A 133,792-nucleotide genomic window follows, 5' to 3' on the forward strand; every position below is an offset into this window, starting at 1 on the left:
ATCTAAGAGTCTTTTGTACTTCCATATAAACTTGAGGGTTTTCTCTCTCTCTCTCTCTCTCTCTCTCTCTCTCTCTCTCTCTCTCTCTTTCTCTCTCTCCCTCTCTCCCTCTCTCCCTCCCTCCTCCCCCCTCTCTCTCCTGAATGAGAATTTAATTAGAACTACATCATATCTATAAATTGTCTTTTGTAAAATGATCACTTTCCCAGTTAATTCTCCTTACTCATGATCATGGGAGGTTTTTCTATCTTCTAGTACTTTCCTCAATTTCTTTCTTCAAAGACTTAAAAGTTTTCATTGTTAAAAACTTTCACTCCTTAGTTAGGCTTATGCCTAGAGATTTATTTTCATTTTAATCATGGAGGGAGGAGCACGTGTGTGGACTTGCATGTGAGTGCAGAAGCTCATGGAGACCAGAGACACTGGATTCGTGGAGATGGAGTGACAAGACAGTTGAGTGGCCCGACATGCGTGCTGGGAGTCAAGACGGGATCCTCTGGAAGAGGAAGCTCTTAACAGCTGAACCATGTCTTCAGCCCCTAGAATTCTTCTCTTCTCTCTTTTTCTCTTTCCTTTTTTTTTTTTTAAAGATTTATTTATTTATTTATTTATTTATTTATTTATTTATTTTATTAGTACACTGTCACTGTCTTCGGATACACCAGAAGAGGGCATCCAATCTCATTACAGATGGTTATGAGCCACCATGTGGTTGCTGGGATTTGAACTCAGGACCTCTGGAAGAGCAGTCAGTGCTCTTAACCGCTGAGCCATCTCTCCAGCCCTCTTTTTCTCTTTCCTTTTTTTCCTTTTTTCTCTTCTGTCTTCCCCTCCCCTCCTCTCCCTTCCCTTCCCCTCCCCTCTTCTGTTCCCTTCTCTTTTCCTCCTGTTCTTTGAGGCTATTGTGAATGGGAATACCTGCGTGACCTTTCTCAGAGTGTTTGTTGCTAGCGTATAGAAAGGCTACTGATTTTTAAAGGTACATTTTGTATTTTGCCTCTTTTCTGAAACTTTTAGAAATTTGGTGGAATCTTTGGGATATCTTATGGATCACATAAGATCATCTGCAGCTAGAGATGATTTACTTTCTTTTTCTATGTGTATCTGTAAGAAAAATGAGGCAGAAGCAAATATACTCAATCTCAGGAGGCCAAGACGGCTTTATCAGAACAGCAAGGGACTGCAATCATTCTTCAGAATAGAAGTTGAGCGCATTTAGAGGGGGCTGGGAGACACATATCCATAGCTACTGGAAAGTTGTGGCTAATTATTTTTTTTGTGGTTTGACTGGTGAGCTGAGTGGGATGTTTTTGAAACCTGGGTGTATTGTTCCTGCAGGTGGAATGGAACAGTCATGCTGGAATTGAGCTGTTCCTTATGGCTAGTAGCTATTGCCTAGGACAGTCTGAGTCTATTCCTCATGGCCTGAGATTATTGCCCAACAGCAGCCATTTAATTTCCTTCTTTTGTCTTATTGCTCTAGTTAAGGCTTTAAGTGCTAGACTGAAAAGGAGCTGGGATAGAGCTGGGATACCCCCATCTTGCTCCTTATTATCTTTAATTAAAAAACCATACAAATTGAGTTTAATATGTTCATATGTACAGTGAAGACTTTCTATAAAAGAAGCAATCCCTGAGAAGTAGATTGGCTTGAGAACTCATATACTACTTTAACAGAGAATAACACATTCTGGAGTCAGGCTAACATAAAGAAAAAAGGTTTGAGTTTGCAGTATTACATTAGACAGGTAGAAATGACATGGGGGAAAGTGATGAAAGAAAAAGACTTTTGTACATTTGTTTTTATATCATCTTTGTGGTGATAATTGACCTTACTCAAGTGTTAAGAATGTTTGCTTCCTATTACAAAGAGAACACCCTTCTCAAAGGTAATTTATGGACCATTTTTAGACAGGTAGGCTGGGATCAAGAAGCTTTTATTTAAGAAAAAAATTTGAGAATTTCATTATATGCAAATAATGCATTTCTATCAAATTTACCCTCTATTTCTCCCCTCCTAGTCCCTTCTTTATTTTAAACCCACTGAATCTAATTAATGCTACCTGTGTGTGCATGAATATAGGACCCTGAACTGGAGTGTGGGTATCCACTTGGAGACTACATCCTTGAGAAATGGGAAGGGAGAGTTGGCTTTATTCCCGATTCCTCTGAGTTTGTCTCTATTTAGGATGTGGGCTGTGGTCTTGTCAGATAGAACCTTTATTGTGTTGAAGTGTGTTCCCCTTAGTCTGATTTTCTTTGGGACTTTTATCATGAAATTATGCTGGATTTTTCAAAGGACTTTTTTCTTGTTGAAATAACCATATGATTATTATCTTTAAGTTCGTCTACCCAATTTACTGAATTTATTAACTTATGCATTTTCAATCATCTCCACATCTTCAGGATAAAGCCAGCTTGATCACAGTGGATGCTCTTTCTGAGAGATACCTGCATTCAATTTTTTGTTGTTTTCTTCAGCCACACTAATACCCAGTCAAAGGCAAAGAAGATGTTACTGGAGCCTCAGATCGTTGTAACCAGTCTTCCTATAGACAAAATTTCCTTTCCTGTAGCTTTTTAAAAATTTTATTTTATGTGTGCCTGGCCTGGGAGATGAACTAAACTAGAATTAGGATGCTTGTCTTAGTCAGGGTTTGTATTTCTGCACAAAATATCATGACCAAGAAGCAAGTTGGAGAGGAAAGGATTTATTCAGCTTACACTTCCACATTGCTGTTCATCACCAAAGAAAGTCAGGACAGGAAGTCACACAGGGCAGGAACACGGCAGCAGAAGCTGATGCAGAGGCTATGGAGGGGTGCTGCTTACTGGACTATTTCCCCTGGCTTGCTCAGCTTGCTTTCTAGTCCATCGCCTTAACCACTTGGCCACGACTACAGAGCTAGCTTGCTTTCTTATAGAACCCAGGACTCCCACCTACAGTGGGCACCCCCATCCCTTGATCACTAATTGAGAAAATGCCTTAAAGCTGGATCTCATGGAGGCTCCTTTCTCTGTGATAACTCCAGCTTGTGTCAAGTTGACACAGCCAGTACAGAGTCCTGTGCTGAAAAAAGGAGCTGGGTGAGTAGAGCTTAGTTAGACAGTAGAACTAGCTGAGTGTGGTATGCTGCTGCTTACTTAGAGAGCAGGATCAGCTAGAGTGTGGTATTATGCTTGGTACCCAGGGCGGTGAGAATGAGTGAGACCAACACAGCTCCTTTGCTAGTCACCAGGTAATATGCAGTTTACCACTTTTTTGGGGGAGGGTGGGAGGGAAGTGTTGAGACAGGGTCCCAGGATGCATTTCAGTATGACTAATCACTAGCTCTCAATATATCTTAGCCTGGAACTCTTGCTCTTTCTGTCTCAGCCTCATAGGTTCTGGGATTACAGGATATGCCAAGCTTGGCCTACATACTCCTATAAAATACGTAGTGCTAGGGATTGGCTTTAAGTATGCCAAGCATGTGTTATGTCATTAAGTGCACCATATTAATTATCAAGAATGTCCCCTAAAAGGTCCATGTAGACCTTATTCCCTAGCCAACTGGAAGGTGTTCTAAACCTTAAAAGGTATGGCTTAGAGGAAGGAAGGAAGTTCTTTGAAGGGCAATCTCTCTCTCTCTCTCTCTCTCTCTCTCTCTCTCTCTCTCTCTCTCTCTCTCTCTCTCTTTCTCTCTCTCTCTTTTCCTGGCTACCATGAGGCAAGCACATTGAACCACTATATACCCCCTCTATGATATACTGGCTTGACCCAGGCTCATTGTAAAACCTTCAAAACTGAGCCAAAATAATAATTTCCTTTTTTTTCTAGACAAGGTTTCTCTGTGTAGCCTTGGCTGTGCTGGAACTCACTCTATATGTAGACCAGGCTGGCCTTTGAGATCACCCTGCCTCTGTCTCCTGAGTGTTGGGATAAAAGGCATGCATCGTAGCCGCAGCCAGCAGCACCCCAGCAGCCGAAGCGTCATTTCTTCTTTTTAAGTTATTATCTCAGGTACTTTGTTACATTATGGAATGCTACCACAATAGTATATTATAGTCAGATTTCAAGGAAAATTAAAAATAGTGTACTTCACCATATGCACAAATTAAAAACCTCATTGGTTAATGCTTATTTCTCAATTAAAGACACATCAAGAATCTCTCACACTTGAAAGAGACTGGAGAGGTAAATTGGCCTTCCAAAACTAACAAAACAGAAAACACCACTATGCTCTGCCTTTGAACCATGGAATCTGCTTTGACTTAATCGGTTAACATTCTGGAGTTAAGGATGCATCCTGCCGTTGAGTCCACATCCTGGACTATGATCCCTACTTCAAATGCAGCTGCCAAGGCAGGGCCATCTTTTTTTTTATTTTTAAAATTTAAAAATTTTAAAAAAAATTTACTTTTATTTTCAGTATATTGATGATTTTTTTGAGTGCATGTATGTCTGTGTAAGGGTGTCAGATCCCCTGGTACAAAAGTTACAGGCAGTTGTGAGCGGCCATGTGGGTGCTGGGGATTGAACCTGGACCCTCTGGAAGAGTAGACAGTGCTCTTAACTGCTCAGCCATCTCTTCAACCCTCACCAAGGCCATCTTTTGGGGCCAATGCTTTCCTCTCACTCTGGCAGTTGTATCAGTTGGCTTTGTACAGGCCAGTGTGTTCTATATGAAGACAGTTCAGCTACTCTTGAGTTTGCAGAGATCTCCCATGGATAGCAATCCTGAGGGTGAGGTGTCTATCTTAGAACTATAAAATTTACCTTTTTGATCTCTGCTCCTCACTTGCTTCTTGAATAGCTGATGTTCAGTTAGGAAGCATGTTTTGGTGCTGCTTTTCTTCAGACACCGTTGGGAAAGAGGTCAGGACCAAAAAGTTGAATTTCACATCTAATATACACCTATGCTATGTATGAAGTGTTGACATTCATTTATTATCAGAAAGTAAAAAGACCAAGCTGAATCTAGGGAGTAAGCAGTCCATTAGAACGTGAATTAATCTGACCTAGCTGTATGTCTTGCCTGTAGGATGGGATAGGTAAGTGGAAAGTCCTTACACTCAAATCTAGAGCCAAGCTTTGCTGGACAACTGGGCAGGTCATGGTATGGGAAGATTATCCAATGAATCACTGCTCACTCCAAACCACCATTGCAACTTCTATACTTCAGTCTCTCACTTAGACTAGTGCCTTTTAGTTGAACCTTTGATGGTGATGAATATACTCTCTGTACTCTCCGCAACAGCCACTAGCTCTGTCTTGCTACTCAGAACTTAAAACACAGCTGGGAAATCAAGAGGCTAAAGCTTTTCTTTTATATATTTAGCTTCTTTCTAGGTAGAGGACAGGGTATTTCTTGGTCTTGATCTTATAATCTTCTGTCTTAGAATCATGAGTGCAGGGGCACACTACTATGTTGGTTTTAGTTAATTACTTATGATGTGTGTGCATGTATGCTGAACATGGATGTGTGTATAGTGTGTATGTGTGTCTTTGTGTGCGTGCACGTGCATGTGCACATATTCATGTTTCCTGAGTAGACACTAGAGGACATCTTTCAGGGATTGAGTCTCACCTTCCACCTTGTTTTGAGTCCGAGTCTCTTGTTTTTCTTGTCTTGTGCCTTTGGGATGCCATTTTGTGTTTTGGGGAGCGAGTATCTCTTATTCTTGCCCCCACCTTTTTGGAGGCATTGTCTTTCCTCTGCTTCTCACCTTGAGCCTCATTTCTGAAGCAGAGTGTCTCTTGCTCAACTCTTCCAACCTCTTCTTAAGCAGCCTTTCCTGTGGCTTCTTGAGAAGCTTTCTGCCTTGTTTTAAAGGCAGAGCCCTTTCTTCTTGCTTAGACCTTGTGTTCAGGGACCCTTTCTCATTGCTATGTGCTCATTTTCCAGGCTAGCTGGCTCACAGGTTTCAAGTGATTCTTCTGTCTCCTCTTCCCAGTTCACCGTGGAAGTGCTGTAAATGGGCACAAGCACATCCACTTTTTTTTTTTCAAACATCGGTTCTAGGAATCAGAATAGAATTCATCAGGCTGATGCAGCAAGTGCTTTGACTCATGTGGCCATCACCATGGCTTCTTTTATTGTCTAATTAGTGGAAATTTAAATGCAAAGTTCTATGGGCTAGTGGTATCATTGGACAGAACACACAAAGTCTAAGACCACCTGTGGTCACATCCATCTTTGTTAGAAGAACCTGCTACTAAGGTTGCAGTCCACCATGTCCAGATAGGCTCTCTGAGCTCAGTGCAAAATGGAGGACTCAGGGCTTCTTCTTCTCTGCCTGATCTTATCTGAAGAGTATCTCTAAGCACAAATGTGTGGCCATATCTAGATGATGACTCTGCACAGAGCTTCCTGCAAACACTGGCATGATTCAGCACATAAGTCCTGATTAGCCCTTCCCACCCTGTGATAATTAGGCACTATGTTTTGACCACTTAGCCCTTCCCACCTATAACCCTTCCAAAACAAACTGGAGGAAAGTCCAGAACTTTATGGATAGATTGTTTGTACTCTGCCCCTTGCTTCTGCTTCCTTTGTCCTGGCAGGCCTGTGACTAACAGCCCCCGAGGGGTGAAGGGAGAGTCACACATCTTCACAATTCTTCCTTCCTTCCCCAAAGATGAGGCTTCTCTGTGCAGTTCTGGCTGTGCTGGAGCTTGTGCTAAGGACCAGGCTGACCTCGAACTCAGAGATCCACCTGCAAGCGCTGAGATCAAAGGCACGCGCCACCACCGCCTGGCTTCATCTTCACAATGCTTATTACCTTTCAGACAAATCTCCCCTCTGACCCAGAGCTTACCTTTGGACTTACTTCCCTTAGCATTCTGTGCTGCACTCCTCACAGACATCAATGTGTATGTGGGAAAGCATGCACTACTGTCTCTGTTTATCTGTGAGGGATTGGTTACAATATGTCCTATAGATGAAACAAATCTGCACATATTCAAATCGGTATATTCTCAGGTCCCATTTACCAAATGGCATCATATCTGTATATAACCTAAATATATTCTTGTAAACTTAATATTGTCAATAGAATACCTACAGTACCTAATATAATGTAAAGGTTGCATAATCGTTGTTATTCTATACTGTTTAGGGAATAAGGAAAAGGGAGGCTATAAATATTCAATATCTATGTAACCTCTATGATCCTAACTAGAAAGTACACATCAGCAACAACGCAACAGTTTTAGTTCAGGCTTAGTTAAATCTACTGAGGCTGGTGGATACCAAGATCTGGCTATAATTCCAACAGATTTTATTACTAACAGAAATGGCCATAAATTTTATTTCAAACAACAAGCCTCCAAAATGACATTTGATTAATATTCAATGGAAAAACCAAGTAAAAATGTTTTTCCGGTTGTAAAATTTATTGGAAAGCCTTTCAGGAGAGCCATCTGGAAGGTGTGAGTCCACGTGTGGGAGGGGGGATTTAATGAGATGAGCAGTTATAATCGCCTTGAGCTATCTACACAGCCCTTTGTCACAGAACTTGCTGATTTATTTTGTGTACCGACATCAAGGAGCAGTTGAGGAGGTAGCAGAGAGGAGAATGGACGTGAGTACCAAAGGATTTGGGAAGAGCACATGCCAGGAGCAGCAGGGAAAAGTGATCCAACATACAAACAATTGAGCTCTTTAAAACCAAACTAAGGGCTTGGGAAAATAGTTCAGTGGTAACGTGCCTGCCTAGCATGCATGAGGTGCTGGGTTTAATCCCTAGTACTATTTAAAAAAATAAACCAAATGAAAGCAAAACGACAACAACAAAACACCCAGACGTAATACATGAATTAGTTCAAGGAATCAAACCTATAGTTGGAGGTGTATCCTGTGTTCCAGGAAACAAACAATCTACCAGAAAAGGACAATGACATCAACTGCCTTTTCTATGCATAGTCTTTCATGGCTTCTCAAAACATGCCATTTATCCTGAGGATGCCTTCTGGGGCTGAGATTGGTGGCATGACTCTCTTTGGTCACTTTGATCTTACTGCTACTGGATCTCCAGGGCCCTGATAGTGGCCTCACCACTTCGGTAGATGATGGGATGACACATAAAGCCTGTGTTGGTTGGTTGGTTAGTTAGTTAGCTAGTCTGTTTGTTACAGTCAACAGTCATCTGGGGACATGCCTCCATTAGATTGGCTTATAGACAAGTCTGTGGGGGCTTTTTCAAGTTTGATGTGGGAGGGCTTATTTGTAATGCTCAAAACTAACCTGTAAGCTCCACCTGCCAAAGGACTAGATAACTTCCTGAAAAATTGGGAGTTGTAGTTCTGGAAAAATAATAAAAAGCAACCAAAGCCTGATGGGAAAGTACCATGGCCTATAGGTTTCTCTTTAGAAGTAAGTCACTGCTTATATATGGGGCCATTCAGCTGGAAAATTCCAGGGAATGGTCCTGACTAAAGTCCATCTCTTGGTCAGTATTTAATATTTAATAAAGCTTGCTTTAAATGTGGCTCAGAATAGTGAAATTGGTTTTTCTCTGACAAATCTCAGGATTGTACCATGGGTGATGCCATCCCAGACCAGGTGGTCCTGAGATGTTTAAGAAAGCAAACAAGCTGGGCAGTGGTGGCGCATACCTTTAATCCCAGCACTTGGGAGGCAGAGGGAGGTGGAGAGATGGATCTCTGTGAGTTTGAGGTTAGCCTGGTCTACAGATTTTCATCTCTAAAAACCAAAAGTAAATTAACAAAACAAATCAAACAAGGCAGGAGGAGCAAGCCAGTCAGTAATCAGTGTTTCCCCATGGTCTCTTGCTTCAGTTCTTGCCCTGATTCCCTTCATGATGGACTGTAAACTGAAAAAGCCCTTTCCTTCCCAAGTTGCTTTTGGTCATGCTTTAAGTCTTATCACACCAATTGATACTGGGACCAGGACTATTGCTGTGACAGATCTGACCATGTTCCCTAGCCCAACCCCAGGGTATGGGGTGGGAGGGAGGTACTGATTGTAGACATGTTAAGAACTTTGGCCTGGAAAAGCCTTTGAGTTCTCAGAGCTTAATACACTATTGTGGGAGCTTAGACAATGCTCGAAAAAGCTCAGACAATGGAGGCCTGGCTTGTGAAGCTTCAGAAGGAAGTTTGAGAGTCTCTCAAAGATTCTAGCAGGGCAGTTCATGTGGTAGATTTAAAGTAATCCTCTGTAGTATGTGGTCAGCTAGAGCTGAAGAATCATCCGTGATCAAGAAGAGATCAGGATCACTGAAGTGAAACCTTTGCTTTACTGCAGTGGTTCTTAATGTTTTTTCCTAATGCTGACCCTTTAACACAGTTCCTTATGTTGTGGTGACCCCCAATAAAATTATTTTTGTTCCTACTTCCTAACTACAGTCTTGCTACTACTATGAATTGTAAATATCTGATATGCAGGATATCTGATACGTGACTCTTGTAAAGGGGTCGTCATTTTGCTCAACCTTAAAGGAGACATGTTCCACAGGTTGAGGACTGTTGCTTTAATTTGGACAATTGCTGCTGGTCAGCTGGAGCTGAGAGACCAGTTCTGGTTAAGGGAAATCAGCGTTAGAGGAGACTAGTATCACTGAAGTGAGATCTTTTGAAATTCTTTCCTCAGGGTTAGCACACAAAAGCTGTGGTCTACAGAGTACCAGAGCTACATTTCACACTGGCAGCTGAACTCTATAATGTGTAAGAGTCTCCTAGGTACTCCTGATTTTGAAGGCATGAAGGCTCACAGAGAACAGCTGAGACTTGGCCTTGTGGGAGACTAGGAGAGGTCATTTTGAAGGTGCTTCCCAGATTCTCAACTTTGAGCTACAGGATTTAATTTATATTGTTGAATTTTGGTTTTGTTTTGATTGTGATTATGTCTTGTTTCTTTCCTCTTAGAATACAAGTATGTAACTTATTTTTCATTTTACAGGAGCCCACAGTTGAGAGTTTAGACTGTTTAAAATTTTTTAAAAATTTATTTACCTTTATTTTATGTGCATTGGTATTTTGCCTCCATGTATGTTTATGTGAGAGTGCCAGATATTAGAGTTACATACAGTTGTGAGTTGCCATGCTGGGATTTGTACCTCAGTCCTCTGGAAGGGGCAGTCAGTGCCCTTGACTGCTGAGCCATCTCTGTAGCCCTAGGAGTTTGGACTTTCAAAGAGACATTTTTTTTTTTTTAAATAGAACTTGGACTTTTAAAGTATTAAAGACTTTATAAAGTTCTGCTTTGTTTTATGTTGTGATATTAACATGGATTCTTGGGGACAAACAAGAAAGGAAAATTTATGGTTTAATAGTGATAAGGTTGTGTGTCTGCCAGGAGCCAAACCCAGGAAACTACCTGCTGTCCTAAGAGAACCCAGGAAGTTACCTGCTGTTCTAGAAAGCCTAGTCAGTGCAAGGTTAAGAAAGGACGTTCACAGGTCTCAGGCCCCAGGAACTTAAAGAACGTCTGGCATTTCCTGGGAGCCGGTTATAACAATGGGATGGTCTAGGGCCATAAGGGTATGACAGTGGGATGGTCTAGAGCAATAAGGATATGACAGTGGGATGGTCTTAGACAATGAAGATTCAATAGTGAGATAGCCCTGAGCAATCACCCTTGCCTAAACTTCCCGGTTTGCTCTATTTTTATAACCTGCACCCAAAATTAAAGTTTCAGAGCTTGATCAGAACCCCAGACTTGCTCTCATTTCTTGTGTCTCTTGTCCCTTCATTCTTTCGCCCCCTTTTGTAAGGTCTTGTCGAATCCCCGAGGGCCAGGGCATGTGTCAAGGTGAAAAGAAGTCAATTGTGTTGGTTAATTTTTTGTCAACTTGACACAAAGTCATTTGAGAAGAGGGAACTTCAAATTGAGAAAATGCCTCTATCACACTGTAGGCAAGTCTGTGTGGTGTTTTCTTGATTGACGTGGGCAGTGCCATCCATGGGCAAGTGGTTCTGGCATGTGTAAGAAAGCAAACTGAGCAAGCTAGAAGACAGTGAGCAGTTCCTTCATGTCTTTTGATTTAGTTCCTGTCTTGAGTTCCTGCCCTGGCTTCCCTTCATATGGACAACTATAAAATGAAATAAAGCCTTTACTCCCCAAGTTGTTTTGGTTATGGTGTTTTATCACTGTAAAGAACATGCACTGAGACAAAGATCGATACTTTTTATGATGCATTTTCCACTGTTTGTTCCCTTTAAGAGTGAGGTCTAAAGTGAATCATAGGCAGAGTCATAGTGACCTGTCCCCTGAAACTTCACCCAGCCGATACCCTGTCCTGAAAGATATCTGTACTCCCCCTGAACACACATGCTTTGGTGTCATCCCCTTCCCTACGTCCTGCCTTTTTGTGTTTATAACCCCTGTATGAATAAGTAAAAATTACGAATTGATTTTAAAAAAAATAAACACACACACACACACACATACAAAAGAGTGCCAATGTGTGACTGAATTTTCTACTTTAGTGTTTTCATGGTCACTGACTGAAAAAATATATTTTGAAACAGAGTCTGAGATAGTCCAAGCTGTCTTCTGGCCTTTGTTGCTAAGCCTAGCCTTGATAGAACTGTCCTCCTGCCTCTGCTCCCAAGTGTTGGTATTATAGGATTATAGGTATGTGCAGCATTGGCACAGAACATATACTTTAACCACTTATGAAGCAGTGAGATCAAGGTTCACACTGTGCTCTGAAGATTTTTTTCTTCCCATGTGTGCTGTGTTTGGCTTCTGTTGTGCTATTTGGAGTGAAACTGTGGTCTGGTAGTGCCGTACACACCTTGGCTCCAACTATCAGACCTGTGAGACAGTGCTTGTCATGATAGGATAGAGGTGTGCTTCGTTATTGCCCTGCCTTTGAGATTTGCTTGTTTTTGTGAGGACAGTTTATAGCAAAGGCAGATTCACATTGTGAGTGGTGCAAGTCAAGGTCCAAAGCAGACATCAGTCGTCTTCCTTGATCACCCTCTACTTAAGTTTGCTGAAACCATGTCCCTCACAGAACCCATGGCTCACCAATTCTGGCTAGTTTGGCTAGCCTGCTTGTCATAGACTCTGTCATTGCCCTACACATGTGGGGACTACAGAGCTGCCACATTTGCCTGAATTTTATTTAGGTTCTGGAGACATAAACTCTGGTTCCTTGTGCTGACACAGCAAGCACTTTATCCACTGAACCATCTCCATAGTCCTAAGGACTCGTGCTCTAAACTAAATGAACAAGTCTTCCAAACATTGCAGGTTACAATATCCATTTTCTCTGGGTAACTGGGGTAGGTTGTGGAGGAGGCATGAAGACAAGGAGCCCTCCAGTGAGCAATAGCCAGAGTGTGTCCATTTTCTTTTCCTTTTTTTTTTTTTTCTTATGTGTCCATTTTCTTAATTTGACAATTCCTTTCAATAATATATTCTATTTTGTATGTATAAATGTTTTGCTCCCATGTATGTATACCATGTGCATGCCTGGTGCCCGAGGAGACCAGAAAAGGGAATCTGATTCCCTGGAACTGTAATTAATAGGTGGTTGTAAGTTATCTTGTCAATGCTGGGGCCAAACTGGGAGAGCAGCTGGTGCCCTTAATTGCTGAGTTGTCTTTATAAGGCCTCTTAGTTTCCTATTTGACAAGAAAGCCTAGGTCCTTGATGTTCTAATGCCTTGTCAAATGTGAATTTTGGAGGCATTTGTTAAACTTTGTGGATATCTGACTTTCTGAAACCTTCCAAGGTTTGTGATTCCTTGTGTATGCCTGTACATAGTCCTGGGTATATAGGTGTCCATGAACAGGATGTTCCTGTTTGTGTGGAGGCCAGAGGTTAACCTTGGGTGTCATTCCCCAGGTGCCATCCACTTTACTTTGTGAGACAGGTTCTTTGATTTAACCCAGAACTTCTCAATTAGGCTAGGTGCCAGGGAGCCCCAGGTATTGTTGCTTAGCACTGGGATTACAATTGTATGGCACCACTCGTGTTTCTGTGGGTTCTAGGGCTGGAACTCATAGCCTTTTTTTTTTTTTTTTTTCCTTTCTCCATGACAGGGTTTCTTTGTGTAGCCCTAGCTGTTCTGGAACTCATTATGTAGATCAGACTAGCCTCAAACTCAGAGATCTGCCTGCTTCTGTCTCCCGAGTGCTGGGGTTAAAAGCATGTGCTGCCACCCAGTTGAAACACATATCTTTATCTTGTGTGACAAGCATTTTATCCATATCTCTCCAGCCCAAGCCTGTGATTCTTTCTTGTGGGAGGAAGGACAGGTAGAGGCTGGCCTAGCTGAGGGGGTTCACCCCTTGCCTAATTTCCACAGTTACTGGGGATCTGACGTCTGAGTCTCCTGTGCCCACAACTGTCACTCTCACCCACCAAGCTTACCCGCCCCAAGCCCAGTTTTTTAGATATCGGCGTAAAAAATAAAAACGACAGGACACCAAGAACGCTTTATTAATGTTTATTTCTAATAACAAGAAACAGAACATCAGTCCCTTATTTGTACAAAAATACCTGAAAGTTTACAATTAGGTTCACGAGCCAAAGAGCTATGTAGCACAGAGTGAAGCAAAGCACGCGGGATAAAGGTTTTGTCTATTAATTAACACCCTCTGCATTCCCTGAAACGTTTACATGTCAGGTCATTTTTCCGGTCACTGCATTTTGCACTATGACATCACAAATCTACGATGAGCTAGTAGCGCTCTCGGAGGCACAGCGATCGGACAGACTGTCAGGTATTTAAGTGCAGAAAGGAGAAGACAAAACATCTAAGCTGAGGCACATATTTCTTCAAAGTTTAAGCAAACAAAAAAAGAAAAAAGAAAAAACACGTTCAGAAACTCTTAACACCTAATAATATAACAGAGTCTACCCTATTAAAACACTAAAAACCCAAAGCATTTGGCATTTTCCTTCTCAACTTAGTCCAGGTGGTTACACGGAGTTGTCATTTAGAAAAGAAAATCACAGGCAGAGATTACAAAGTCAAACAGGCTCCAAAACAACCCTGAGCTGTCCCCTTTACATTCATGTCAATTAAATACAAAAATAAAAGTCAATTGTCCTTCAGTCTCTGATTAGGGGGGCTGGGTACCCACTAACCTAGGGACCAGCTGTTTTAAGGTGGAATTCCCAGCTGCCTGTGCAAAGGCTGGTGAGCTCTGGGCCACTGAAGTCTGCCACACTCAAGGCGGGTGGGTTGCAGCCTTCAACAATTCACTTCGGCAAGGGAAGTACAAAATACTACGTCAAACCAGCTACGTACAAAATTGTGAACCAGAGTCAAGCCTATACTTCCTCTTAAATAAAATGCATACTTATAAATATGAGATACACATCCTAGCTGTTCTACTGTAGAGGCAAAAGAGAAAAGGATTATGCACTGTGGGGACTGGTCTGTGTAAACTGGAAAAAGAAACCCTAGGGTTGTTTATTGTCTGTTTGTAAAGTTCTGACCTTAAGTCAGCAAAAAGAAACGAGTATGGTAAAACTGAAATGTCCGTTATCTGTCTTTAAGGGGAAGATCAGTGGGAGCCTGCTGCCAGGTATGAACTTGAGAATTCTCTCATTGTCAACTGAACGATTAACTAGCTGCGAAAGAAAGAGAAATGCAATTGAGCACTTATGCATAAGAAAATGGTTAACTAAAAAAAAGTCAAAAAGATTAAAAAGAAAAAAAAGGAAAAAAATTCTTCATTTGTTGTAATAACATCTCGTGGAAACACGGTTGCGTGGTCTGTGAACTACAGTGTTTCTATCCTGTGGACCAGCTTCTTGCTGGTCTGCTTTACAAAGCGCTGTCATATCTATCTTCCACTATGCCGTCAACCGCAGCAAAATCGGAAGTGGCTCCCTGGGGAGCACTTCAATGAGTCGGGACTGGCAATCTAGTGGCTAGCTCAGGTATGTAGCAGACTTCCTATGTGGTGTCAAAAAAGGAAATGTGTTCACCACAATTGTCTGTGTGTTTCTCAAGAGAGTCCTGTCTGCTACTCTCATGCCTGATAAATCATCAAGGGGACAACAGAGGGTCCTCCATGGAGCTCAGGGGACTCAATGATAACTCCGGCCACCTTCTGACTCCTCTCTCAGAGGAGGAGGCAAAACATCATGCTCCTAAAATCTGTCCAATGTTCACAACCACTGTGAGGTACTTCTCACCCTAAGCCAGCAGAGGCAGAGCCTCTGCATACCCTGCTCCTGCTGGCTTAGGGGGTTTTCAGTAGGGTGCAGAGGTCATCAAGCGAAGACTTAAAAGCCAGCCTAAGGCTGTGCCTCTGCAGTGTTTCCTTCTCTTTATCAACATCAATGCTCAGAGTGACAGAGCACAAGGCCAACAAGTTGGCATTTTTCTCTTTCGATCCTTTAACCCCACCCCCCCACCCCATCCCACCCCTGTGGGAGAACTGAAATGACTGAGGCTACTGCAGAGGGTAAAGGCAGCGATTATTCTACAACAGTGGGCGGCTGTGAAAATGGGAGGCACAGGGCACCCCAGATGGACTGTGTGGCATCCACAATGAATACCAATGTGTTCCAAGAAGGCTGGCTGACATCAGTCTGAAGCTGAGGTCATGCAGCTGTGCTGTGCTGGGAACAGTGAGTTTTCCAAAGTTATGAGGTCTCCGGCACTGTGGAGAACGAGACACACTAATAATAAATGACCAGACGTCAGCACAACAACAACGATGACCAGACTGTGGCAGCTTGATTGCGTCCACAAAACATGCTTGGTGTCATCTGCGGATGACACCTTTTATTTTATTATTTTTTGTTTAAAAAAAAAAAGCGCTTTTCAAGTATAATGGGGAGGACTGGGGTGTCTATAATGTAGGAGCCAAACCCACACTGTTGCAGCCTGCAGAGAGCAGGATGCCATCTAGAAAACTTTGGGGAGCCATTTGTAGGCCGAAGCCTGCCAATTCAAAAACTCTTTGTCTCATCTGGGTTGCAAAGCCACAGCATCCTCTCCTACCATAGGCCGAGTACAACATTGACAACGAAGAAGGAGTGCAAAAAAGTGATCAATACAAAAAGTAAACATCGCGTTTTGAATTGTCAAGGTTATTCCAGGGCAAGAGTTCATTTCCAATCATTTTCTCTGCGGTTTTCACCCTACGTGGCCTAATCAAAATCGTCATTCCAGTTTCTTCCCACACTTGCACTGGATCTCTTCCCTCCCCCAATTTTAAATGGCTGACGCAGAGGGAGGTGGTCCTGCTTGATCCGAAACGGCAAATCTTTGTGAAGTCCAATAACTAATTGATGTAGGTCGGTTGGTACCGATCAAAAAGCCATGTTGTTCTGAGTCCTTGGGTGGGAGTAGGTGTTGTGTGTTCTCACCCTCATGCAGGCCTCTCTTCTCCGTTCCAGTGTTGCTGCCTCCAGCCTCTGTGAGTGAGCGGGTAGGGAGGTCACAAGGCCACGCGGATGCAGTGGTGCTTCAGCTTGCAGGGCAGAACACCTTTGTTGAGCTGGTAGAAGTCGACCAGCTGGATCAGATCGGAGAACTTGGTGTTCCCATCATCCAGAGTGAAGAAGGTCTGCCCATCATCCTCACACTGTGGAGACACAGAAAACAAAAACACTTGCCATGTTAGAGGGTGTGATCTTGGGGAATAACCTGTGGCACTGCAGGGAGGGTTAAACTACATCAGACAGTCTCCTAAGTTCTGTGCTTTACAAAGGAAAGCAAAGGGGGCTGAGGAAGGTGGTCTGTCATGGCACAGTGGAATAGACCACAGGTAGAACTGTCTCATGATCCAATGACCAGGTGGGCAGAAGACCATGAGCTCCCTTGGGACCCACTTAACCATCAGCAAGTTCCTTTATATTTTGAGCAGCCATGGGGCACACTGGCTCAGGTCTGACCATTCCTGTGCAGAAAAGAGCCAATGTCCAATCTGCTGCAAGAGTCTAGTATACCTGGATACTCCTACATAGTTTCACATAAGCTGAGGTCTCGGCAACAGTGGCCTCTCAGCAGTATTCCCTCTTGGGGACTCTTGAGAACTGCTTCCCTAGACTTGAAGCCGTTGGCTCCCATCTATAAGCTTGTTATGTTTAAATTGGGAACTGCATTAGAAATAGAACCAGGGAACTCAGAAGGGAGACTAAGTTAAAGGCATTGGTACTTACAGGCAAGATCTGGAAGTTTTTAATCTTCTGGTGATGGCACAGTGTCAGTACGAACGCCTTTGGATTACTCTGGCTGTCACGAAGAAGGAACAGCCTGCGGAGTGGAAAACCAGCAATTTATTATTGATTCCTTTTAAAATCCCAAATGAATTGTCCATGTATGAACATACATGTATGCATGTGTATACCAGCTAGAACTGACTGAGAAAAATGGGCTTGCAGCCATGACACTTTGGTGTGCTGGCACCTGAGTGACTTTCAGTGGCTACAGTGGATGCAGCACACAGAAGGTAGTCTAGATGCCATTCAACACTGAAAGGAACCAGGGGCCCTGAGAATATGATGGATTCAGGCAAGGCAGGGAAACTACAAAGATGGAACTGCAATGTTCTGTATTAGAGAGTCAGAAAGTGTTCAAAGGTTGATAGGGATATGCCACAATTATCCAACAAAGAGAAGATGTCGAGCACACAAGGGAGGAGTGGAAGACTGGAAGTATTCACCTGGGGATACATGCTTGAAAAGAAACATTTCCCACTGCAACGGTGCCTTTTTCTTGATATTTACTCTTTACAAAAGGGAACATATTAGCTTGATGGTACAGGAATCAAATTGAGACTGTCTTTATCCCGCGTCAGGTCACCACCATGGGGATAGGAGAGATGTCTCCAGCCTGAATACACCGAGGAGGCTACTGAACCATTTCCTGTGTACTCTTGCCCCAGATATATGAGCCAACTCTAGCCATGGGAAACTGCCTGGAGTAAATCCAGACACCACTTGTCAGGTCTGTTGTCTGCTCACAACAGGAACCGACTATAATGCCTTTGAGGATGTTAGATGCATTACCCAAGGTTGTGGATTTTTTTCGTTTTCTTATGAAGCATGCAATGAGGGGGTACTACAAAAATTTAAATGAATAAGTGGCAACTGTATCAGTGTTAGCTTCCTGGCTTTTATAATGCCACCTTGGTTATGTAAGACCACACAAAGCTTCCACTAGGAATAAAAGGACACTGATCTATAATTTACTTTTAAATAATTAAAATAAATAAACAATGGCAGAGTGAATGTGCTGTCTTGTTAACCAGTGGTCCTGGGTAAAGTTATATACTAGAGTTGACTGCATTTTTCCTGAAACTTTTCTACAACCTCTAAACAATTACAAAATAAAATTTAAAATAGAACAGCACAAAGAAGTCTAAACTCATGCTTTCCCATACCTTAAACACATTAGGAAAGAAGAAAGTTTCCAAGCCCTACTGGCATTATGAAGAAGAAATGTCTTGAGACATTAGACCAAACTACCACTAATAGTGGTGTCACCAGCTTGGAAAGTGTGATATTTGAACAGAAGGCAGTTAAATAGGACTGGGAAATCCACACCAGCATATTATTCCATGGCACAGTTTAGCCAGGCTTATAGGGAAAATGTTATCCCAGACCTAAGATATGTCGCATGTTTTTCTCATATTCAGAATCCCTATTTAACTATATATCTTTATCTGTATCTACAGTGATCACATGAAATCAATGAAAGTAAGAGGGACCAGTCCTATTTGGTAGGGAGGAGAGGGACCAGTGGAAGACAAGCGACAAGGAAAGTAAGAAGGGAAAAATATGGAAAAAGTACAATAACAGGTATATATTAAAACTCTGTAATGAAGCCCATTGTTTTGTAAACCACTTTTTGGGGTGGGGGTGGGGGGAGGTGGAGGGAGGACATAATCATGGGTGCTATTGTCATGGAACATGTTCCACTGCAGGTAAGATGACAAGATGCCATGAAAAGAACATGGTTATTCACACTGAAACCAGGGAGCTAGAGTGTTCCTTTCTGACCAGGGACAAGATGGTGGTCCCTGCCTCAGTCATTTATCTACCTACTATTTTTTGTCTGTAGATAGGGTGCTGGGACAAGATGAAGGCAAGGACTAGGAGAGGCCCCTGGGATAACTGTGCTGTGATACAGCTTGCACCCTGACGTTACCTTGTGACAGCTAATGATGTGAATGCTTGCAGGTCAACCTGCTACATGCATGCGTTCAGTCACCTAGTCACTCTGGCCAATGGCTGCTATCATCCACATCCTCTGTTGTCCAGAGTGGCTTAGTAGTGAGACAATCTACTTGAGCAGTCATAACTGTAAGATGCAAGCCTCTTGTGGCTCTAAACCACAGCTGTCTGAGGCTGCTCTCATAAAAGGGGATTTATAAAGTGTATAAATAAAAAGGTGTTGATGATTTATTTTTTTCCTCTTTGTTTACTGCCTTAAAAAGTAAAAATAACCAGCCTTGTTCTTTTCTATTGAAATTTCAGTGAAGAGGTAGAGGGCACATATGTATATATTTGCAGGACAGGACAGTTGGAAATCACTTCTGCCCTTAACTTGGCATAGGCATCATACTTTGCCTCTGAGCTAGTTTCTTTAGGGAATTGTGAGTCCTTGTGTGAGGCAGAGCAAGTGTTCAGCACATTAAGACCTCAACAGGTCATAGATTTAACTGGTCCAGTTTCCTTACCCGTCCACGAGACCTTGTTGCTTGATGATCCTGTGAGACTCCTCGCGGGAGATACGTCCATGGAACCAATGCTGAGTCCTGTGAATCACTGCAGGAGAGATGGGGAATGGAGGGTAAGACATGGCTCCTCTATAGAGACCCTCAAGAGCCAAGAAAACAACTCTGACAAACTTGGAGCTCAGCTCTCGTAGCGTGGAAGCAGAGGTAGCTCTGCCTGTGCATTGTGCACAGTTTAAGAAAGGCTCAGAGAGCAGAGGTCTTCGCCTTTATAGACATGCTTACCTGAATTCAGAGTCGAAGGATGAAGAGGGCTTTGGCTGCTTAGGACATTCATGCGAGTGCTTCGCTTCTGTAATAGAAATGCTTACATCAGCAAAGATGAGAAATTGACATACCAAGGCACCCACTGTCCAGGACAGGGTGGCTGAGCAGTGTTCCCTAACCCTCAGCCTCCAATGACACTACCTGACTATGGAGAATAAAGAGGTTACTGGCCAAAATGGTAAATAGAATACATTTTGGTTATTTCTAGCCAACTGTGGCTGTGGTAACATGTTTCTTATCCAGACTACTTAGGATAAAAATCCCGGAGACTCAGCAGAGCAGCACAGGCTAGCACTTTAAGCTCCGACAGTTTTCAGAACACTGCTCTCCTGAGTCCCTGTACTGAAGACTTTTGCCCTTTTCCCACACTATGGATGAAGGACTGGGAATGTCTTCTAAGCAGAGCCCTGGGCAGGTGTTCTGCACATGGTCTTTAAATTTCAGGGAAACCTGAGATGGGAGATAATCTTTCCATCTGCAGATTCAGCATTTGAGCTTAGAAAGAGAACTGTTCCCCGTGGAGTCCTCATGTGAACGTCTGGCCCCGTGCCCTCCACGAATAGCCACTAGTAATTTATCACAGGAACAGCTCAGGATAGACTGGTGTGGAGGGCTGACAGCATGGGGGACCTTTGGGGCCAGCCGCTTCCTGCACGTACTCCCATAGTTCCTTCCACCAACACTAGCAGAGCCATTCTCCTGGCAAAACTTGGGAGTATGTGTGTAACCAGTTTCAACCAGACTGGGGTTAGTGACTTACACGCCAGGCATGGCCCTCTTCCAGGGCAGCACTCTGGGCTTCAGCCGGATTATCAATCACTCTTCCAACTTGTCCAGAAAAATCCATGGCCACAAGAGAATTCTCAGAAACGCTGCGCTGTAAAGCAAAGGCCACAGATTGTAAGATGCAGGGGAATCAGCCAGAGCAACATGTCAAAGAGACCTCCCTCCCACCATGAAACAATCATAAAGACACCAGGAAGGGTGCTACAGAATTCCCTGTTTTACATTGAAAGCTTAGTTATCTAAATGGAACCACACTAAAAATGGCTTCGGGCTTTGTTTAAAAAGAAGGAAAGGAAAGAAGGAAGGTGATCATCTCCAATTCTTCACTGAAGACAATGCTTGGGGGCATTAGTTTAGGGAAGTAGACACAAGACTATAGCTTGCTGTCTCTCCTGGGAGTAAGTACCAGAGGGTCTTTAAAATCACAATTTGATAATATGGTGCATTTCTGTGCTTTGGGGAGCAGGAGTGGTTATACTCTCAGTATCTTCACTAGAGAATGGCTTCAGCATCCATGGGTTCCAAAACAAAAGCCAAAGATAAGAAAGATGGCTCCCCTTATTTCTGGAACAGGCAAGGCATGTTGCAATGAGGTTCCCACAGCCTTGACTCTTGAGGGCCCTGACTCCACCACTTACCATAGGTGCATTGAAAGGAGGGGGCAGACCCTTCCTCTGCTGCGGGATGCGATAGTTTTGGTACAGGAGCATTCCATACTGAAGAGGAAAGACTAGCGTTAGTACCAGCACCTGAGAGCTTCCATAGCCCCAGTCCACAGCAAACCCCACAGCTGGGAGGGCAGTTCTGATGCACAATAGCGGAGTACTCTCTGCGAAAGCCCCCCCCCCCCCCCCCCCCCGGCCGCCATGGACATAACACTCGGGGGATAGTGAGCTTCTGTTGAGTTCTGCCTCAGAACTTCTATCCTGGAAGAGGGGGTTGCTGACTGTTTTGGGAATGTTGGGAGAGGGAAACAAACAGGGCAACAACACCTATCATAATACCAAGGTCAAGAGTAATTACCTTTCTGGAGATTTGCATGAGTCAAATAGAATAGTCTAAGTGATCTACTGCATTTGCTACTACCCATTTTTATGATCAATATACTATCATTAGCCCCACTCTACAGATAACGGCACAGAAACACAAGGGAGCAAGTGGTCCAAGGTCACGAGAAGAGAGGCATTCAGGACCTACAACACACAGCCAGCTAGTTCTAAAGCTGGTCTCCAGAGTCTCCAGGTTTCATATACTTTGAACAGCCCCCAAACCACTCCCAAACTATTTATGCAAAACACCAAATTAGAAAATTCTGAGAGTGAGCAAGTGAGAAGGCACAAGAAAGAGGAAATAAAATTATGAAGTGGCTGCACCACCCTCTTGTCCTTCCTTCATGAGGGATGAGCTCTCTTTCAGCTTTTGGTCCTATAGGGACACTCCTCCCTAAAGTACAAACATGTACAACATGACAAAAACATTCTCCATGAGTGGAAGTCCACTTCTGTGAGAGGAGAAGAGAGGGGACAGGGCAAGACAAGTGTCTGAAGTGGAAATCACCAAGAATTTCCTCCTATTGCTAAGAAAATAACCAAACTCTAGAGTCGAGAATATATAAATCAGGCACATCATAAGAAAACTGCTAAAAAAAAAAAGACAGAAAACATATCAAAACAAAAACAGTTGACATTTTTCCATGAATGAGTCACAAGACAAAGGATAGTGAGAAATTACTGCTCCTAGTGAGCTGTTCCTTCACTAATGGAGGCAAGACTAAGAGTTTCTAGGGTCCACACTAGAGCTGACTTCTTCTAGTTCCAGAAAACAATGCATCTTCAGGGGAAAAATCATAGTGCAAACATGCAGATTAAAATAAAATGTGAATATATAAAGCACAGCAGCAGGATGTCTTAGGGGATTTTAGTATGCAGAGAACGACTATCCGCAACAAGAATATTTCAAATAGGTGGTATAGGACACGAAGACAGCTCTTATGTCAGCCTATCTGTGGTGAAGGGATCAAATAACATGACTTTTTAGTAAGTTAAAAAGTTGCAAGTTGTTGTACTGGGGTACCCACTGGAGAACAGTGGTCTCTGAGTCATTAGAATGGCCTGCCTGATATATGTGCTTAACTGGGGGCCCTAGGCCAGACCACAGAGCCTATGTTAAGAATGTGACTCATGTTGGGCCTGGGGCCATGCTAGGGACTAAGACCAGCCACATAAGTGATGGGTCTGTATGGCCAACAATGCATGGAAATTGGGGTCTACACTAAGGTCTGGGTGAGCTTACCTGATCAGTAAAGCTTTGGGTGAATTATCACACATTATTGTCAGTAGGGTCAAGTACTGTATATGTACCTGACTCCTCTCTTCAGGGTTACTTTCAGGCCATCAACTCACAACTAATTATTATCCCTTTCATTATAATAATGCATATACAAGCTTTGCTAAATTTGTAGCCCTAGCTCATTAATGAAGGGGAGGGAAATCTAGAGGGCCTCTCCCCACAATACCCAGTGACACTCCTAATAAGAAAACCTAAAATATGTACTCTTTTGAGCAACAATATAGCGTCTCAAGTAGAAAATCCCAAATTTGATTTTGGGATTGAATGTGAGAGATCAGTGTCTAGGCAAATATGTAAAATTACTTCAGGCCATGTGTAAAATATATGTATGAAACAAATGTATTTCATGTTTAGACAAATATTCCTGGGTCACAAAAAGCCAAAAGCCAAAGTGTTTCTGGTGCCAAGTATTTTGGAGAAGGGTCATTCATCTGGAATTGTACAAGTTACAGTTATTCTGCTGTAACTGGAATTTGTGGTACTTTTATAATTACTCAACTGATATATCTTCTGATTTTCTTTTACCTTCTCTCCTTGATCTATGAATTATTTTAAATAGATCGTTTCTATAAGTAGGTATAAAATTATACTTTATTTGCATTGAATTTTTTAATATATTTTTTAAAATCTCAGTTACTAAGGAAATAGACTGTTTTCACATTTGTTGGTTTTAGTTTAAAGACTACAAATTCACACTGTTTCTACTTAAGAATATAAGGACCCACACGGTGGTAGCTGTATTCATACAACCTCTTTAAGTGGTTAAGCCATTAGCCATTTATGTAGCAGCTGTCTACAGAGTTACGTTCTTTCATTTCCCTTTTACTTTAGGTGACTGGGCTTTAAAGATACATGTATAGTCCAATTACGGTGATTTCCTTTGTGTGCTCTAACAATGTTTCCTGCTGCATTGCCGTGTAGCCTTTCACTCCCTATTCACATCACATTAAATGTGACTCTCCCAAACAGCAGAGGATTAAGGTAACAGTGGACTGTTTTGTTTCTTTGTGTAAAGAGACAACAGCCATGTCTCCACATTCAGAACTTGCCATGTAAAGAAATATCCTTCTGGGCTGGCGAGATGCCTCAGGGAGTAAAGGTGCTTGTCACCAAGCCGGGATTTGGTCCCCAGAACTTACATGGTGAAGGAGAAGACTACCCCAAGTTGTCCTCTGACCTCTATACACATGCCCACACACATTCCCCTAAAGAAACTAATTAATAAATTAACATAATAAAGAACCATAAGCACATCAATAAAGTTCACAGGAGTTTAACATTACAAATGGGGTTGAGTTTGGGGATCTAATGAAAGGAATCCATTTGCTTTGCGAATCTATTGTGCATTGACAGATTTCCTTTATTACCTAGTTTCTATTCTGGCCATTAACCCTAGAAGACCCAAAACGTCGAATAAAAGGACAGATCTTTCTCTACTAACTCAGTGAGACACATAGGTTCTTAAGTGAGGTAGTAGGCAAGTTTACTGCTTTGTGCAAGGGTAAAAAAAGCTTTAGAGTCATGGTCAAAGAATGCTTCAGAGAATGCACCTCAACTCCAGGAATATAAGACAAATTTAAAGAAATGCTTTTAAACAGGAGGGAGCTGTAATTTAATGGAAGGCACACCCTATTTAGCATAGGTGTTAAGCAAATCTATTAAGTACAACCAGGCTCAAGATTAGATGGCTCATGCCCCTGGATCAGAAGTGGCTTGAACATCTAACTGTCGGACTCTTGTCCCTTCTTCAGGTCATGGAAACCCAGGCTGTGGCTACATTCCTTGCCAAGTTCTAGCAGGCCAAGGGTAAGGAATACGTCTTCATTGTTACAAGCCACTGAGACTGGAGATTCCTCCTAACTCATAATACTCTAATACGGCACATTAAAAAAAAAATCAGGCTTTTTATTTGTTTGTTATATTGGGCAGTTACAGATTCTGCCCTAAAATGAGGAAACATTCTGCTATAAAAATCTTTGAAAACCACTAGCTTTGGCCTCTTTAGGGGAAAAAATGCAATGAAAGTTCTAAACCCACAAAGCTTACAATATATATATGACAAAGAAATACATTTGGGGGAGGGGAAAACTCCAACTGCCTAAGGTTTGAACAGCTGACTTACAAGTTAAGATAACTAACATCTATGCACAAAAAATTAACTGAATCCTTCCACTTGGTCTCAATAGGCTACAAAACAAAGGGTATTTTAATATCATTAGGTAAGGTGGCCATCATCTCAGTCTGAAGGACTACAAAGCTGTACTTTCCTTATGAGAACAATTGGCTTGAGGCCCAATTCATCCTACTGGCCTTATCTTTCATTTTTGCCATAGTCAGGAGACACCTCCTTTCAGTAACTGAGACTCCTGTGTGGAACCAGGGAGTGAGTGAGTGCTTGCAACCAAGGGGAGATACTTAAGGAAAGGCTGCTGACACTAAGCCACCCAAGTCATTCTGTGGTTCTTAGTCTGCTGCTCTCCCTGGCAGTCAGGCTAGGCCCCCACAAGGCTTCTCTGACCTCTTTATACCCAGAGCAGTCTTTTGTTCTGCATAACCTTCTCACTGCTGAAAGGACTTTGATCACCACATTTAGCTGCTTCAGAGCACTGCAGTGAATTTCTTCTTTGTTTCCAACATGCTGGTCCTACTGTCAAAGTGCTTTTGCAGAGGAGGCTCCTTATGCCTCTTGGTGGTCTGCTGTCTTGCAGAACATGAACCTAATTGCCTTTTTAGGGTGGGGTAATTTAAAACCAAAGCAACCACAATGACAGGCTCTTGTGCTGATTCAGCAAGACATTTTGTGGGGGAAATTTTTACATCAGTTTAAGAAACTTTCAGAAAAGGAGGAGAAGAGAAGTAGGTAACCGTTACAACTTTCTAACCCTCTAGTACAGTCCTATGTCCAAGAAGTGACGAAGAGCAAAAAAAGCTGACTCTACGTCCTGCATTGTCCACTAAGTAAATCTGTTCCACTGAGCACAGCAATGCCTTTCTCCTACCCAAAAATGAAGGACATCCTAATATTGTTACATACTTATTTTTTTTTTTTTAAAGATTTATTTATTTATTTTATGTGAAGAGAGCATTGGATCCAATTACAGATGGTTGTGAGCCACCATGTGGTTGCTGGGAATTGAACTCATGACCTACTGGAAGAGCAGCTAGTGCTCTTAACCCCTGAGCCATCTCTCCAGCCCCACATACTTATTTTTTAACTAATAGTTTTTCTAAAACATTGATCAACTTTCTTTTTCCTTTTTTTTTTCTTTTTCCTTTTTTAAAGAAAGGGTTTCTGAATAAGGTCTAAGCTGTCCTCAAACTCAACCATCTTCCTACCTCCACCTCTAACTGCTGGGATTCTAGGCATGCGTAACAAACCTAGAAATCTTATTATTTTAACATATACAAAGTATTCCTTTCACGGCTAGCTTATATCATGTCAGTTTGATGACAGACTTTGAACAGGCTTAGAACTGAGAGTTGTCTACTACAGGGAAATTTCTTACCCCCTGATGCTCAGAGGACATTTGAAAACATCTAGAGGCATTTTTGGCTGTCTCCACTGACTAGGGGCATCTTGTAGAAGAGATCTACAATGGACAGAACTCCATCGATAGCCAAAAAGGAATCAGTTTACGTCAACACTTGATAGTGCTCAAGCCGGAAAACCTGTTTCTACCGTTTCTAGTGGTCTGAGCCCTTATGTAGAAGAATATACAACTACAGTTGATAAATCACATTTAGTAGAAACGACATAGCATTTTTGTGCCAGGATGGACCCACATCCAGTTGCTTGTTCTGCATGAGGTGCAACCAACTATAGCCTTGAGTCATGTTACCTTGAGGAGTCTGAAGGCTGTCATCCAGCAAGTACGGATCTGCTCATCTTCGGCACAGAGCAGACGAAGCTCCTTCATCTCAGTCTTCGCTTTGTTTGGCTACAGGAGAGACAAAAAGCCAACCAGTGAAACAGTGTGAACTCATACACCCAATGTTAGAGAAGGCTGTCCTCAAACCTTAGAAGCCAATACACCATGGTGAGATCCAAGTACAACTAGTCACTGGTTATCTGCGCAAAGGCAAGGAAGCTGATCTAGCTCTTATCTCCCAAGTATCCATGGAGATTAAATAAGACAGTGACTATAAAATGATTACAACAGGTCATGCATAAGTGTTCAGGAGATAGTAGTCATGACCATGATAATCAACACTGCCACAATTTCACCAAGAGGAAAAAGAACATGGTCTTGGCTGTGGTGTGTGTGCATATATGTGCAAGTATGCATTGTTTGCACCCATGTACACATTCACATCTGTGTGTTCTGACTACAGGCACACATCTATATCCATGTGACAGTGTTCTCATATACACATATAGCGGGTAGGCAGTATCATGGTCAATCCTCATGATCAGAAGCCTACATAGACAGTGTAGTACACTTAATAGCTGCAGGCAATCAGGTGTCAGGTCAAGGGTCCCTTCCTTAACCAGTTTCTGCTTCTCCTTACTATGACCAGGTAAAAGCTGTACCCAGTGCAGGAGGGCTAATGGCTACCTGGCCTTAAGTCATCGAGGCCTCTTAGTGCTCCATAGAGTGTGTGTCTACCAAGCACCCAGGCTATTGAAAGTTTTCTGTTTAGAGCAGAAGGATCCACAACCAAATAAATACTGGCCAGGAGAAAATGCCTTTGCATAGCTCCCAGTCCCAGCAAATGGACAGCATTCTGTGCAGTACCTTGATGCACATCCCATGTTCATTGGGTGCGTTGTACTGCTTCTTTCCAGCAATCAGGTAGAAGATGCTGCTTTCTTCCAGGTCAGCCAGCAGCTGCAGGTGTCTGGGTTCCTGCAAAACAGCAGTCAAGTGAACTGTGAGGTCACATTTTCTGGAAAAAAGTCTATAATGCTAAAAGCTCACCTTTTTCCCCAGGTCACATACACAGAACTGAAAGGACAGTATGGAATCTCAACAACAGCATAAGCCACAAATGCCAGCTTTGTGTTACAATAGACTCACTATTGTTTTTATGAACTATACAATTCTTAAAATTTGCTCCAGTAGAGTGAAAGCCATATTTTGCTCATGAATACAGGACAATAATCCAGTACCTATCCTATGGCCAGGTTGGATCTAAGTTCCAAATTATGAAGACCAAGTACACCCCTGCATTGACTGAGTCAGCCAGGAGTATCTATAATCAACCCACAGCAGGGATCCAGGGCTGACCATCCTAGAGGAACAGGAGCTGTTGCCCTGTATGTTTCCATCCAATTTCTGATAGACCAGTACTGTGTGTACAATTATTATATAAATTGATCATTAATTAGTGAACACTAGCATAAAAGAGGTTCAGGGACTTTTAAAAATTAAGCCCAAGGCCACAGCAAGAACACCTAGCACAGGGAGAAGTGGAATGTTCTAGAACTTACTTTTGAAGTCCCCTTGGTGGAGTAATAGAGGCCAGATCTGCGCAGGCACACATACAGCTTCTTCCAGGACTTACGTCCTACCTCCTTCACCTGCAAGAAGCCCTGGATCTCAGGGCAGCTGCTGGAGTTCAGAAAATTCTGTGAAGGAATACATTTTTAAAATTAGGCAATACACACATAGAATAATGAAAGCAGATATCTTATTATATATAGCTGACATTTTCTGAATCAGTAAAATACTCTGGGGAAGGTTAGGCAAAATTTTCTTCCTTCAAACTTCTTAAAATCCCAACAAAACTGGTGTTGTGTAGAACACAGCAATTAGTATTGAAACAGAAAGAAGCAAATGGCTCCCACTATGGTGTAGTAGGAATGCTGCTGCTTTCCTTTTCAGGAATCTGCTCCTTATCTCAACCTTCCAGCAAGTCTATTTCAGCAAGAACCCAGTGTTTGCTTAGTACCTGCAGAAGCTGCGCCTGGCCACCGTTGGATTGTTGGCACCAAGTGACCATCTGATCCGGGAAGAAGTTCTGAGAGAGAGGGAGAAAAAAAGGCACTATAGACACATGTCTGACAATATTAAATTTTCTCCAGGTATGATCATTATCCATTTGTATTTTAGATAACAATCCTTCTCATTCTTTTATCAAAACTTGTACAAAAGAAAACCAAAAGCAAGCCAATAAATAAATAAATAAATAACACAGTGACTGCAGTTCTGCTGAATTACCCAGAACTATTACATTTCTTTCTTTTCAAGAAAACAGTGAAGTGGAACCAGAACCAGAAGTAGACACTGGTTTCCCCGAGCTGACCGTCAGTCTGCTCGGTGACTCAGGAAAAGACCAAAGGCTCAGAAGTCATGAAAGCCCCTTTGCTACTGTGTCACATGACAGGAACCTCCCCACAAATGGAAAAAAAAAATCAAGGTGTTGATGTCAGTATACCAACATATAATCAAGAGAGTATCTGCTAGTTGCTGAATATTTGATTAATTTGTTCCAGTATGACCATCTCTACCCTCTGAGGAAGGACATCTAGTGATGATTGGGTTGTGAGGCCTATTTAACTGAATAGTGACCCAGCTTCTTAAACCCACATACCTATAAGTCTCAGCTCGTCATCTGATAATCAAGTTTTATTCAATCTAAAATTCCAAGATTTCAGGATACTTACCACTGGATTCTTAAAGAACTCGTACTTGGCATAGTTCTTTCTGAATAAGAATTTACTCTCACTTGGCATGGTGCTCTCCACTTGGACCACAATCTCATGGTCCTCCAGGCACCTCTCTGTAGGGAGAAGCATCACATGTGAGATGTGACAGAAACTTCAGGGCAATTTTACAAGGTCAAAGGCTGGGTTTAAGCACTGAGATGAGTCTGTCGGGAGAAAAACTTAATTCGCTGACAATACACTAAAAGAGGCCTTAAAAATTCACTAAAACACAAAGTTTGGGTTAGTACAGGCATGTGTGTATTTCTTTTTCAGTTGGAATTGACACAGCTTTAATGAGAGAGTCACAAATGATTTTGCCCTTATACTACAAAATTTCAACTCTCATTTAAAGGCAAAGGAAAGGCAAAGACAGCAAGTAAAGGGGACTTTCAAGAGGTAGGGCAGGAAGCACCCCAGGGCACACAGGTAGTAAGACCAGGGGACCTGTAGTGAGATGCTACAAGCAATGGGATACACATCATACTCATTGTTTACACCTCGCTAGTCAGCACTGGCCAGGAATGAAGACACCAGCTGGGTTATCCACCTCTTGCCTTCACCAGAGAGATTACATACATCTCTTAGAACACCTTATATAAGGATCTGGAAAGGCTGGCTAGTCCCTTTTCTGAACCTCTGCTTTTACAGGGAGTATGAAGAACTCAGCCTGCTTCCTGCTGATATGAAAAACATGTTCAGAGATCTGTGCCTTTCTGTTGTGGAATGGAGATCAGAGTTCCTTCCACAGAACTCCTGAAAAGCCAGAATGGAGGTGGTAGTGACACAGAAGTAACCACATCAGACAACAGGATAAACTATCGACAAGTCCACCCCAGGCTACATGTGTGACCTGATGCCAGCCAGGCATTCACAGCTTAAGTGAACACGAGCGTTCTCTATTCTGAGTCCCCACCGCCTCTCATGAAGTCAGGGTTGAATATCTAGAAAAATTTCATCTTCAAAGGAAGGGAGACACTTAGGAAAAGCCACTTTAAAGGGTCTCAGAATTGGGAAAAGGAATTTCTGTTCACAAAGAAGAACTGTGGTTACAGGCACTGCTCTATGAGGACTGTTCCCGTTACCAAGAGAAATTCTTGGCCAGTGCACTTTTAGCCTCCATTTTGATACTGAGAGAAGGGAACATCTTGGCAGAAACATTTAAAAGCAGAATCTGTCCCCACTGGCTACAAATCTCATAGGGCATGAAAAGCCATGCCTGATGCAAACCTAGAATAGTTTCCATTTACTTCTATCTGGGAGAATTCTCCCTGGAACACATGAACGATTGTGTTTATACAAGGGTTATATTTCCTTAAGACGTATGCGAACAACCACATACAACTTAAGCATTGACTAAAAACTGATGCATGATTAAAAAAAAAAAAACCGCCAGGCTTAAGTTCATTCATTTTAAACAGGCTTTCTCGTCCAAAAACACATCAGCAAATTCCATCAGGAGCTTTACTCAGAGAAAATATTCTAAACAAACTTAAAACTCAACAACCCAATAACCTGTAGGTGGTTGTTTTACGGAATAAAATATTTTTACCATTTACAAAACAGAGTAAAACAGAGAGGTAGCAGCAGCCCTAGTAAGAATGCAGTAGCTAGCTCTAAATCAAAAAGTGTTGTGCTTTCCAAAGAACCCCGAGGGGGCACAAAGACCCTGTAGGGAGCTTTCTAGCTAGGACCAAGGCTGTGGTCTATATTGCTCTGATCCTTAACAGCAGCTGCCTGAAAGAGGTCCTAGGGAAGCTGCACACATACTGCACGTACACAGGGGAGGGCTTGGTGCCTGGGGAAGGAGGCAGGGGAAACTGGGCCCCACTGTGGTTTCAGGTAACCAGTGACTGCCAAGCTAGCCCATGCAGCCCTGAAGGATCTGCTTTTCCCCCAGCTGGCTATGGACCCCAGAAGGGCCTCACTGTGGCTCCTCAGGCAAACTAGCTGCAGCTTCAACTTCAGGTTCCTTCCCCAGGAAGCTGGGAAACAGAGGAGAAATCCTGCTGAGCCCTTGTTCAGGGCTCTATAGCTGGTGTCCCCAGGCTGCTGTGGAATGCCTCTAGGCAAAGATTTATCACTGACTGTTCCCACACTTGGGAGGCTGAAGAAGCCCCAACATGTAGGGGGCTTGTATGGGGAGTGGTCATCAGGATGATACTTTTATTAGTGAAAAGAACAGAAGGACTGGAGAATCAGTCCCTGGGAAACTGCAAGACACAGAAGATGTTTACTAGTTGCTAGGCATTTTGTGAAAGACGGCACCTCAGACAGAGGTAGACGTCAGCAGAAGGTGACACTGGGGACTGGAAGAACCATGAGCTTCTGGCTCACAGGTTTTCACCTCTGCTTACTCACAGATATAAGGAAGACAGGGCAGAAACACTACTGGGTACTAATTCTCCATCAGTCTACTGGATGACCCGTAACCATAGTAAGTCATTATAGACTTTTCTAGCAAAAAGGGAGCTGGCTCACACAGGCTATCTTTAAAACTGTGTCTACTTTAAGACTTTAACATCTGGTTAAGTTTCCAGTAGATCAGCTGCAAAAATCAGCATAGTAATTGTTTTGAAGACCTTAGTTTGTGGTTACCTATGAACTAAAACTATCAGAATGCTATCTTTATGCTCCTATTTGTCACAGTTTTGGGTCATAATCTGCTTTAGAATTTGCCCAAAAGACTTGTACATTGTACTGCTTCCCTGTGTGTCCTCCTCCCTAAGAAGAAGGCTCAATATAGAATTGCCAAGAGAGCTATTTCCATGGAGACAGTGATTCCCAGGAATGTAGGGCAGGGTGGTTCCACACTGAGCATAGGTGAGGCCCCACACTTTAGGCCAGGACCCAGAAACCCACCCTAGAGCAACATCCATTACAAAGAGTCTCCCACAAGCCTGTGGTTCAGCCCTCAGCAGCAGGGCAGCTGATGCTGAGGAGGGATTTCTGAGAGGAACCGCAGAGTGCCACGTCTCTCTACCAGTAGGACCCTGACAAGAGACTGCTGTGCAACTGGGCAGAAACTGAATTTCCTTTTAAAGGGCTAATTAGCTATGTTTTTTTTGTTTTAATTAAATGATAGGTTGAATCAACAACAACCACCACACACACACACACACACACACACACACACACACACACACACACACTCTTCTCTCCCCCCCCCCCCCCAATAGAGAGGAATGGAAGGCAGAAAGGGAGCTTGTGTTGGGGGTGCTCTCCACGATCTAGCCCAGGTGGTAAGTGTATTTTACTGTCTGCAACAAGAGAGGAACTGGTGTGGAAGAGACATCCAAGGAAAAATGTCTGAGCATATATCCAGTTCTTCTAGATTCTGGCCTTTTGGGGCTCATTAATTACTTTTTTGCCTAATGGGACCCAAATTTTAACCCAAAGATTCCTGTTTCTTTTAAAATAATTTCATTTATTCTTTCTTTTATATTTTCCCCATTTTAATTTGATTTCAAAATAAAATACTATTCATTTTAAAGTACACTAGTGTACTTTTAAAGTGACTGAGAAAAGAACAAAGAAAGGGACGCAGAAATATCACCATCAGAGGGCTGTATATGTACGGGTGTCCTCTTTTTTACTTCCTCAAAATGAGGTACACTTGTTCTAGTTCTTTCCAAAGCCTTACTATCTAGTTTATGCACTGTATGGTGGCTTCACACCCAGGGCTCTCATCAGAAATCCTTGAATTGAGTAGTTTCTTAAGCCATCCCTGTGTGGATTTGTACCAATTGTCTCAGTGCATGCCATTATGCCCACAGACTGTACACCACAAATACTTGTCACAGTGTAGTTCAGTCATTGTGAAGGAATATGGCAGAAGGTAGGTAGTGACAATGGAAAAGGCTCAGGTGTCACATAGGTAGGCAGTAGATGGGAAAGAAGAGTGTGATGGTTAATCTTCATGACAGTATGACTGGGTTTAGAGTCGTTTAAGAACATGCCTTTGGGCACACTGTGTGAAGGGGTTTCCGGACAGTTTGAGCCAGGGGGAGGAGACCCACAGTCTCTGTGGAGAGCTCCCAATCGGAATGTGGGCAGCACTATGGCATAGATTAGGGTCCAGAACTCAAAGGAAGCAGGCGGCCTGGCAGCCATCCCTCTTCATTGTAGATGAAATGTAATTCTGCTGTCACAACCTGTTCTATCCTAGACTCAACCTTCAAACAGTAAGGCCCCTCTCCCACCCCAAAGCCCCCTTCCATAAGCTTTTCTGTCGTAGTAATGGGAAAAGTAACTGAAACAACCCACTAGAGTTCTGTGTGTCTGCAGCCATGCATTACAGGTATCTGCAAGTCCAAAGAGAGGTAGAAAATTGTGACTCAAGCTCACATCACATTATCTCTGCTTAAAGCATTGTATGCTATCTGCTGGAAGAGTGCCAGTCAATTCAATGACTATTCTAAGCCAAGAGGTTACAATCCACTTTACTAACCTTTCAAAAGGGTTATAAGCAGAATTTAAAACTGTGAAATTTGATATCTCTTTTTAAAGACATGGAAGACATGGGAAAATTATAGCTTAATTGAGTGAAAATTCTGTTTTTAAATACCTGCTCATGATTTTGCAGGCTTCAGACTTCATGCAAATAAGATTTTAAGCAAAAGTCTGACAAGTGTCTTTACCTGAGATGAACCAACTGAGCACACACACAAAAGGATCTAGTTTCAAATGTTCTACAGTCTAAAATATGCTCTTGTTATACAGAGAAAATACAAACATGTATGTGCCTGTGCACATGTGCACACACAGCACAGGCATCACCTCACAAAGATGCTACGTAAGCATTATATGTCTATGAGACGCCTCTGTAATATTATCCTGACTCCCTGTTCCTACTGCAAAGGAGTCATGGCTCCCTTCTTCCTATCGTCAGAGTGAGCTACTTACTCTCTGATTTGGGCAGCTGTAATCCAGTGGTTGATGGGCTCTAACACACAGATGGGCAGCAAGCCCCCTCAGGGCTCTCGACATTTAGAGAAGAATCAAGTCAGACAGGACCTATGACCCAGCCTAAGCCTTTGGGAAGTTACTGCTCTGAGAACAAGGAGAAAATCTCAGGAGTATCAGAGGGAGAAAAGTGAAATTTAGGAGGAAGGACAGGGCCGGAAGGAGTGGAGAGCAACTATGGACCACTAGCCAGCGTGGCAGGAAATGATGACACATTTACATTTGGCTGTGGCATACCTATTTGATCACACACTAAAGCCTCCAGATGGTATTCCCATGCTAAGAACCTAGTCCCCTACCTAATCCCAGTTGTGGGTGGTGCTCCACCAGAGTCCAGCTGTTGTCATCCACACAGTGACTTTTGTAAACCAGAAGCTGGCACAGGTCCCTGGCTGTCATGTCGGTTAGAATCTCCACCACTTTGCTCGTCCCATCTTCACTAAAGACCTTGACATCCTGCAACACACAAACGGGACAAATACATATGAAGCAACTCTGCATTTACATGAAAGAAAAACATACAAGATAAAACAAAAGTAAAGACATGAGTGTCTCATCTCAACACATGGACAAGTGGGGTTTTTGGCTCTGCAGATGTAAGTCCAGGGCTATGGGATTATCTTTCCTCTCTTCGGAGGAAGCAGAAAACCTCATAGGCACAGACAGTACATAGCCAAGCCTGCAGTCCAGCTTAGGGAGTAACAGAACTCACCAAAAATACAGGTGGTTCAGCTTGGACAGGTTAGACTTGTCAAACTTAGCAAATGTCTGAGTTGACCCTCCTTCTACCCTAAATTGTGAGAACTCTTTTCTCTTTATCCCCAGAGTAGCTCCTGTTAGATGTACACTCTTCATAGCTCCTGAGGGACAGGAGGAAGCTGAGATAGATGAATTAGGCATATGCTAATATTTAGACTGATGAAAAAGGGCATGGAAGAATTCAGTCATGAAATTGCTTAGCTTTTTTTCCTACAAGACTGAAAATAACCTATAGTTTCCAGGTCCTATTCAAATCTATGAAAACCAAATAGTTCCTAGGGAAAAGGCATAGAAATCTTTGGAGATTTAAAAAAAAAATTCTACCTTCTCTAGTTGATGGGGATGCAGTCTTTAGGAGATGTATTTAAACAAATAAAAACAATAACTATAACAAACCCCAACAACAACAACAACAACAAATCTCTACCAAGGACCTTACCTCAACAGCATGGAAAAAGCAGTCAGAGGGACATGGTGGCATTTTTAATTGTGACTGCCTACTACTTGGTAGATTGTTCCTGGTGTTTCCCTACCTTCCCTGGGAGGCTGGACTCACTGTTTAGCAAAAGTTGAAGTCCTAGGCAGCTTTAGGCTGCCTTCACCTGCCTGCCTGCCATCTTACTCGCCCTCTGAGGTAGGAATCAATCGCTTCAATAGCCTACTCATGGCCTTGCTAGCACTGATATAAATGCCTGTGGGCTCTCTTCTCCCACTTCTCTGCAGGGGGACCTGGGGTTGAGGCTGATGACAATGATGACACCAGCAATGACACAGCATGACTGGCTGCAAAAATCCCTGGGTGGTGAAACCTTAGCAGGCTACTCAGGCTGGGTTCTGACCAACCTTCCACTAATCTTTGCCCTCAACTGCTGCCATCAGTGGCAACTTTAGTGCTGAGTCTGCCATCAGCTGACTGTTGATTGTCCTGATAAACTACCTCTAGTGGCCCAGTTCTCTGTTCCCTTTTCCAGTTCATGTGCTTGGAAGGATGGCTCTATGGAAGGGAGTCAAGCCAGCACTACGGAAGGTACTATGGCCCTGGGGGTAGAACCTATGTCTACTTCATCTTGTAGAAAAGGCCCCTACTGCTGAAGGACAAAGTAGCACGAGGCTGGGGAGAGGAAGGTCATATTCCTCTGGTCTTTGAACTCAAAATTTGGGATAGAGATGTTTCAGGGGTTTTGGGAAGGGCCCTTGTCTATGCAAGGACAAGCTAGGGGAACCCAAAGGGCCTCTCTACTTCTGCCACTCCCTGACTAAGAAAAATCTTAGGGTTTGCTTTCAAACCTTTCACTTTTAAAGAAAAATACCACTCCCTCTTCTGGAATTTATGTCTCAGTGAAAGTTTGCCTGGACCAGCAGAGCAGATGCCTACACACAGCTCATATGACTGACTCCGTCTAGGAACTAACACTTAATTCAAATCAAGAAAATATGTCTGTGGTCTCTAGGCAAGAACATTCTTTCTAAAATGCTTTAACATAAAAGAAACAGAAATTTGGAAAGTATAAGTGCATTTGATATTCTGGTTTGCAGTGTACAGGGCCTCCTAAGTCAGTGAAGCTTTCCACTCCCCTGACTGGTCTCCTAATGCTCTTCCTTTCCTAAGCTCTGAAACATTTATGTGGTTACAGCAAACACTGTCTCCTCCAGGAAAGTTCTGTGGCGGTGAAATATGTGTCTCATGTCTCCCCAAGTCTACTCGCCACTCTTCCTGCCCAGAGCAGCCCTGGCTCCATGCTTCAGCCTCTTTTCAGCCCACTGCATTTTTCTTTAAACTCTTTCTTTTTCCTTCAAATGCTCCACAGCCAACCCCTCCCCCTGATCTATATATAGTCTGGGCAGTACAAACTAACACGTACTCTGTCATAGGTTTATCTCCACTGCTTTGAGATTCCTGCAAAAAGTCCGGTTGGCAGGACAGGGCAGTATGTGATGGGCAAAAAGCTAAGCCTTCGCCCCCCCCCCTCGGCCCTCGAACCCCAAAGTCTGTGACAGAGAACAGACAGAAAAATACACACCTCCCGTTATAGACTCTAACTGACACACCATTCTTTCTTTGGCTATTTCCCCAAACTCCACAGGGCTTACTGCCCACAAGCCAAACAACCTCCAAGACAGAACTCTGGAAAAACCATTACGCATTCCAGCAGTGTTGATCTGGGTAAATGTTGGAAGCTACAGAAGGGACATTTTTTGTAGCAAATATATAAGGCACAAAGCTAATGCTGTGTGCAGCTCTAACGTCCTTCCACAGAATCTTTTAAAAGAGGGTTCTAGGTGAAGTATTTTGTGCCACACTGTCATCTGTCCCTTTAGCAGACCTCTGAGCTGTGCTGGGCTCATTAAGGAATCAAGTATGAGTTGTATATTTCATAAGTCTGTGCAAGAACCTGGGCCAGCTTCTGGGAGCAGCCTGGGCCTCTTAGGCACATTGAATGCTCTCATTTCTTACCCAGGGTGGATACAGAAGGTTCTCTCAAAAAGAGCAAGGTTCTGGGCACCCAGCAACTCATATATCAGCAGGGTGAGAGCCATAACCCTGGCAGCTATTTTCCATGGGAGAATTGTCCAGGGCATACATGAATCTGTGCAATACAGGAAGGGGGCTGGAAGCTGGAGAGCCACAGCTCCATCCTGACATCTAGGGAGTTGCCTTAGTCTCACTTTCCTTATCTGAACCCTGAAGCACAGTTTTGACAATAAGTGGAACACACAGAGCCTGATGCTCCATGTGTGCAACTTTGGCAATGACAAGAAGTTTTGGCATGACAGTTAGGGCTTATACTAAGCAGCAATTCTAGAATCAGAGGGAGCCACAACTCCCTTCACAAGTTACCCGACCTTTCTGAGCCTCAGCTTCTCCATCTGTGAAGTGGGCATCCGTGCCACTGGATTCACAGTGTCGGTTGGACACTGGTTCTTAGGTTGCCTCTTTGAAAATCTCGCAGTGGTCTTTGTCCACAGACCGGGACGGGTGAGTTTCGACAGCTGAAAGCCTGGAGGGAACTTGGTAGAGAGATGGGGAGGGCTCTAAATACCTGTTCACCAGTACTTCCAATTCTTAGAAAGCAGACCTCAACTGGTTAAGATGCAATGGGAAAGCATCACAAACAAACGAACCAAATTCTTAATGGCTTTAAAAATAAAACAGTAATGTGAAAAAGACTGGGCACAATTACATAAACAGCATAAAACTTTTCCAGGGGGATGGGGGTGTTTTTTTGCTGGATTGGCACACTACACACTCTGCTGTAAGGGCCCTGATGAAGTAATAAAATGTTCCATTGTTCCTAGACTTTCTGTTGTCATTTCTTATACATTCACCATATAGAGGAAGGAACAAAAACCCTTTCTTTGCAGACTTAAAGGAAGGTGTTTAGGAAGAAGTGGTATGAGGCACATCTGCTCCATGGCCCCAAGCTGCAATCTGGGATGCCTGGCTTTTTCTTCATGGACCCCAGCAGGTGAACAGTATGGGGGTCTTTTCAACTTCTCTGCTCCCCGTCTTGGCACAGATTCTTACCACAGCTTCCTGTAATAGACCTTGCTGTTGCTGGCTGGAACCTAAGGAATCTTGTTACTGAATTCAAAAGATCTTCTGACTTTGGCAGTTAAAACTGTGCCAAAGGCTCACCTTATAAAAATAGAAAACAGGACACTTGAAGCTCTGTGCCTCTCTGGCCCCCCTCACCAGCTGTCTGCAGTGCAAAAAGTCCCTAAGTAGACAGCCTGGTCCCTGGGGCTGTATAGGCTGATGCCCCAGCATCAAGAGGGTCCATTCTTCCCAGACATTACACAGTAACTGCAGCAGTGGTGGGCATCTGAAAACAAAAGCTTTTGGACCCTGAGTTGTCTTTATTCATCATCTCTATTTAAATAACTCCTGGATCAAAAGATCTTGCAGGGTCAAGGCTGGATGTAATCAGAGGGCCAGAGGAGCTCTGGGGAGGGCATGCATGGGATACTTGGGAATCCTACAGTAAGCATCTGAGCAGTGACTGTTTTATTCTGAAACTGCAGGACCTACAAGGACAAAGGTATGCTAGTTAAGTGGAGGCAGGCAGAGGAAAGCTAGCCTAAGGCAGGTATTACACGAGCCTCATCAGAAACTTTTCTGGAGGCAGTAGGGCTTTCCCAGTGACAAAGTCCTCTGGTGAGGGTTTGAACCCAGGGCTCTCTTCTCTAGTTGGCCTTTTTTCCTCCACCAACCAGCTGCTCCTCAGCACTTTGAATCCTTGCCTCAGAGGCTCTAAGATTTTTGAGCTGAGATGTTTCAAATACCCACAAATAGAGGAATGGGGGACTGTCTCATGACTTGAAGTTTCAGGATGAATTGGGTGGGCTAAATTAATTTTAGTAAAAAATAATTTAATTTAATTGAGTCTTCTTGAGCTCTGTTTTAAGTTACAGCACTGGCTTGTGTCTAAGAAATGAAGCTGAAGCACAGGATTCAATGTCATGGACATGGTGGCTCTTCAACCATAAGAATATACAACCCTGCTTGACTGTTAACTTCAGTCTACTTTGCAAGTCTATACAATTTCACAGAATCTTACCAACTATACTTTTTAATAAGGTTTACAAATATTTTAAGTCCTTGGAAACCCCTTGCAAATGAGACAGTTTTAACTATCACTAAAAATAGATCTCAAAATTTGAACAGGGCTCTTGGGAGACTTCTCTACAGTGAAAGGGTCTCACCTGCCAAGACTGCCCTGCACTGGTTCTACTTCAACAGACAGGTTTATCTGGATGAATAGATTTTGCTTTACTTATCTGTCTGTTTAACTCATCTGAGATGCATAAACTCTGCTATTTTGACAAAACTGATTTTTATATTTTGGAACCAAGTCATATCAAATAAAACTGAAAGCTACTTAGGAAAAAATCTGTTAGTGAACCAAAGACGAGTCAAAACAAGGCTCCCTTACCTGTGTGGTCCCAGAGATGCCTGGGACAAAGGATAGTACTATAAGCTACATGAGTTTTTTTTATAATTGTGTGCCTGTGATAAAAGTTCAGTTACAGACATGGTACAAAATTAACAGCTCATAATAACAAATAATAACAGCTCAAAACAATTCTGAGGATGTATTGTGGTATAAGTTATTCAAATAAGTCATTGCTCTTAAAAATATTTGATTTACTCGTACTTACCTTCTCAGTTAAAGAAAGTTATTTTACAGCATCTCTGTCATTTCCAAGTAGCCAGGATCACTGTTATTGGGCTTTAAAACTCTTATTAAATAAAACAAGGATTGCTTGAACTCAAGAATCATGATACCAAAACATACAGTCACGTTTGCACATGAACATACCTATACAACAGCAATATGCACACACATATATCCAAATACATATATATGCATAAAAATGATGTATAATGACAAATACATTTTAGCTTTGTATAGAAATGACGTGATTCTCGTATCAAACTGGAAAAATACAGTAAGGAACACAGGGGAAATAAACTCAGCTAATCACCAACAGTTCACAGACTCACATTCTTCTGCACAGATATTTATAAATAGAAACCTTGACAGAATTGTAATCATACTGCACACACACTTTTATGCTGGGCTGTACAGCTTCACATTACATCATAAACACTTCTCCATGTCATCATGCTTCTTTGCTGCTTCAGAGCTTACAGGGCATCAAAAATGAAGAACACTCCCACACTGCCCACTGTGTCCCCCCTCCCCCGCTTTTTGTTCTTATTATAGAATTATTAGGATTGTCTTCAAATATATATCTTAGTTCATATGTTTATTTTCTTAAGATAAGTTGCTTGACATCATGCCTTGCTAAGACATCTCTCCTTTAGGTTTAAACACATCCCCAGGACGTAGTTGGTCAGACATTTTGGGTAAAATGCTTAAGCTGTTGAGGAACAAGCAAATCTGTGGACAAATCCTCCTGTCATCTCCAGATTGTCAGTTTCCCCAGTACCCTGGGTATTTCCCTGGTGCCTATTTCTCACATCTGCCACACTAGACAGACATGGTGGTGCAGCATGGACTTGCAGCCCACATGTCCTAGACATGTTCATTCCCCAGTGAGTAGGTGGCTCTTAAAAGACCCACATATCATTCCTAAGTGTCGTGTACAAAGCCTTATCTTGCTGGGCTCTTATGGGTTCTTACACTGGGCCTGGCCAGTATCAGTAGCACAGACATAACTGCAGAGGTGACAGGGTGAAGCAAGGGGCGCATATGTCCATGAATGGAAGACAGCACTTTGTAATGCGTAGTATAATTCTAGTACAGCTGCCTTTATTAATAATCTCAGTAAAAGAGAGTGAATTAAAAAAAATCATGTAAAAACTTCAAACTGCTAGACTGAGGCTCTGCCTGAAGTTGTGGTATAATACTTTTATAACCTTGAAATCCCATCAAAGAACTCAGCAATATGCAACTACAAGTAGGATTTAGAACACTGCTTTTCTAAAAAAGAGATATTTTTTATTTATAGTTATCAGACTTATCATAAAACAAACATAAAATGTAATTTAAAATTTTATAAAAATTTAAGATTTGAGTTAGACTGGGTAAAATTTTGCAGGTATTTCAGGTTCTTTTGCAGGGGATGAAGTGAGAAGTGCATTCTAAAACTGAATTCTCCTGGGACTTTTCTATGGTCTAGAAAGCCCTGAAGAGCTCAGGATATTGAGTAGAACATATCCAGGACCTGGTTCAGGGTAGGGGAACTACTAAAGAGATACTGAGACCCCTTTGGGTCAGCAGGTCTGCCACACCAGAATACTGTCCTGTGCCCGCTGTGGAGATGGGACTACATGCTCAAGGCTTTCTGACCTCATCTTCTTTCCTTTCTCTGCTCTTCAAGGTGCCTCCTCCATTCTTGTTACATTTCACCTTCACTCTTTAAACAACTTTATTCCTTTTATTGGGGAACATGTTTAGAGACCAAAAGCAGAGAGAAAGTATCGACTATCTTATTGTTACAGTTTGAACTGAGTGTCTACAAAGGTCCATGTGTCCAGAACTTGGTCCTTAGACTGTTGAAATTTGGAGAGTGGAAGCTTTGGTTGGTTCTTCAGTCACTGTGGGCATACCCGTCAAAGAGATATTGTGGATTGAGTTTTTCCTCTCTGTGTCTCACTTGACAGCAGCACCCCTACCCTAAGGAGGGCCATGTAATCTTGGACCAGACCCTCCATAACTCTGAGTCAAAATAACCTATTTTATCTTTATAGGTTGGTGCCTTGGGTCTATTTTGCTGTAGTGGTGGCAAGCTAACATATTGTTGTTAAAACACTATTTTGTTGTGACTTAATGATCAGAACTCATATTTAAATTCCAGAATTAAATGAAAAACGAAATACTGTCACTTCCCCTTTCAAGTATTTATGATATTGCTGCCACTGATCTGGTTCCTTTCCAGGGCTTGGTGGAGAAAGTGGGGACAGTGTGAACAGAAACACTTCCAGGGATAAAAGTACTGCTCATATAAATGAATCCAAGATGCCAGGACACTATAAAACTGTTAGGAACCTATTGCTTTGATTCAGCACAGAATGTCTGTGGATGAAATTACAAGAAGGAAACTACTTTGAGGTAAGGTGAAAGATAAACAAGTAGTCATTTGCATGTAGTTCTCTAGAAAACCTGAAACATGTAATTATTAACCTTTCCAGATGAGGTCAACATCTGTATTCTCTTTCCTAGAAATGTGGAGACTTGGCATTCATGGCCACGGAAGAATGTTTACTCCACTCCCTCTGCTGAAGATACTCAAAATACCCTTGCCTGCTTCCCTCCAGGGATGCTTTATCATTTTTATCTTTGTTCTGACTCTACTCAGGCTGGATAAGAGAGTGAGGTGAATGTCCGGGAGACATGTACCCAGACATGGGAGAGGGAGGAGGGAAGTGCCATACTGGGCAAAAAGATGCCTCACAGCGCAGGCACAGACGTGAAGACTCGAGCAAGGGCGAGTTTCAGCCAGCAAGGCAGTTTTATACTTAGACTAATGTCTGCTACAAGAGTGAAGAGGCTGAGATTAAGGATCGGTAGTGGAGGTGAACACTTCCAAGTTGTATGGGACACCCTCAGCTAAGACAAAAAGCTTTCAACTTTGTAATTTCATGAGACACCTCTGTTCTAAACCAGGAGGACCATCAGAGGTGCAGAGTGTGGGAAAAACACCCTCTTAGTTGCTCGTAGGTCAAGTGTGACCTACGTTAAATGTTTGTGATTTTAAGTTTCTTCAGTCTGGGGACTATTTGCGTATACACAATGAAGTTATCTGGGGAGGAGACCAAGTCTAACTGTAAAGTTTAGTTTCAAGAGTGGACTAATCCTTAGCCTGAAGGTTCTTTTATATAATAAAACAATAATTTTAATATATTAATAGTTTAATGAAGTAGCAGAAGTGGAGTCTTCCACTTGTGACCTGATGTTGAAATCTGAAGCATTTTAGATTTCACTTTTGGATGAGAGATGCTCAGATGCATCTATGAAGAGCAGATGTTCCCATGCTGTGGGTGTAACAAGTTGCTTTCCCTGCAAAGTGAACTGTGGATTCTAATGCAAACACAGGGAAGAGTGCTGTTTGAGGGCAAGTGAGATGGCAAGCCAAGCCATCACAAAAGGGATACCAGCCTGTTTTCTGATGCTGAGATGGAACACTGACCAAAAACAACTTGGTGGGAAAAGGGCTACTTGACTTATAACTTCCAGGTCCTAGTCTAACACTGTGGAAAGTCAGGCAAGAGCTCAGTGTGGGAACAACAGAAAAATTCACTCAGCCAGCTTTCCTTATACGGCTCAGACTTGTTTGCCTCTGGATGGGGCTGCCCAGGCGTGGGCTGGGCCTTCCACATCAATCATCAGTCAGGACAATCTCTCACAGACATGGCCACAGGCCAATCTGATCTGGGCAATCTCTGAATTGAGCCTCCCTTCAGATGACTCTGGGCTGTGTCAAGTTGACAGCTGAAGCTAACTAGGACAGAAGCTAATCAGGTAAAAAGTTCACTAGCTGGCGACATTCCCATTTTCTAATGAAATTTAAAGCGAACCATCAAGTAAGAATTCGCAAATCAATTTTCCCAGGAAAATGATTTCTGGATTCTAGCAGACTTGGAGGCTTTTTAAAAAAATTACCAATATTCAGAAAATAAGCCCTTCCTCTTGCTGGTCTCTGATTCTGCAGAAGGATCTTATCACATTGGTCCTTGTGCAGGGAAGGCACAGACTCATTCATTCCTGTAGCTAAAGGCTGGTGGTTCTTTCCACAAGATAAAATTTAAAGGCTCATGTTTGCAGTACTCTTTCAAGATAAGAGAGATCTGAGACTGTAGTAATCAGCTAGGCTTCTCAAATTTATAGAATTTATATAAGATATTTATAGTGCAGAGAAACACTAGGCTGGGATTTCACATGAGATTCCTGGGATGATTTCTTGTCTCATTTTTAGCCAAGTACATGGTCGGCTCTAGGTCACGGCTCCCTGCTGAGATTGCATCATTTGTTCAGAGGCTAACAGAGACATGAAGGTACCGGCACGTCTCACGTCGTCCAAGCAAGAGGGATTATGCTCTGGCTCCAGAGGCTGTAATGTTCTAAGCACTTAGCAACACCACCAATCAACTGTGACAGTCGGGGGCAGCCTTCACTTTTATCTTGGGCAATTTAGCATCATATCCAAAGTAGGCTCAGTGGGAACTGTTTCTATGTGAATATTTTTATAATCTGTAATATTTGATACTTAAAATATGTAAAGTTTTTTTTAAAAAAAAACATTCAAAAAGCTCTAGGTTAACTTGAGTTTTCTTTGTTAACTTTTTCAGGTCGTCTAAGACCAAGTAGAAAATGTGAATTCCCAAGAACATGGGAGAAAATGCAAAATTTCCCAAATTATGGAATAAACATGTTTCCCAACCTAGAGCCTAGCACTTGGTAGACAATCCTGTACCACAGAACTATATCCCCAGCCCAAGCTAGTGGTTTTGCCTGGCTGCTTTTGGTAAATTCACATGGGTACTCCTAATGAGATGGTGTATGAATGTTCGGCTTAGAGGTGTTCTGTTACTCAGGATTTGCTGTGGCACCTTGCTTCAACAAAGGACTTACATGTAAATGGTCTCAGATACAAATTCTATTCTTTTGACATTTTAGTTACTGACTGTGCAAAGTGGCCTTGCCCTTCTTGGGCCTTGGCTGAGATTTGAGCAAGTCTCTGGTGGTCTGTTTACTCCACAAGAGAAGAAGACGGTAAAATAAGCACCCACAGTGGCAGCTGTGGCATTAGGTCTTGTATCAAATATAGGAAGCAGCTGCACTGTGCCTACATTTTCCTATGTGCTGAATTAATGTCACAACTGCTCTGAGAGGCTAGAGCCAGTGACACCAGCCTCCTCTGACAGACAGGGAACTGAGGCTTTCTAAGGTGCTGCTGCTCTGAAGGGGCCAACAGCCATCTTAATGCATGAGCCTGGGCTCACCCGCTACACACTGGGCTTGCCTCTTAGTATAGAGGAGACAGGCCACCAGCCAGGGCCACCTGGAGAGATATGAGTAAGAGGTCAGAGGAAAAGGAGATGGGTATGTCAAACAGAGAATTCTATCTTTTGACAACAGATGAGTTGGTATGTCTTATACTGGGCTGTCATGGGATACTGGCATTGTCTCTGTCTCACTCTGCATCCCCATCTCAGATCTATCTCGAGCCTAGAGACTTCTCTAAGCAGCCACAATTTGCCTCAGGCTGCTGTCCCAGAACTCAAATTAAACTTCAGCTAGGTCTAGGTCTCAATCCTTCTGATCTCAAAAGGCACCAGAAAAGATGGCACACCAAGCTGTGGAGGCACTAAGAGCAGAAGGACTAGTGAATACGTGGCTCAGGCTTTCATGTAGATGAGAGCCTACTCTTCAGTCATGGCCAGGGTTAGATTTTCCCACTATATGGAGGTCTCAAGTGGCAGTGCATTCACAGAATGGCAGGTAATGCCTAGGAAGACCCCAGTGGTTTTCAGTAAATGTAGGAGTGGAATCCTGTGTAAGGCCATCAATTCAGTTCCAGAAAATTAATTTTTAAAATTAAGCAAAAAGAAAAGAACTGTTTGGAGTTGAGGCAGTATTTATGCACCATTAATGATGGGGCACAAAATATGAGACTAATTGTGTTTAAATAGCCAATGGAAAAACATGCTCGAAGGAGTCATTATGTGGTCATGGGAAACTCTACTGGTTGAAAGAGAAGTCTGCTATTGCTGAGCTTGTTGTGAATTCAGAAAAGGTCCTGTCTACAGCACTACCTATCATGAATCAGACTTCCAAGTTCCCTTGATCCCCCATATTTCTCAGAAGTTCTGCCCTTGAACAGTACAAGTCAACAATGAGTCTATCTGCTATGTCTGGTGTGTCAGTGCACTCCAGATAGTATCTCAGTTTCCCCTGTCACCACTGAATGTGTTCAAGCATCTGGCTCACCCACTGAGGTAGAAAGGTTGTGCTTAATGACAGGCCCAACTTTGGTTACACCAGCTCTGCCTACAGAGACAGTGTATATGTTCCACAACACTGAACAAGGTCAGGGAAGCTTCTGCTTTCTGCCCCAGATATCCTACTCCATGAAAGTTAAGTGTCCTCATGAAGGAAGTCAGCCAGGTTTGGTTTTCTGCAGCTAAATATATCCTGACAGTGGCTGAGACAACTTGGAAACCCATAAATCCAGTAGCCATGTTAGTATCATTGTCATCTGTAACTGTGCCAGTCCTCAGTGATATGGGGTCCCTCAGACCCTTCCTAATAAAGCTGTCCCACCAGGCTGCTGAGTACACAGCCCCTCAGACAAGCTGTACTCAGGGCAGTATTTGTTGGAAGGTAACAAGCTGGTTTTAGCTTACTCTATGCTATCGGCATAGCCCCTGTATGGGATGACTTTCTTCAGTGGCGTAGCTATTAATAAGTTGCTCATGCTTGGTAAATAACCTTTACCCTCAATAAAACTCAATGGGTCAGAACAAACCCAAAAAGTCTGGTGAGATGGCTCTGCATATCAAAGTACCAGGGTTCTACTCCGAGGAAGTAAGTTTGATCTGTGGATCTACATGAAAGAAGAGAACTGAGTCCTTCAATTTGCCCTTTGATATCTCCACTCACTGTACTGCATGTGTGCCCCTACTAAATAAATAGATGTGATAAAAAAAAATTAACAACCACAAAAATACAAGAAAGTAGGCTAGGGCTTCTAAGGAAGAAGAGACTCAGAAAGAGTGTGATATTGATCAAATTATACATTTTACATACATGAAGTTATCAAAGAGTAAATACAAAATAGAACTAAAAACAGTTACAAAGAACAACAGTCTTCCACAAGTGAGAAACACCCTCCCTGCTCTCACTGGTCCCAGTTGGCTTGAGGAATCTGACGACAAACACGCCAATGCACTGTTCTCATGAAGAGCCAACTCTGATCCCAAGAAAAACACGAGCAGGCAAAATTCCCGGGTTTCCTTATTCTTACAAATTTGGACAATCGGTGGGGAGGAGGCTCATTTTCTTGCCAGCCAAGGCAAGGGCCAGACAGTACTTTTGTGGTCTACTTCAGGACAGGAAACTTGTAAACAACCTCGGGGACAAACCATACACGATCATCAGGATCCTTACTCAAGGCAGAAGGTCACCAGGGAGGTAGACAGCCCAGATGCACTTCAGCATGTGACCCTGTGCGGAAGCCAGGACAGTGCTGGCTCTGAGACAAGGAACACTGACCTCACCTTCTAAGTCTGACAGTGCTGTAATGTGGGCGGCTCGAGAGACACTCAGGGGGAGCAGTGTTCCCAAGCCAGCGAGTATTAGAAAAAAGCCTAGTGCTGGAGAGCCTGGTGCTGTATGCCACTAGACTGCAGAGAATGGGGCTTGCTGGCTCCTCTGTGTTAGAGTACAGCAGAGGTGGGCAAGTAGGAGGAGGAATGGGTCTAGTGGGGAAAAATAGAATCTTCTAAATTGCAAGTGTGAAAGACGCAATTGAGGTGGCAGGAAGCCTGTGAGGACTGTAGGCCTAGAGGCTAAGTCAGACACACTATTTGCTGACACTGGCCTCAGTTTCCTCCACTATAGGAGACAGTGACATCTGTACTGATTTACAGGGCTGACCAAAGCAGTAAGCGAGCACCACAGCAGCCTGTGCGTCACCCAGAGCAGAGCCTCCATGCAAAGTCACTGTCTCTGTTCTAGCCCCTACAGCAGGGTGTGGTATGCTGCTGATCCCTGGGCCATCTTGTTCCCAGCCCACTGCCCAGGGAGTTTGAGATGACATGATTTCCCTGCCCGTGTTTCTGATAAGCTGTCACTGGGGAGTTTCTCACCTGGGGTCAGTGACTAGTTCTCTACTTCATAGTACCACTTCAAAGGAGAAACAAGTGTTAAAAGGGCAGTTATTATCTCCTGGGCCAAGTGGCCATTCTTTGGCCTTGAGCAGGCTGTATTCGAAGTCAAGACCTCAAGATGGAAGTTCTGATTGTATCCCATACTGAAGAGTAAACACGCACAGGAAGGCCCAGCGGTGTGCCACAGCAGAAGAGCTGGTTGACCTGGTCGCACAATTTCTTTAAAAGAGCTAAAATCATCCTCAAGCATCAAATCATTAATTGAAAAACAACAGTAGCAACAACAACAACAATAAAACACAGTTAAGATTCTTTGAAGCCCAGTGATGCATTCCTAAGTCTGGTGAGAGGCTAAAGACACTTGGATGCCAAGCCCAAGAACCTGAGTTCGATCCTCCAGGACCGGCATGGTGTAAAGAGAGAACTGACTTAAGAAAATTGTCCTTTAATTATATACATGCATCATGGCACACATGCTGCCCCCAGGAATAAATAAATAAATAAATAAATAAATAAGTATATAAATACATAACTAATTCTTTTTGAAAACTATCCTGATACATTCCTAACTTAGTAAATTGAATTTTGGCCAATACATTAAAAGGACTCATGAGAACTTCCTTCTTAGAACTTCCCTCCTTTCTCCACAAAGAAATGCATCACTGTGCTGTAGTCAGGGACCACTTACATGCTTGGCAGGAGGCTGGCTCGGAGGTGGAGGCAAGGAGCTAGGAGCAACCGAAGGAGATCCCCCAGGGGCCCCACCAGTGAGCTCCGGAAACGGGTTGGGGATGGCCGGAAGAGATGAAGTTCTGAGCTGCGGGTCTTCCTCCTGAAGGCGCCTACAAGGGAGGAATCAAAAGCTAGTTTGCCATCTCAGTACACACTTGCTGGTCTATGCCCCAGAGAAGGAAATGCTGGCTTTCTGTGGATGCTGGTACAACCATGTTCATGACAGCATTATTCGTAGTGGCCCAAATTGGGAAGTAGCCTAACTGTCCAACTGTGAATATGTGTGTCTCTGTGATAAAATATCATGTAGCCTTAAAAAGAGAATTATCCAAAAAACATAATAAGGGAAGGGAATTCTGACATATCCTATAAATCCAGTAGCAGAAGGACACATACTGGAAGACTACATTGTGTAGGGCATACAAAATAGTTGAATTCGGAAAGTAGAATGGTAGGGGCAGAGGAGAGAGGCGGGGAGCTACTATTTAGTGAGTACAGTTTCTGTTCTCTAAGACCGAGAGACTGGCCATCAATCCCAAGTGTTCACTTTAAAAAATGGCTACTATACAACATATATTTTGGGCTCAGCATACTGTATACTCTGTTGGCATCTGTTCAATGTGTACCCTGTACATAAAAAGGTTTGATGAATAAAGGCAGCTTTGAGAGAACAGGACTTCCTGAAGTCTTTGAAATGAACACATATCTGATTGTAGGAGGCTTCCTGTTTCTTCACCTGAACTGTGGAAATGATCAATTTATGAGCAAAGTGTTTAGGACTATACTGTTTGGAAATCAAAGCTTCATGTATCTATCTTCCTAGAATGTCCTTATTGATTCAGCTTCTCCTGTGTATTCCTTGGCACTTCTTCACGGTCATCTCTCCTTCCTTTTCCCCTTTGAAAAATCCAAAGCTCACTTGTCAGCCCATTAAGCAATGGATGATGAATTGGGTATAATTATGAAAACAGCAGAGAAATCAAGTTCAAAGTCAAAGCTAAAATGATAATAAATGCCCAGTGCTTTTCTTTGTAGAGTCCTGATGGCAACCTCCTGACTCCATTTTCTGGGGCTTCCTGGGGAGGCACTTTATCCCATCCACCCACCCACCCACCCACCAGTAAGGGGACATTACCAGTGTGTAGAGCCTTCCTTTCAGGACAGGCAGAGTGGGGTCCACTCATGGTCTGCTCAGAATGTCTGGCCCTCCTCTTATTTCAACATACCAGGAAACTACTTTTTATATATTATCTTCAAATAAGTTTTGAATATTTTTACAGTCTGATAAGATCATTGATCCATGAGCCGTCCTGAGAGAATTTGCAATTTGAAAATTCACTGTGTGATCACTGGCCTTACCAACCAATCTCTGACTTCAAGGAAGATCTGCCTAGCTGTTTGTTTTGTGTGGACCAGGAAACGATACTCTGACTATTAAGATACCAGCTCTCTCAAGACATAAAGGGAATTTGTGTTGTGAAACATGGGGAAGATGTTCCTATATCAGCCTGATGATGTGGCAGGAAGCTTACTTTTACTGTTAACAAATCGTGATCTTCTTATAGCCGTTTCAGCTTTAGCATCTTTGATCTACAGAACCAGACAGGACTGTTTCTGATGTTTCACAGCTCACAAAAGCCTCCTTCTTTATGAGGGTGTATTGAAAATTTATAAATTATTTCAATTTTTAACCTCATTATTTTTTTTATGCTATGACATTTCACAGATACTGCCCAGAAGTGTAATTAAGGGGCATTATACAAAGATGAAAGCAATCCCTGTTACAGAAGCTCACATCAAAAGAGGATGTCCCTGAGGCTGCAAAATGAAAGTGTCTGTGGAGAGGACCTGGGATTCAGGGATGTCAAGGTGGCTACAAAACTGCCAGGACCTGGGAGGTGGAGGTGTTTGTGCTTCCAAAACCTTGCCTGGTTCGTACACTTGAAAATAATTCTCTCCCTCACCAGAACCCTCCTCCTGCTCCATCAATTAGCCTGTGGAACATCTGGGCCTTCTGCAGACTTTTCCTTTATACTTTCCTCCACTTGGCTCACCTAGCCTGTGAGAATCATTGGGAGCCCTTCTACAGTGTGAACCCAGAACCCACAACCTTGGAAAGAGTAGACATCTAGGGGAAGATGGTTACTGAAGCTGAAGAAGACTTAATGTTAGACCATAAAGAACCCTTTTAGGAGTTTCTGGAAGCAAGGAGGAGTGGAACATCCTAGAATAGGCAGTGCTGAGAAAGTACAAGCACTAGAACTCCAGCTGGACAGAGGCTGGGCAACAATCCCAAGCACAGTCCACTGCACACACATCTGTGAATTCCCAAGGGGCAGGAACAAGTTTGTATTAAGGCTTGCCATCCTTGCTCGGTCATGCAAGCATGAAACTCATGGGAGTCCTGAGACTGAGCCAGGCAAAGGCAGTACTCTTCAAGAGCTGCCTTCCTCAGCTTGGTTTCATAAACCAGAGATGACTACGGGGCTCTTTATCTTCCCCTCAACAAAATTACTATTATCTCCTTAATACTCTTAAGTATGTTGCTTGCTTTTATTCAACACAAAATCAGCCACTGTCTTATTCTTCTGTGCTCTCTAACTCCACATAAAAGTCATGTACTCGCAGAGCGTGACTGCTTCTTGTTCTGCAGTGCCATCACCTAACTTCACCCTTCTTCATATTGAGGGCCCCATCACTTTCAGGTCTGTAGGCTCTTCACATGGCTTTAATGTCAGGGTGCATACTCTGCAGCTATGTTGCTCTCTCCCCCCTGCCTTATAACTCTCAAATTCAGAATTGTACTACCTAAACCAAAATGTATCCTTTCTTATATGTTCTAAACTTTTCTCTGCCCAGTTGCTGGGAAAAGTACAGAAGTCTTTAAAATCTGCTCCTTGCCTCCACTCTCCAATCTTCTACTTTCTTATTATCATGAACTCAGCTCAGAGATCTGCCACCTCCCAAGAAGCTCCCTCAAGGTACCAGTACTCTTCTTTTGCTAACACAGATATGCTTTTCTGTTCAGTCCCCTATGGATAAGGCCAAAACAGAACCACGATGGTGGTTAGGAACTATATATTTTTGAGTAGGTCCTGGAGGACATTGCAGCTGGTCTATAGACCCTACTCTGAGGAACATGAACTTGGAGCATGGTTATGGTATCTGCTGGGAATCAGGAGCTCAGGAAAAGGTGTAGATGCTAAGCCAGGCAGCAAAGTTCACACTAAAAGCTAAAATGCTACACAGCATACCCAGGGCCACTGAGACCTGCACTTTTAGTTCTTTGAGGTCAGCTGGCAGAAGCATGACTTGAAAATTCTGACAGTATACCCCCAGATAGTCAGCAGCAACCTAGTGTATCACAACACATATCCCACTTGCTTCTTTCCATCTTACCACTTCATGTCATCTCACTATCACAACAGGAAGGATAGGAGCCACTCAACGTGACTTCATGAGTGTTATAATTGTTCTGTTGTACTATTAATTATTGTTGTACATATTATAGTGTCTAATTTGTAAGCCAAAATTCATCATTGTTATGTATGTGTAGGGAGAACTACAGTAAACGGTGTGTGTGTGTCTATGTGTGTGAGTCAGGACTGTGTTTCAGCTTTAGGATTGTGCATCAGTTTCCTCAAGATTATAGAGTGACAACTGTAGCTACTATTAAGAGAAGAAACTCATCTAACTTGACTTTACAGTCACTGCCCATCACCATTTGGAGAGCAGAGTGCACTGTCTGTGCAGACAGCACGTGTTCTGGCCCACCTGAGAGGAAGAATGTGCACAGGCTGCGAGCGTTGCATTTTCTGCCTTGGGGACGCCTGTGGCTGTCCCCGGGAGCTGGCAGCCGCTGCTCCCTGGTTGCTGGCATCCTGGCCATTCTCAAGAAGTGGCGCAGTATCAGTATCAGACTGCATGTTGCAAGCTGAGTTAAGGCTTTCCACGGATGAGTTATTATCGTTGTTCATCACTCGAAGCCCAAGACCATGCTCTGTATATAAAAAAGGCAAGAGAAGAAAAAAATGTCAGTGAGGGTGTAGAGTTCCACCAAAATAGTTATCTTTGGGTATCAGGACCCCAATGAAACAGTATTTTAAAAATACTATCAAATCATATTAGCTATATACAATACATGTTAAGAATGTGTGTATACATAGTACATGTATAGTTCAAAATGAAGTCATCCCACTTGGAATGACAATGCTTCCCGAAAACACTATATATTATCAAATAAAAACTCCAGTATGAGGCATGAAAAATCTCCTTTTAGATTGTTCGTCGGGGGTATCCAAGACATCTTCAGAACAATATAGCTATTGCAGCTGCTCTTGATTGCCTTCTGGAAGTTGAAGATAAGTCCCTATTGCTAAAGATACCATGAAGTTTAGACATAAGACCTGGTATACTCAAGCTGGATCTGACTTGAAAGTCTCTTTCCAGAGGATTAGCTTTCATAATACCAAAAGGTGCTATAAAAGCTACTAAGGGAAGAAGGTGACCAACTGTCCTACCCAGCTATAATACCCATGAATCACAATGATGACCAGCATGGCAAGATATTAACAGTGCAATAGTGGCACCCCTATCTTGGTGGCAACCAATGACTTCTCTGATTTGACTTAAGGCCAGTACTGGAAACCTGCCCACTTTCCCAGTGCCAGTGAGGTCATGGATACTGGAGGAGGTTTTTGGTATCACTTTACTAAAGCAGCATGATGTCTAACTGGAGTCTACTCATCCTTACACCACAGATAACTGTAGCTCTCACCTCCTTGCAACAAATGGAAACAATTACAGAAAGCTGAACGAGACAAAATATAGAGAACAACTAATCATGGGGTGCTCAGTCCCTGCAGATACATCTGTAATACAATTCTTGTTCTTAAGAGAACACTGAGGAAAAAGGGGTGGAAAGATGGCAAGAGCCAGAATAACAGAAGTTGGCTGTGAAGGTGTTTCCTAAAGCTGTCAACTTAAAAATAGGGTAAGAAGTGACCCAAGCTGACTGTATCATAGCACTTCACAAGTTGTAGGAGACGGCCAGGTGTGACCCTTAAACCCCACACGAGACTATCACAAAATGTAAGATACTCACTCTCATATAGAGGTCAAGGCCTCCAAAGTATAGAAAGAAATAAGAGAATGCATTTTGAACCCGCTTGTCATGCCCAGATTGCTCCTACAGCCTCCATGCCCAGGACAACAGACTGGTGGTTTCTGTTCAAAGTCTCTTAAAGTCTAATACAGAGTTAGCAATATATCCATCTCCTAGGGGACTCTGAGGGTAAAGTCAGATGTAACCAGTTTTATAATAGAGTCTGATACAAAATAAGCAGCTCCATTTGACTTTTTTTTTTTTTTGAAAAGCAACACAAACAGGCAATTGGTCTATTATCTAAGGAAGCATGTTTAAGGAATGAAGTTACGCGCTCCCCCGCCCCCCCAGAAAACAAGCAGTAGGGAGCATCTTGGATTTGAAAATAAATTTAGATGTGTGTTTGACCTGTACTATGAACAACAAATGGGCTCAAGGATCTTTCTTGATCTAGCTGGGCCAGTAATTCTGTGATAGTATGCTTGTTTAGAATGTATGTGCACCAGGATTTTGTTCTTCAACATTACAATGTAGCCTTTCTTTGTGTCTCTTGTTTCTTAAGACTAAAGGATGTGACAACAAAAGATACTAAAACCCACTAGAGAATACCTGGCATGATGTGAGAAATGGAAAAAAACTGTATCTTTCAAGGAGTAGTACCTCTCGGTGGGTGAAGGAACAGAGCACAATTATGGGAATATATAGGCAGAAGCAGAAGAACATTGGCTGGCCCTGGCTTGTAGCTGTAAGAGAGACCCTGATGATGGAAGCTGAATAGCGGAAGTGACCCATGGTACATCTAGGCAGTTCAGGTTCCAAGATCCTTAGGAGAGACAAGGTAGCAGGTTGCTGAAAAGAGTGGTGATGGGCCCTAACTTTCTAACTGGTGTAGTCACTGCTGGAATAAGAGCAGAGACCATGTGCAAGAGATGCTGACAAGGAGGGAACAGTGGGCTGTGGGCCCAAGAGAGAAGCAGTTAGGTGCATACAAGCATTCAGATTGGTAATAAAATCTAGGAACTATATATAGATAAGGGATGGAGGAGGAAGAAGATCTTGATACAGCACAGGTTCTGAGTGATCACATATTAACCTTATAGTCATCTATTAAATGGACAAAAGTGCTGAATTGGTAATTAAAAATGACTAAAACACTAAGATATCATAAAGGGGATTGCTGAGGGTCATAGCAGAGCACTTGCCCAACTAGGAGCTGCCTGAGTAACAACAATCTAAGTCTCCAGTAGGGCAAGTAGGGGTTACACTTTCAGGTTCTGTCATCTTTTGAAGGGACATGCCTCTTAAAGGCCTCACCAGAATAGAAGTAGAGCAGCCTTTAGCCCACTTATGAAAGGAGGCAATCAGAAGATGGCTAAGGAGAAGACCACAGTGGGAACAGAAGTTACACTAAGGGTCACAAGTCTGGCACTATTAGGAGAGTTCCAGAATATGTGCCTCCTGACACATGCTTCAACTCACAAGTAAGCATTTCTATGTTGATAGATCATTTAAGAAGCAACACTGGGTGAAACACAAATTCTACTATACTAAAGAGTGAGTGTGTGTGTGTGTGTGTGGGGGGGGGGCTCAGGCCAGGGCCCATTCTTTGACTGAAAGAACCCCTTGTGAACCAAGTTTCGCTCAATGCAGAGCTACTCCCTAAGTGTTTAGACAGGAAAGAGCCTTGTAAGACACCAAGTCCTATTTCTACTGCTCTAGCCCTAGAGAAACCCACTGGCAACACGGTTCCTGGTCCGACAGCGCTCCCAGCCTCTGAGAAAACGAAATGGCTTGGTTCGTGCTGGCAGATTAACATTCATGGTTATTTTTCCCTGGGCTTGCTGTAGTCTTTGGCTGTGCCGACCCCTGGTGGCAGTCCCTGGTGTCTCCTGTCCTATTTCTTTTTTTGGAAACAGGTAAATTCCTGGGTTGGTTCTCTGTAGTAAAACCAAAGACAAAGCAATTCTGATACTATTCAAATATTATTCATATAAAGCAGATGGATTCTAGAAGAGACAACACGTGTCCAGATTGCTGTTCTCTCCTCTGAAGTGGGTGATTTCTTCATCTGAATATATTGTATTGGGTGGACTTTGAAAGGATACCAGGCTAATCCGATAACATCCAGTTACCAGGTTACAATCTTCGCCAATCAAATATAGCTACTATACCCAGATTCTTCAAACCTTCAAGCTTTTCAGAGCTGTCAGAATGAAAGTAAAGTCTCAAAGTTCTAAAATGGTTTACTCAAAACCCAACTTAATATGTCCTATGAGGACAATGATAATTTAAATGTTTGGATTTTTTAAAAAAAATACTAAGACTTTACTTGAAGTTCCTAAAATTCTAATGTAGACTAAAAATGAAATCTTCTAAACCATTTTTAAACAGCTGATTCTTAAGGGTCTACACTAATTTTTTTTTAAATTACTGGAGTAAGACATACTAAAATTGTATTAGTTCTTTTTAAGAAAATTATATGTATTTATTTATGGCAAGGTGTGAATCACAGCAGTTGGGTGGAGAATAGAGGACAACTTGTTAGTTCTCTCCTTCTAATTACAATGTGGGTCTGGGATTGAACTCAGGTTGTCATGCTTGGAGGTGCCTTTCCTACTGACCTATTTCACCAGCCTCACATTTGGTTCTTGTAAATTTTCTATAAGCTTATATTTTCCTCAGTGAGGACCTTGTGTGCTTTTTTTTAAAATCTGTGTAGTCAACTGCTAAACTGTTTTGTAGCCCCATGAATCTGAACAGAGCTATAATAACCCATTGGGAAAAAGCTTTCTGCCAGTGAGCAGAAGTGGAAGGAGGCTCACTGCTCTGCTTTGATTGTCTCCTCAACACTAATCTGATAGAACAGGTTCCACAAGGGCACTGCTTCAGAAAGGACACTAGGAAAGAAAAGAAAAGTGACCTTATATAGACAATTTCACCTCCAGTGAATTTGTAAGAATGTGTTTTCTGACAAACATGGCTGTCAAATCAAAATCTTAGTAGCTGTCCCCTTCCCTAAAGAGCCAAGTCTTAACTGGGCATGGACTTTGCCCCAAATATTTGAAGTCATCTGATCTCAAATTCACATCTCTTCTTGCTTCACTGTCATTAACAAACTCAAGGCTAGTTTTGTTTGGAAATACATGTAAATCTAGTTAAATAAATTCTCATTTGGTTCATAAGCCATGACTGGCAAATATCTCTCACAAGCCAAGTGAGGTGTGCTGATCTGGAAAGGGTAAGGAGAGCGGAGAGGTGCTGGCAGAGGAGGATCTCCCTTCCCGGCCGCTCAGGCGCACGTACCTTAGCACCTTAACAAATAATACACTTCTTGGTTCACAGCACCATCTAGTGTCTTTTTTACGCAAACTGGAGATTAACGGTGGTTCTGGGTTTTCTTTACTAAATTATTTTGTCTCCTTAAAGACACTTGCATTATGCATATATGATGTATCTATTGTGGTGGCCCAATCTTCATAGGAAGCCCCCCCCCCGCCTGTGAACACTCAGTGCCTTCCTTGTTTTTGCTCTTGCTGTACATCTGTTGGGAAATGAAGAGTTGTAGGCAAGCTTGTGTGTCTATGTGACTTAATGACTGAATCTCTGGGAAGGAAGAATTACAGTATTTCTGTCTACCAGAGAAATTTCTGATTCTTCATTTTGGACCAAATTTTTGCTGCCATTTTCCTGGACTTAAGTCAGAGTCAGAGACACAGCATGTATTTGGTCTTTCTGATTAAGTGTGTGACCAGAATTGGTGACAGCACGTTGCTAACTGAACATGTTACCCCTTGTCATCCCAACACGAGGATCTTCTTCTCTAAGCACCTTCTGTTTTTGTAAAGTCTTTTAAAAACTCAATTACAAATCAGTATATATGCTACTTTATTTGTGTTTTCTGATTTGTCATTTTGTGGTAATTGCTAAAAAGGCTTAAAGACAGAAATGAATATCAACATTTTTTCAAAATACACTTGAAGCTAAAAACAATGACTTAGAAATCAATCAATTAAATATGTAAGAAATGTTACAATGAGAAGTGATAATTCACTAATATTTTATTATTAAGCATATTTAATAACTAGATGAAAGATGTTAAGATCCACTCTAGCTTTTCTATAGTTAATTTTTTTAAAAAGTAAATGAAAGTATTATTTGTGTCCTTTTAAGATTTCATATATCCATGGATTCAAGCAATCACAGAGTAAAAATATTTGGGGGAACAATATCTATATATCTATATTAAATATTAGCAGATGATTTTTGCCACCCTTCTAAAGCAATGCAGTATAGCCTATATTAGTTCTATAGATTTAGGTGTTATAAATAATTAAGTAGTAACATATATGAAGAAGTGTTCCTATGTTGTATGCAAACCCAACACCATTTGCACTTGAAACACAAGTATCTGTAGCTTTTAGTTTCTGTGAGATGTTGAAGTCTATGTGTAAAAATGAAAAACACTACATATCCAGAAAGAAAATGAAGACAGTGTTTGAGGTGGCTAGAGTCTAGGGCCAGAGAGTAAGAGTTGGTATTTGTGAGTTCAGAGTTGCACCTGGAGAAGAGTTCTGTGGCTAGACCCTAGTACTGACTACACACCAATATGACTACTTTTGCTTTGTTTTTTTGAGACATGGTCTGGCTATCTATTTCAGTATCCCAAGTGTTTGGAATACAAGCATGTATGACCACACATGGCTCTAACTATTTCTACATTAAAAAAAACTGAAAAAATAAAGCAATTTTAAACTTTAGACTTTTAGATATCTTCAAACATGGCCAATTAAAATCCCAGTCTTACTGCTTTACTTGGGTAGGCCTCTGCCAGAATGAAGCAATGTTCCATGCTCAGACTTCATACATAGAAGCCTGCTCTAGCCTTATGTTCATAGTCCAGAGCTCACCTGTTCTGGAGGTTTTTGATACTAGCCCCTGTGCACTTAATCCTTGAGAGGAGCAAACCTCTAAGAATCACTTTATCCCCAACCGAGAGCCACTTTCCCTACTTTTTTTCCTCAACTTGCCCAGCATTGCCCACTCAAACATGCCTTATTCCATGACTAGATTGAGGCAAGACAGGCAGGGATGTTGCCCATGATGGCCATCACAGGGCTGGACTCATGCAAGTCAGACTTCAGAATGGCCTCAGGTGCACAGTGGTGACACCAGTGTGGCCAGGGAGAAATGTCATGGGGCATCCTTGAGAAAATCAATTTAAAGTAAAGAAGGAGATACCTGAGTCAGGAGACAAAACAGGAACAGGAAAAACCCTAAGGCAAAGAAGTCTCAGCAAATAGTAAGGATGCTGAAGGGAGTCTGCGACTGTCTTTGTGGGGGAGCCTCTCCAGGTTGTACTGAGAGCACTGACTTGTTAAGGGGGCACAGAAATGCTGTCTGTTTCTTAAATAAGTTACAGTTAGTATGGGGTCCTCTTCCTCAGAAAAGTGAATCTTCACTATAAAAATAATGTTGGGTCACTACTCAGGATAGTGGCAGGAAGCAGTTGTTCAACATGGTCACATTATAAAGGTGTGTGCAAAGCTCTATAGCCAATAGAGCCTCAATAAATAGAACTACAATAAACAGAAAGTTTGTCTACTCTTACAGACACTTGGGGGCCCACAATACCCTGGGGGCAGCTAGTCCCATAGGCTAAAGTCTAGGACAAATCAAAGTTGAAGCTAGATATCTTGGTGGCTGTGCAACTATAAACTATCTCCATTTTCTAAAAACAACAACAACAACAGCAACAAAACAGTAAAAAAAAATGATTAATTGGTTTGTACTTTGGTTTCTATGAGATTTATTTTTAAAACTATGTTTCAGGGAACTGTACAATAATTCCATTTAAAAATAAGGAAAGCTACTTATTTTACTCAATGATTCCATTCATTAAAACTAAAGAACTGGCATCCAGTGTTCAGTAAGTGTCCCATAGTAAAGTGTCCTTCCTTGGGTTTTACAGTATCCTCCCACAGTGTTCAAGGAAGCACCTGGACGTTACTAAGTCTCCTTCCCAGTTCTTTAAGGTGACTTGGAGTCTACACCAAAGACCCGTACAACACAGAAAAGGAATTTTCCACTACTGAAATGTTTCAGCCTGCCAAATGAGAACCAAAGACCTGAACTGCAAATTACATTTTAAAAGCACAGATACAGTCATGCAATTTCTATTTTTACTTTTAGAAGATACCTTGAATGTGTGCGTAATCTACAAAATAACATTCCAAAAGGACCAAAGATAGACTGTATCTTTCAAGTCTTCTTTACCAATTTAAACTGTTTCTCTTCACCCTTCTAATTTCAATTCCTACTTTTTCTATTACATCATAAATCAGAAGAAGCCTGGCTACAAGAAACTACATAAATAACTTGTCACTTTAGAAGGTTCCCATTTTCCATCAACCCGAAAATATTAGTCTAAGAACACTGGACTCCAAAAAGGAAACTCAAGGTTATGGTCCAAAAGCCTGTCACTCATGGGTATTGGGCTCTCAAAGAGTCAATGTTTTAAAACCAAATGTGACACTAAGGTTTATCATCATATTAAATAGAAACACTGTACACTCAAGAACTTAACTCCATAAATTCAAAAATCTATTCACCTATCTAATGCTGCCTCATTCAACACATATTTAAGTGAGTACAAACTACCTATCCAACCTCATTTAAGGTACTGGGACACAGATGTTAATAAAATAGACAAGCTCCATGTCTCTATACTATTCATAAAGCATTTTGTATTTTTAAATGTTTACCACAAAGAGTAATTATTTGAAAAGAATGTTTATCCTGACTTGAATATTATACAATGTATACATGTACTAAAATATCACATAGTACCTATAAATATGTGTAATACTTATGTCAGTTAAAAAAAAAGAAAACCCTGCCACCAAACATAATGAAGACTTACCCAACAAGCATTGGAAAAGGGTTAGAGTGCTAAATATAAAGTAGCAGGGAAGAATATGAAAATTGTTTCTTTTTTTAAACAACTTTTGGAAAAGTAATTCCATCTATAAAGTTAAAACCTGCTCCAGTTTAAGTGACACCTGTCAGGGAGTAGTATGTCTTGTAGGAATGTGAGCATGGACTCCTGACTGAAAGGGGTCGGCTCAAGAAGGGATGTTTTTTTGGTTTCAGCTTAGGGGGAAGTGGGAAGGTACAGCAGGCTTGTATCCTCAGATGAAGGGATTCTTGGCAGAGTGAAGTTCTTAATCTATAAACACACTCCAGAGGCCAGCACTCCTCTCAGCATGGGTCTGCTCAGTGCTTAAGAGAGAGAAGTTGACGCCACCTCTGTTTACAGGCCAGGCAGTTGTAGAAAGGGCACTTGGCTCTCAGAAGAGCCTCGGTGCTAAGGCATCAGAGGCTGAAAGCCATCCCAGGAGAGCCCAGAACCAAAAAGCCCAGGAGACAAAAGCTGGCTTCCAGGACAAAGACTAGACTGCAGTGGCACCAGCACAGCAGGTTAAGACCAGGGTTGGGTAGAATGGAATACCCAGAGCTATCTCCTAATACGCCCTAAGTGCAGGACTACTTGGGATTCTGTGGGTGAAAACATGTTCTTGGAATGTACCTGGAGGTATGAATCGCACTTTCTAGGGCTGGGCTCAGGGAATAGTAGAACTGAGTTCCTGCTAAAGTCTGAATATTTGTAGGTCTTGAAACTCTAGGTACTAGAGCCAACTTCCATGGTGCTGGTGGGTGGGACTTCTGGTAAGTGATCGGGTCAGGAGGGTTTTGTGTTAGAAATAGAATTAGGCACATTTGCCCCTCCAACAAGCTGCAAACACAGCCAGACGGCAGCAATGAGAAAGGTGCTGCATCTGCAGAGGCCTCCATCTTGGACTTCTAGTCTGTAGAGGTGAGTGCAGTCCACCTCTGTTACCTATATACCACCTAAGCTGTGGGACTGGCTTTTAGCAGTCTGAAGGGATTATGACAGTCACTAAGTGAATGCTTGCTCTTTTCATAATAGTTTTTATGTTATGAAAAATAAATACATGACCCTAAGCAGCATGTTCTTAAAGGAGGGATTCAGTAGCAAAGGCTCTCTGAGTCAGAGTGTGACAGACATGTATCCTGATAGACCAAGTTCCATGTAGACCTCATAAATTAGATGCAGATAGGGAAAAATGTTACTTTTTTATTTCTGCCCTTCTCTGAAAGCTTGCAATTAGTAATGACAAGGACAAAACTGAGCTGTCATTTTCTCAGTGCCTACAAGATTCCATGTCTATGTGGCACATGTCACAGGTCAGGCTATTTTTCTAGCTATTTCTAATATTTCTACCAAACCAGTCAAGTCATCATTTCTACTTCTTTTTTCCAGGTCAAGAAATGGGGCCGAGTCATTCAATTACCCCAATGGAGACTAACAAATAAACTATGGTCATTTAAAAGAGAAATGCCTCCTACATGGTCCCCAGATGGTTATACCATTTGGAGAGTAACAGAACCTTTGGGAGGTGCAGCCTTACTGGAGGAATCTCATCACTGGGGCTTTAGGGGTTTATAGCTTCAGCTCACTTTGATCAGCCGGCTTCCTGCTCTGACTGACTAGGCAAAAGAGTGGTGTGAACTGGCAGAGCAAGGCCAAGAATAGCTAAAACTTGAGAAATGGCAAAGGATGACAACTTTTTTTTTTCAGTTTTGCTCCAAATAGGGACCAGGAGGAAGAGTTTGGCTGCTTGCATGACACTAATCGAAGACAAAGGCAAACTCCTCATTGCCTGTTTGTCCCCATCTTCCCTATGAAGATAAATGATCTTAAAAGTGGGAATGAGGGGAGTGGCACAGTTATGGGGATGCCATTGTTCACTGTGCAGAGATGACAGTAGGGATGGAGGCATCTTCTTTGATGCTTTGAAGAAGCCCATGGTCAAAATCTTACTGTGAGCCACAGAAAAATACCAAGAATAAAAAAGGATGGCAAACAGTAGTGGACTCAGATAAGGAACAAGTTCCAACATGGAGGCCAGAAAGAACAGAGGGACAGAAGGTTCAGAGAATGGAGCTTACCAGCCTGGGTTCAAGTCTAACTCAGGCACTCACAAATGGTGTGGTCTGGACATTGCTCCTAAGTCTGGCCTGTTCCCTTCCTATAAGTATGGCCCTAGTAACAATTGTACCTCATAGGACTGCGAGATGGGTCTGATGACCTGAGACATGAATCACAAGTTCTCACTAGCTTCTAGAACTTATTTGTTAGAACAGAGAAGTCACAGAAACATACAAGTAGAAGACAGCCAAGAAATCATGTCAAAGCTAAGACTTTATAATTCCTCATGCTATCTGATACTAGCACAGTCACCATGATGCACAAGTGTCATTATCTGGTATGGCAAGAACTATTTAATTTTTCATAATTCAGAAGGAATGTAGACACTAGAAATTTGGTGGGAAAAGAACTAGAGATGAGTCTCCCACTTTTTAACATCCTGACTCTAACAAAAGTGTTAGGCATTAGAAAAGAAGCGAGGATAATTCTGGCAATTCCACCCTTAAGTATATGTATGCCCATGAGACTTGAAATCTAGAGATTTAGACATTCACATGCTAATGGACACAAGAGTCAAAGGTGGAAGCAAATTAAATAATCATCTCTCTACAGAAGAATGGAGGTCAACATACCAGAATATTATTTAGTAATAAAATATATGAGGCTATAAAATAAGCTAACATAGACAAACCTTAAGCTTCAGAAAGTCAGCACATGAACTAGAGAGCACATAAACTAGATGTTTTAAGAGGAAGGAGGATTTATTGCTTAATTGACTCAGAGTTTCTGCTGGAGTGCTAAGAAAGTCTTGGAAATAGATATTGATGATGGTTGTACAACACTGAATTATACACTCAACATGGCTAGAATGATAAATTTAATTTTATACATTTTTCCATAAGAAAGAGGTTTTTCTTAGAAATTGTTAGAATAGTTTTAAGTATTAGAATATGAGCCATTTTAGAAGTAAACTGTGGCCCTTTCTGTTGGTGCAGCTAAGAAATACATGGAGTGTTTTTAGCAACTGCTACATAAAAATAAGCAGCTTATGTTAGGAATGAGATAACCAAACAGGAACGACAAATCCTCTTTGCCAGAGAGAAGTAAGAGGTCAAGGAAAGGCACAGCTAATCTTTTATTCTATACATTAGGTCCCTTGTACGGAACTGACAACTCTGGGTCCCACAAATTTTTAATCCTACAGTTGGTATCAGAAATTAAGGAAGCAAGAAGGAAAAACATAGTGTCTTGGTCCTAGTCAGCCAAATATCCCAAGAACCTCATATACTGAATGTGGTTCTGGGTGTGGAATGTGGGGACAAGAGGATGGAAGTTTGGGGAAAGCACTAAGAAGGCACCCTGAAGGCTCCTGTGGGGGTTCGTGCTTGCCTGGAGACAAACTGATCCACTTTCTCCCAGGAAGAGAACAGCTTCTGTACCATGCTGCCAGAGAGCTGTACACCCCAGGACTGCTCGCCACAGACTCTCAAGTGCTGTATGTGTGCCAAGAGGGAAGATGAACATTGCACTTGGACACACTTGAAAGAGGGACTGTGACCTTGTATTCCCCGAAACCTCCCTCAGAGCATCGGCTTCCTTGATTCCACTCAGTTGGTTTCCTTAGTTTTTGTGTGAAATGAGTGTCCAGAGTCAGAAGGAAGACAGCACGCTTGATGTTTCTACAAACTGCCTGTACAGACTCTTTGCTGCCTATCTATATGACATTGTCTTTTCTATTCATAAGAACTAAAGTATGTCTCTCTCTCTCTCTCTCTCTCTCTCTCTCTCTCTCTCTCTCTCTCTTGCTTTTTTGACAGAAGAAAATATTACGATGCATGTTACATGCATTCTTGCCCCAACCATCGGAGAGGGGGCTGAAGTACCATTTAGTGTCTTGTATCATTTGGCTTATTTATACAGAAATGCACATATACATGCACTGTTCTGTAGTTACAGAATGTCTTAACCTGAAAGTGTGAAGACACTCACTTCTAGTTTATTCCTGTTATTCAAATAAAGGACAGACTTCTTTCATTTTTTCTTTAATATTGTAACATGTTCTCTATATCCATCCCTAAGTTATGACAATAAACCACCTTGAGTAGTTAGCCCCAACTTGAGTGTAATACTTCTAAAGACTAAACTAAAGAATTTGATTAATTAGTGAGTTATTTAGATTTTAAAGAGTGCTAAAATGTGAAACAGGCCTATAATTGTGGCTTCCAGTACTATTTCAAGTATACTTATAAATATGCTCCGAGTAGGAGAGTTCTTGTGCCTATATCTCTCTGAAACAGTCTGTATAGACAGACAATATGTGTTCCTTCAAAATTTTGTAATATTTATCTGCAAACTCTTTAGGTATTATTGAAGGAAGAGTCTTGATCACTGGTTCCTGTTCCTCTAGAGCTATTTAAGAGTTCTCTGTTTCTGGTGTTAGGTTTCAGCTCAGTGGCAGAGCACTTGCCTAGTATGCCTGGGGCCATAGGGATCCACTATCCAACACCACACATACACAAAGAATTGTCTATTTCAAGAGCACATATGCTTTTAGATGGTTGCAATCATTTATCTATATTTTCACATTCATGGCTCAAAATTTTCTTCTAAAACTCTAAGCTGCTACTAATATGGTTTGCTTTCAAACAAGTCTGTGTGCTGTGATATAACTTTCTAATTATTTGTTAACACAAAAGACTAGCTTTGCTTTCATTGTCTATTGATCTATTTTTATTTCAATGAGTTCCTATTTTAACTTTTGTAATTGTTTTCTTTGAAATTGCTCAGACTTATTCTATATATGCTTTTCTAGCTTCAGTAATCCTTTTCTTTGGAACATAGAAGTTAGGTTCTACACAACACTTGAGCAGTGTGTAGACACACTTTCTCACTGCTGTACCCTCATGTTCACTCCATTCTAAATAACTGGCATTTCCAGCATGATTTCTTGTGTAGGCCATGAGCAAAATAAGGGTTTTAAAGTTTCTACAAATATGTTACGTGCTTTGTTTTGACATTTGATTTAATCATAGTAGGTCAAAGAACGAGGCTTTCATGAAATGGATTGCTTAAAATTTACTGCAACTTTCCATATATGGTCAACTTTTCAAAAAAGTTACACAGGTTTAGAGAAGAATCTAGATCATCTGAAGGGTGAATCTTGAATGTGAGTCTGTGAATACTGTTATGGATATGCTTGGATTTACCCTGCTATCTTGTATGTTCTGTATGACTTCATTTTTCTGTTACTGTCTTATTTTTTTCTTCTTTTTCTATATGGTGTTGATTTTTTAAGAAAAAAATATTCTCACATTTCTTTTTTGCTTAGGAACTATAAATATATATGTTCTTTTAGTAAGTATAATCAACTTTTAGCTGCATTTAATATTTTCAAATGCATAATCAAGTTTACCTTTTCACAAGTCATTCCTCATTTTATTTCTCCTAACTAGATTCTCCTTCAGGTATGACTCATACTCATTAAAGACTTCCAAAATCTGAGTACATGGTACTCACTTTGCCCTGTTTCAACCATTTGCATGGCATTGCACTAACAATACCACACTACCCTCTCTCCACTGCATTGTTTCCTGCTTGCCATGTTCCCCTCAATACTCCTATTCCCCTTTCCTGAAGTAGCACTTTTGATAACCTTTTTCAATAGGAGAAATCAAACCCAGGGAATGTGCCTGATTAGCAAGGGCTCTACCACTCACTTATGTTTCCCTTCATGAATCCTTTCAACAAAGCTTGCCAGTAACTTGTTTTCTAAAGAATTGCTTGGAAAAGTTTCATTGTGCCCTACAAGAAAGGATACGTTGGTATAAAATTCTAGACAGTTACCTTTCTCTCAGTCCTTTGAAACTAAATCAAATTATCTGACATTTGTTGTGCCCAAAGTGGTTATCAGTCTCCTTGTATGTTAGAACATCTATTTCTTCCCTTTAGACCTTCATTGGCTTCATTACTTTGGACTAATCTCTATTTGTTCTTGTTGGTTCTGTGGCTACACTACCAGGCCTTTCTTTGGTTCTCTTTGGTTTTTCTGGTTTTACATGCTATGTGAAGAGGAGGACTAAGGGAAGCCAATGTCACAGGTGTGCTTAAAGGCTACAAGTCTGAGGGAAATAGGCAGTTGAATTTCATATGAAAACATGATCCTTTCCCTTTGAATCCCTTTCAGGTGCTATGACACATCGGAGTTCACTGGCTGCTACCCCGTAAGAGAAGCAAGAACTCACAGGAAGCCAACTCTACCTACTGTCTATGAGTAGTTGAGAGTAGAATGTATAAAGGCAGAATGGACGAAGGATAAGAGAGGAGCTCTTGAGAATTCCAGATAAGGCCTGGAATATCTCAACTTCAATGAGATCATTTGTCAGTGGTAGGCTGTCCTGAGTTAAAATTCAAACCTGTCCTAACAAACATGTCCTCTTTTATTTATATTATATTTATATCTTATATCTATATCTTATATCAAACATACTATACTTATTATTTGAAAATGTTCTGAAGTATGAACCTGTGTTGTCTACCACAGACAATGCCTCTTTTATGAGCTGCCTAATGCTTGAGAAAACACTTATTTGATTACATGGTATACCTCAGCATTTATTTTTTGCTAAATGTCATTTTCTTTTTCAAGAAACAATTAAAAATATATGATTACTTTAACTCCTACCAGCTCAAAACTCTGTGACTTCTTGGACTTACACTTACCAGCAGCCCAACAATGGGCCATGTGCCCATTCCTCCAGTTTCATGACAGGATCAGATTCTTTATTCTTGATGAAAGTTTCCATTTATTAGATCTAATTTAGCAAATTAATTTCATATTCATTTAGAGACATTTCCTTCCTCTGCACAGTGATGCTCTTAAAAATCCAACAGTATAGAAGGAATGAAAAAAAGGAAGAGAGACTATATCTCTCATCCAAATAGTATATACATGCAAAACTAGCATAGCTGAAAACACGAAAAGGCCCAAATGCACTGGATTTTGCTGTGGAGTTACTCGATAGAAAACTCAGCAGTTCCCAGGGTAAAAGGACCCGAAAGTAAAAGAGAGGATCTCCTGGAGAGGGACTTCAATAGGCAATGGCAAGTTGTCTTTATGCAGAATCCAGTGAGAGCTGAATCCCAGATAACTCACACAAAATAGAATTTAACCTTTGACTCAATGAAGTTTGCTCATTCAGAGAAAATATATAGGGCTGGAGAGATGGCTCAGTGGTTAAGAGCAGTGCCTGTTCTTCCAGGGATCCTGAGTTCAATTCTCAGCAACCACATGGTAGCTCATGACCATCTACAATGGGATCTGATGCCCTCTTCTGTTATGAAGGCATACAAATAGAACACTCATATATATATATATATATATAATATATATATATATATATATTATATGTTATATATTATATATTATATATAAATGTTTATATATGTAGTAAATAAGTCTTAAAAAAAGAAAATATATAGTTCTACGTATGTTAGATCTTTTGAATTTAAGAGAAAATGAAGATGCTAGAGTTTTACTCTATTAATGCCAGGAATATACAACTGGGTTTCTGTATCCCTAGGATTTACAATTACAGGTTCAACCAAGCACAGATCAGAAACACTTGGAAAAATTCCAATCGTATTAAACACACAGGTTTCTTTCTGTGTCACTGCCTCCTTAAACAACACAGTGTGACAGGTGTTCCAACAACGTCATACTTTATCAGGAAAGATAAGCATTGTCGCAGTGATGTGCAGTGCACGGGAGGATGAGCACAGGTTTTGGGTTTAGTACACTTTGTAATAAAGATTCAGTCACCTTCATATATATATTTTTTTTATCTATAGGGGATCCTGGAATCTCATGGATACATACCAAAGATAACTATGAAGTTTTCGAGTAGTTGCAAAGTTAGTCTGTTCTTACCTGGTTGGCTTCTTGGTTGTGGCGAAAACCCAGACTTAGCTAGGTTTTCGGATTTGGACGTTGACTGCCCCACTTTGTCCTAAAAAAAAAAAAAAAAAGAAACAGAGTGAAGGGAGGCATCACATCTGCCTGGCTCCTCGTGCTCAGTCCTTTTTCCCCTTCCAATTTCTTCTTCTTCTTTAAATATATAGTTTTAAGTGACAGTTGAAAAAGTGCTATGGAAGGCAAACCAATCGTGGCAAATTGTAATCTGTTGTCAAGGGAGTTAGAAGCTGTTTTAGAATTCCCAGAAGAGTAATTAAAAAGGACAGCTGTCGACTGCTCAGTTCAGGCAATGAATGTCAATAATCAACACTCTGTGGAGCACACACTCTTTCTAGAACTGCTAGTACCCAACACTGGCCTTCCTGGGCCAGAAACATCTGGAGAGGGATCATAAGGAGCTCTTTGTGCAGGACAGGGAACTTAGTGGCTGAGTGAGGGCAACATCTTAGGCAAAAATTAAAACAGAACATATAGAATTCTAAAGAAGTATTTTCATAGAAACACCTCAAGATGGTGACAGAAATGTGAAAATATGGGTAGAAATATGCTACTTCATATCTGTATGCTTACAAAAAAAGAGCAGTGATTAACTCTTGGTAGTCAGATGTCAACAATCTCTTATAACTCTGTAAAATCTGTGAACATTTTGAAAACACATGTACCACTTCTGTAATTAGAAAGGTTTTGAACTGTGCCAAAGCACAGAATGTTCATTTAAGTCTAATTAATATATAGTCACAAGCAGGGCACAGATTCCATTTTGATTGCAGTGGGATCATATTCAAATAGATTCAACACAAACGAACAGTATCTGAGGTGAAAAGTGCACTGAACATATCCAACCGACTCTACATTGCACATGAGACATGGAGCACTACAGAGGACTTCTTGTTTCTCTTGACCCAGAGGCTCATATCCACTACCCAGCATAGCAAGACAGCACCATACAACACAACATTAGTCCAGGAAATGATCCAAATTTAAAATTCAAACTGTGCTGAATGCATATTGCTTTTACACAATGATAATGTCAAAACCTTATTAAGCAAAACAATCATTGATTGAGGGAAGATCACCTACAAGTAATTAATAGCAACCTTGTACCTATCTATTGTTCCCAGTATGCCAAGCTGCTATAGCATGAGATTCTGTTAGTGTCCAAGAATATTTTAGAATATACAGGTGGCTTTTGAAATGATTAGGCGGCAGAAACGCTTCAGTCTGTAATCCTATGGACTATGAACAAACACAAAACCCATCATTATTTATCCAATTGGCAGGAAGTCATTACTCATAACAGAAAATGGAGCACTGCAAGGGTTTCTGAGTTTCTTGGGACTTGACCACAGGTATCAAGTTGCTTATAGGACTGTAGCAACTCCAACAATATGAATAGGAAAGGGGATGAAAAACAGAGAAGTCATACTGCCCTCATTTTCCTAAATCTCTGTAAGTTACTCTTTGATCTTTGCTTACACATATTTCTTCATTGAACTAGAGCAGAACTTATGTTTTAAATATGAAGTTTGCCACTCTATTAAACTCACTGAACATATCTCAGTAATGTATCTTAAAGTAAGCATGGTACGCTTGAGTTCTTGCTTAGGCTGGGGTGCAATTTCACAGACTGACCATTTGCTTTCATCTTTAGAATTGTTTTTTCTTTCTATTGAGAAAAAAAAAAATTAGGTCCTCTTGAATTTTACTTTAAGTTTCTTTCTGACTCGATGAACTACTCTTGTATATATCTGATATTTATTTTGGTGATCCGTAGGAAGAGAGAGATTTCATAGATATCACCCAACCAATTTGCATTTGCTAGTTTTCCAATACTGTATCAAACAACCAAGATAACACTTATCATGAGAAAAGGTTTAATTTGACTCCATTTTAAAGGTTCTGTCCACAACTGGTTGGCCTTATGGCTTCTGGACACCTAGAGATGCCAGGTGGAAACAGCAGGGAGTCCATGGTGACCTGATCACCTCACAGTCAAGACTTTCAAGAAAGTGGAAAAAGAGAGCCAGAGACAAAGAAGCAGCTCCCCTGAAGGGCAGGTCCCCATCATCTCTCCCTAAGCATGACCTCCGGAAGGTTCCACCACCTTCCAATGGTGCCACCTAGAAGAGCAAACTCTTAACAAGAGCTTTCGGGCAACAAATCACTTACAAACTAGGTTGCCATGCACATATTAAGTCTTGCTTGCACTTGCACACCCACACACAAAACACACACACACACACACACACACACACACACACACACACACATCCTTCTCCACTCCCTACTCATCAGTTCAGCACATCTGTCTGTTTTTGGGCTGACAGCCTGCATTTTCCATTCACACAGCCTGCCAACAGGTTTTATCATCAGCACAGTATTTCCTTTCTCACTTATTTTACATGAACATCTTAGTCATTTTCTTCCAAGCAGATTTCTGAGCCAGGAAAGATTTAATACAGATTTAGAAAAAAGTCATAGAGCACATAGCTTCATTCATACAGGTTGTATGTCTGACAGTGGCTATACTATACAACCCAGGTATGCAGGGACCTCAAGCAGTTAGCTTTGCATAACTACACTCTAGGATGTTTGTGTTATGATAAAGTTGCCAAAGAATACATTTCTCAAAATGTATCCATAGCATGGCTTTAATTTTAATATTTACTTGAAATGCTAAAATGTCTCATCTGAAATACATCCTTGGATGAGTAGTATCACTAATGGAAATACTGCTATCGGACCACTACCTTGGAAGTAGTTCACAAGAACACTGGGAAGCATATACGAAGATATACAAACCCATCACTTCCAGGAGCTGAAGAGACTGGGTTCTAGCGGCCCAGATCTGATACAGTTGTACTTAAATATATCCCCTCACCACAGACATGGCCCTGTCTGACAGCACCTGGCTACATCATTTGAGCACTCAGGTCTGAGACCCTCTCATGTACGCAGCACAGCACTTCCCCTGAGAAACCTCAGAAATCATAAGCATACTGCGCTACGTGGACGCAACTACTTAAAAGACAAGTGGCTTGCAGACAGAACTAAGGCAAATAGTATAAAGTAGATTTAGAAATACAGCATGCCCAGTTAAATCTGTGGTTCAGACAGAAAATTATTTGGTATAAGTATGTAACCAAATACTACATGTACTTACTGTAAACTGTAAGTTATCTATAGCGTCCTGGGGCATTTTCTATTTCATCTGGCAACACTCATGATGTCTCAAGCAACTGTTTAAATGTGAGGTAATCATGAAATCTCACTAAGAATTGCATGTGTTTGTAAAATCCCAGATGAAAAAAGACATCTTTTAAAATTCAAAATTCTGTTTCCATGAGAAGTCACGAAAACTTAACTCAAGGACAGTGAGCCTTAGCTGAAATGCCTGAGACATTAAAAAATATTTTGAAGTATGTATGGCCAGATAGATAGATCTTAGTGATACAATTCAAGTCAAAACACGAATTTAGTTATGTGTCAGATACACTTTTTCCTCATAGTAAACATATGCTGTACTTTTATTAATTGTATACAGTGGCAGGGTGCAGATTTTCCAATTGTGGTCTCATTTTTTTTACAGTTCATATTTCAGGTTTTTCAATTAGAAACAGTAAACCTGTGTATTTAAAATTATGGCATTTGTAAAATGAAATCAAACCCCCAAAGACAGAGGAGTAAAGTTACCTACTGAGTGTGGCATTGACACCCACAAGGTCAAGAGCAAATGTCTGCCCGCCATTCTGAGGCAAACAGTGCACACTGCCAGGAGCAAGGGAATGAACAGTGAGGCCAGACTAAAGGTTTCCTCTTCAGGTTAGTTTCTGTTTATCTGTATGTCTGCTTCTTGTACTCCTGGCCTCCACCAAGATAGAACTGGGCAAGGGAGAGAGAGGGTGGCCTGTGGGCACAGTCTGCCTAACTGGAAGCCCTGAGCAGGAGCTTGAGAGGAAAGCTGGGATTCTTCTTTGACGGACAGGCTAACAGTAAATACTTTTTAGGCTATCCTTCTTAATTACTATGCTGTCTGCCTCCAGAAAAAGATGGGAGGGTTGGGAGTGTGTTTCAGAATTTCTTTACCTGAAGCTCTACAGGGTTTCTTAATTAATGCTGGACCCTGTCAGATTCATGTGGTTTTTGGAAATACTTAGTAAAAATCTGACCAGCTAAGGACATCCAAATACAAACTAGTCTTCATGAAAAAGGAACAAGAAATGCCCACCTTCTCTTGGGTGGCCCAATCTGGGAGACTACACTAAATGGTGGAGCGGGACTCATGCAAAAGCCTGAAATCGGTGAAAAAGGACAGTGAAGATGGTCAGCTCCACTCTGACTCTGGGTTAGGACATCAAGACTGCCTGGGCTGCACCATTAGATCCCTGAACCTTTAGCTTCACAAAATGGTGGCCAGTGGAGCAAGGTAAGCCAAGGAGAAACAAAAGCTGGGAGGAGGCTTGATGGTCTCAGGTTTCATAAGCCATATATTAGTGTGCTGTGTGAAGGCCCCTTTGGAATTCTTGCTGGCCAAAGGCTGGCGCTCAGCTGCTGGTCTCCTGACTATTCTCAGTTACTCCCAGCAACTCTCTTCCTTCTGTCCCCAGCACACTGCTGAGACCCTAGCCTAGTGAACAGACAGTTTCTGCCATTCTACTATTCTACTATTCTTCCAATCTACTGATCAGAACCCAGTGTTTTAAAGCACGGGGAAGTGACTTGGGGAAGAAGGGCAAGTAGCAGAGGTGGATGTAGGGCCCAGCTCAAAGGAAAGGCCAGTACCTGCTGTGTACTGACTGTCACCTATGCACTAGCTGTCATCCTACAATCACTGTATCTACTTTCCCTACAGTAACAGACAACTTGGTGAAAGCTGCAGTAATGGCGCTCTAATTCCTCTTCTGGTAAGATGTACAGAATCAGTTGCCTCAATGGCTACAATGCTCACCACAATGATCTGGAGCCATGCTTTTGTCCCACATGGCCCTGATTATTTAGATGACACACACTTTATAACTATGTAAAGGCAAAGGAAAGGAGAGCAAAGACTGACATCAACCGGGCATGAAGTCTGGGCCAGAATAGTTTCCAAGAGCCCACAGGAGAGAAGTAAAGCTCAGCATGCCAGCTGTCTCTATCAAGGAGGGAGGGCACTACTTTTTAATCTGTAATGGTGTGGATTACACTTTTTGCTCATAATTCTATTTATATAAGCTGCTGAGTCTAACATGAAAATGTTTGGGCCATTTCTGGCTAGACTTCAAAAAATGTGTCTTATCTATGAATATATGTGTATATATGAATAGATATGTGTTAAGATGTGTGGGTGTGTACATGCATGTGTGCTCAAGTTCTCACTTAGATCTATCTACTAACCTAACTATTATAACATCTTAAAGGCACAGAACAGCCCTAGTACTCAACATTTGGCATTTCTTCAACATAACTACCTCCAAAGGAGGCTATTTTTGACAGCATCAGCAAAAGCAATTTTCAGTGGCTTAACTTTAGCACCCGTTCTGCTGTGTTAGACATACAGATATCAATTCAGTTATTCATAGTAGAGTTTGACGATGTTTCATAGTTTCAAACATCTACACTGAGATGTTACATAGCGTATGCTTCCTCTGTTGTACGTGTACAATCCAGTGGGTGTTGGTATCAAGACAGAGAGTACAACCCTCACCATGTTCTAATTTTAGAATATTTCCATCACTCTCCAAAGAAACCTCATGTCCAGAGCCTGTCAATCTTGACAAATGGTTTTCCCAAAATAAAATGTCTTTGCCAAGTCAGTTTTATTCCCGGTTTTAGATCTGGTATTCCCACATCAAGGAGGTGGCTTGGCCTTAAGGTTAAGGATACCGGCTCTAGAATTTCTGCAGATGAGCAGCTACATGACTTCAGGGAAGACTCCACAACCTCAAGGGCTTCTGGGGAGATTTAGTGTGATCATGCCCATAACAGCCCCTCAAAGCATATGTTAGCTGCTGCTTTCACTACAACCATTGCTGTACCGCCATCTCTTCTAAACAACCTCCATCACCAGTTCATTACACATCTTCCCCCATCTCCTCTACCAGCACCACCTTGACCATCATTTCTCCTCCATGACTCCTCCATTTACTCCCTGATCAGTGTTTCTTCTTCCAGTGTCTCCTCTACTCTATCATATCACTCATCTACCTCCCTTCCTTCACCTCCACCTCTTTTCTCACTTTTACTTCTACCATTTCTACTAATGCTCTTCTTCTTGCACCATTTCCATCTGCTTGCTCTTCTAGCATTATTTCTAGCTCCTGCTGTCTACTAGCATTGCTACACTTTAAGCTTCCACTGTAACTCCCAATGAACCCCACTGCCACTATGAGTTTAAGCACCTTCAATCCACCATTGCTATGACTTTCCCTCTCTACCTAACATCATCTCCAGCACCCTCAACCTTTAATAAACCATTTCCCTTGTGAAAATACAACTGAAGAGGACACTAGATCTTGCACCTTTAATTACATAACTGAATTAAAATATATTTTGTTTCTGATCTCATGAAATTCTTGCCCCATGATTTAAAGTTTTGGAAAGGGGGAAATGCCAGGTTTTAATCTCTGAATATTTCTCCCTATCTCTTTCCTCTCCCCTGTCACTAAGAATTACTATATATAATGAGTTCCAGGGATCCTTGTAGAGTAAGACTAAAAGGTCACATAGAGGCCCAGACCTTTGGGACTGAAGAATCACCTAGAATATACACTCATAGACATAAAATAAGTAAGGACCAAGGCACTAATTAATAAAAGGACAGTACGGCATGTTAACAAATGTAGAGCTCAAACATGAAAAGAAAACACTGAACATTCTGGTCCTCTAGCTATAGGGACAACCCCCAAGCATCTCAGAGTTTCAACTGCCTTGTGTCTAAAATAGAAATCACCACAAAGGTGGTGCCATCAAAATGAACCTACATTCTTCAGTTCCAAGCCTTGTATGTACACTCTTGATTCTATAACCCCTGTAACATCTATACTAAAGCCAAATCCCCAAACATACAATTAGAACATTAAACTGGATGGAATTGCCTTCACAGTAGAGTACCTGGCACATAACAGGCATACCATATGCCTATACTCTGCCCCTAGTTTAGTATAAGGAAGGTATGCAGCCCTTCCTTGAACTTGCTAAACAATAATCTCAGAACTTGGAAAGGCCTCTCACTGTCCTGGCTGACCGGGAAAAGGCCTCAGGGTTTAATGTGATGTAATCCTTGGTAGTGGTTCTTCCTCATCTCTAAGTCCCTGTAGAGGGCAGAGGGCCAAGGGTAAATGGCAGCTCATGGCCAAGAACCCAGAGGCGGAATGAGGTTGGCCCAGAGCTTACCTGGACCAGGTGTGATTGTTCTTCAGAGGGTAGGTATGTGTTGGAGCATGCTTAAGTTCAAGGTGACGATGGTTCGAGATGATACTTCCTTAAGATCTGATGTGGTTTGAATATGAACCATCCCATCCTACCCCTGGGCTCACGTGTTTGGATTCCTGTTCATTAGCTCACGGCTCTCTCTGGGAAGGTTATGGAACCTTTAGGAAAATAGAGACTTGATGGAGGAAGTATGTCACTGGAGGCAGGCCTTGGTGTTCAAAAGCTCATTCCACTTCCTATCTTTTCTCTCTCTGCTTCTTGTCTATGGATACAATGTAGCCTTTCTGCTTCCTGCCTACCAGGCAGACTCATGCTCCTGCCACCATGCCTTCCCTGCCTGCAGTGCTGGGCTGTGCCCCTTTGAACTGTAAACCACACAACTATTTCTCTCATAAACTGTTTTTGTCAGGGCATTTTATCAAAGCAACAGAAAGGAACTGATATAAAATCTATTTTGTCTTCGAATAAAGCATGAGCCTTATATAAAAAGGGGTATAGATGCCAAATCTCAGGGCTTTGATCAGAGAGTGTCTTCTCTGTAAGACAAGCCAGGTTGCCTTCATAGTAGGAATGATGATTGAGTTCTTCATTGTGGGCCATAAGAAGTTCACCTCATCCTTTATATAGGAAAAAAAAATCCTATTGTGGTATGAATCAAATGTTTGTAAATGACCAATGTGGCAAAACAAATACCATGAGTTAACACTTCACTTCATAGACTATTTTCTCACATGGAAAACAGGACCAGTAAATTCCCTTTCAGTTCTAAGACAGTACTTGTACATTTTATACAAATATTCCCAATACTCTATTCTTAGAGCCATGGTTAAAATAGTATTGAGCTGGGTACTGTAGAGCATGCCTACCCATTTCAATGCTGAAGAGGCTCAGGCAGGATCACAAGTTCAAAGCTAGCCTAGGATACAAAGTGGGATTCTGTCTCAAAAAAATCCTAGGAAGGTATGAACAATGACGTAAGCCCTATCAGTTATCACTGACTTTTCAAGCTGTTTAATGGCCCATTAGAGGAAAGCAGTGGAGACTAACCCAAGCTTGAGTCCTACACTGCTTCCTACCTTCCTGACATCTGGTATGATTGAAGGGAGCTGCCTTTACTTTCTTCATCAACATACTTTACAGTTGGATTATCAGTCCACACCAACCCAGGATGAGCTAGAAGTTGACATCTTTACATCAACTTGTTCTGGCTCAGTACATCCTGAAAAGCTAGGAACCCCAGTTTCATTTGTAGACAAATTTGGACAGTAACACTAATAAATATTCTTATTCCAGAGGGGTTGCTAGGAAGACATTGAGTTGAGAGATAAACAGCCCAGTCACAAAACACAGGGCAGCTTCTTGGGCCATCCTGGAGGAGATGGCTTCCTTTTCTATCGTAGCCTAATATGGGCTGGGGGAGAGGTGATATTGGGCAAGGGGCCAAGGGGAAAATCATGGAGGACTTCACTGTTCTTTTTAATAAGCCGTACATACTCTTCCATGCCTGAATAGCAGTTATAAATGGCAACAGCCTGGCTATTCATAGGGCCACTCCAGCTTAACAGACAGCAAGGAGGAAGAGCCAGCTGGCCTCCATCACAGTGGCCCAGCTGCCAGGCTGTGTGCTTCTAATACTGTCAACAAATGAAATGACACTTGCAAGAGAAGATGGAGGACTATGGGAGTGAATGTATGCACATATAGATGTGGTGTGTACGTGTTTGTGTGTTTGTGTGTGTGTTACACTTAAACTATTCAGACACAGGTCATCGGTAGCTACCATAAGCTCTTACCTTTCCTACTATTAAAGTTGCAAAACATTTCTCTTCCTAGAGACTTTCCCCCAAATTAAAAATTGATTCTCTCCCAGGACATCAATGGCACTGTCACTTACCTGCTTACCTGTTATCAGCTATACTTGAAATGTCTTCCTCCTCCATTCAAGGCTCCTTTTTAAAGAATGGGGTTCAAATGTTAATGAGTCCCTAGCTCCATTTGTTGACCTTATTCTGAGACCAGAATGTGAAAGGACCTTTGAAGAGTGACATTAAGGCCATGGACAAGTTTTCAGCTGATAGCATCCCAAGCTGCACAAGATGGAACAGTTGAGAACAAATGAGGCCACATCTTAATTCCATAGTACTCTGCTTCCTATGCCATTCTGGAGGGGTAACAATGAGAGCTCTGTCTGCTCAAACATTTCCTACCCAAGACACCAAGTGCTAGGATGCAAATTGTGGTGGGAATTTCCAAAGTAAAATCCAGTGGTTTACACAACTGATACCCTAAGGATGTGATTTGACACATCTCCTTTAAAAAGACCTACTGAATAAAGCGATCCTTGATGTTATTAGTGACCTTTCCAATGGTCACTAAGCTGGAAATCATAATTACCTCTAGACCCTTTCTAACCAAATACTTATCTTACTTTCTAAATATTTTCTAAATACTTTCAAGGACATTTTGTTTCTTTCTTGTTAATATAATACAAAAGATGAGGTGTGGTGTGGAGTAAAGGATGGAGGGAAACCCCCAGCCATTTTCTCATGCTCAGCACATGACTATTTAACGTGTTCTGGGGAAACTGTCAATGTCTGCATTGACAAACAGGGCTGTGAAGCCAAAGTGGAGCCTTTTGTTAGAGTACAAGAACTCATCAACGAGGCAAGGGCTGTGTAGAAGCCTTGCTGAAACCACACCCTAAACATGAAACTCAGAAAGCACTACATGTTCAGGGAGAGAAAAGAGTACAATAAGCATGAAGGGATTCACAGCTGCAGTTTAAAGGCCCCATGTGACTGTGGTATGGAAACATACAAATGTAACTGAAACTGTTACTACCTTAAAGTCCAAACATCTAAATAGGAAATTAAATAGTCTCCTTTAGTAAAATAAATAATTTAAGGTCCCTCTTAAAATGTATTATTTTTAAATAAACAGTGGCAACTGCCTAATTTTTTGTCTATCGATATATAATGATTGTCTATTTAAAACATACCATTTTTGTTTGTTTGGTTATCCAAAGCACCCGAAGCACTTACAGTAATTACCAGGCATTCCCCACCCCTTCTGCATCTGAGTAAGTAAGGATGTTTCACAGCACCCGAACCCGAGCAAGTGAGATTGTCAAAATAAACTAAAATAAACACATGCTTCATCCAGGTGCCAAAGAAGAAGGGATGCCCCAATTCACTGAAGTGTCACAAACCGTTAACACAGATGCCATGTGTATTGCTTGCCACAGTTGAAGAATTACAGCACAGTAAAGGTACCCAACCAGGAATCTATTTTAAACTTTCTCGGAATACAGAAATCACTGCAGGCCTCTGTGCCCAGCCGACTCTGCCCATTGCCAAGAGCCAGCCACTACCCACCTTCCTGAGCTGGGTACAGGCCTAGGCTGGGGCCCCCACAGTGCAGAGCCCAGGCTGGTTGCAGACAGGGCTCAATGTGTACATGCAGAAGGAGGAACCTGCCAGGATTCCTGTCCACGTCCTCAATAGATTATTTTTAATTCTTTTTACCCATCTGAGGTAAAGACAGATCCCAGAGGATTAACTTGTTTCTCTAGATTCTCTGACATTCACCATGATATAGGCTCAAAGGCTACATTCTGTCCCTGTGAAGATGGAAAAATATACATATCCCTCAAATATCAAGAGTCTGATCCAAAGACTAATGGAAAGACTTTTTGTATGTTGGCAATAAAGGACATTCTTACAAAATTTACTTTATGGCAAAGGCAGTATGGAGAGCAGAGTTCTTGACAGGATAGTTCATTTTGACAAGAGAAGTGAAAAGCTCTCTTGGTTCAAGGCTCTTGACATTTCAAAGTTACTGACAATGAGTTTTTTTGTATTTAAAGAATTTCCTAGGCTCACTGTGTGTTGAGTGAACTGCACACTCCTTTTCTGACCATCAGCTCCATCCATCATGTTTTGGTCTTTCATATTTCACATTCTTCTGCAACTCATCACAACACCCTCAAATGCTTGGGAGATCCCTTCCTGAGTCTCTCATAGTATGCTGGGCCTATCTTCTTCCTTAGGAGGCATCTCTCACATCCCCTGCCCAGACAGCCTACCCTCTGCCAGATTATCCTTACTGTAGTTTTTTATGATTATTATCACTGTTCATAATTGTGTCATTTGTCAGTTGTTCCATGTCTACCTCTTCCACTAGGATTTGTGAACCTACTTATTTGTCTAGTGAGGTACAAGTTGGCAACCTGACCCCCGAAATGTGTTTAGTACATGGATGATACTCAGTATCAGCTTATAACCTTTGATTAGCTTCTAAGATGTGGTCATCTTGACACTGAGTAACCTCTAAGCATTTCCGGATGCCTACGACAACTATCACACTGTTGACTACTTTAACAGAGGAACAGGGAAGGTCTTTGATTTTGCCGAGACAAGAGAATATAAATTTCCAAATTTTAAAGTTGAGTCTAGGCCTTCTATGTGAGACGAGTTAGCCCCTGCCTGTTATTGCCCTGCCTACTACTTAATCACTACCTCCATAATTTAAGCAGAAAGCAGGACCATTAGATGGATACAATAATTTTGAAGCTTCTGTATGGATAAAAAATTCACCTATCGAGTGACTCATTGACTGAATTATATATCTGATCCAAGCCACAGTTATTAGTGAACACAGCTAGAATTAGAAAATTATTTGTATGTTGAAGATTTTTAAGAAGAAATTTTTTTCTCTATAAAACCCTGGAGATTTATCTAATTGCTGTAATTGCAGATTGCTCAAGACTGGAACCCACTGTAAATCATCCTGTTTTCTGAGAAATTCTGGAACTGTCATCTAATTTTCCAGGAACACTAAATACATACTGCCAAGTCTTGATGCTGGATTTTTATAAGAGTAGACAGTGCCTTCAAAAGCCACTGAACAGCATTGAACACGTCCTTAAAGTATGACAGAGGAGAGCAGAGAATAGTCGGCGTTGGTGCGTTCCTGGTGTCCTGGCTCCTGGGGAAGCAGCCTTGGGCACAGCAGCATCAAGGACAAACACCCAGCAAGTCTACAAAGTAAGGCATTGATTGGAGTCTGTGCCGCTGCCATTTCTGTATGTACCAGCAGGAAATGGAAAACGCCGGGGGAGGTGATTGAAAAGTAAGAGAGTCTTTGTGTCTTTACTCTTCCCTGGGCCATTATTTGGCCTCAAAGTCTATCCTGTACCCAGCTGACAATGACATTAGTAAAATAACTTAGAGAACCTCTCCCTTGGGATATGGTCCTCTGAGTTCTATGCTGTGTTCTCTTGGGGAGAAGGAATGAAGGGCCACACAGCATGCAGGGGGAAAGGCTGTAGTATGAGCCTAAACAAGCCAAAGCTAACTGGCTACATGACAATTAGGCCTGTGACCCATGGATGTAGCACAGAGCTTCAATCAGCCACAGCCTCTTTAAGAACAAGGAGACCAGTATGTATGAAGCAGAGGGAACTGGATTTCTACACAAGACCTCACCCGCTAAACAGACTCGTAGGCTGCCACCAACCTTCACAGTTGGCTACAGTTTTCATCTTCTTTTCTGGCATGTAACTAATTTTGGCTTCACATCAGATTCAATAATTAGAATGAATAGTATTCCTAATCTTCAGCTTTTTCTACAGATTTGCTCCACTTGGAGAGCAAAAAGATGAAAAAGATTTTACTCTGCAGCCATGGCACTGAAGGCAAATAATTATTACTGTAGCTAAAGAGAGACTTCAGAGACTAAGGGAGAAGAAAGATACATTCAAAGAAGTATGAAAACATGGTTAAGGCCAGTACATGTGAAAAGACTTCAAAACCAAGGTGGTGAGATGAAGGCCCAAGAGAGATGGTGCAAGTGCTTCAAATGATATGAGTACTGATAATCATAAATCAAGAGTTCCTGCTCAAATCTAAAGAGCCAAGGACCAACCCTCAAGACTCTATCCACACACATAGTTAAAGCAAACATTGGAACTAAAGTCTGTCTCAGAACTTGAAGGACATTGTAGATGAAATCTTTCTAGTAGCTCAGGGAGAGAAGCTGGAGAAATGGAGGAAATAAAGATTAATTTCCCCCCTAAAATTCTACCTTAGGCCTCTGGGAAGAAAAAGAGCCATGCTGTGGAAAGGAACTCATCTGAGACAGGCAGCTGACAACTGAGCCGAGCAGCCATCTTTTAATAAACCATGTGTCTCTTTTCCATCTCTCCTTCCTTGCCTTGAAGACTCATGTCTCCAACTGAATGTCCTAATGTGTGCCAGCATTCCAGCGGGCCATTTGTAGTTTTTGAAGAGGGGAGGTAAAAACACCCAGTTCATTTGAATACCTAATTTTGGGAATCAATGCACACATTTATACTCTGAAAGAACTGTCAGAAAGAGATGCAGTGATTCTTTGCAGGAAAGCAAGGGCTTGGACCAAGGTTTTCTGTACTGTGGGGCCTTCTACTTGCCTCTAATGCTCCCTTGGTAATCTGCTAGCATAGGAAATGGCAGATAAAGCAGAAAGTATTCTGGCAGCCAGTTAAAGCCAGTGGTTCCTTGTGTCTTCTTTAAATTGTATTTACTACACTGTGGAACCTGAAGTAAAGAACAACCATGAAAAGTCATGCATACTCCTCCTCCTCAAATAAGTCACTGCTCATATTTGGTTCATTTGCAGCATACCAGCATGTGTAACTAGTGACTTCACGTGCAGGTATGGACACAATGCCTGTTCAAAGAATGCTAGCTTTTCTTTCTGAAGCCACCAAGAATAGAACCTGGAGATTTCTATGTAGCTAGCAGTGTGATATCCAGAAGAGTGAGGGAGAGATCAGATCTGTTAATTTTACTATTTCATAGCTCTCAGTGGATATTAAACCTGACATATCCATTCAGTGCTATACCTTGAAGTACACAGTACCTGATACTGCATACAAATTGGGAAAATATTTACAAATACTCTGTTTGGCATTAATAGCCAAGGCACAAGAAGGATTCCTTTGTGGCAGCATGGAAAATTAAAGACTCAGAAACAGACTTTGCTTAAGGAATGCATGAAACTACATTCCGTATCATTAGTGATTAGGGAAAGAAAACCAAAACTATACTGGGATACTAACACATACACGCACATGCACACAGACAGAGGAGGGAGAAAATCTACCAAATGTTGTTGAGGATGTGGACAAATTAGAGCCTTTCTGCACTGTGAGTGTAAATGTAAAATGCTGGGGTTGTTGTTGCTTGTCATCCTACAAAAAGCAAAACCTTGAATTAATATATTATATAGAGTATTATACCATGTTCATAGACACTGAAGAAATGTCTTATAAGTCTAGAAATTTATAGCTGATTAGTATGCTTAAATGCTACCAGGCTTTCTCGTTAATACATGTAGAATAACTATAGAAGTGTGCCAATACCTGGGGCCCATTTGTTTTCCTTGATTTGAGGGTCTATTGACAAATTTTTCTTAATGTTAAATCCTTCTTTGCAGACTGTCATTATAAATGTATGAGAGTCTGTTCATCTGTGCTGAGTTGTGACCTCATAAATACTTAAATAATCGTCATTATAAAGTTTATTCTGCTTTATTAAAACTATAGCTTTGAAATACAGTTAAGACAAAGTCAAGAGTTAGATGATACTAAAGTCAATATTTTCCTTTGAAAAGTCAATATTTATTCTTCTGGATCCCACAAATGAACTTGAATATGCCTTTGTTCCTTTGGTGTTATGCTTTATTTTTATATTTTAAGGGCTATTTGTATCAATTAAATTATTTTCCTAAGTTTGAATAACATTGTGCCCAGTAACACTTTTTCTGAAAACTATGTTGGGCATTCCTCACTGCCCTCTGGAGACTAGCAGAGCACAGGTGACATCTGAACCCTAGATACCACAGCTAACTGTGAATCCTGTTCATGATGGACTTGATCTTTATGTGTGTACACTCCTATAATACTGTTGGTCAAGCTGACAATCCAAATGCAAAGCAAGCAAGCAGTTGACTAAATGACACTCTATGACGAAGCCTGACTTACCTCAGTTGTCTTTCAAGACAAGTATCACATGACCTTTGGCAATATGCTCAGTGCATGGTAAAAATCTCTGCAATCAACTTCAAGTTTTCTCTTCTATTTATAAAGCTTTTCATTCCCTTGATTTTAAAGCATGATTGAGGTTACATCCACAAAGAAGAAGGAGGAGGTGTGAGGGGATTGGGGGTTCCTGGGTGGGTGGGGGATGGGGTAAGGGGACAACATATGAAATGTAAATAAAACATCCAATAAAAAAAAAATAAAAAAAAAATAAAGCATGATTGAGGGCATTGGCCCACAATCTGCGAACAGGGTCTTGATGGAGTTTGGCTTTGTGATAGTGATGCTTGTTCCCCCTTTCAACATCACAAGTCGAAAGACCAGGCTCTGGATACCCAGGCCATATTTAGCACATTGGGATGGCACATCTACTGGGCTTCCATCTGTTCTCCTCTCTTGGCTGGATCAGGCCCTCAGCCTGCTCCATGCTGTTCCCAGCCAACAGTGAGGCCATTATGACTGCCTTTTCCTTCCTTTTTCTTTTATAAAACATCCCACATCTGTTTAAGCACAACTAGCAAGGGGAAGCTGAGGTGAGGGTGTCATAGAAATAGACATTGTTTGAATACATCACAGCAGTATCTAACACATTATGTTCTAACTTAAAGAAAAGAAAGTTCAAAAACAGCTGCTTATGTAAGAAAAGGGAGAAAGTGATCATACATTGCTGGGGCAGGCTCAGAGGAGCCCTAGTGCACTCTTCCTTGTTATGACTCAAATGGCACATGGTAATGTGGATTTGGGACAATTTAACAACTAATAGCTGTGTTTTGTTTGTTTGATTTCTTTTTTGTTTGGTTCTGGTAGCCCAGGGTGCCTTCACATTTGTGAAGGAGTCACTGATGGTGACTTTAGCTTCTTAGACTCCTGCCTCAATTTTCAATGTGCTAGGATTACAGGCTGGTACCAGTGTACCCAGCTTTAAATAGCATAATTGTTGACAGGCATCTTAAGTAATACAATTTAACTTAAAAATTAAAATTAAAAAGAAATTTGAGTCTTAAATTATTACCACAAAAGGTTGTACCTTCCATAAAAGCTGGGAAATTCTATTCTTTATGAAGAGAATTGAGCAATATTCATGATCTATTAAGATAATCACATTCACAACAAACAACAGAACATTTGTGTTCTCAATCTTAATGAAAGGATAAAAAGAAATGAATACTGTAAACATCAAAGGGAAAACAGAAAAGAGACAAATGAAGAAACATTTAAAGCAGAGACAATTTATGATAGAAGATAGATGGCTTGTGGCAATGCATGTCAACTCTCCAATTATCTCCTGTTCAAGACATTAGTCACAAATATTCTAACATTTAAAAAAATATTTGAGACAAACTGTAATAGAAAAGTTTTAAAGAGACAGAAACAGAGCAGACACAAAAAACTAACCAGAAACACGGAATCATTTAGTAAGGCACAGGGAAAGGCCAAGAAAAACTAATTCAAATTTTAAAGTGACACACTGACAATAACTAATATTGTAACTTATAGGAAAAGAGGCAACATTAGGCCTTTATTCTTAAAACATTCAAAATTTAGCACTGGAGGGATGGCTTTGGGGTTAAAAGCACTAGCTGCTCATACAGAGGACCTGGTATTGGTTTCTAGCACACACCCTGAGGTTTCCAACCATCTGTAACTTTAGTCCCGGCATGTTCCACCTCCCCCCTCTGGCTTCTCTGGGCATTGCATGCATATGGTGCACATACATACATGTAGGCAAACCATGCATATAGTAAAATTAAATAAACTTTATAAATAACAGGTGAAGTGGATGAAGTTTTAAGAATGAAGCTAAATGTGGTAGTGCATGCCTTTATTTCCAGCATTCAGGAGGCAGAGATAGGAGGCTCTCTGTGAGTTTGAGGCTAGTCTAGTCTATATAACCAGTTATAGGCCAGTTAGGGCTACATAAAAAGACATTGTTCTTAAAATAAAAACATAAAAGAAGAACAAAAATAGAATGAGTGTTATGCTTCAATAAAATATTTACAGAACAAACAAACAAACAACCCCCCATTATAACACCCTCAAGGAGAAACTAAGAAAAAAAAATCAAACTCCAAAAACTTGTTACTGGGGACTTTGACTCATCCTATAAGTGAAGAAAAGTATAAGAAAACAGTAAATTCTACTTTTTTCAGTCCAAACATCTGTTGATGACAAAGAATTCAAATCTTTTTATCATCGCCATCTTTTGTTTTTGTTTGTTTTGTTTGGTTTGGTTTTTTTGAGACAGGGTTTCTCTGTGTAGCCCTGGCTGTCCTGGAACTCACTCTGTAGACCAGGCTGGCCTCGAACTCTCGAACTCAGAAATCCGCCTGCCTCTGCCTCCCAAGTGCTGGGATTAAAGGTATGCACCACTACCGCCCGGCAATCATCGCCACCTTTTAAGTCTTTTTATACATGTCTTTTTATCTTCCCACCTTGTAAATTCTTTTATGCAAATGTTTTATCCCCAGCTCTATCCAGTAAAACTGATTTATATATGGCTCTGCCATAATTTTAGACCTTAAGTGGCCAACTTCTTTGTTTTCCTTGTAGTGATTCTTTCAAAGCCCATAAAAGACAGTGGGGTCAGATGTCACCCAATGGGGAAAAGACAAAGTCACCATTTGTTTCAGAATAAAAACCAAGTGAGCTTCCTGTCCACCTTCTCATTCTTCCTCTCTGTAAGTCACTCACCCTTCTGAACACAAGTGTTGCCACCTTGTGGAGATAATCTCCTCAGAGTGATTTTGTTTACAACTTATTTCTAACAGTAGGAATAAGCCTGTTTTGGGGTTAAATAACACATGATTGCATGCTGGATTGGAGTTGCCAGATACTTATGAAAAAGGGCATTTGTGAATGTTGTCAAACACTTGGATTATTTAAAAATATTTAAACACAAAGAACAGCAATATGTTTTGCAAAAAAAATGCAAAGATCTTTGAGGCTAAAAAATGTGGTCCTAGGAAAAACTGTTTCTAGGATTGTTCTAGAAGTTCAAGCAATGTTCCACAGGGTCCAATGAGGATTTGCAGGCCAAGTGGCTGGAAGCCCCATGCTACCCAAATACAATACATCCAGGAGTAGATAATGATAATGACAACAACAACGATATAACCAAAAGAAACAAAAAAAGATCACCAAAAGCAAGATAATAGTTTTTAATAAGAGAAACTGTATGAATGCTGGTAAATAAATTTATACATTTCAGTAATTTTTTTGTTAAAAATATACTAACATTAGAATAAATCAAAACTCTTACAATAGAAAATAGTGAAGATGAAATTAGTATACTCTATCTCAACTTTTATTATATAGAACACGTGTACTGACTCTGTTCCACCCAGTCATTTTATGTGATTCTAGCTCTGCTCTGAACCCCTATGTTTGTTCAATCCTCTCTGTTTCTTATTCTTGGATCTTGAATAATTTTGTACATTTCCCATATCAGGAAGGATACATGAAGTCTCTGTGTCTTGCCACTGAGAAGACTTATTGTGATGCAGAGTCCAGCCCCCTAAATCAACAGTCTTTCAGATCATAACATCTCCAATGTGGTTCTTTCCTAACTTTATAACTTAAACAACTCTCTTCACAGTCTTTGTAGCTTTTCCACCTACACTGCCTGGCAAACAAAACTCCTAGATGTACCTACAAACTTTAAATATGGTCTTCCTCAGGTTTCATTTGTAGGATTCTACAATGGAAAGATTAAAACTGGGATAAACAGGGACTTTGTCTTAAAATGCCTACATTGTGAACAGTAAGTGGGAGAGATTCCAAAGACTTTAAGAGATTTTAGTGGTCTTGTTGCTCTAGATCACTGGTGGTGGGTGAGGCTGGGGAAGGATGAGGAATCAATCCTCTTCAAGCCAGAAATAGCAGGTACAGAATTTAAGCCCCTAAGTTGGCTGGGGCACATGATCTTGATGAAGAAAAAAGCAGAGAAAAAAGTCTGGAGTCCCACATTCTTTCCAAATCCACAAAACAGACAAGGCTTTATAGTAAAATAAGTTTGGATTTATACAAAGCCAAATGCTTGGCTTTCTCCTAATGTCTTTGAGCCTTTAATCTAGTAAGGCAGTTCTCTAAAGCAAGATGAGAGGAAGTGCTTTTTCTATGATTTAACTCCCATCCTATGCTTTGTGTTTTCTTTCCTTCCTCCTCCTCTCCACTCCACCCCTCTCCTTACTCTTCCTCTTATTGAAGAGTTGGCTGGGTCACTGGGGTGGAAAACCTTTTGTGAGGACTCTGCCCATTCAGAGTCACCACAAATATGTGAGTTTGGAAGCCAGAGAGACAAGACAGGTTCCCCATCTTACAAGGCCACTCTAGGGAGAGACATCAGCTGAATCCTTTGCCTGGACCCAGAGGATACAGCCAGAGGATAAAGACCCTAGATTATCTGGAAGATACATGTGAAAGTATCTAATGTTGGGTCTGAGTACTGAACTGGCCGTTTCTGTTGAGAAGCATATGGAAAGTATGGGACACAGTACGGTAGGGAGGTCATTCTCAGTGGAGGCACTTCATTAGCAAACCCCCATCTGATGAGAGCTTTCTGCTTCATGTATATTAATATTAATAATATTCTTTCTTCAGTAGAAGGGGTGGGGGTGTATCTACCTTATATATCAGACTTTGGGGCACAGTAACCTGGTCTCATGGAAGGAGTGTGAGGTATGTATAGTATCAACCTCCCAAAGGCACATGGGCTCAGTGCTCCATGCGGCAGTGTTGGGAGTGGTAGAGCCTTTAAGAGGTGGGTATATGAGAAAATATTTAGGCTGCTATTCTCATAAGAGCTTGGAAGACTAGAAGGTCAGGAGAAATGCAGACAGTAGATGCCTGGCTTACAAGCTTATCAGAGAAACAAGGACATTATTGAGAGGTGGGAAACAGGCCATGCTTGCTTGTAAAACAAAACAAACAAAAAGAACTTGGTTACATTCTTCCTGTGTCCTGAGAACTTGTTTCAGGCTGAATTTAAAAGTATTAATTTCTTTAGCAGAGAAACTTTAAGGCAGCATGATCTGTGGCATGATTAGCATTTACTATTCTTACCTCAACAGGAAGAAACAGCAAGTGGAATAAAAGTAAGTTTAAAAAATATGAAGTTTGGTGAGAAAGTATGTGAGCAAGGTTAAAATTTCAAACGAGGAGTGCGCAGGTGCCAAAGCATCTGCACCGAAATAAAAGGAACAATATCTGCAGGCAAGATCCTACCCATAAAAGTTCTAACTTGAGAAAGTGAAAATTCACTAAAAAGGAGAAAGCCTTTGACTTGAATGTTGCAGAGGCTTCCTGGTCAACAGTGACTGTCTAGAAGTGTTCTTCCCAGGCTAGCATAAAGAAGCTGCTGCAACTGTGCTTTAAGTGGATAGAACTAAGTGGCAGTGTCATCTATATGCCCATCTTTGCAGGTTAAAATACTTAACATCGAGGAGCTCATGGAATCTCGTTCCATGGTTTTAGAGAGCTTCTAATGCCAGACAATGTGTTTCAGGGTTGGAGTCATTGTAAGAAGGCTCTAAGAGGCCATTATATGAACTCATCAAGGTTAAAAAAAAAAAAAACTAACTTTCAGTGAACCCAGCCCCCCACCCCGCACCGTGACAGCAGGATAACCTGCTAAGACAGCCTACAGTCATGAATGAGCCTGAAAAAAGCAAATTATTACTGCTTTCTTGAGCTCATAAATATGCCAACACTGTGTATTATAGGGCAATTTTAACAGAAAATTTACAAAAAAAACCCCAACAACTCCCTCCCAAAACAAAACAAATATCAATACTGACAGCTAGAGCATAGTATAGACCATTGGTTTCCAGTGTAGAATCCTTGTCTGATCTCCATTGGAGTGCATGCTTCTTATTCTTGCATGTGTATCTGTGACTGACCACAAAGGTCTACAAAATCATAGATATGGAAGCTTCGGCAAGTAATCGAATTTATGAACATAGAAACCTCAAATAAGAAGCCTCAAGAATATCTAGCTTCTGAATGTTTGGGTGTTGTCCCTTCTACACTCTAGAGAGAGATAATTATTGATGTGTGTCAATCCATGGGTCATCAAACAGACCAGCGCCTTGCACATATGTAGCACAGCACGTTTGAACTGGTGTGCTGCTGCTGCTTATTATCCTTATCTGCTCTCTGTTCCCATAAGAACTCCCACTCTACTTTTTGCCTGACATGTACTCCATGCTGTTATCTACTTCCTAGCACACCAGTCCCAACATCTATGCACGTTTCAAGCACCAGACCACACTGTATGACATCAGAAGCTACAGAGATTGTGCCTGAACTGAGACTGCTGGGTTTGATCTCTGTAACTTATCTTAAAATGCCACATTAACTGCTTCTTGACTTGCACTACATCCCTCCTCCTGCAATATTGGCCTCATCACTGCTTAACCACCAGTAAACTTAAGCCTCATCACTAATGACCTAACACTCTATACTACCAGAAATGTAACAACAATCATGAATATTTCAATGGTTTCATGCTTTGGAGAAACTCTTGGTTCATAGACCCACTGGCATTCACCAAAACTAAAGCACCATTATTTCATGATTTGTAATCAGATCTTTCTTCATTTCTGATATGAAATAACAGTGAGAATTACCATTTGTTTCTGAATCCATAGAACAATGGCAAAGAGATGGACTAGCAACTCGAGAAGAAATAGGAGACTGACAAATCACCAGGATTTGAAAGATCACTGAGCTATGGTACTTCCAACCTGGAGAAATGCTGGAGTCTTTAAGATATCCATAGATTTGACTTCTAGAAGGTGCTGTGAAAATTCTGACAATTATTTTCAATTTCTGGCTGAACCTCATAAGGGCCAAATGACAAATCTCTAAACATTGACCTAAAATGCACCAGCCATTTGGAAACAAAAATGTTTAAATAGGAAACCAAACACCAAAGTAGGACTGGTTATAGTGGTGGTGCATGCCTGAAATTCCAGCACTAGGGAGGTGAAGTAGGAAGATCATGAGTTTGAGGCCAATCTGGGCAGCACAGCAAAACCCATTGGAAAAAAGAGGGGAAAGCCAAAGTAGAAGATTTTAGTTCTGCCAAGATGGTGTAGCACTATTCCTCTCAGGCCTTCCTATTATTACTACAAGCCCTAGGTCTAACTAGCAAGCAAAGGAAGACTCTAGGAAATGGCAGGAACAGGACAAGTTTCCTAGGACTTACGGTCACAGTAAGAATCTCGGAAGGCACTGTGCAATGCCAAACAGCAATCATCAGGTTCAGAAAAGAAAGCCTGCTGTACCAACCACAGGAACAGTAAGTAAGAGGGTACCTGAGAGAAACAAAGCTTTTTAACAATATTCACTACTAAGCACTAAAGGAGAAGATAGTCCCCCTGCCACTAATTTCAGGGAGGTATCAGGACTTGGCATCCTACTCTTCCTCAGATTCTGACATGGATCAAGCAGTAAATGTCTAATTCCTTCCTCAGCATTAGGTCTACTGGAAAATCTATTTCTCACCTGGTAAAAGGAGATGATGAACCCATTCTTCTATAGGGGCAGAGAAAATAATAAACAATGGGAGCCAATACCTTCACCCTATGTCAGTGAGGGGAATAAAGTAGAGTGGGAGCTAAAAGTGTCAGTGGGACCCACAGGCAGCTCTACCACCTTGCAATGATGAGATAGTGCATGTGGTCTCTTCTCTTTGTCATATCTTATCCACTGAGGGGTGTATAGCATCCACTGCACTCTACAGGTCAATATGGAAGCTGTTCACTAAGAGGAAGGTTAATCAGGATTCAGAGACACAGGGTACAATACCTACAATACAATGGGAGAACAACCAACCAGACCAAGAATGAGGAAAATGGCAACCTCACTGAGAGAAGACAACAGGGAGCAACATCAAGATGACACGGATGATTTAAAATAAACTACTGTAAAAATGTTTGCAATCAGAATAGCAAACACTCTTGAAACAAACAAGAGCTAAAGTGCTGTTATTCACAAATGGAGTGACAGATTATCTTGCTGGCTAATCAAGGATGGCAAGGCAAGTGAGAGGTGACCCAGTGTAATCTATAAGAGACAGGGTACACTGGAAACTACCAAGTCAGGGCTAGAAGAACAGTGACTCAGGTGAGGCCAAAATAAAGTAGTAAGGGAATTCCACAAAAGAATACAGGTCTCCCTCAAAGAGAGACCTGTTTGTTGTTTGTGGCTTATGGTGTCAGTTCATGTTTGATAGCCTCCATTCCCCTAGACCCCTGAGGATATGTGAGAGGAAGCTCACCTCATGGTGGCTGAGGAACAGAATGAGACATGGAGAGAGGCTGGGACCTAGATATACCTTTTCAAAGGCACACTTTCAGTGACCTCTTTCCTTTAAGGAGACCCCACTTGTTCTGAGGACCATGAGCCCAAGAGAATACTCCATCAGTTCAGTCAGAGCACTCAGAATGTAATCATTTCCCAAAGCCTATCAGCTGACAGCCAAGCTTCCAACACATGAGCTTTCAGAGGACATCTCAGTTCAAACCACAGGCTTTGCCCACACTAGGCCTGGATGCCCTGGTCTGACACCGCAAAGCCATTCCTGGCTGACAACAATCTGCCCCTGCCACAAACCCTGATTCTATTTTGTGTCATCCTCCAGAAATGCCAAAGGGATTGGGCTTCAATCAAAGCATAAATTCTAAACAGAGTATCTTTCTATTCAAAGTATTCCCTATATGAGGGGCCTGTGGAACCCAGGATAGTGCCCTATATCAAATGGGTATTCACAACAAACATGTGGAATGTATTTTTAAAAAGTTAGGAAAGTGAGACTAAATTTACTAACAGTTTTAAAATACACTAAGAGCATACATCATAGTCCAATGAGTCTAGTTTAAGGTTAGATAGCCCTTCACAGATACTGATGAGCCTTGCCAGTACCCCTAGTGGACTGGCACTGTCTTGGAAAGCATACATATATTCCAGAGCATAGAGTCCACACACCACCACTCCCTACTATAGCCATTTCCCCATCACACTGCTTTAGGAAGGGCCTGGTCAGGATTTGGATAAAGTATAGAATCAGGAAACAGATATAACAACATTAACTGGTTTTCTCTAAAGTCTAAGACTTTCCACCCTGGAACTAGACTTAAGAAAACACAGTAATCAGTTACCTCAGTGACTATATTGTGTGGAGTGGTGCTTCAGACCAGCCAATGAGGCCCACAATGGACAGTTATAGGAGTTTTGAAAGCTGGGCATGATAGTATATACCCATAAATTCAAGAGTCACTGGCAGGAAAACCAAGAGATCAAGGCTACCTTTGCCCTATGTAGTAAGTTGGGATGGTCTCAAAAAAACGAACAAAAATACTCCAAAAATTTATGGCTAAAAAAGTCTGGAAATTCTTCCTCAGATCAATGTTTGGTGGGACATACACTATTTACTACCCACTGACACTTGTGAGGACTCAAAGTTGTCAATCAGAGCAATAAGTGTGTTGTTGGTAGAGTGCTTGCTTAGTATATGTAATATCTATGGTTCAATCACCAATACCAGAAGAATCAAATCAAATAGTTATGACAATGGATAAATGTAGACCCAGCTCTTGGAGCTCAGATAAAAAGTAGGGCCTGTCATAGCACTGGGCCTTTTCTGCCAGGATGCCCCATTCCTTAAACTGCTATTGATGACCACATTTAAAGACAGAAAGGGCAACTGTGAGAAGTGTCTTCATTTCCATGCTGTGTCTACATCAAGCAGTCCTGACCAGGCTATCAGAATGCAGAGGCTTTGAGGAAGAGCTCCATTTGAATGATGTAACCAGAAAAGAAAAACACAGGAGATACAACTTGGTCAGATGATCCTAGTGGAGCGACGAGTGGTTATAAATGGCCTTCTGCCTATTGAGATGTGTCTCTTCAACCCCGAGAAGGCATGCCAAAATAAAAATAGACATACACCTCAAGGAACCTCCATGCTGCTCACAATAAATTCTTGTTGTGGAGAAAGACTAAAGGGCAGAGGGACCCAAGGGGGCTTTTACTACTGGATGCCAGAACACCAGTTATAGCCTACTTACTCAGGAACATCCTCCCTAGGTGTACACGCAGCTCAAGCTGCAAACACTACAGGAACAATCTAGAAGGAGCAACTGAAAGCTAAAACAGCCATTTTATAACTATTCCCTGGGCCTCAGACACCACAGCCATAATGCTCATACTCAATTGTGCCATTAGGAAGAGGGTAAGAGCCTCTGTCCTGCAAAAACTAGTCTGTCTCTCCACACAATGTGTCAGAAAGACAGATGATGGCCTTAAATCACTTTTTAGAAATGACATCATTTTTAATTCTTATATTTGAATATGTCTACCTCCATTGGATCTATTCTTTTCTTAGATTTTGGTTGAATGCCCCAGAGCCACTTCCTAATGCCTCTGCCACATTACCTTCAGATTTAGAGACTTGCTTTTCAAGTATATAGGGGCACAATAAGTCAATCCCTAAGATGAAACAAAAAAATGTGGAAGTTCACCACATCAAACACTTTTGTCTATTTTCAAAAAAATGGATGTTAAACTTTGCAATTGGAAAAATAAACAATACGCTTTTTAAGTCTTACAAAATGAACTAATATACAACCCACCACAATGACCTCAGGGTTGAACCATAGCCACAGAGACTGTACAAACACTTCTCCTGGGCATTGCTTACCATGACCCCAGACAGTACCTACAGCAGGCTCTGGTAATGTTCCAAAGCAGACCAACATGTCATGGTCATAGGCTGACCTTGACCATTACCGTGGGAGCCAGGCACCCACTGAGTCCAGATGGAACTCCTTCATGTGTTTTCCTTCCAGTCAAGAAAGCATATCTCATGCAGCCTTACAGGTAGACATTACAAAAACTTAAGATCTTATTAAGGAATATACAAACCTGAACAAAAATAGATGTCTTAGGTTATTCCAAGATTTTCTAGAAACAAGGTACCTCTTGATTCTTGTTTGGTATATCTTTGGTATCTTCCAAAAATTCCTGAGCCAACATAAAGTGTTCTTTCTGTCTAGCGCTCACACACTAAATATTTAGAGTAATAACAGTGACTATTTAGACACGCAACAAATCCCAACTTTCACAACAAAGATTCAGCCTGGTTGGCCACAGGGAAGCCTAGGCCGTCTTAAAACGAGACAGAATAAATTTAACAAAGCAAATTCTACATTGGAAAGATACAAGAGACAACCATGATTTCACAAAGTAAGGTACTTAATAGGATAAATTAAGAAATACATGAATAAGTAAGAATAAAAGAAAAGGAAAATTTCTAAAAGTTAATAATGAAATTTTAGAATGCTATGGCTAGAACATATGGGCAGCTTCAATGTGAATCAACAATTAAAACTAGAGGATGCAGTATTGCTTGGTGGCAGTACAGTGACCCAGCCTATGTGGGGCCTTGAATTTGAAAACTAGCATCTTTAAAATACATAAGTGGTCTGGGCAGATAACTCCATTGACAAAAATACCTGCTGTGTAAGCATGAAGATCTGAATTTGGATGCCCATAACCCTTGTAAAAGGTCACACATGGGAGCCACAGATTCAGTGAGAGATCCTGCCTCAAAAAATAACAGGTGAAGTACTTGTGTGGGTATGGTATATAAACAGGAGTATGTTCATGTGTGTGTGTGTGCATATGTATGAGCACATGGAAAACAGAGGTCAATGTCAGATGTCTTCATCAGTTGCTCTCTATCTTTCATTTGGTAACAGAGTCACCGTGGTGGTATGAGTGAAAATTGTCCCCCATAGGCTCATATATTTGAACAGTTGGTGTCCAATTGGTGTCCCTGATTTGAAGGCTGCAGAACTTTTGGAATGTAGAGCTTTGCTGGAGAAAGAGTGTCATGGGGGCATGGGGTGGGTGAGAGTTTATACCCTTGTTCCATTTCCAGTTCACTTTTCTGGCTTCCTATGTAACAAAATGTGATCAGCTAGCTTTCTGCTCTGGCCATCTGCTTCAATGCCTTCCTCCCCACATTATGGACTCTCCCTCTGTAACCATAAGCCCAAATAAACTTTTCTATTAGTTTCTGGCCATGATATTTTATCATAGAACAGAAGCAAGCAATAGTACTCAGTGAACCTAGAACTCACCAGTTGGCTAGACTAGCTGGCCAGCAAGCTCCAAGGGCGCTCGTCTTTCCCTCCCTAACACTGGGAGTAGAGACGTACATGACCAGGCCTACTCTTTTTATGTGAATGTTGTGGGTCCATCTCATGTTTGCAGAGTAAGCATTTTATTGACTGAATCGTGTCCCTCACCTTACTATCATTATTTTTAAAGAAAAATATTGAAAGAAAAAGCCTAAAATCCAAAGCACAATTGGCAAGAGAAAAAAAAATATCTCCTGCTTGCTTGAGGATTTCGGTAATAAAGTATGAAATAATAAAGACCCTAATCTTATGCACAGTATATACCATGCATAAGCCAAATTGCATCAGACAAAAAAGTAGCTCAAAAAGAGAAAGAATGAGCAAAACAAGGCCATCCCCCTTACATCAAAGGCAAAAGCCTATATATATCATGAGCCCTAACTACCCTAGGGGCCAAAGATCACATGGTGAAATAATAAACAGAAATGTAAAGGGAATGGGGAATAGAAAAACAGATTTTGAAAAAAATCATTGTTATTTACAGATGAAATGAAGGATGATAAATTAGAACTCAAGGTGAACATTCAATAAGGTTGCCATCTGGGAGCAGGCTGCAATCCCCACTCCCACCTCACTAGTAATGCAGTAATTAGAAAGCTGATGGTAAAAAAAAAATCATTTCATTCACAAAAGCATTAAAATAATATTCTCCAGACAGAAATAGACATGAGATTCTTTGAAGATAATGGAAGGCTTTTATGGAAGAACCTGAGAAAGCAGATGTAGAAACAGACTCCCTGTTTGTCACAGGGTGGAGACACTAACTCCCTTGAGACAGGGGAACACAGCTCACTTCATACCCAGTGTTTAGAGTTCCCTTGCTAAGCTGATGTTTTACGTCCATAGAACACATAGAAAACTTTGGACAACCTAAATTGACCTTCTGAAATCGCATTTTTGTCCTCCATTAATTCTGTTAACATATTGGGTACTATCAATGTGCATCATGGACCCTCCACCATTCCTATATGCCTTTCACCCAATCTACCAGCCTAACTAAACTTAGCTATAAAAGCAATGGAGAGCCATCCATTTCTACCTTTACTGATGACACTATCCATCCCTTCTTTTCAGATACAGACACTGTTTTATCTCCCAGCATCCTTGTTACCCACCCATCCCCCAGTACTGCAGGGCCCATGAGCTAAGAAGCATCTACATGCCACCCTTACCCATCTTGTGCTGAGATATCAAAATATCTGAGCCTAGATAATTTATAAATAGAAGTTTATTTGCTCATGGTTCTAGACGCTGCCAAGTTCAAGTGGATGGTCTTGGCATCTGCTTGGTATCTGGCAAGGGCCTTCTTGGTTCATCAGAACATGGTGGCAGCACCACATGGTGAAACTCAACAAATATCCTAGCTTGCATCTAGCGTCTTCTTGTAAACTCACCAATACCACCATGGGAGGGAGTCTCCTACACTCATCTAAACCTTCTTATCTACCCATCCAAGGGCCTCAGATTATATATATATATATACACACTACTGGCATAGGAACTTAAGAGACTCAGTTCTCAACAAAGGAACATGCAAGAAAACCAAAACCAAATTCAAGTCATGATACTTTTATACTTTGAATTCACCCAAATAACCAATGGATGTTGTCAGGCCTAGTCAGCCTCACCAGCCACACAGAACTTCGAAGCACAGATAGTGTGTGTCAGTATAAGCTGGGCACTGTTGATCCTCTGTGGCTGGGGACATCTTCTCTGGGACTCTGGTGAATGTTTTTGAGCTTAACCTCTGAGTTCACATTGGCAAAGGGAAGACTATCTGTATTAGTCTGTTCCAAATGTGTGACATTAAGAATTTGCTGCCTGTGAGGAATGGACTGTGAGGCTCCAGTGAACAACTGTGTATCCCAGGCCTCCCAATGGGTTGGAACATCCAACCACGTTCTGTCTATGGTCAGGCCACCACATCCGGGACTGAGCACAGCTCTTCAAGGATCTATTTCTGACCTGGGAACATGAGGCACTTTCCAAATGGGGCAAGGGCCTTATCACACCTCTTACTTCTCCTGAGGACTTGGTATAGTACAGTGTACAATGCTCTCCCTTGAAAAGCCAAGGCTGGCCCTGAGAGAGTGGTGTAAACTCAATCTAACTTTAATGTGATAAGAGTATACTAACTCTGATAGAAGATGAAGAGTTGCTTTGAGACTGATGATGGTGTGCATCTTCAGGCAATCTTAATTGTCACTGTCACTACCTCTATGCCCTCAAAACTTAAAAAATAGAGCAAAGAATGCTGCGAATTATGCACACCTGTTCCAAAAGGCCCCAGTGTCAAACACCCAACAGAACACCTTACAAGTAACCACAGGACTATCAAAAGATATGAATTCTTCTTTGAAAATTATCCCAGGGGAAAGGAGGTGAATACCTGTACCCAATAGTGAGTTAAGTACTGAGAAAAGCCTGTGATATCATGCTCAATAGTGAAAGCATTTCCTCCAAGATGGAGAACAAGACAAGACCTTTCCTTTGTTACTTTCATGCAGCATGGTTTAGTTAGAAAGTCCTATCCAGGACAAGTAAGAGAAAACATAATGACAATACCAATAGAAAGCACCCAATGGGAAAAAGGCAGAAGTAAAAATATCTCTGTTCAACTATGAGGCAAAAGCATGTGAAATATTTTCATGAGGGGTTTGATAATGGTCTCCTCAGGTATGACACCAGAAGCAGAACTAGTAACTTCATCTAAAAAAGAGGCGCCTAGGGAGATAGTTCAGTGGTAGAGTGTTTACCTGCATATGTGAGGCTCTAACTACAACCTCTACCCCACTCTCACTCTCTCAACAGAAAAGAAGAAAAAAAAAGAACCTATTGTACATTATAGGGTACTTATCCAGTTAAAATCTACAAGGAAAGAAAAGCACCCACAGAGACTGACAGTGTCTGACATCCTGCAATTCAACAACAAATGACAACTCAAAACATCAGGGAGACACCACTTCGTATACTTAGATGAACAATAACAACAGGGTGGAAGCAGAAAACTGGGGACCCTCATATATTGCTGTAACAATGCAAAATTGGTCTGGCCACTAAGAAAAGTCTGGAAATTCTTCCAAATGTTAAACATAGAACTACCAGATGACCAAGCACTTCCAAGTCTGGATATATACATCATAATCTAGTAGCTGGAGAATCTAGCATGAAGGCATTGGAAGGCATGCTGTCTTCACTGCTCCTGGCTTCCAAGATGGCACCTCTCTTACTCTACCTTTCACAGGGACAAATATCTCTACAAGCATGAGGAGTAGAGGATAATAGATCTACTCAGTCCTTTTTTTATTAAAGTCCTAATCTCATTCAGAAGGTCTTTGACCTCATGATTTACCTAGCTCCTAAGAGGTGCAACTTCTAATGCTATTGCACAAATAGCAACACAAGAATTTGGGTGTCACACATTCTGATCATAGTGGTGCACTTACTCATAAATACACTAATTGAAATTAAATTGAATACTTTAAAAAAGTAGATTTCATGATGTGTAAATTAGACCTCAGTAAGACTGTGTAAAAGAAGGGAACACTACAAAAGGCTACTGTCATGAAGTTAATGGGTAAAACAGGGAGTTCTGTGTCCTACAACTTCAAGCCACCAGATTCACTCCTCCTCTGAGTATCACAGGAAGCACAGTGACTTTTCTGGAAAGTACTGCCACAAAGAACCTACCCATTGCTTCTAAGAACCTGCCCATTGCTTCTAAGCTTCCTCAGCTGTGGACCTTCAGGAAAGTGCTGAGTTGCCCAATCTCTCAACATGACCAGGATGATTCTTGATAAAAAGGTGACAAGGAATAGGACCCAAAGTCCGATGGGCTCTAATTAATATATCCATTGACCAACTAGAATAGGCATGAATACAAAAATTTAGTAGTGCTTTTATTATCCAGGGAGGTATTTTGGTGTCAGATTTTTTTTAAAGGTAGCACTAAACAAAGAAGAGGAGTGGATTAATAAATCAGAATGTAGTCACATGTTCAGATAAGATGAAAGCAATTTTTGTTACTTCCCTCAACAGGGTTAATAATGAGACAGCTTAGACCTACCTTCCAGACTTCATGCTGACATGCCACAGGGCAAGAGCGCAGTCTGCAGTCTCAGTGGGACATCTCTGTTGTCCTGTAGACACTGTGAAAGGCCCTTCCTAGTCCTTACCTTACTAAGAGGTGAAGGCAGTATGCAGGGGCCCCTGGAGAAGCAAGGTGTTAAAGCATAACAAGTGCAAAGCAAGCCACTCAGTGGTAGAGGACTCAGGTTGAGTGCCTCTGGCCCTATGTTCAATCCCCCACATGGAAAGGATGATAAAAAAAACACCAGCTCAAAGAAAGGCACATAGAGTTTCCTAATCCATTCCAGATTCAAAAGGCTTATGGGTTTTCTGAGAGTTGTGCCATTCTAAACGAAGAAAGACCTACTACATAAAACCTACAGGAATGCAAGTAAATGTGCAAACAGGACACCTCAAATATATATAGCAGAAAAATGGATTTACAACTTAGCACATTTAAGAATGCTACTTATAACAATGCAGGGCTAACGGTAGAAAAGGTTTCAATATACTCCTGAACTAATAGCACTATTAATGACAGGTCTTCAAGGGTGAAGTGCCTTTAACAGAACATTTCTAGAGAAAAAAAGCATGGCGGGGTGTAACTTGAGGGAACCATACTAAGGCCTCCCTGCACAAAGCCTGGACATCAAGTAGCACACTGGTTGGAGAACTAGACCTAGGCTCCACACCACACCTACGGCAGCAGATTTTAACGGGGCCCTGAGAGACCTGTGCATGCTAACTTTAAGGAGCACCACTTTCAAACAGTGAAACAGTGTTAAATATTAACAGTTAACAGTATTAACATTTAACCTGTTAGAACTGAAACTTGCTAGCTCCCTTCAAGACAATAAATAAATATTAATAGCAGGCCTCCCTCCTTGCTTATAGCTTTAATTTCTGCAGTCTCAGTTACCTGTGGTCAGCCAGCATCTGACATTAAATGGAAAATTCCAGAAATAAGAATACTGTGCCTGATTCATAAATAAAATCTCACCACAGATGTAAATATAAACTATGGCTCAGTACTGCCATAGTTTGGATCTAAATGTCTCTCAATGATCCGTATGTTAAAACAGTTGGCCTTTACCTTGGAGCTGTAGAAGACAGTTGCAACCTTCAATAAACAAGGCCTATAGGATGATTTTAATCCTTGAAGGGCCTCAAATATGTCCTTCTCCTTTTCTCCCTCTCTCCCTCTCATTGGCCATCACATGGCAAACACTTTGCTTTGGAACATACTCTTCCCACCATGGTGTACCATGCTGCCAAAGGCTCAAAAGAATGGGGACAAGAAACCATGGAAGGAAACCTCTGAATCCCTGAGCTAAAATGAGGTTTTCCTCTTTTTAGCTGATTCTTCCCAGTATTAGAAAGTGATAGAAAGCTATGTAACTCAGCTCCTATCTGTAATTCAAGCCTCCTTTGGGGGCCTCAGGGCACACTCCTCTGGATGACAGGGACTCCTGTGCCTGTGTTTGTCTGTCAATCATCCTGAGCTATCCTTCCACTTTTTTTTTCAGAATTTTATTTATTTTTCATTATCGTATTTAGCTATTTTTTTCTTAAATGTGGTATAGTTGCTGTGACAAAATGTTTGACCAAAGTAACTCTTGAGAGGAAGAATTTATTTTTGGCTTACAGCTTGAGAAGGTACGGCGTGTCATGGCAGATGCAGCACAATGGAGGGACAGAGCAATGCTGCAGAAACATGAGGCAGCTGGTTAAATTACATCAAGAAACAGAGAAAATTCCAATGGGAACCAAGTCTAGACACCACCTGCAACCAGTAATCTACTTCCTTTGTTTCCTGAAGGTTCCACTATCTCCCAATGCAATGGTGCCAGCTGGGGACCATGTATTCAAACACATGAGCCTATAGGGAAACATTTCACATGCTAACTGTAGCCAGTTTCAACCTAAGTTTGGAAAAACAGACCAAGAAAACAGACTGATTCCTCAAAAATCTGTTGAATGTGACAGGAGAGGGTTTTGTCAAAAGCTATCAAGGTATTCCTTACAATGTTTGCTCCACTGAAGTGCTAAACAACTGCTTAAGGTTGTATTAGCTGTCATGGCCATGGCCAGCAAAGGCAAGGAGCTCCTGGACTGGCTCCAACGTGGAGAGAAATCATGGTAGGTGACTTAAAGTCCCATTTATACCATCAGGATTTTCTTTCCTCCCTGCTATCAAGTTTCAGCCTGAAGCATCCTGAGTTCACCCCTGGTGCTTCCTGATGCCTGCAGGAAGCTCTCCACAGACTAGGAATATTCCTGAAGTGAGCAGTCCTGAAGCCCCTGCCCCCAAAATACAGGAAGGCAGAGCCCAATAAATATTTATTGGCCACCTCCCAACTCCAACTCACCATCTCCTTACTCTTCAACGATCACCAGCCTTGAGGGAACAAAGCCCACTTAGCTGGAAACAAGGAAGGAGAATACTGGGAAAAAAAACCCAAATAATCATCTATAGAAGGGGTTCAGGCACTGATGACTTCAGGAATAAGGCAAGACATTGGGTCACGTCCACCTGCAAACACAATGACTGATGATGGCTTGCAAGTTTAAAATACTATACTTGAACAGCATATAACACACCCACTCTACAGACAAAGTCTGTAACTCAGTACACTGTGAAGCGTTAGCCTTATTTTCTCAACATATCATGGCTGACTGAAATTCTGTTTGCTGCCTCAGCCAAAGAACACAGGAGAACATTATAGCATGTTACTAACCCAGGAAGCAATCAAAATTCAAAGTAGGGTTTCTATTGAATATATGTTGTTTGCATATCATCATAAAGTTGAAAATTTACAGTCTAGATTAGAAATAATGACTGTAATTCACTTATGAAACTCTCAAAAAAATTAACTTTAAAAAATTGAGTCAAACTATCTCCAGCCATGTACCCTCTGTAGTGTATTCTATGGATTGCAAGAAAATGTGGCCCATCCAAACAATTTTGGATATGATGAGTGGCCATACCAACTGGCAGATTTGCCTTTCAGTGCCTTGCACTGGTGGAAGCTGGAATTCTGGGGCCCAGACTGACTCTCTTTATAAAATGGATGAAATAGAGAACAAGATGGCTCATACAAAGGCCTCTTATGACACACTCTCCCAGACTTCCCAGAGTCCAAAGGGCTCAGACTGCTTCCACACCACCCTTCATTTTGCTGTTGTCCCTCTAGTTAGGCAGTAACTCTGCCAGAAGAAGTTGCCAACCTTTTGCCCTAATACCCCAAAGCCCACGTGGTTGCAAGGCTCAGGACACAGCATCTCTTCTCCAGCTTCATGTCCGTTAGGAAAAAGCTGTGGAGGCTGGTGAGATGGTTCATCAAATAAAGGCATTTGCCATCAAGCACAGCAACCTGAGCTCAATCCCTAGGTCCCCCATGTTGAAAGAAGAGGACTTACATTGTCTGGTGATCTCTACACATGGTCTGCACATGAGCCACCCCCTAAATTAAATGTATAAATTAAAAAAATTAATCTTCTCTAGTTGGCCTCACAGTGATGGTAGATGCAGCAGGGGCCAAGTAGAGTCTGACGATGTGGGCTGAGCAGTATATGCTCCAAGGTCAAACCCCGCCCCACCTCCCCCAATACCCTCCTACCCTGGGTGTCATTAGACCTCAGTCTCCAGGTCTAAGATGACACATTTACTTGTGCTAACCAAAGAAAGCTTCCTAAGACATTCTTTCTAAGTCCTAAGTATGGAACTGTCTGGTTTTTGTGGGACCACAAAGGTTGAAAGTGAATTCAGACTGTCGCCTAAATGTCACCTAATTCTAAAATTCAAAAGATGCACTGTTCTCTGAAATTTCCTTAGCCCAGTTCTGGGTGGCAATTACACGACACCAAGAAGTGACTGGTGATGGAAATCCTTAGGAGAGGGTTTAGGAACAAAAATAACTCGCATTTTAATTCTACCAATCTGGCACTTCTCCCACCCCCTTCAGACTGGTAGTGAAATTGCCATTACTCCATCTGCCACCTTCTTCTAACCGTTAGTACACAGTTCTCAACACTGCCACGCAGGAGCTACAATCCCCGATTTCTAGTTCAGACATGGGGAGGGGCGAGAAGCACAACAGGAATTCAGCCGTAAGTCAACATGGCGACCTCATAGCTATCCCCACAATTGAGTGCATAGTTGTGTGAAACCCTAAATGGCAAGTGCCACCCACTTACCATCTTCATTTCCATCTTCACTATGGAAAGAAAAATCTCAATCACCCCAACCCCCAACCTATCACCCCCCCATCCTCACCCCATTTGTTGAATACAGGGGACCTGCACTAAAAGGTAATGCACAGGGTCATTACCAAATACCCCACCCCAGCCAAAGCCACCAAAGCAAAGAACAGGGACATGCAGAAAATGAAGGCCGAGGCTGAAGGCCCTGGCTACCAACAGGTCAAAATCCCTGCAGTCATTCACCACATTACAAATTCAGACAGAACAAAAAATGAAAAACACTCACTTTTTACTCACTGGTCCAGAAATGAAACTATTTGCTAATACAGACAGCAATGTCCCCAGCCAGCAGCTGCCTAGGTGAATGCTCTGTCCAGGCCTCTTATCAATACACTAGCAGTGGCTCCTGCCATCAACAGAAAAATGGCAGCTGATGAGAAGGGCAGTCAAAATGTAAACAGGTGATCTGACTGCTTCTCTGAAGACCTACGTCAATGGGGAAGGAATAGCGGCTATGGTCATGTGGACAGTTTGTTGAGCTCAATCAAAAACAGAAATGACGACAAAATCTCTGTCATCCAATTTTAATTAATTGATATCTTCTTTCATTGAATAAAAGGTTTTATGAATAAAGATTTACAGTGACAATGTACATTTGTCCCAGGCTCCTATACTAGACTACTCTCCATTGAGGTTTAAAAGATGACCAGGCTAACCTTAGTATCCTATTTTTAAAGAGAAAAAAGGTTCAGTTACCCCAAATGCCCAAGTCTGCTTACAGCCCAAGCTGGTTCGCACAACCGCTGTCTACCACTTGGCTGACAGCAGACACTACGTCTCCACGTTCCAATTACAGGTCTACGTGGGTACAGTTACTACTTGTTACATAATATCTTAAAAATCGAGATTAAAAATGGTTACATAATTCTATCCTATGGCTAAGGTCCACACAGGCTCGCGCGATCCCGGACCGTAGGCGAGCCGGTAGGCGAGCCGACAAGCAAGCGAGCAGACAGCCAGCAGCGCAACAGCGCGCCGAGCCCGAGGCCATTCGTGCTCGCGAGCTCGCCGGAGCTGCCCACCACTTGGACCTTTGCAGATTTCAGGAGGTGAACCCTTTCTAAACGACCACCCTGACTTTAGCACGTCTCCTCTTACCCCGAGACCCCCGGAACGTTGCGGTTGACGGAGCCCACCTGCGTAGCTGGAGAGCCGGCTAGCACAGACTTCGCCACACGGGGTCGCTGCGTGCGCGCTACCGGGGCCAGTGGACAGCTCCCGAAGCAGGCAGGACCCAGCGCGTGGACAGCGCTCTTCATGGACAGCGCTCGGCTGCGCAGCTCGCTGGGGTTCGCCTCGGCTCCGCCCCAGCTAAGGGCCTACGGCTCCCAAGAAGGGTTCCGGAGCCTGAGGAGCGCGGAGGCCCAGCAGGCACGCGCAGACATGCGGCAACACGGGCCGACACGCGGCAACACGCTCCGACATACGTGTTACATGCGCTAACACAGGCCGACAGGCGACAACACAAACCGACACAGCGAACTAGCTCCTAAGCGAACCAACAAGGCCTTGCTGCTCAGAGACAGACGAACGCGGCAGGCCAGCACGCGCCAACCTAAACCGGCACGCGCCAACCTAAACAGGCACGCGCCGGCACGCGCCAACACGAGCCGGCACGCGCCAACACGAGCCAGCACACGCAGGCACGCGCCAACAAACCGGCACGCGCCGGCACGCGCCAACGCGAGCCCGGCACGCGCCAGCATGCTCCGGAACGCGCCGGCACGCGCCAGCACGGCTGACAGGCGCCCACACGCACAGACATATGCAGACACGCGCCGACACGGGCCAACACGGGCCAACACGCTAAGCGAAGCAACATAGCCTCCCGAGAAGCCATCCCAACAAGGGGGGGCCATACCTCCCCCACCCCACGCCCCAAAAATGTCCCTTTGGACCCACCCCCATTGTAGCACAGGTGCTGGGAAGTCTGTCCTGCTGAGATAGTCCCTGGTCCTCTACCGTTCTCCTCAGCTTCCAGAGAACTGACTGGGCACCCCTGACGACCGGGAGGACGAGGGACGCGGCTGGTCCTTGCGCACTACGGGAACCCCAGGACCAAACCCATGTGACGCAGCCACGCCCCGAGGCCCAGCGGGGGCCCTCTGCTGCCCAATCCCCGGATCCCTGGTTCTCATGGCAACCCTGAAGAACCTCTTGCTCCTAGCGTCTCGTCCTCCCCTCCCCCACTTCCCTCTTCGCTCTGATGGGCAAGAACAGGAACGGCGCCTGCAGCTTTCATGACGCCAAAAGTCCACCATGTCCACTGGTTAAACCACATACAGAGCTCAGAAATGGGTGGTGAATTACACCAGAAACACCATTTTCTTGACCTCCGAGAGGAGGGGAGCTCTGAGTGACCATGATCAGAGAACCTCAGTACCTAGAATCATTTTCATCTCAAATCCTTCCCCAGAATCTCACACCAGGAACATCAGAAAGGAGAGGCTCCTTTTGGCAGCCAACAAACACCCACTATTCTATCTCGGTGAGAAAGTGTAATGCCATATATAGAATTAGCTAACAAAATAATACTCTATAGCAAACATCTGCTACACACTAGCTCTGTCTCCCTCTCTCTCACATACACACAGACAGACAGAAACACAGACAGCGGCAACAAAGGAAACAACATATAAAAGGATAGGAGATACTTGTGATTTTACACACACACACACACACACACACACACTCTCACACACAGCTTGTAAGTATCCTTGAGGAGATTGGTTCTAGAACCCTACAGGTATCAAAATCTACAGATGCTCAAGTTTCCTCTATAAGATAGTTTTTTTTTTAAATACAGCCTGTGAGCATCTTCCCCCATGTACGTTAAATCATCCCTAGACATCTCTAGATTTATGTCTGACACAATATAAATTCTTATAAATACTTGCTATAGCATATTATTTCTATGTAATGACATGAAAAGTCTGAACATGATCAACAGAAAAGCAATTTTTCTGAATATTTTTGACTCAATGTTAACTCAATTAGTAGATGCCACAAATACAGAGCAACACACACACACATACACACACACACACACACACACACACGAGCATTTACAATAAAGAAAGTAAAAAAGAAGGTTTGGAGAGATTATATCTGACTCTTACCTAGGTACAGAGCTAGGACGAAGTAGATTTTACACTCTCCTCTAACAGACAGAAACTGTAGATGGCGATAAAAACAGTGGCAGTTACCAGTAGACGTCCGATTCTGAAGCTGAGGTATACTACGCAATATTCACATCTGCAAAGGGAGGAGGGAGCTCTGAAAAGCCTATCTAGGCCCTGTCTGAGGCCAAACAGATACGTTGCAGTAAGGCAAGGAAGCTGCACGCCAGCTCAGGTCCCTAAGTACCACAGACAAGAGAAACGAAGGGGAAACAGAAGATGCTTCCTAGGGAGCAGAGGGTTCAAGGTGGTCAAGCTATAGAATTCTTTTAACTGTAAAGTCAATCCAACAAAAACAGGTTTGAGGCAGTTCTGAGAGTGGCCACCAGCAGTGCTAAGCCCAAATCAAAGACAGCAAGCCCTGGTCTGAAAATTCTATTTTGACTAAGGTACTTCTTTAGTGGCAATGCTGAGCAAAGCAAACACCACCAGGGACAGAATGATAGACAGAAGCCAATCTTAAATTGCAAAAGGAAAGGAACACACTTCAGCTCATGCCTAAGCTTAGATCACAGTCCAAGGAGAGAAAACCTGGGTTCTAGGGGTATATTCAATTTGGACAGTCAACTCATATAGGTATCCCTGGGCCCCCCTGGTTGGTTGCTCAAAGTTGGGGGTAGGTAGGGTGGAGGAACTCCTCTGCCTGAACAGGTCACCTGTCCTGCAGCTTCCTGGCCTAGAAGAGCATGTTATATAGGACAAAGTGTCCAAACCCTCACTTCCCTCTTAAAAAAAAAAAGAAAGAAAGAAAGAAGGAAAGAAAGAAAAGAAAAAAATCCTTGCCTGTGCCTTCTAACATTCTAGACACCTGGCTTTTGTTCAGTTGTAATATCAAAGCCAGTGGAGAAGGGGGTAACTGACTTATCAAATGCTTAAGAGCTGAAATCTAACTGGAAATCAGGGATGAAATTTGATAGACTCAGTGGAAGTCCAAAAAAAAAAAAAAGAGAAGAAAAAAAGAAGAAAAAAAGAATCTCAGAACTGAGAACCACCATTAGTCCTTTGAACATAGAAAAAGCAGAATCCAAAGCAAGAAGCAGCACTGAGGGTCTTAAGGGGTAGTTAGACCTAGGGATCTCACCCCCTCCTCAACAGACTTTCCAGAAGCAGTAAGGCAAGGCAAGCCTTTGCTCCCAGACTAGAAACAATGGATCTAGTGAAAGTTTCCAGACCCCATTCCCTTCAGAGCTATGGAGAACTCTGAAGATACAGGTATTGGGGTTGCCTCCCATACTGGGACAGAGGCTCAGTTAAAGTCACCATACTGTGCTCTACTGGCTGCTCAGGCACATGCTTCTGAAGTGGAAGAACAGGAAGGGACTCAGGGATCCATACACAGCCTCTAAAATGAGAAAGGAGACTCGAGCAGAGGCAGAAGCCACTTTAGCTTTCCACGGGTAAGCTATGGCATCAGTCTCCATGGGACCTGTCCACCATTTTGTCTACCCATCACTGATCTAAAACTTCTTTAACTATACCCCGGTGACCCACAGCATACATGAGAACCACTGTCCTTTCTACTCAGTCCCTATAGGCTCAATGGAGCACTACCTTACTGATAGCAAGAGGTACCTATTAGAGACAACCCTGGACTCTAGCTTCTCCAGATTCATACGCAGCCCAAGTCAGCGCTGCATTGTTGCTGCCCTCAACTTCACCCAGTTTCACAGTGGTTTACTAGGCCCCTTCTTCCTATCCATCTCTAGGCTCACTCCACTTCCCATTAAGTCAGATGCAAAGAAGCTAAATAAAATACATATGTAAATGAGAAGAAACTATGCAGGAAAAGTTCTTTAAATTATTATATCTAAGTGAGATAATGAGACATTGCACAATGACCCTAGACTGTTACACTGTGAAAGATGAATGCTTGTTCTGGGTGTAATAATGGGCTGACACAGGTTAACTAGCTAAAAAATTTTTTATCACTCTGTTGTGGGATTTGGCACAGTGGTAGATGCTGGCCAGAGGAGCCATGTAGGAAAGCTGTGTCCACTGCATTCAAATATATCCTGAACCTTAAACTGCCCTAAACACTACTACACAATCCAAGAGGGCTATGGGTAGAGCTCTTGTTCACCATGTAAGAAGCCCTGAATTCAACCTCCAATACAACAGCAAATACAAGAACAAAGAAGTTCTTTAAAGTTAAAAATGAAAATACAAACAAAAAAAGATTACAGATAAAATTAAGATTATTATGCAAAACATAAAGCCCCATGACACATATAGAATTGTAAATCACAACTTTTAATAAGAGACCTGGTGAAGGCTCTGAGCTCAGTTGGTAGAGTACTTACCTCATGGGCTTGAATTCAATCACCAGAGATCAAGTGTAGAAGGCTAAAAAAACCAAATTAAGTAATACCACTCTTGGAAAATAAAGGAAAGGAAATAAAAGAACTGATTCAATTGTCCAAGACTTGGAAAAAAATTGCTTCTCGCTTGAAAGAGTCCTCAACTTACCCTGTTGATTCCACCAGGTCACAGTTCCACAGGAATTCAGCACACAGAACAAGAATCCCTGAAAGTTTCCAGACATGGCAAGAACAGAGCCAAACCACCACCATCCCCCAAAACAAACACTTTGGTATTCATTCAAAAAGATTTAAAAATTAAATGAGCTTCAATCTCAGCTCCTGGCTTCCCTAAATCAGTAGCTGGGTTCAACTCTTTGAGGGAAAACTAACTAAAATTTCGAAAGGGAGTCAACAAATGAGGCTAGAATGAGGGCATTCCACACATACAAGGCACTTCTGAGAAAAGTGGATGTAGACTGCTCTCCACTAGACTTGATAAACCAAGAAATTAAAAAAAAATTGTGAGACCCATGAGAAAAGCAAAGGCCATGTTAAGGACGATGCAGAAGGGAGACATAGAATTGACCACACACAATGTGCATTCAGGGAGTCTCCAGTGACTGTAGGCATGGTCAAAGGGTACCTAAAAAGATTGCTTGTCAATAAAACAAAACCACTACAAAAAACAAAACCCCTCAGAGATTATCTAATGCATTTAAAGATATGGCCTGTGTCTGTTTGGGGGCAACAGACAATGACATAAAAAACACCTAGGCAAAAAAATGTATAAATAAATAAAAATTAAAAAGATTTAAAAAAAAAACAATCTACAGCAAAAAGTAAAATGCCCCTTGAGTTTAGGAGAAAGTTCCCACCATAGATACCACTGCTAGAGACTTGAGTGACTGTCCCCACTCTCCACATGCCTTATCTGGCCAAAAGAAACAAAGTACTAGGGACAGAACAACAAAGTAAAATCTTCACCTACTACAGTAAAAGAAACTGTAAAAACCTCAGCTCCAGGGGGTAGACATGAGCTGGGGGCAGAGGCAGATCACAAGGGATTTCTATGTGTTATTTAGCCTTTGTTTATGAAGGTAAGTCTAGTGTTTTGAAAAACAGTTTAACTTTGTAGAAACTACTAATGGCTTATTTATCATTCTGATTAAAAAAAAAAAACCCAAAACCAAACAAAGAACCCCCTACCTTCTCTGATCTGATAACCAAGGAACTGAGCCTGTGTCCCTCCACACAGTAATCCAGAGAGCCAGGGGACAGTGCCCCAGCCTGTGTGCACTTGCAGCCCTTCAGGCTACAAATTAGAGAGAAGGGCCAGGCACAACCTGATATCTAGGGATGACCCAACAAGGAAGGGAGGTACTCTTTTTATCACCTTCTCCCTCCTCCTGTGCTCAGTAACCACAATGAGGAGGTGTTCAGCACAGCGCATAGTGTTCCCATCTCTCTAGGAACACTCTGGAGTGGTTTCTGTAAGATCCACACAATTTTCATCGAAAGAGAGCAAGCAGCTCCCTAGAACTGGCAACCAGTAGGCTCTCAGGGAAAAGTACACCACAGCCTGTGCTGGCCCAATAGAGGCCAAGGTAGGAAGATGTACTCTATAGGCTTTGGGTGAAGCTAGCCCATAGAGACACTCAGAAGACTCCAACTCACCTGGCTCTGCCTCCTACCCAATACCCCAACACAAAGACCTTCTTGGCAGCAGTCCTCCTAAGCAGGCCCCAGATTCATTGCAGGGCATTGTCCTCAGGCATGAGGCTACTGTGCAAACATCTTAAATTTAAAAGTAGCTCTATGAGTTTCCTGGAGCAGAGAATCCTAAAACTATTGCTAAAAGTTTTAACTTTGGTAGGCAGGGAGCTGCGTATTTGTTTGTTTGTTTGGTTTTAGATTATTTATACACTGATGAGCTACTATGAGATGTTAGGAACGGGACACAAGTGTACACAGAAAATGCATCTGTTTATTACATACTATATACACACAGTCTGAAGATAATTCTATACAACACTTTTAGTAACATTGTACCTAAGGATTAAATTTCATAGGGTAGGAATGAATATTCATTTATTATTTAAGTTGCCACTCAAAAACATTAGGATTTGTGACTTTTGATTTTCAGATTATAAATGGTCAAACTGCATTACATATAAAGGCTTTTATACTGAAGTGTATCTTAGTTGTAAACTTACCCATGAACTCCCAGGGATGATACCTGAAAATATTAAGGTTAAGGTTGAGGGCTATAGGACCACAATGAACACCTTTTTAATGAGTACAAAGTTCTGAGTTTGATCCCCAGCACTTTGAGAGAAAGAGAAAAAATAAGCAAGCCAAAAGTCCCTATAAATCTCAAAAGAGAAGGCAGTATGTGGTTAAGTCATCTTCCAGATCATGGCTGTTGGACAGGAGAGGAAGGTAGGAAGGACCTGCAGGTATCCAGCATGGTCTTTCTATTGTCAGAAGCTTACACAGAGCCACCAGAGAGCATGCTTCATCACACTGGACTAGCCAGCCAGCCTCCACTCTGCAGCTTTACCTGCTCTGGAGGCACAAGTGAGAATCCCAGGCCTCCAACTGAGCATTAGCAGCGGTGACAATGATGGCAGGGTGATAAGGACCAACAGGGCTCTTTCTGTGCCATGTGCTTTAGGAGCGCCTTGTTAATGGCAGTTACTCAGGCCTAATTACTTGGCTCTAAACCCTGCAAGGAAGTCAGTGAGGGGTGGGGCTGCCCACCAGCACAGCCCTGGAATGGGGCTGCAGCCACTCCCCAGGGGACGTGGTCAGCATGTCCAGGATAAGCGTACGTGCGCATTTCAGTCCCGGCTGGGATAAAAGCCTCTATGGAGGCCAGACGCAAATCTTTATAGAGTCTGAAGACAAATGTTACAGGCTTCCTATGCCTGCAAACCAGAGACCCCTTTATATATACCAACTTTCTGCTCATCCAAGCTGTACCTTGTGAGTTTACGCTATTCCACAAACTTCTATTCTTCAAAGGGAGTTAGTTAACTTGTTCAGACTCAGAATTGTAGTGACTTGTAGAACCAAGAGTAACAAAGGAATTGCTGGTCAAGCAAATCATAAAGGAAATGCCATGGTGAGAAAGGCAATTCCTCTAAGTACATATTCTCATTGCTCCGGTAGATGTGAGCAACAAGAAGTCCTGTTTCGCTGGGCTCAGATCAAGTAACAAGCAACTCCAATTTAAGATCTGAACAATCAAGAAAAAAAAAATCTTCCCAAAATCTAAGGAGAAGTAAATGGCTGAAATTAAAGAATACTCTAGCACAGGGAGAAAAAAGAAAAAAAAAGAAAAAAGAAAACCTCCTCTTGTCCACCTCTAGAGCAGAAAACAGAGGCACCTCTCTCTCCCTCCCTCTCCCTCTCTCTCTCTTTCTCTCTCTCTTTCTCTCTCTCATGCGCTTTTTGGTAACTTTAGAAAATGGTTTTGTGGTTGCTATCTCAAAGGACAAGCATGACATTTTCACTCCATTTTTATAAACGGGCTTTCAATCTGCCTTTTCATTAGCATACAAATCCTGAGGAATACAGCCCAAGTCCCAAAGCACCCATTTGCCAGCTCTCCAAGGTAATCTGACTACCTCAAAATTTCCCCATAATCTCCCCTATTTCTAATTTTTTTTTTTTTAAAAAAAAAAATAAGAAAATAATGACTGCAGTATCAGACTTTGTAGGATGCAGCCAAAACAGTGCTTACAGGGAAACGCCTAGCTTTAAATCCTTGTATTAGAAAAATGAGGTTTAAAAAAAATCTGTGCTCTAAGATTTTTATCTTATAAATTCTTAAGAAATAAAAAAATTCCTACAGCTTTAGGATGAATCTGAAGGCACAACAGATGTCTTTGTTGAAGCGAAGTTCAGTTTCCGAACACTGTAAAGTCTGTGACTTCGATGGAACATCGAAATCAAAAAGCCAAAAAAGGAGAAAAATAAACTTCTACAGGCAAGTAAAAAATAAAATGGTGGGTAAAAACCCAAAAAGAAGAAAAAAAGAAAAAAAGAAAAAAGGAAAAAAAAGAAAAAAAGGAAAAGAAAAAATGCCCCCTCCCCAAAAATCAAAAACAGCTTCACTAACAGAAAAGATTTAAATTTGAACATATGACCAACCACCTAAATTAAAAGCAAGTAATATTTTCTCCTTCCAAAGCTGTACTGCTGTGGGTTTTTGTGAGGGGGATTTCTGCAGGGAGGAGGATTTGGTGCTGGAGTTAAAGCCAAGGCCTCATCATGGCTCTCTACTGAGCTCCTTCGTCTGCCCTCCATGTTGTTTTAACGGACTGAGAAACAGACACTGGATTATGTACAGGCTTCCCCCTCCTATGAAGGTGCCAGCACTGAAATGTCGGACGGTTAGCACTGAGTCTCCATAGATGGACAACTGCCCACAGCGTAGTCTCTCACACATTGAACACACTTTTAAGCAAATAGGTTTTCCAAATTATACCATTTATAAAATCTTAATTTTTAAAAAAAGATATACCAATCAAGAATTTATACAGATCTAAAATGAGCTAAAGGCACATGGATGTCCTGGTTCAACCAAAGTTTGGCTTTGAAACACTGTAAAGCCTCTGACCCAGCGGGTTCAGCAGCATCCTAAGGTTTGAGTTGGATCTTTGGTTCTGATTTTGTTCTTCTTGCCCAGTGGAGGCTAACTGGACAGACACAGCTGCTCTGGCTTCACTCACACCAGTGACCACCATACAAAGTCCTAGACAATTAGCCATCAAAAATCTGCCCTGCTTTCTGGTTCCCTAGTCCACCTACAAAATCCACTTTGACCAACCCAACATTGCCTCAAAAGCAATGTAGGCCAAATAATGTGTAGTAAGTGATTTAAGGGCCACACAACGTTTTAATTTTAATTATAATGAACAAAGTTACCATATCAAACTCATACTTTCATGAGCATTCAAGTTTCTTATCAAAATAAATGAGTGTGTAAGTATAAAAAAAGAAGAAGAAGAAAACCCAGTGATAATTGCTTGGTCTACGTGGCATTAATCTTGGAAGGCTGGAAGCAACTGGTCTAAGAAACCAGGCCCCGTCCTCCATTTGCTCTGCTGTGTGTCGAACAGGGTGTCCCTCCTCCACACCATTTCTTCTAGAAGTGGACGTGCTTTTGCAGATGTGTAAAGCTCAGGAGGTCTCCCTCGAGCTTTGTCCTTTGTTAGCTGGTACGGCCTGAGGCATACCAGTTAACCTCCTGAGCCTTGGTTTCCAGACCTGTAAAATGGGGACCGTGGGGGCCACGGAGTGGCTAAAAAGCAACAGGACTTTTGAAAGTGCCTTGTAAACTGCGAAATGCTACCTAAGTATCAGTGGCTACACTTCTCAGTTACGGCAACGCCTGCTGGGCTGCAACTCCCGTCTGTCCTCAAATTCCCTCCCTGTAATGTGGGAACTGGCCCGTGCTGTCCTCTTTCAAATGTTCCCAGTAAAACTAAAAAAAAAAAAAAAGTATGTTCAGAAATCTTAAATTTTGATTTTTTTTTAAGACAAAAATTTGGTAGGGAAGAGTCATTTCTGGGAGCACATTTGATCGCAGCACTCTTGGTGAAATTCTCTAAGACTCCCTCATCCATTGGCTTACACAATTCCCTCAGCTGCAGAAATCCAGAACTCGAGGTCCACTTTTGTAAAATAGGAACCTCACTAAAATGTTAGCCTTGTCTGTGCCCGCGGGGTGCGGTGTGTGTGTGTGGGGGGATGTTAACGACTAGACTTCTGGTAAAGCAGAGCGAAACGTTAAACTGAGCACCATTTCTAAAACTCAGGGGCTCCAAATGGCTGAATCAGCATTTTCTGAAACAAAGTCTTCTGGGCCTGGCCTTTTAAACAGCCGCAAAGGGAAAGTTGTGCAATAACACATATTTACTCACTAATGCTACTTGTTTTGGACTTTTTCTTTGCATCTCTTGAATGAAACAGTTACAAGAAAAGAGTTTTTCAAAAAACATCCCAAAGAACCAGAGCCTTGTAAAAATCACCTGTGGCTCTCCTACTTTTCGGTCAAAGCTAATGAAAAGAAGTTCGCGGGGTTTCTTCCAACGCCAAGAATAGACAAATACATTTTTTTTAAAAAGTGAAGAATACCCTAATTTCCATAACGCACATGCCGCAGGCCCTCGCCAGGCAGGCGTTTGGAGAGGCAATCAGCAAAGGCGGAGAGTTGCATCAGAAATTTCCTTCTGCAAACGGTACCGCTCTTATCACGTTTCCACCGCTGGCGGGCTGCTAGTTCGCGAGCCCTCAAACTTGGTGTTAGGCCCCAGCGACGGGTAGCGGGGCCACTAACAGACCCGAAGAAAGAAAGGGGTGGGGGTTGGGACTTGTGGGGTGGGGTGGGGGGGAGGGACAGATCCTCGGTCCGCGGCCCGGGCCGCGCTCGCTTGGGACTTGGGAGTGTCTGGCACCGCTGCCCGGTCCGCCTGGCGCGCGCGCCGAGGCCCGGGGCGCAGCGGGAGCACCCGCCGCTCCAGTGACCCCCGGGAGTCCTCCCTCCAGGGCGGTGGCCCCCGAAAGCGCGGCCTTGACCGCAGCTCCCGCCCGAGCCCCCAGAGCCGTCGCCGTCGGACAAGACGGCTCAAGAATGTGCCGCCCGGGGCCCCGCGCCTCCCCCCGGGGGTTGGAGCGCAACTGAGAGCGTCGCGGGGAGCCGCAGCCGCGCGCCCGCCGCCCCGTCCCGCCATCCCGCGCCGCCCCGCCGCGGGCCCGGGGCGCCGCAGCCCCCCAGTCCCCCGAGGCGACGCCCTTCCGCCCGCCGCGCCTCACGGGGCCCCGCGGCCCGATCGCGGGCGGCCCCGAGCGCAGACAATGACGGCGCGGGGAGCCGCCCGGCCGCCGGGCCCCGCGAGGCGCGGACCACAAAAGTAACTTGCCGCCGCTCCCCGCCCAACTCCTACCTGACGTGCAGCTCCTCGTCGCCTCCGCGTGGCCGCTGGCCACACGTTGCACGAGTCTCTGCGGAGAAAACCCGAAGGAAAAGACGGACACTGGACGGTCCCAGTCGCCGTGCGTGCGCGAGACGGTGCGCGGAAAGTTCGTGCTCCCGTGGGTCTCGGAACGCGAATCCCGCCCGCCACTGGTCGCAGCGCTCTTCCCTTCCTGCCGCCTCCCCGCACCCCACCCCCTCGATGGGCTTTAAACTCTTCGGGCCCCGCCCGCCCTCCCCGCCTCCGCCGCCGCCTCCGCCTCCTCCTCCCCCGGCCGCTTTTCCTGCTCCTCCTCCCGCCGCCGCCCGGACCGCTCGGCGGCCGCCAGCGCGGGAGGAGCCGCGGCCTGGGCGCAGGGCGTGGCGCGGGGGGCGCGGGCTCGCGGGGTTGGCGTGGCACGATGCTCTCCCGCCCCGGCGGGCGCGCGCCCACCATGCTCGCAGCGCGCGGGACCCCCCGGCGCCACGCCACCGCCCGGGTGCGCGGCCGCGCCGGCGGAAGACCGACCGGACCTGTCCCGAAGGGCCACTCGGAAGGGAATTGTTCGAAACTCAGAAAAGTACTCCCCAACAGCACAGTTCAAATTCATCCTGGGCTGCGGCCGTCCGACCCCGTCGTGGGCAGCCCCGGGCCCGGACAAGGAAACTCGGGCTTGCTCACGGCGGGTCGGGTCCGAGCCTCACCTTTCTCTGCCTCAGTTTCGCCAGCTGCGTGTGAGTAGCCGAAGGAGGGAAGCCTGTAAGGCCCTTCATTGTTTTCTTGAGGCAGCCGAGCAAGCCTCGTGTCCTTTACCTCTGAAGTGGGGCCCTCCTGAAAGTAAAGCCCAGACGGGCCATGCCCGGTTTCTAAAGTGACCCACGAAAAGGCAACGGGGCTAATGTGATCGGCCCCTTCGAAATAATTCTTAATGTCTATGTTGTGTCGCTTTTCTAGTACAGATAGGATACCAATAATTACACATTTTTCTTGAGTTTCGGCTTTGTAAAAGTAGCCCCGACCGTAAATCACTGTAGTCGAGAAGACACGTGGTGTGAAACATTCGTGAGTTATCCTTCTCCCTAACTCAGGCCTCTGAGGTTGTTGCTGGAACAACTTTAGAAAGTAGAGAGACTGAGTCTTAAAAGTAACTTTTAAAAAGTGACTTCTAGAAGGTCGAGAAGCTGGGAGTGAGTGAGCTCGGGGCAAGGATTTGAAAGCTGTGCTGTGCATATTGTCCCGACGCACTTTTTGAGCGCTGCTCGGTACTTCTTGCTTCTAACAGTGGTTTTTCCGTCCTCATATTGATGTAATCAATGAAAAGTTTTTTTTCTTTCCTAAAACTGAACACTCACTCTTGTTTCTGGCCGTTGGTCCAGACTCAGAAACCCACAAGGTGAAAATCCAGAGAAAAGGATGTGAATAAGTCTTAGATTCCCGGGGAAAGGAACACAAGACGTCTTTTGTAGACAAAGGACTCAAAATCGAACCAAAGCAGAGAAAACTGGGCTAACTTTTCCCAAGTTGATTTGCTTCAAACTTTTTAGTTTTCCTGCGGGGTCTCACCAGCGATCCATACTGCTCCAGACACAAAGCCTGTCAGGTCAGAGAACTTTTACAGATGTTTGAAAGTTTCTACATACTTTCGCAATACCTTTTCCCCCCTGAATCGATTTGTTGGTAAGTTCCAAACAGTGTGGACCCTTCAGCCCTCTACATATTGATATTGCCTTCCCAAACATGGAGATGTTTTCTTATATAACAACCACATACCTTTGAAATCCACGGATTTGTATTGGTACGAAACGTGTATTTAATCTAGGCTGAATTCTGTTCTTTTTGTTTTTAGTTTATCTGATAATTTAGAGCATTCTTTTTCCTTACAAGATCGGTGTAGTGATCTAGATGAAAAGTTTAATCTGTTTTTCAGGCATTACTTCTAACTAGAATGGTATGGAGATAAATATCAAGTATTTTCTTGGTGTCAAAGCCCTGGACAGGCCCTCACCCCCAAATTTCCTGGTTCCTTGTAGACCTCAGCCGGTAGGGACCCATATAGCACCATTCTGAATGAAGGTTTTGGCCTTAACGTTCTTGCTGTAGCATTAGGGTTACAGTTAACTCCAGCCGGGAGGGAGGTCCTGGCCATTTCTTCCAGTAGACTACGTTACTGTTACTACCATCTCATCTCCAGACTCTCAGCGCCCCCTGCCCATACATTCTCCCAACAGAGGTATTACAGACCCACACACTGCAAGGTTAGCAGTGTATAAATGAGCCTGGAGAACCCAGCCTCCTGGGCAAGACAGGATGGCTTTGTAGCTCACAAACTTCCCAAAGGAGTAATGCATGAACTAGACTTGGGTGTTAAGGTAGGAAACAGGATTCCCTGGTCGTGAGAAACTCCATTATCCAAGCATGAGCTTCAGGAGGCTCATTCGGCTGAAAGTAGAGAATCTGAAAGATTTTAAATGTCGATCAGTAGTGAGCTGATTAACATCTGTCTCCCTTGCTGATTGTAGGAATTGTGTCACTGGTAACTATTTACCTTTTGCTAGTGTCCTGTAGGGAGCAGGGGGCCCCTGGTCAAAAGAAGGTACTAAATGGAGTAAGTCATTGGAAAACTAGCAGTCAAATGAATGTCTTCGTAGTGTAAATGAGTGGAGTAAGGAACGGAGTGATCTCTGAGCCCCAGGCATCGTCTCAAATGTTGCCAGTAGCTTTGGCAGAGGGAAAGCATGGAGGGTAAATGGCATCCTGACAGATGCTAGTCATGCTGCTCCGTCCTCACTGCACATGGTGCCTTCTGGAATAGCTTAAAAGGCAGAGCTGGAAACCAGAGACCAGCCAGTCTGAGGACAGTCCAACAGAACACCCTGGTGGGTCAGTGAGTGATCTGCAGTCGTAATGAAATCACAGTGTGTTATGATTTGTATATGAAACGCCACTCACAGTCCTGTCTCTCTTACAGACTCCTGTATTGAGCACTGATCTTTACCAGTGGTGCTGCTTCAGGAAGGAGGTGGTAGGCACTCAGGAGGTGGAACCTGGATGAATCCTGAAGTAGGTCTCCTGACATATAACTTTAAAGGTAATACCTGCTTCTCATCCCATCCTCTTTTTCCTTTCTGACCATCATGATCGGAGCTTGCATGCTTTCCCTGCCGTGATGGAAGGAATCCTTTGAACCCGTGAACTCTAAAAAAACAAACAAACAAACAAAAACCAAAAAAAACCAAACCAAACAACAACAACCCCCCCAAAACCCAACAACAACCAAACCCAACCAACCAACCGAAAAACAAAACAAAGGAGAAACCAAAACAAAAAAAAAATCGTTCTCTTGTGTTTCTAAGGTTTTTAAAAACACAGGGATACAAATTCTGGCATAGTGGTTGCCCCGGAAACCCAGGAGACTATTTACACCTGGTTTCCACATCCGTCTAGGTGTCACAGAAGCACCTTCATGGGTTGGTCCTATTTCAGGATCCTTCTGCCTTAGTGTCTGTAGAGCTGAGGTTAACATATGAATCTCAAATCCCAACTTGATGTGCACTTTTAACCTTCTATGCACACATGCACATGAGTAGACCAAATGCTTCAGGTCTCTGAGCTATTTAAGACGCAGAGAGACAGCTTTTCCAGAGTCTAGAGATGAATAATCTGGTGGCATTCAGAATTTTTCTGGCTGAGGCAGTGACTCCAAAGGATCTAGAACCTCAAACTTGGAAGGTGAGGCAAAGAGAAACCTAAAAAGGCCCAAAGACTTTTGGGAGCTGGAGCTGCTGCTCGGGAAATGGGAGGAGGTGAGGCTGAGACTGGAGAGGGAGATGAAGAGGTAAGGGGCACTTTACTCATTAGGCTCAGGCATTTGCATTTACCCTAATGCCACTAGAAGATAATGTGTGTTATGGACTGTCCCCAACAATCCTGGCTTTCTTGATCTCTGACGGATGAGGATAACACCTTGAACGAGGGGTCTGTATCCCAGGCATGTTATCCAGTGGGCAGAGAGACAAGCTGAACCATCAGATGCTATACCTAAAATTATAGACTGGAAGTATTGATGCAGGTCAGGACAAAGGAAACTACATGAGAACGACAGAGTGGGACTTGGTGGACACAAATAGGACCCTTCACTTCCCACCTTCTAGGCTTGGGACAGTATGATGTTCTCTGTACTGTCTATATAATTCTGTTTTCTGACATCTTAATATAAACTCTACTTTTCTTGAATAGCTAAACTGAAGGACTTTTCAAAGTAAAATGGGAGAGCTCTCTGAAAAATATACCCTGAAACATCTATTGAGACAGTTTGCTGACAGGAAAATTCACTCTTTGTAAAAAGTACGTGTGTGGAGTTTAGAATGGTACACAGTTGTGTAACCGGTAAAGATAGTGGACAGTATTGACCCCAAAAGGTTGCTTCATACCCCACCCTTGAAGTCAACCCCCACCCTACCCCACCCCCTGGGCCCCACATCAGATAACCACCCACCTGCCTTCTGACCTTGTGGTTTTGCTGTTGGAGATGGATGAAATAGTACAGAAAGTCACTCCACATGGTGTGGATGATATTCACCTGTGTTGTTTCCCAAATTTAGACCGTGTTCCTTTGAAATACAGATTAGGATTCCACAGTACGGATGCGTGTCCATTTCTCCACTCTTTCACTGGTAAGGAGAAATTTGGGTCAGTCTCCGTTTTAGGCAATTATGAATAAAATTGCTAGAATTCTTTGTGAAAAAGCTTTCTGTGGAAACACAAGTTTTCATTTCCCTTGGGTAAACAGCTAAGCAAAACAGAGAGGTCTTGTGGTGTGTTTTTATCAGAAACTTCCAAATTATGTTCAAAGTAATTATACCATTTGTATTTGCACCCAAAATCACGACCATCCCAGCTGTTCCACATCCTCCTGACTTTGCTCATCAGTCTTCTGATTTTAGCCATCCATATTAGAGGGTAGATGTATGTCCTTCCTGTTTTTAGTTTGCATTTCCCTCATAGTTAATATGGCCACATTTTCCTGTACTTACTTTTTTGGATCTGTCTATTATTTTGTAAAGTCTGTTCAAATCTTGTTCAAGTATTGTTCATGCTTGTTTTGTGTGTCCCATTTAAGAAACCCGTGCCTTGCTCCATACCACAATTATTCTTCTATGTTTCTTTTTAGAAGTTTGGTCATTTTCAGACTTATATTTACATTATCATCTGACTTGAGTTCATTTTTTAATATAGGTTGTTTGAAAGAATTCAGTGACTCCAGAAAGTTTTCAGAAAACTCCATCTGACTTCAGTACAGACAGAGGAGAGTAGCTGAATCACTGACAGGTAAGGACAGTGGTCATTATGAAAAGTATGGCCAGCATTGGGCACTGTGGGTCAGCATGAAGTAGAGAGAAGAGTCTAGACAGGAGTGGCTGAGTGCCATGTGGTGGGACTGGAGTACTTCTTGGACCTGAGGATAGGACATGAAGGAGGAGAACAGTCCTTGTGGGAGTCAGGGAAGGTCTCAGATGAATGGCCTGTACAAAGGCTAACACATTTCTTGGTTTTGTGGGTAGGGATTGAGATAGGAAAGAGCTCAGTTTATACTCTGACATTTAAAGAAAGAATTCAGAGCCTGGCTCTTTGCTACAAAATCACTCTCGACTGAATAGCAGAACTGGTAACAGGGCCACCACTATCACAGTCTCACATGGGAAAGGTGGCTGAGGTAACTTCACCCACACACCAGTTCATACAGGAGCATGCATGTAAACACCAAGCTGCTGTAAGGAAGCACTTAGAAGCTTTCAGTTGGAGCCCAGTAGTAGCCTTGCCACAGAGCCCAGGCAGCAGGACCTAAGCTCAGTCATCTGGGACCCAGACTGTATCTCTGGGGCAAGGATCTGAAGTGATGTCACTGAAGGGTCCTATTGAGCTGTATGTTTCTGAAACTGATTTTTTTCCATATAGAAATGAGGATCATACATACATGCTCTTTTGATGCTCCAGGGCATGGAGGACATCACAGAGTCTACAGGGCAGGAAGCACAAGATCTGACACACATAGGAAAATGTTGCAGGGAGAGCCACTGGAGGAAGATCTCACTCTGGGGGCAGGGCTGGCACCCCACAAGACATCTCCATCCAACTTGGAAAACTGAGCATCCATTTACATGATTTGGACAATGAGGCTGAGCAATCCAAATCCCAGGCACTTCCAGTTTTGGCTGATCAACTTCAAGGTTCTGGCTTCGCCTTAATGCTTGTCCCCAGTAATGTAGACATGGCTCAAAAGGAAAAAAAAAAAATAATCAATTACTCTAGTGACTGTGTCCAAGGAGCCAGGGAGATATTTTCCTTCTGCTCATTATAGAAGCTTCTAGGAAATTTCATTTTACATCTTGTCTAGAACAAGGTCCCAGCCTTTATCCTGAATGGAGGAAGTAGGTTGAGAGCATATGGGATTTTTAAACTTTTATGCAGCAGGAAAGAAGGTCCAAAGTGTGCATTGCGGGCGACTAGACAACCAGAAAGACCCAAACCAATGTCTTTGCAGCAGTGAAAATCCAGAGTCCCATCTTAGTTAAAGGTAGCATTCTAATAAAATTCTACATGGAGTTAGATTGTGAAGGCTAGCATGCAATTATAAAATCTAGTTTTTACATAGTTGTGCCTCTAAAATGTGAGATCCTTTTTAGGCTAAAAAAAAAAATCAAGCCCCTATTTCAATTACAAGTTAATTAACCACTAATGTCATACAAACTTTGCCTAATCAAATATATCTTCATCCAATGTGTTTCATGGTTTTAATAATATAATTCTCAGGGCTAATAGAATGACCCCTAAACAAGGGTAAAATTACTTAAGTGGTAAAAATTGTTCATAGTTACTGGGGTTTTGTATCAGCATAACTTCTACAGTGTGTAAGGCGGGTGTGAGAGAATGTATTTTTAAAGTGAGGACTTACAATCAATGTCAAAACTCTTAATATCAGAAAGTACTATCGGACAGTATATGCTCATGAAGAGGATTAATGTTTCTGCAAAATAGTTCTGGAAATGTGCACGCTAAAAGGTAGCATAGTTGGACTTACAAGCAGGAGTGGCCAGTTCAGGTGGAGAGCAGTGCTCTGAGGGTCTGTGTCCTTTGGGGACCTTGTGCCCTCTATTGGCCAGGGGAGCATGTCACGTGCACAGAGACTTGTGCTTCATGGTTGTTCTTCTTCATTCTTGTGTAGATGTAACCAAGAGTTCTTATGATTGACAGCCTACTTGAATCCAAGATGCATTGACTGCATATGGAAGATTTTTCCAGGAAAAATTGTGTTTTCTCATCTTCTACCTACTTTTTATTCCATCTTCTCCTTTTTTCCTCTTCTTCTTTCCCCAGACAAGCATCTTTGATGCATCTGCATCATCCTATACGTAGACAAATGTTTTATGTAAACATTGATTCTGTATGCATGTCTCAGTTAATATTTACTGTATACTGTGAGGTAAATGCTACTAGGGTCTTAGGTTATAATTCAGGAAGCTAGTTTGGAGAAGCTAGCTGTCTCAAGGCCTCTTAACCAAGAGCTTCTGTAACCCATTTGACTGACTCTGTATCTACCCATCTTTTTTCTCTACTTGAGCTGTTTCTCTTGTAATTTTCTTGACATTTTATTATGTAATCCTTTATTTCATCCCATAACCTCATGAGGCATAATTTATGTGTAATTCTGTGATTGGATGGTAATATGATTAATATTTTCCTCTTTAGGAAAGGTGGTTTTGTTTACTTTTGGGTGGTACAATGTGATTTTATTTCTATTTAGACCTGTGTCCTAGATCTAAGGTTGAAAAGGGTATAATGTAAAAAAAGACTATTATTATTGAGTCCATTATTGAGAAGGGTTTAAACTTATCCCCCCTCTTGATTCCTTGTTTTTAGAGAATTTGAGGACTTGGCTATGAATACCATCTTCAGAGTTCTGACCTCTCAGAGCCCGGAGAGAACCACAGGCTGGGAATTCCACTTTTTTAGGTAGCTTGAAGACCCATCCAAAATACTGTGGAAGGAGGGTATTGAATATGCAGGTAAGTAGTGTATTCAAAATGTCCAAAAGTGTTTTACTTGTGGGCCCTGAGACACCAGGTGTCATTCAAAACTATAATGTATGTCAAGTGGTTGGAGGCAGATAGTAGTGGGGTCAGTTTATAAAATTACATTTAGATCATGAATTCAGGTCCTAGACAAAAAGAAGACAGGGCCCTTATTAAGCAGGAGGATATAGACTAGGACATTAAGATTCATTTAGAGAAAAGGTAGGTACTGAGATGTGATTGACTGCCATAGTACAAATGGTTTCCTTCAGTTTACTCCTAGGTCAAGCCAAATCCTCACATTCTAGGGGTCCTTGATAGAGGTGAGAGAGATGGTCAATGTGGTAGAAAGTGGAACCAATAGGAAAGCCAGTACTTTACAGCGTCAATAGCCTTGGACTTGACATCTTCAGTTGACAGACATGGTGAAATGCTGACTTGGTGTGAGCAAGGTTATTGAATAGGCAGGTAGGATGTGCATATTGACAGTCTTCTCAAGACCTCAGGATGTTGCAGCAAGATGCTGTGTGGGGGACTATAATACCCAGATCAGAGGAGCCCAGGAGTCCCTCAAAGGGAGAAGCTGCATGGACCATCTAGACCACCAAGGGACCCCAAGCATTTGAGTATAGTTGAACTATAGCTCAACTATACTTTTATAGAGCAGTTGGCACAGACAGTAATTATCAGGTGCTTTTTTTTGAGCACTACCATCTCTATGTGTCCATAAACTGCTGGTAGTTGTTGGAAGCTTCTGCATCAGAGGCCATCACTCTTGAGCAAAACTCACTGGGCCCGGTGGAGATGATCCTGTTGGGGCTACATGATTTGTCCTGGAAAAGGCTTTGTGCTTTAATGTCAGACAGGAATAGGTGCAAATTCTGACTTTGCTTCTTATGAATTGAACTTGAACAAATTCTACAGACCCATTGATGCAATTTTCTCAGGATAATTCTTACCTGATCGGGTTGTTTTGATGGGTTTTATATTGTATGTGGTTGTGGCCCTAATTATTCAATAATATAATGTAACAACTACTCATAGTTAGTCACATAGAAAAACTATGTGCACTGGACTGTGGATCAGGAATTTGGACAGCGCAGCAAGCATGGCTACTTGCCCTTTACCTGTACTAGTTATCTTTTGCACTCGTGTGACAAAATTCCTAACATAGCAGCTTAATGGAGACGGTTTATTTTGACTGTGGTTTCAGGATGACATTGTCCTTCAGAGAAGAGAACATATGGCTCAGGCTGTGGATGTGGGTGAGTATAGCAACTGCGCTTCCCATCGTGGCAGATCAGGATGCAGAGAATGAGAACACAAGCAGGTATAGGCATCTGCAAAGCCCATCCCTCATGACCTCTCTCCATTAACTGGACCTCAGGATCCTCTCAAACAACTCTTTGGCTGAGAACCATGAGTTTCAAACCATACTACACTCTACTGTGTGAGTCCACTCATAGAAGGGAATACCTGAGGCTGGGTAATTTTATAGAGAAAAGTTTATTCATCTCACAGTTCTATATTTTTGTTGTTTCTGTGAGACCCTATTATGAGAATGAACCCAGCATTTCTGGGAACTACCTTAATCTCTTTGGAGTGGAGGTTCTATTGATTTCCCATTAAGTCCCACCTCTGAAAAGTACCATGAGGAAGAATCCTTCAGTACATCAACCCTGGGAAGACAAACCACATTTAAACCGCTTTCAGGGGGTCAGCAAGATGGCTCAACAGATAAAGACACTGTGAAGCCTGACCACCTGAGTTCAAGCCCCTGGCATCCACATGGTAGAAGGAAAGAGCTGACTTTTGAGATTGTCCTCTGACCACCACACACATCCTGTGGCATGCTTGTCTCTCTCCCCAATGAATGAGTAAGTAAATTGGAAAGCATTAAACCACTTCCAAACCATTGTACTTACTCAATCTGAATGCCCTGGCTAGGGTCTTAGACATTAAGCATTAAGAGTTCTCAGTTATAATGTGAGGACTTCTAAGTTAGTGGGATAATTGACTCATATGATGCCAGGACCATGGCAGGTACTCACAGTCAATGGAGCTTTTATCATGACCATCATCTGAAGACATGTGAATCAGCTCAGTTCCTGTATGGCCTCTTGGTGGTGTACCAATTCTGCCTTTTATATTTGTGGCCTGGGGAGATAGCAGTCCCAACTTCCCAAGGCAGTATCTCAAGATTTGTGGATTTGTACATGTGTGCCTATCTACCACCATCAGTAAGTGGTGGCAAAGAGTATGAACTATTCTCGTCAGAACTTATGTTGAAGTTTAATTCCAGATGGAAGGAAAGCCAGCGGACCATCAGTACCCCTATGCTCCACTGTCTGGCCTACCACATGAGCTTGTCTGCTCTGCCACACACCTACCATGATGGACAGAACCCACTGAAGTTGTGAATGAAGTAAGTCTTTTTCTCACTTAAATTGTTTCTGTTAGGCATTTTCTCAGAGCAATGGACAAAATAAGTAATATAAATTGGGCGAATTAGTTCTCTTGAAGAGTTGGCTACAAAAAAACAAAAAAGCAAGCTCCTTTCCTTGTCAGCTCTTATTTCTTCCCTTTTCATGTGATCTGCCCCCCCTTTCTCTTCTCTCCGTTAGCTGTTAATCATGGGTCAGGTAAACCTCTTTTCTTCATACATTTCCCATTATAAGAGATTTCCAGGACCATTATTGTTCATGATCACCCTGCTGGGTAGGGAACGTGACCTGTGAGGCTCTTAGCTGCTGTCTTTCTGGGGAATAGGAGACTCAGCAACAACCCAGACAGTCAGATGACAGTGGAATGACAAAGAATGCATACTTGAATCTCCTGCATAGTACAGGACACACTGTCCCCATCCCCACCCTGTTCCATTGATGTTTCTTTGAAGGTCTGAGCTGGGTGGCCTGCAAGGTGAGCTTTGAGCTGGGCCGCCTGCTTCCCTCTTTATCTCAGAAGCACTCTCCACACCCATCCTGGGGGTGAACATCCAGCCCTTGTGACATCCAGCCCTGAAGTTTAGCAGCAAGCTGGTGAACTCCATGGTGGCTTTGTTCCAAAGACAGAAAAGTAGAGAGCAGTGCCGTGTGGCTCAAAACATTTTTTTTATAACTATCTGTGAAAAGATAAATTTCCCTTATCCCTTATATTCACAAGCTGACAGGAAGAGTTAAAAAAATACTTGAAATGTCAACTATTTATATAACCTTTGGCCTTTTCCCAATACTGTGATGTGCATGCTTCCATCTCAACAAGAGAGGAGTGAGTTTCCTGTCTTGTTTTGGTTTCAGCTGCCTCCAGACACCAATGTCTATGAATTGGCACCCTATACATGCTTGTCTGTTGGGCATTTGGCCTGTTTCCAGCTTTGGGCTGCTATGAATAGTGTTACATTAAACACCCTTGGGTGAGCTGTGTATTTTTTCTGTTCCAAAAACCATATTCCCCTTAGAAAACTGATATTTTGCTTTCCTCCTTTTAGTAGAGTCAAGAAAGAATGATTTTATCAAGTTACCTTAGACACAAAGGACTCATGATGGAGAATGCACCTGTGGCATTAGGCAGAGCTTGGTGTTCCTGGTGGGCTATGCTCCTGGTGACTCTTTGCTTCTCCTCATCCTGTTGGCTGGTTCTGCCCACATGTGTGGGATGTCCCATATACCTAACTTTCCCCAGGACATCGTGTCTCCTCGTGCACTGACCACCCAATTTCCCCACAGTTCCAATGTCCATTTCCAACAGGTTTCATGTTTACATGCCAGAGTTCATATTCCTAAACAAAGCCATCTCTTTGGGCTAACCCAGATTTCACACAAGGCTGGGTTGTAGGTAGAGCCACTAACGAGGCAGTAGGACTGTATCCTCAGTGGAACCGAATACAGTTTATTCTTTATTTCCAAATGGAATCTTGCAAAACCATTCTCTAGTCCTAGTGACTATCGTGGTTTAAATAGGAAATGCCCTCCAGAGATTCATGCTTTGATTGTCTATGGCTTGTAGTACTATCTTTTATCTATAGCTTGTAGGATTTAGGTGTTAGGAACCTCTGACAGTAGGTGGCTAAAGATGTGCTTTTGAATATTATATCTGCTTGTGGCTCTCATGAACTCTGTCCTGTTTCTTCCTGAGCCCATCAAGGTATAAAGAGACTCTACTACGCATGCCCTCCACATGATCTCTGCTCTGTCTTGCCTGCCATGATGGACTGTATCCTCTGAGACTTTGAATCAAAATAAACCCTCTCCATCTTAAGTTGTTTTCCAGGGTCTTGGTCACAGCAACACAAATGTAATTAATATAATGACTTAAAGCCAGCACTCTGCTCTTGCAGGTCCTAATGGATCAATGATTATATCAGCCATACTTGGGTTCGTTCATGCTGTAGACAAAAAGCAAGGTAGGCTGGTGTTTGCTCGGGACCAGAGAGTCCTAACAACCTGCTTTTGCCTTGATCACTGAAAATCTGTCACAAACTGTAATTCCACACTAGCATCTTCTCATTTTATGTATTAGCCATTATATAGATGGAAATGGTAGAATGTGTGCCAGGTAGTCTGGCATGTGCATGTTGTAGCAAAATACTTGATCCTGGACATTTTTTTTTAAATTGACCTTACAACTTTGGGTTCTTAAAATTTAAGGATTTAGTCTCTGTGTGTGTCACAAGATAGCAAATGGCATCTTGGCAGGATAGGGGTAGGGAGTTGATCACTCAGTGAGATAGAAAGCCCGATAGCCAGATGAAGAAACCACTCTCATTAGAACTCACCTATACTATGAGCCTGTGAAGGCTAAACAGCACTCATCCTTTCTAAGGATGCCACCAGTTAACTTATTACCTCCCATTAGGCCCTGCCCCTCAAATGGTCCTCCACCTCTTACTATTGCCACAGTGAGAACCAGAATTCCAACATAAACCTCTGGAGGACACACTGGAACCACATTCAACCACAGCATACTTCAGCCCTCACTCAGTCTGCACTAGTATATGATCTTGAAGGCACTTACAGCAACAAAGGATGCACAGCCAGCAAGCTCAGCAGTGTCCCCAGCAGAGAAAGACATGCCATTCATTGGCAACATGCTGAGGTTTGTCCAACCTAATACCACTAACTGATGAGAACTGATCTAGAGTTCTCTGTGAGACCTTCCAATTTTATACAAATATTGCATTATTCTATAGCAAGCATCTGTCTATAAGTTTCATGGCTGTTCCCTATATCTGCTGCAGTGTCTGTGGCAGATGACCTCACAGGCACCCCAACCTCAGGGCAGGCTGACCACTTCCACAATTTGTAAACCACTACTCAGTCTAGGACTTCCTGTTTTAGGTCATTCATGTGAATGACAAAAAGCCTCAAAATTCACTCTTAAAAGGGGGGTCCACACACACAGGTATGACTGATGAGTCTCATTCTGCCACCCATCTCTCCCCCAGTCTCCTAAGCTTTGTAAACTCATACAGCCTAATAAAATTCCACGGATTTGGTGGCTTAAAAAGAGGGATTTTATTTTCTCACAATAAAGGGAGCCGAATGTGTAAGTCAAGGTGCCAAGCAGAACTGGTTCCTCCTGTGGCTTTTTCCTTGGATTGGAAATGACGATTTACTCAGAGTATTTCTACACAGTCTTCCTTATATGGATGTCAGTCTGGATCTCCTCTTATGATGACACTAACCCTCTTGAACAAAGTCCGATGACTGGAACCATCTACCTTACTCACCTCTTTTGTAGGACTTCTCTCCAAATTTGTCAGATGAAGATTAGAGCTTTGACATGTGAAAGTGGGTGACAGGATTCAGCACACTCAGTGTTTCTAGGCACATCCCCTGGCAATGATGGATTCCAGACCTGGCCATAGTTCACCTTTTCTTTCTCTTTTACATTTTTTAAAGAATTTTGTACATGAATACTGTATTTATATAATATCTGTCTCACTCGTTGTACCTCCAATACTCTCCATACTTCTCAGAGTCATTGACCTCTTCTTTTTTTTTAAAGATTTATTTATTGATTGATTTTATGTATATAAATACACTGTAGATGTCTTCAGATACACCAGAAAAGAGCATCTGATCCCAGTGCTGATGGTTGTGAGCAACCATGGGGATGTTTGGAATTGAACTCAGAACTTCTGGAAGGGTGGTAAGTGCTTTTAATCACTGAGCCATCTCTCCAGCTCAACCTTTTCTTTGTTTAATAATTAATTAATTAATTACATTTATACCCTAACCACAGTTTCTCTTTCCTCCTTTCCTTCCAGTCCTTCCTTCTCAGTTCACTCCTCATTCCTTTTTCTTTAGAAAAGAGGATGACTTCCCATGGATATCAGTCAGCCCTGGCATATCAAGTTGCAGTAAGGCTAGACTTATCCTCTCCTATTAAGGCTAGATGAAGCAACCTTGTAGGAGGAAAGATCCATCTCTTTTTTTGTTATTGTATATGTGTGTGTGTGTAAATGTCAATTGGTCCATTTAGTGTTGCATACACACATAAATATTTACAGACATACACACAAATACACTGTATGTATGTTGTGTGTAATAAAAGAATTCATTAGATTGACCAATGCAATAAATTGCAGATTAGGTCATTCAGCAGTGGTCATCTTCATGCTGGCTGATGAGACAGAGAACCTGGTTGTTGCTCAGTCCAAGAAGCTGCAAGCCTCAGAACAAGGTGAATCAGTGATGTCATCCTTGCCTAATACAGAAGCTCCTGGATGATGTGCTTATGTGCATCTCATAGAAGGTTTTCTTCAGAAGCTGGAGTCTAATGTTCATGGATAATGGTAGCCACAATCAGCATACTTTCTCAGAATGGAGCATATGTAAACTACTCTCTTTCTCTTCTCCCACTTTTTACTCTATCCCAGCTCCAGTCTACTGGGAGGTCTTTCTCCCTTAGTTGTTCTCCTACATGTCAGACATCTCTGAAATCTCCTCATAGACACACCAAGAAATGTTCTTCACTCACTTGATAGCCATCTCTCGATACAGCCAAGTTGACGATCAAGATTAACCATCACAAAGAAGAGGGTGTGGAATAGTGAGATTCTTAAAAAAAACTTTTCCCTCATCAAAACAAATGATTTTTGTCCAATAGTATGATATCTTTCAAAATAGCCATATTGATCTTTTAAATGGCTCATTGGGAGCCAGGTCAGACAGAGGTCTCAGCCACAGCACTGCCAACCCCAACTGTTTGCAGGGCAAGATCTCCATCTTGCTTTTGTCTACATCTTTTCTCTTTTATCATTTCTCCAGGTTCCAGAACTGGCTTCATATATCCTTGCCTCAGCATAGAGGTTTTCCTACCAGGAAAAAGGCTGGCACCTTCTACAGAGGGTTCTAGGACTAGCCAGAGATCAACACAGTCTGGAAGAGAAATGGAAGACCACAGTATCCATGAACAAGGAAAGATTATAAGAACTTCCAGAATGTAGGTGCCATGCAGAGTCCACAAAATGTACATGTTTTGAATACTTAGAGGAGCAATATTGTAAATTACAGAAGACACATTGTTAAATAAATATGAATCTGTGAGAGAAGGAGGGAAAGATAGAAGGGAAAGGGAGGGAGGGAAGGAGGGAGAGAGACAGAGAGAGAAAGACAGAGAGAGAGAGAGAGAGA

General features: G+C 42.3%; 1 protein-coding gene across 1 annotated transcript; it reads right to left on the minus strand.

Moving 5' to 3' along the window:
* Positions 1-15,355: 15,355 nt before the first annotated feature.
* Positions 15,356-118,244, minus strand: LOC114616490 (growth factor receptor-bound protein 10). The gene is made up of 17 exons (XM_028761942.1): positions 118,078-118,244; positions 69,571-69,649; positions 53,305-53,530; positions 49,487-49,640; positions 38,283-38,447; positions 34,979-35,135; positions 29,676-29,791; positions 28,961-29,029; positions 28,500-28,637; positions 27,805-27,915; positions 26,908-27,006; positions 21,358-21,435; positions 20,694-20,810; positions 19,892-19,958; positions 19,610-19,697; positions 17,088-17,181; positions 15,356-16,510 (listed from the first exon to the last, which is right to left on the minus strand). Exons 3-17 carry the CDS (start codon positions 53,505-53,507, stop codon positions 16,364-16,366), a joined length of 1,803 nt encoding a protein of 600 aa, XP_028617775.1. The 5' UTR covers positions 53,508-53,530; positions 69,571-69,649; positions 118,078-118,244; the 3' UTR covers positions 15,356-16,363.
* Between the last annotated feature and the right edge of the window lie 15,548 nt (positions 118,245-133,792).

Source organism: Grammomys surdaster, unplaced genomic scaffold (assembly GCF_004785775.1).
Source record: "Grammomys surdaster isolate TR1022 unplaced genomic scaffold, NIH_TR_1.0 332314, whole genome shotgun sequence".
NCBI classification, from domain to species: domain Eukaryota; kingdom Metazoa; phylum Chordata; class Mammalia; order Rodentia; family Muridae; genus Grammomys; species Grammomys surdaster.

Bases quoted from the DNA above. Each gene is read 5' to 3' on its own strand.
- LOC114616490 (XM_028761942.1), bottom strand. From the start codon at position 53,507: ATGAACAACGATAATAACTCATCCGTGGAAAGCCTTAACTCAGCTTGC. The intron at 19,698-19,891 runs GTAAGCATGTCT...TCTCTCCTGCAG, and splicing joins TCCTTCGACTCTGAATTCAG to TGATTCACAGGACTCAGCAT. The intron at 17,182-19,609 runs GTAAGGAAACTG...TCCACTCCGCAG, and splicing joins CAACAAGGTCTCGTGGACGG to GCTGTTCCTTCTTCGTGACA.